General features: G+C 46.5%; 1 protein-coding gene across 1 annotated transcript; it reads right to left on the reverse strand.

The window, feature by feature from the left end:
- Positions 1-30,776: 30,776 nt before the first annotated feature.
- Positions 30,777-115,032, reverse strand: LOC137346098 (butyrophilin subfamily 3 member A1-like). Its single transcript, XM_068009394.1, has 6 exons — positions 114,700-115,032; positions 104,612-104,893; positions 80,006-80,125; positions 77,703-77,735; positions 57,768-57,794; positions 30,777-31,625 (listed from the first exon to the last, which is right to left on the reverse strand). Exons 1-6 carry the CDS (start codon positions 114,944-114,946, stop codon positions 31,072-31,074), a joined length of 1,263 nt encoding a protein of 420 aa, XP_067865495.1. The 5' UTR covers positions 114,947-115,032; the 3' UTR covers positions 30,777-31,071.
- Between the last annotated feature and the right edge of the window lie 29,147 nt (positions 115,033-144,179).

Here is a 144,179-nt window from a genome sequence, read left to right on the forward strand (position 1 = left end):
ACCGGATCAGATTCTCAACTCTTTGTTTACATCCCAAGTCTGGAAGAAAGGATAAAGTGAATTTATTCCCAGTGAAAGTGTGGAGATGGGACTTGGTGTCCGCGCAGTAAAATGACACTGTCCCGGACTCATAACTGAGATAAATTCCCACCTTCCCAGGGATCTGATCAACAGGGAAACAGGATGGAGGAGAGGAGTTTATATAAAATTGATCATCAATCTGCTCAATGGTCCAGAATCCAGTCTCCGGGCTCCGGCTGATCTCTCTCTGCCTCGCCACAGATTCAGTGGCTACTCCCAGATTCCAGCCCCGATTCTCCAGCACATCCACCTCCCAGTAATGTCTCCCCGATGTGAATCCCTCTGCTCCCAGCACACAGGACCAGTTCATTAAATTCTTCCCAGTGTCAGGGAGACTCCTCTTGGTCCGGGTCCATCTCAAGCTGTTCAGATCCTCAGACACCTCGAGCCACGGATTCGCTGTTTTCACATCCAGGGTCACAGGGATTGGGAGAAAAAGCAGGAAATTAGAGACTCACTGGGGATCGGGGGAGAGAGACTGAAGATCTGTGGGAGAGACTCACTGGGGATCGGGGGAGAGAGACTGAAGATCTGTGGGAGAGACTCACTGGGGATCGGGGGAGAGAGACTGAAGATCTGTGGGAGAGACTCACTGGGGATCGGGGGAGAGAGACTGAAGATCTGTGGGAGAGACTCACTGGGGATCGGGGGAGAGAGACCGAAGATCTGTGGGAGAGACTCGGTGGGGATCGGGGGAGATAATCACCGTGGATTGGGATCGGGTGGGGTAGAGAGGCGCTGGGGATCGGGGGAGAGAGACCGAAGATCTGTGGGAGAGACTCGCTGAGGATGGTGGGGAGAGAATTTCTGGGGTTTGTGGGAGAGACTCGCTGGGCATCGGGAGGAGAGACTCGCTGGGGATCAGAGGCAAGAGACTCGCTGGGGATCAGGGGGAGAGTGACTGGAGATCTGGGGGAAAGATTCACTGCGGATCTGGGGGGAGAGACTCACTGGGGATCAGTGGGAGAAACTCACTGGGGATCGAGGGCAGAGACTCGCTGCAGATCGGGGGAGAGACTCACTGGGAATCGGGAGAGATTCGCTGGGGATCGGGGAGAGACTCGCTGGGGATTGGGGGAGAAACTCACTGGGGATTGGGGGAGAGACTCACTGGGGATCAGTGGGAGAAACTCGCTGGGGATCGAGGGCAGAGACTCGCTGCAGATCGGGGGAGAGACTCACTGGGAATCGGGAGAGACTCACTGGGAATCGGGAGAGATTCGCTGGGGATCGGGGAGAGACTCGCTGGGGATTGGGAGGACACTCGCTGGGGATCGAGGGCAGAGACTCGCTGGGGATCGGGGGGTGAGACCCGCTTGGGAACTGGGGGAGACACTTGCTGGGGATCGAGGGCAGAAACTCGATGGTTATCAGGATAGTGATACTCGCTGGGGATTGCGGGAGGGGAGATACTCGCTGGGGATCAGGGTCGAGGCTCTCCTGGGTTCAGGGAGAGATACTGGAGATCAGGGTGAGACAAGCTGGGGATCAGAGGAGAGACCGGGATCAGGGAGAGAGTTGCTGATAATCGGGGGAGAAATTCACTGGGAATTTGGGGAGGAACTCGCAGGGGATCGGAGGAGAGACTCACTGGGGATCGGAGGAGGGACTCGCTGGTGATCGGGGGAGAGAGTCGATGGAGATCGGGTGAGAGACTCACTTGGTTGGGGTGGAGAGACTGAGTTGGATTCGGAGGAAGAGACTGGGTATCGGGGGAGAGACTCGCTGGTGATCTGGTGAAACACAGCGGCGCTGGAGGGCTGGGGGGAGAGATTATTTGGGGATCTGGGCAAGAGACTCGCTGGGGATCAGGGGTGAGATTCACTGGGGATCCGGGGGAGAGTAACTGGAAATCTGGGAGAGAGACTCGCTGGGGATCGGGGAGAGACGCACTGGGGATTAGGGGAGGTAATCACTGGAGGGCTGGGGGTAGAAACTCTTTGGGGATCTGGGGCAAGAGACTCGCTGGGGATCAGGGGTGAGACTCACTGGGGATCTGGGGGAGAGACTCACTGGGGATCTGGGGGGAGAGACTCACTGGGGATCAGGGGAGAGACACACTGGGGATCTGGGGGGAGAGACTCACTGGGGATCAGGGGAGAGTTGCACTGGGAATTAGGGAGAGACTCACTGGGGATCTGCGGGGAGAGACTCACTGGGGATTTGGGAGGAGAGACATACTGGGGATCTAGGGGGAGAGACTGGGGATCAGGACACAGGCTCGCTGGAGATCTAGAGGGAGAAACTCTTTGGGGATCTGTGGGGAGACTTGCTGGGGATCTGGGAGGAGAGACTCGCTGGGGATCAGGGGAGAGACTTGCTGGGAATCTGGGGAGAGACTCGCTGGGGATCGGGGGCAGGGACTCTCTGGGGATCGGGGGGAGAAACTCGATGGGGATCAGGGTGGAGATACTTGCTGGGAATCGTTGGAGGGGGGAGATACTCGCTGGGGATCAGGATGGACATACTCGCTGGGTATCGTGGGGGGGTGCGAGATACTCGATGGGGATCAGGGTAGAGGCTCGCCTGTGTTCGGGAGAGAAATTCACTGGAATTGGGAGCGACTCACTGTGGATCGGGGAGAGACTCGCTGAGGGTCGGAGGAGGGACTCGCTGAGGGTCGGAGGAGGGACTCGCTGGTGAACGGGGGAGAGAGTCGATGGGGATCGGGGGACAGACTCGCTTGGTTGGGGTGGAGAGACTCAGTGGGTTTCGGAGGAAGAGACTGGGTATCGGGCGAGAGGCACGCTGGTGATCTGGTGAAACACAGCGGCGATAAGAGCGGAACCTCACTGAGGATCAGAGGGAGAGAGACTGCAGATCTGGGGGGTGAGAGTCACTGAGGATCAGGGCACAGACTAACTGGAGGGCTGGGGGGAGAAACTCTTTGGGGATCAGGGGCAAGAGACTCGCTGGGGATCAGGGGAGAGACGCACTGGGGATCAGCGGAGAGACTAACAGGGGATCGGGGAGAGACTCACTGGGGATCAGGGGAGAGACTTGCTGGGGATCGGGGAGAGACTCGCTGTGGAGCTGGGGCAAGAGACACACTGGGGCTCTGGGAGACACTCACTGGGGATCAGGGGAAAGACTTGCTGGGGATCTGGAGGGAGAGAATCACTGGGGATCTGGGGAGAGATTGACTGGGGATCTGGGGAGAGACTCGCTGGGGATCTGGGGAGAGATTGACTGGGGATCTGGGGAGAGACTACTGGGGATCGGGGAGAGACTAGCTGGGGATCTGGGGAGAAACTCTTTGGGGAGCTGGGGCAAGAGACTCGCTGGGCATCAACGGTGAGACTTACTGGGGATCTGGGGGAGAGTGACTGGAAATCTGGGAGAGAGACTCCCTGGGGATTGGGGGAGAGACTCACTGGGGATTGGGGGAAGACTCACTGGGGATCAGGGGAGAGACTTGCTGGGGATCGGTGGAGAGACTCACTGGTAATTGGGGAGAGACTCACTGGCGATCGGGCAGAGACTCACTGGGGATCAGGGGAGAGACTTGCTGGGGATCGGTGGAGAGACTCGCTGGGGATCTGGGGAGAGAGACTCGCTGGGGATCTGGGGGGAGAGACGCACTGGGAATCTGGGGGAAGAGACTCGCTGGGGATCTGCGGGGAGAGACTCACTGGGGATCAGGGGGAAAGATTCACTGGAGATCGGGAGGAGACTCGCTGGGGATCAGGGTCGAGGCTCTCCTGGGTTCAGGGAGAGATACTGGAGATCAGGGTGAGACAAGCTGGGGATCAGAGGAGAGACCGGGATCAGGGAGAGAGTTGCTGGGAATCGGGGGAGAAATTCACTGGGAATTTGGGGAGGAACTCGCAGGGGATCGGAGGAGAGACTCACTGGGGATCGGAGGAGGGACTCGCTGGTGATCGGGGGAGAGAGTCGATGGAGATCGGGGGCAGGGACTCTCTGGGGATCGGGGGGAGAAACTCGATGGGGATCAGGGTGGAGATACTTGCTGGGAATCGTTGGGGGGGAGATACTCGCTGGGGATCAGGATGGACATACTCGCTGGGTATCGTGGGGGGGAGCGAGATACTCGATGGGGATCAGGGTAGAGGCTCGCCTGGGTTCGGGAGAGAAATTCACTGGAATTGGGAGCGACTCGCTGAGGGTCGGAGGAGGGACTCGCTGGTGAACGGGGGAGAGAGTCGATGGGGATCGGGGGACAGACTCGCTTGGTTGGGGTGGGGAGACTCAGTGGGATTCGGAGGAAGAGACTGGGTATCGGGCGAGAGCCACGCTGGTGATCTGGTGAAACACAGCAGCGATAAGAGCGGAACCTCACTGAGGATCAGAGGGAGAGAGACTGCAGATCTGGGGGGTGAGAGTCACTGAGGATCAGGGCACAGACTAACTGGAGGGCTGGGGGGAGAAACCCTTTGGGGATCAGGGGCAAGAGACTCGCTGGGGATCAGGGGAGAGACGCACTGGGGATCAGGGGAGAGACTAACAGGGGATCGGGGAGAGACTCACTGGGGATCAGGGGAGAGACTTGCTAGGGATCTGGGGAGAGAGACTCACTGGGGATCAGGGGAGAGACTTGCTGGGGATCGGGGAGAGACTCGCTGTGGAGCTGGGGCAAGAGACACACTGGGGCTCTGGGAGACACTCACTGGGGATCAGGGGAAAGACTTGCTGGGGATCTGGAGGGAGAGAATCACTGTGGATCTGGGGAGAGATTGACTGGGGATCTGGGGAGAGACTCGCTGGGGATCTGGGGAGAGATTGACTGGGGATCTGGGGAGAGACTCGCTGGGGATCTGGGGAGAGATTGACTGGGGATCTGGGGAGAGACTACTGGGGATCGGGGAGACACTCACTGGGGATCAGGGGAAAGACTTGCTGGGGATCTGGAGGGAGAGAATCACTGGGGATCTGGGGAGAGATTGACTGGGGATCTGGGGAGAGACTACTGGGGATCGGGGAGACACTCACTGGGGATCAGGGGAAAGACTTGCTGGGGATCTGGAGGGAGAGAATCACTGGGGATCTGGGGAGAGATTGACTGGTGATCTGGGGAGAGACTCGCTGGGGATCTGGGGAGAGATTGACTGGGGATCTGGGGAGAGACTACTGGGGATCGGGGAGAGACTAGCTGGGGATCTGGGGAGAAACTCTTTGGGGAGCTGGGGCAAGAGACTAGCGGGGCATCAACGGTGAGACTTACTGGGGATCTGGGGGAGAGTGACTGGAAATCTGGGAGAGAGACTCCCTGGGGATTGGGGGAGAGACTCACTGGGGATTGGGGGAAGACTCACTGGGGATTAGGGGAGAGACTTGCTGGGGATCAGTGGAGAGACTCACTGGTAATTGGGGAGAGACTCACTGGCGATCGGGCAGAGACTCACTGGGGATCAGGGGAGAGACTTGCTGGGGATCGGTGGAGAGACCCGCTGGGGATCTGGGGAGAGAGACTCGCTGGGGATCTGGGGGGAGAGACGCACTGGGAATCTGGGGGAAGAGACTCGCTGGGGGTCTGTGGGGAGAGACTCACTGGGGATCAGGGGGAAAGATTCACTGTAGATCGGGAGGAGACTCGCTGGGGATCTGGGAGGAGAGACTCGCTGGGGATCAGGGGAGAGGCTTGCTGGGAATCTGGGGAGAGACTCGCTGGGAATCGGGGGGAGAAACCCGCTTGGGAACTGGGGGAGTCTCTTGCTGGGAATCGAGGGCAGAAACTTGATGGGGATCAGGGTGGAGATAATCGCTGGGGATCGTGGGGGGGTAGATACTTGCTGGGGATCAGGGTGGACATACTCGCTGGGGATCGTTGGGGGGGAGATACTCGATGGGAATCAGGGTGGACATACTCGCTGGGGATCGTCGGGGGGGAGATACTCGATGGGGATCAGGGTAGAGGCTCGCCTGGGTTCGGGGGAGAAATCCACTGGGAATTGGGAGGGACTCGCTGGGGATCGGGGGGAGACGCGCTGGGGATTTGAGGAGAGACTCACTGGGGATCGGGGGAAAGACTCGCTAGGGATCTGAGGGAGAGCGACTGGAGCTCTGGGAGGGAGACTCGCTGGGGTTCGGGGGGAAAGACTCACTGTGGATCTGGGGGGGAGTTTCGCTGGTGATCAGAGGAGAGATTCACTGGGGATTGGGGGAGAGACTCGCTGGGGATCTGAGGGAGAGCGACTGGAGATCTGGGAGGGAGACTCACTGGGGATCTGGGGGAGAAATTCACTGGGGATCGGGGGGAGAGACTCACTGGGCATTTTGCTTTAGATTTCGATTTTAGATTTCGAGATACAGCACTGAAACAGGCCCTTCGGCCCACCGAGTCTGTGCCGACCATTAACCACCCATTTATACTAATCCTGCACTAATCCCCTATTCCTACCACATCCTCACCTGTCCCTATACATCCTCACCTGTCTTTATATTCCCCTACCACCTACCTATACTAGGGGCAATTTATAATGGCCAATTTACCTATCAACTTAAAATAAAAGCAAAATACTGCGGAGGCTGGAAATCTGAAACAAAAGCAAGAAATGCTGGATTCACTCAGCAGGTCTGGCAGCATCTGTGGAAAGAGAAGCAGAGTTAACGTTTCGGGTCAGTGACCCTTCTTCGGAACTGACAAATATTAGAAAAGATTATAATCTGTGACTTTGCTAATATTTGTCAGTTCTGAAGAAGGGTCACTGACCCGAAACGTTAACTCTGCTTCTCTTTCCACAGATGCTGCCAGACCTGCTGAGTGAATCCAGCATTTCTTGCTTTTGTTACCTATCAACCTGCAAGTCTTTTGGCTGTGGGAGGAAACCGGAGCACCCGGAGGAAACCCACACAGACACAGGGAGAACTTGCAAACTCCACACAGGCAGTACCCAGAATTGAACCCGGGTCGCTGGAGCTGTGAGGCTGCGGTGCTAACCACTGCGCCACTGTGCCGCCTGGGGACTTTCTGGGGATCTGACGAAGGGCCACTGGATATTTGGGAGACAGACACGCTGGGGATCCGGGGGGGAGATACTCGCTGGGAATCAGGGGAGAGACTTGTTGGGGAGCTGGGAGGAGAGACTCGCTGGAGATCTGGGGAGAGACTCACTGGGGATTGGGGGAGAGGCTCGCTCAGCATCTGTGGGGAGAGACTCACAGGGGACCTGGGGGAGAGTGACTGGAAATCTGGGACAGGGACTCGCTGGGCATCTGGGGGGAGAGACTCGCTGGGCATCTGGGGGGAGAGACTCGCTGGGCATCTTGGGGAGAGTGACTGGAAATCTGGGAGAGAGACTCACTGGGCATCTGGGGGGAGAGACTCGCTGGGGATCTTGGGGAGAGTGACTGGAAATCTGGGAGAGAGACTCGATGGGGATCAGGGGAGAAACTCACTGGGGATTAGGGGAGAGACTCACTGGGGATCTGGGGAGAGATCACTGGGGATCTGGGGGGAGAGACTCACTGGGGATCTAGGAGGAGAGACTTACTGGGGATCATGGGAGAGACGCACAGGGGATCTAGGGGGAGAGACTCACTGGGAATCAGGGGAAAGAATCGCTGGGGATCAGGGGAGAGACTCGCTGGAGATCGGGGAGAGACTAGCTGTGGATCTGGGGCAAGAGACTCACTGGGGCTCAGGGGAGAGACTCTCTGGAGGGCTGGGGGGAGAATCTCTTTGGGGAGCTGGGGCAAGAGACTCGCTGGGGATCAACGGTGAGACTTACTGGGGATCTGGGGGAGAGTGACTGGAAATCTGGGAGAGAGACTCGCTGGGGATCAGGGGAGAGATTCGCTGGGGATCAGGGAGAGACTCACTGGGGATTGGAGGAAGACTCACTGGGGATCGGGGAAAGACTCACCGGGGATCGGGGAAAGACTCACTGGGGATCGGGGGAGAGACTAGCTGTGGATCTGGGGCAAGAGACACACTGGGGCTCAGGGGAGAGACTCACAGGGGCTCGGAGAGAGACTCACTGGGGATTGGGGAGAGGCTCGCTCAGCATCTGCGGGGAGAGACTCACAGGGGATCTGAGGGAGAGTGACTGGAAATCTGGGAGAGAGACTCGATGGGGATCAGGGGAGAAACTCACTAGGGATCTGGGGGCAGAGACTTACTGGGGATTAGGGGAGAGACTCACTGGGGATCTGGGGGACGAGACCTACTGGGGATCTGGGGGGAGAGACTCACTGGGGATCTGGGGGGAGAGTGACTGGAAATCTGGGAGAGAGACTCGATGGGGATCAGGGGAGAAACTCACTAGGGATCTGGGGGCAGAGACTTACTGGGGATTAGGGGAGAGACTCACTGGGGATCTGGGGGACGAGACCTACTGGGGATCTGGGGGGAGAGACTCACTGGGGATCTGGGGGGAGAGACTCACTGGGGATCTGGGGGGAGAGACTTACTGGGGATGGGGGGAGAGACGCACTGGGGATCTGGGGAGAGACTTACTGGGGATCAGGGGAGAGACTTACTGGGGATGGGGGGGGAGAGTCTCACTGGGGATCTGGGAGGAGAGACTTACTGGGGATCAGGGGAGAGACGCACTGGGGATCTGGGGAGAGACTTGATGGGGATCAGGGCACAGACTCGCTGGAGATCTGGAGGGAGAGACTCTTTGGAGATCTGGGGAGAGACTCACTGGGGATCTGGGAGGAGAGACTTACTGGGGATCAGGGGAGAGACTTACTGGGGATGGGGGGGGAGAGTCTCACTGGGGATCTGGGAGGAGAGACTTACTGGGGATCAGGGGAGAGACGCACTGGGGATCTGGGGAGAGACTTGATGGGGATCAGGGCACAGACTCGCTGGAGATCTGGAGGGAGAGACTCTTTGGAGATCTGGGGAGAGACTCACTGGGGATCTGGGGAGAGATTGACTGGGGATCTGGGGAAAGACTCGCTGGGGATCTGGGGAGAGACTCGCTGGGGATCTGGGGGGAGAGACGCACTGGGAATCTGGGGGCAGAGAGTCGCTGGGGATCGTGGCAGAGACCCGCTGGGAATCGGGGGGGCAACTCGCTGGGGATCGGGGGCAGAGACTCTCTGGGGATCGTGGCAGAGACCCGCTTGGGAACTGGGTGAGTCTCTTGCTGGGAATCGAGGGCAGAAACTCGATGGGGATCAGGGTGGAGATACTCGCTGGGGATCGTGTGGGGGGGGGGGAGATACTTGCTGGGGTTCAGGGTGGGCATACTCGCAGGGGATCGTTGGGGGGAGATACTCGATGGGAATCAGGGTGGACATACTCGCTGGGGATCATGGTGGGGGGGGGAGATACTTGCTGGGGATCAGGGTGGACATACTCGCTGGAGTCGTGCGGGGGGCAGATACTCGATGGGGATCAGGGTGGACATACTCGCTGGGGATCGTGGGGGGGGCAGATACTCGATGGGGATCAGGGTAGAGGCTCGCCTGGGTTCGGGGGAGAAATTCACTGGGAATTGGGAGGGAGTCGCTGGGGATCGGGGGGAGACTCGCTGGGGATTTGAGGAGAGACTCACTGGGGATCGGGGGGAGACTCACTGGGGATCGGAGGAGGGGCTCGCTGGTGAACGGGGGAATGAGTCGATGGGGATCGGGGGAGAGACTCGCTTGGTTGGGGTGGAGAGACTCAGTGGGATTCGGAGGAAGAGACTGGGTATCGGGGGGAGAGACACGCTGGTGATCTGGTGAAACACAGCGGCGATAAGAGCGGGAACTCACTGAGGATCAGTGGGAGAGAGACTGCAGATCTGGGGGGAGAGAGTCACTGAGAATCAGGGCACAGACTAACTGGAGGGCTGGGGGGATAAACTCTTTGCGGATCTGGAGCAAGAGACTCACTGGGGATCTGGGGCAAGAGACTCACTGGGGATCTGGGGGAGAGTGACTTGAAATCTGGGAGAGAGACTCATTGGGGATCTGGGGTAAGAGACTCACTGGGGATCTGGGGGAGAGTGACTGGAAATCTGGGAGAGAGACTCACTGGGGATCAGGGAGAGACTCACTGGGGATCGGGAAGAGACTCACTGGGGATCTGGGAGAGACTCACAGGGGATTTGAGGGAGAGACTCACAGGGGATTTGAGGGAGAGACTCACTGGGGATCGGGGGAGAGACTCACTGGGGATCAGGGGAGAGATTCGTTGGGGATCAGGGGAGAGACTCACTGGGGATCTGGGAGAGACTCACAGGGGATTTGAGGGAGAAACTCACTGGGGATCAGGGAGAGACTCACTGGGGATCAGGGAGAGACTCACTGGGGATCTGGGAGAGACTCGCTGGGGATCGGGGAGAGACTCACTGGGGATCGGGGAGAGACTCACTGGGGATCGGGGAGAGACTCGCTGGGGATTGGGGGAAGATTCACTGGGGATTGGGGGAGAGTGACTGGAAATCTGGGAGAGAGACTCGCTGGGGATCGGGGGAGAGACTCACTGGGGATCAGGGGAGAAACTCACTGGGGATCAGGGGAGAGATTCGTTGGAGATCAGGGGAGAGACTCACTGGGGATCTGGGAGAGACTCACTGGGGATTTGGGGGAGAGACTCACTGGGGATTTGAGGGAGAGACTCACTGGGGATCAGGGAGAGACTCACTGGGGATCGGGAAGAGACTCACTGGGGATCTGGGAGAGACTCGCTGGGGATCGGGGAGAGACTCGATGGGGATTGGGGGAAGATTCACTGGGGATTGGGGGAGAGTGACTGGAAATCTGGGAGAGAGACTCACTGGGGATCGGGGGAGAGACTCACTGAGGATCAGGGGAGAAACTCACTGGGGATCAGGGGAGAAGCTCACTGGGGATCAGGGGAGAGGTTCATTGGGGATCAGGGGAGAGGCTCACTGGGGATCTGGGAGAGACTCACTGGGGATTTGAGGGAGAGACTCACTGGGGATCAGGGAGAGACTCACTGGGGATCAGGGGAGAGATTCGTTGGGGATCAGGGGAGAGGCTCATTGGGGATCTGGGAGAGACGCACTGGGGATTTGAGGGAGAGACTCACTGGGGATCAGGGAGAGACTCACTGGGGATCGGGGAGAGACTCACTTGGGATCTGGGAGAGACACGCTGGGGATCGGGGAGAGGCTCACTGGGGATCGGGGAGAGACTCACTGGGGATCGGGGAGATACACTCGCTGGGGATTGGGGGAAGACTCACTGGGGATCGGGGGAGACACTTGCTGGGGATTGGGGGAAGACTCACTGGGGATCGTGGAGAGACTAGCCGTAGATCTGGGGCAAGAGACACACTGGGGCTCGGGGAGAGACTCACTAAGGATCAAGGGAAAGACTCGCTGGGGATCAGGGGAGAGACTTGATGGGGATCAGGGCACAGACTCACTGGAGATCTGGTGGGAGAGACTCTTTGGGGATCTGTGGAGAGACGCTGGGGATCAGGGGGGTGAAACTCACTAGGAATCAGTGAAAGAGACTCACTGGAGATCTGCGGGGTGATTCTCGCTGGGCACCTGGGGGGAAAGACTCCCTGGGGATCTGGTGAAACCCGGTGGCGATAAGAGCGGAGATCCAGGGTGAGAGAGTCACTGGGGATCTGGGACAAGAGACTCACAGGGGATCGGGGGAGACACTCACTGGGGATCAGGGTAGCGACTCGTTGGGTCTTGGGGAGATACTCATTGGGGATCAGTGGGAGAGACTCACGGGGGATCGGGCGAGAAATCCGCTGGGAATTGGGAGAGACTCACTGGGGATCAGGGGGAAAGATATGCTGGGGATCGGGGGGGGGGGCAGATACTCGATGGGGATCAGGGTAGAGGCTCGCCTGGGTTCGGGGGAGAAATTCACTGGGAATTGGGAGGGAGTCGCTGGGGATCGGGGGGAGACCCGCTGGGGATTTGAGGAGAGACTCACTGGGGATCGGGGGGAGACTCACTGGGGATCGGAGGAGGGGCTCGCTGGTGAACGGGGGAATGAGTCGATGGGGATCGGGGGAAGAGACTCGCTTGGTTGGGGTGGGGAGACTCAGTGGGATTCGGAGGAAGAGACTGGGTATCGGGGGAGAGACACGCTGGTGATCTGGTGAAACACAGCGGCGATAAGAGCGGGAACTCACTGAGGATCAGTGGGAGAGAGGCTGCAGATCTGGGGGGAGAGAGTCACTGAGGATCAGGGCACAGACTAACTGGAGGGCTGGGGGGATAAACTCTTTGCAGATCTGGAGCAAGAGACTCACTGGGGATCTGGGGGAGAGTGACTTGAAATCTGGGAGAGAGACTCATTGGGGATCTGGGGTAAGAGACTCACTGGGGATCTGGGGGAGAGTGACTGGAAATCTGGGAGAGAGACTCACTGGGGATCAGGGAGAGACTCACTGGGGATCGGGAAGAGACTCACTGGGGATCTGGGAGAGACTCACAGGGGATTTGAGGGAGAGACTCACAGGGGATTTGAGGGAGAGACTCACTGGGGATCGGGGGAGAGACTCACTGGGGATCAGGGGAGAGATTCGTTGGGGATCAGGGGAGAGACTCACTGGGGATCTGGGAGAGACTCACAGGGGATTTGAGGGAGAAACTCACTGGGGATCAGGGAGAGACTCACTGGGGATCAGGGAGAGACTCACTGGGGATCTGGGAGAGACTCGCTGGGGATCGGGGAGAGACTCACTGGGGATCGGGGAGAGACTCACTGGGGATCGGGGAGAGACTCGCTGGGGATTGGGGGAAGATTCACTGGGGATTGGGGGAGAGTGACTGGAAATCTGGGAGAGAGACTCGCTGGGGATCGGGGGAGAGACTCACTGGGGATCAGGGGAGAAACTCACTGGGGATCAGGGGAGAGATTCATTGGAGATCAGGGGAGAGACTCACTGGGGATCTGGGAGAGACTCACTGGGGATTTGGGGGAGAGACTCACTGGGGATTTGAGGGAGAGACTCACTGGGGATCAGGGAGAGACTCACTGGGGATCGGGAAGAGACTCACTGGGGATCTGGGAGAGACTCGCTGGGGATCGGGGAGAGACTCGATGGGGATTGGGGGAAGATTCACTGGGGATTGGGGGAGAGTGACTGGAAATCTGGGAGAGAGACTCACTGGGGATCGGGGGAGAGACTCACTGGGGATCAGGGGAGAAACTCACTGGGGATCAGGGGAGAAGCTCACTGGGGATCAGGGGAGAGATTCATTGGGGATCAGGGGAGAGGCTCACTGGGGATCTGGGAGAGACGCACTGGGGATTTGAGGGAGAGACTCACTGGGGATCAGGGAGAGACTCACTGGGGATCGGGGAGAGACTCACTTGGGATCTGGGAGAGACACGCTGGGGATCGGGGAGAGGCTCACTGGGGATCGGGGAGAGACTCACTGGGGATCGGGGAGATACACTCGCTGGGGATTGGGGGAAGACTCACTGGGGATCGGGGGAGACACTTGCTGGGGATTGGGGGAAGACTCACTGGGGATCGTGGAGAGACTAGCCGTAGATCTGGGGCAAGAGACACACTGGGGCTCGGGGAGAGACTCACGAAGGATCAAGGGAAAGACTCGCTGGGGATCAGGGGAGAGACTTGATGGGGATCAGGGCACAGACTCACTGGAGATCTGGTGGGAGAGACTCTTTGGGGATCTGTGGAGAGACGCTGGGGATCAGGGGGGTGAAACTCACTAGGAATCAGTGAAAGAGACTCACTGGAGATCTGCGGGGTGATTCTCGCTGGGCACCTGGGCGGAAAGACTCCCTGGGGATCTGGTGAAACCCGGTGGCGATAAGAGCGGAGATCCAGGGTGAGAGAGTCACTGGGGATCTGGGACAAGAGACTCACAGGGGATCGGGGGAGACACTCACTGGGGATCAGGGTAGCGACTCGTTGGGTCTTGGGGAGATACTCATTGGGGATCAGTGGGAGAGACTCACGGGGGATCGGGCGAGAAATCCGCTGGGAATTGGGAGAGACTCACTGGGGATCAGGGGGAAAGATATGCTGGGGATCGGGGGGAGAGACATGCTGGGGATCGGGGGGAGACTCGCTGGGGATCGGAGGGAGAGACCCGCTAGGGATCAGGGGAGGGACTCGCTGGGGTTCGGGGGAGGGACTCACTTGATTGCGGTGGAGAGACTCGGTGGGTATCGAAGGAAGAGGCTGGGTACCAGGGGAGAGACTCGCTGGGGAAACTCGGTGGGGAAAAGAGCGGATCTCGGGGGAGAGACTCACTGGGGATCGGGGGGAGAGACTCACTGGGGATTGGGGGAGAGACTCACTGGGGTGCAGGGCAGAGACTCACTGGGCACCAGGGGAGAGACTCGCTGGGGAATCTCGGTGGAGAAAAGAGCGGATCTCGGGGGAGAGACTCACTGAGGAGCAGGGCAGAGACTCACTGGGGATCAGGGGAGAGACTCACTGAGGAGCAGGGCAGAGACTCACTGGGGATCAGGGGAGAGACTCACTGGGGATCCGGGGGGGAGAGACTCACTGGGAATCAGGGCAGAGACTCACTGGGGATCACGGCAGAGACTCACTGGGAATCTCGAGAGACCTGTTGGTAATCGGGGAGAGACTCACTGGAGAGCGGTGTGAAACTCTCTAGGAATCGGGGGAGAGACGCTTTGGAGATAGGGGAGTATCCCTGGGGATTGTGGTAAGATTTATTTGTACAGCCAAATTGCAGGGTATTAATTTTTCAACCAGCAAAGACGGTGATAATCAATTTTTACTTGATGAAATTTGTGTTTAAAATTCCATGATCTTTGCGCTAATTTGTCTGATTTCAGACAGATAACTGGCAGAAACATTACTTAAAGGGATGACTGTGGATAGGCAATGGAAAACATTTAAAGAACGCATGGATGAACTGCAACAATTGTTTATCCCTGTCTGGCGCAAAAGTAAAACGGAAAAGGTAGCCAAACCATGGCTTACAAGGGAAATTAGAGATAGCATTAGATCCAAGGAAGAGGCATATAAATTTACCAGAAAAAACAACAGACCTGAGGATTGGGAGCAGTTTCGAATTCAGTAAAGGAGGATCAAAGGATTGATTAAGAAGAGTACCAGAGCAAACTTACAGGGAACATAAAAACTGACTGTAAAAGTTTCTATTGGTATGTGAAGAGAAAAAGATTGGTGAAGACAAACGTAGGTTCCTTACAGTCAGGAACAGGGGAATTTATTATGGGGAATAAAGAAATGGCTGACCAACGAAATGCATAATTTGGTTCTGTCTTCACAAAGGAGGACACAAATATCAGACTAGAAATGTTGGGGAACACAGGGTTTAGTGAGAGAGAGGAACTGAAAGAAATCAGTATCAGTAGAGAAATGGTGTTGGGGAAATTAATGGGATTGAAGGCTGATAAATCCCCAGGGCCTGATGGTCTGCATCCCAGAGGACATAAGTAAGTGGGCCTAGAAATAGTGGATGCCTTGGTGCTCATATTCCAAGATTGTACAGACTCTGGAACAGTTCCTACAGATTGGAGGGTAGTTAATGTAACCCCACTATTTAAAAAGGGAGGTAGAGAGAAAGCAGGGAATTATAAACCAGTCAGCCTGACGTCGGTAGTGGGGAAAATTCTAGAGTCCATGATCAAAGATTTTATAGCAGAGCACTTGGAGAACAGTGGTCGAATCAGGCAGAGTCAGCATGGATTTACGAAAGGGAAATCATGCTTGACAAATCTACTAGAATTCTTCGAGGATGTAACTAGTAGAGTTGATAAAAGGGAAGCAGTGGATGTGGTTATATTTGGACTTTCAGAAGGCTTTCAACAAGGTCCCACATAAGAGATTAGCGTGTAAAATTAAAGTGCATGGGACTGGGGGTAGTGTATTGCGATGGATAGAAAATTGGTTGGCGGACTGGAAACAAAGAGTAGGGATAAATGGGTCCTTTTCCTAATGGCAGGCAGTGACTCGTGGGGTACCACAGGGATCAGTGCTAGGACCCCAGTTATTCACAATATACATTCATGATTTAGATGAGGGAACTAAATGTATTATCGCCAAATTTGCAGATGACACAAAACTGGGTGGGAGGGTGAGTTGTGAGGAGGATGCAGAGAGGCTTCAGGGTGATTTGGACAAGTTGAGTGTGTGGGATAATGCATAGCAGATGCAGTATAATGTGGATAAATGTGAGGTTATCCACTTTGGTAACAAAAACAGGAAGGCAGATTATTATCTGAATGGCTATAAACTGAGAGAAGGGAATATGCAGCGAGACCTGGGTGTTCTCGTACACCAGTCGCTGAATGAAGGTAAGCATGCAGGTGCAACAGGTGGTATAAAAGGCAAATGGTATGTAGGCCTTCATAGCGAAAGGATTCGAGTACAGGAGCAGGGATGTCTTGCTGCAATTATACAGGGCCTTGGTGAGACCACACCTGGAATATTGTGTGCAGTCTGCTTATCTGAGGAAGGATGTTCTTGCTATAGAGGGAGTGCAGCGAATGTTTACCAGACTGATTCCTGGGATGGTGAGACTGATGTATGAGGAGAGATTGAGTCGGTTAGGATTATATTCACTGGAGTTCAGAAGAGTTCAGAAGGGGGATCTCATAGAAACCTATAAAATTCTAACAGGACTTGACAGGGTAGATGCAGGAAGGATGTTCCCGATGGTGGTGGAGTCCAGAACCAGGGGTCATAGACGATGGATACAGGGTAAACCTTTCAGGACTGAGATGAGGCGAAATTTCTTCACCCAGAGAGTGGTGAGCCTGTGGAATTCACCAACACAGAAAGCAGTTGAGGCCAAAACACTGTATGTTTTCAAAAAGGAGTTAGATATAGCTCTTGGGTCTAAAGGGTCAAAGGGTATGGGGGAAAGCGGGAACAGGTTACTGAGTTGGATGATCAGCCATGATCACAATGAATGGCAGAGCAGGCTTGAAGGGCCGAATGGCCTACTCCTGCTCCTATTTTCTATGTTTCTATGAAAATTTGGATCGATACATGGTACAACACATCAAAGCTCAGTGGGATTTGGACTTCCAGCTTCGACCAGCATAAGATTACAATGACAAGTTTACAACTTCTCATGAGAATCTCTCTGTACCTGTAATCTCACGGTCACTGTGTGATCTGTCTGTACCGGTAATCTTACAGTCAGTGTGTGATCTGTCTGTACCAGTAATCTCACGGTCAGTGTGTGATGTGTCTGTACCGGTAATCTCACGGTCACTGTGTGATCTGTCTGTACCAGTAATCTCACACTCAGTGTGTGATCTGTCTGTACCAGTAATCTCACAGTCAGTGTGTGATCTGTCTGTACCGGTAATCTCACGGTCAGTGTGTGATGTGTCTGTACCGGTAATCTCATGGTCAGTGTGTGATCTGTCTGTACCAGTAATCTCATGGTCCGTGTGTGATCTGTCTGTACCAGTAATCTCACAGTCAGTGTGTGATCTGTCTGTACCGGTAATCTCACGGTCAGTGTGTGATGTGTCTGTACCGGTAATCTCATGGTCAGTGTGTGATCTGTCTGTACCAGTAATCTCATGGTCAGTGTGTGATCTGTCTGTACCAGTAATCTCACGGTCAGTGTGTGATGTGTCTGTACCGGTAATCTCCCGGTCAGTGTGTGATGTGTCTGTACCGGTAATCTCAGGGTCAGTGTGTGATCTGTCTGTACCAGTAATCTCACGGTCGCTGTGTGATCTGTCTGTACCAGTAATCTCAAGGTCGCTGTGTGATCTGTCTGCACCAGTAATCTCAGGGTCAGTGTGTGATCTGTCTGTACCAGTAATCTCACGGTCAGTGTGTGATCTGTCTGTACCGGTAATCTCACAGTCGCTGTGCGATCTGTCTGTACCAGTAATCTCACAGTCGCTGTGTGATCTGTCTGTACCAGTAATCGCACGGTCAGTGTGTGATCTGTCTGTACCAGTAATCTCATGGTCCGTGTGTGATCTGTCTGTACCAGTAATCTCATGGTCAGTGTGTGATCTGTCTGTACCAGTAATCTCACAGTCAGTGTGTGATCTGTCTGTACCGGTAATCTCACGGTCAGTGTGTGATGTGTCTGTACCGGTAATCTCATGGTCAGTGTGTGATCTGTCTGTACCAGTAATCTCATGGTCAGTGTGTGATCTGTCTGTACCAGTAATCTCACGGTCAGTGTGTGATGTGTCTGTACCGGTAATCTCCCGGTCAGTGTGTGATGTGTCTGTACCGGTAATCTCAGGGTCAGTGTGTGATCTGTCTGTACCAGTAATCTCACGGTCGCTGTGTGATCTGTCTGTACCAGTAATCTCAAGGTCGCTGTGTGATCTGTCTGCACCAGTAATCTCAGGGTCAGTGTGTGATCTGTCTGTACCAGTAATCTCACGGTCAGTGTGTGATCTGTCTGTACCGGTAATCTCACAGTCGCTATGCGATCTGTCTGTACCAGTAATCTCACAGTCGCTGTGTGATCTGTCTGTACCAGTAATCGCACGGTCAGTGTGTGATCTGTCTGTACCGGTAATCTCATGGTCAGTGTGTGATCTGTCTGTACCAGTAATCTCATGGTCAGTGTGTGATCTGTCTGTACCAGTAATCTCACGGTCAGTGTGTGATGTGTCTGTACCGGTAATCTCCCGGTCAGTGTGTGATGTGTCTGTACCGGTAATCTCAGGGTCAGTGTGTGATCTGTCTGTACCAGTAATCTCACGGTCGCTGTGTGATCTGTCTGCACCAGTAATCTCAGGGTCAGTGTGTGATCTGTCTGTACCAGTAATCTCACGGTCAGTGTGTGATCTGTCTGTACCGGTAATCTCACAGTCGCTGTGCGATCTGTCTGTACCAGTAATCTCACAGTCGCTGTGTGATCTGTCTGTACCAGTAATCGCACGGTCAGTGTGTGATCTGTCTGTACCGGTAATCACACGGTTGCTGTGTGATCTGTCTGTACCAGTAATCACACGGTTGCTGTGTGATCTGTCTGTACCAGTAATCTCACGGTTGCTGTGTGATCTGTCTGTACCAGTAATCTCATGGTCAGTGTGTGATGTGTCTGTACCGGTAATCTCACGGTCACTGTGTGATCTGTCTGTACCGGTAATCTCACGGTCAGTGTGTGATCTGTCTGTACCGGTAATCTCACGGTCAGTGTGTGATCTGTCTGCACCAGTAATCTCACACTCAGTGTGTGATCTGTCTGTACCAGTAATCTCACGGTCAGTGTGTGATGTGTCTGTACCGGTAACCTCATGGTCAGTGTGTGATCTGTCTGTACCAGTAATCTCATGGTCAGTGTGTGATTTGTCTGTACCAGTAATCTCACAGTCACTGTGTGATCTGTCTGTACCGGTAATCTCACGGTCACTGTGTGATCTGTCTGCACCAGTAATCTCACACTCAGTGTGTGATCTGTCTGTACCGGTAATCTCACGGTCAGTGTGTGATGTGTCTGTACCGGTAACCTCATGGTCAGTGTGTGATCTGTCTGTACCAGTAATCTCATGGTCAGTGTGTGATTTGTCTGTACCGGTAATCGCACGGTCAGTGTGTGATGTGTCTGTACCAGTAATCTCATGGTCAGTGTGTGATCTGTCTGTACCAGTAATCTCACAGTCGCTGTGCGATCTGTCTGTACCAGTAATCTCACGGTCACTGTCTGATCTGTCTGTACCAGTAATCTCACGGTCGCTGTGTGATCTGTCTGTCCCAGTAATCTCACAGTCAGTGTGTGATCTGTCTGTACCAGTAATCTCACAGTCACTGTGTGATCTGTCTGTTCCAGTAATCTCACAGTCGCTGTGTGATCTGTCTGTCCCAGTAATCTCACAGTCGCTGTGCAATCTGTCTGTACCAGTAATCTCACGGTCACTGTGTGATCTGTCTGTACCAGTAATCTCACGGTCACTGTGTGATCTGTCTGTTCCAGTAATCTCACAGTCGCTGTGTGATCTGTCTGTACCAGTAATCTCACAGTCGCTGTGTGATCTGTCTGTACCAGTAATCTCACAGTCACTGTGTGATCTGTCTGTCCCAGTAATCTCACAGTCGCTGTGCGATCTGTCTGTACCAGTAATCTCACAGTCGCTGTGCGATCTGTCTGTACCAGTAATCTCACAGTCGCTGTGCGATCTGTCTGTACCAGTAATCTCACGGTCACTGTGTGATCTGTCTGTACCAGTAATCCCACAGTCGCTGTGTGATCTGTCTGCACCAGTAATCTCACAGTCGCTGTGTGATCTGTCTGTACCAGCAATCTCACAGTCGCTGTGTGATCTGTCTGCACCAGTAATCTCACAGTCGCTGTGTGATCTGTCTGCACCAGTAATCTCACAGTCGCTGTGTGATCTGTCTGTACCAGTAATCTCACGGTCACTGTGTGATCTGTCTGTACCAGTAATCTCACGGTCGCTGTGTGATCTGTCTGCACCAGTAATCTCACAGTCGCTGTGTGATCTGTCTGCACCAGTAATCTCACAGTCGCTGTGTGATCTGTCTGTACCAGTAATCTCACGGTCACTGTGTGATCTGTCTGTACCAGTAATCTCACGGTCGCTGTGTGATCTGTCTGCACCAGTAATCTCACAGTCGCTGTGTGATCTGTCTGTACCAGTAATCTCACAGTCACTGTGTGATCTGTCTGTACCAGTAATCCCACAGTCGCTGTGTGATCTGTCTGCACCAGTAATCTCACAGTCGCTGTGTGATCTGTCTGCACCAGTAATCTCACGGTCACTGATGAGTATTTCCAGAATTTTTTCTTTTCACTTCAGATTTCCAGCATCTGCAGCATTTTGCTTTTGTATCTGTTTAATGATGTTGGTTCAGAGGCAGATATTGGCAGGACACTGGGGAGAAGTCACTGCTCTTCTTCAATCTATACATCCACCTTGGAGGGCAAGTGGCACCTCAGTTTAAAGGTTCATCCAAAAGATGACATATCTGACATGACAGCACTCCCTCTGTACGGAATTATCAGCCTTGATTACATGCACTCCAGGCCTGTACATGACTGTGGGTCACGACTACCCCGAGAACACTCTGACTTTTAAGAGAAAAATGTCCCTTTATACTATTCCGCCAACTTTGGTCGTGTCTCTGCATAACCGAGAAGGTGCAGATTTGCTGAGGCCACGTATTTAGGGGTTCACCTCACCTCTAATCTTTTGGGCATGATCCCTGTTCTGCAAGTTCTGTTTAATGCATCGACCAAGTAGCCTTGTAGCCTTCACTAATTTTAACTGCCTTGTACTATCTCTCACTGTGGTATATGGCGTCTCAGTAACTGCCCCTTATCTTAGTGCCTGATTCACGTGGCTCAGCTCATTTTCATTGACAGACAAATAAAAGCTTCCCTTTTCTCTACATTCACTTCCTGGCTAAACAGCTGAAACAAAACATGCTGGGATACTTTGACCAATTTCAACCATTTTAAGCTATTCTAACATTCCTCCATTTTGAATCTGAGTGAAAATCACTCTGGCTCCATGAACGTACTGTCTGACTTTTCTTTGGGACTATTTTGATTGGTCAGTTTAAGGGGTGCGTCTGTTGGTGGTGGTACCTGGTGCACAGGGAGGCACGCGGAGCTCCTGGAGGACTGGAGAGTGTGACACAAGTGCAGCTGCTAACGGTTGTTGGTGGCAGCGGCAGGGTTGGGAGGGTTGGTGGAGAACAAAAACAATGGAAGGTAAAGGGAGCCCAAAAACAAAGTTACCCTGGGTGGAGAGTTTGTTTTGTGAGAAATGGAGATGGGAAGAAAGGGATGGAGATGGCACAAGAGGGATGGAAGGAATGAAATACAGATGGCATTGGAAGGATGAAATGGCACGGGGTGTGGTGCAAGTAAGAGTCTTAACACGGGGTCTCATTTCCCTCTAAGGTCCTGACCCCGTACTGAGTGTCAATCACACGAAACAGATGTTGGATACTGTTATCCGAGGTTTTATTTCTGTACTAAAATCCGAGAATTCTGTGTGTTTTAACAGACTGAAAAAAATATTTTTTAATAGACTTGGACACCTGCAAATAGCTGAAATTTTTGGATGTTGACTTTGTATACAAGAATAGGTAAGGCAAGCAGTTTTAAGGAAGCCAGTCAGGAGTTTGACTTCCTCATAGCAACACTTTGAATGACAGAGGAGGCACTGTGTCTGGTCATGTGATCGGTTCAGGAAGGTTCTTTCAATTTGGACCCTTTTAAAAATAAACAGAGTTGGATAAAGAGGAGGTTTTTGAAACTTAGACCTGACCCGCCTGGAGACTGGAGAAAAAGACCTCTCTCTGTAAAGGAAACCTGCATCTCTTGAAAAGAAATCCTGCATTTGAAAGATAGCAGATTCCTATTGCCTCCTGTCCCTGAAGAATTCCTGCATCCAGTGAGATTCCTGCTGCCTTCTATGTTTTTGGTATTCCTGGAACTTGAACGAAGCTTCTTCTGCTGTGCTGCTGCTGTGAGTCCTGAGTGGAGCTGTTGCTACACACCTGCTGAAAGACCTATGCTGTAGTTGAGTTGCCTTGAACACCTACCCATCAAAGACTGTTCATCAACCTAGCTTGGAGAGACTTCGAGTGGCATCTGACTATTCGACTCTGGAACACCTCAGCCAACTGAAAACATCCTCTCAGAAAGTGACAAATTGATTGTTTTTTTATTATTCCTTCTATTCCTAAGAAACAGTTGTGAACCAAAATCCTTTTTCCCCAGTTAATCATTTTATTTTGAATGCATGTGTGTGTGCATGTTGGCGAAGGAACAAAGGAGTTTTTCATATATATAAATTTATCTCATTAGTAGTTAAGACTTATCATTTATCTTCGAATAAAAAGTTAGTGTTGTTGTTTAACGAAACCTGGTTTGGTGTGCCTTCTTCTGGGGGACAAATAGAGTGTCTAATTTTGCTATTCTTTAGTAGGTGGGAATATTTATTGATATGCTATGACCTGTGGAGCAGTGGGACTGATTTAACAGGGCATTTCTCCCACCTTGGTCAGAACAAAACAATTTCCACTTAATGTGGAACACCTTTATTAACTCATCAAGAAATCGTATATACTTACAACACCAGTTGCTTAGTAGATCTGTGTAGAAACTCGCTCCGCTGAACGATGTCTTCCGCATGACTTCCTGTGACTGACCAAGTCACACTTCCCGGCTGCAGCAACAATGTCCTTGTGAGCTGTGGCTTTATACCCCTTTCTGACCCTGGTCCCTCGACATATAAGGTAATGTTACGAATTGGGTCATCCGATTGGGCTTCAGTACCTTATCAATCCCACCCTGGCTATGCAAGACCATCTTCATGTGCTCATATCCTGCTCTCAGCAGGGGGGGAGGAGTCTTAGGTGCATACCACCCATGGATGTGATATCTGCATCTTAATAAGGCAAGAAGAAAAACATTCACACATATTCCAAAAGGCCATTGTCTATCAGTGTGTTTGATGTTGTAACAGGTCAGGTATGTTCTGACTTGCCTGTCTGTGTATGTATATGTGGGGGCCCTAATTCACTGACATTGTCTTATATTTTTAAAAAGTCCAATATTTTTTTAAGTACTCCCCTACACTTTCTATACTCCTCTAATGCCTCCGCTGTTTTCAGCACTCTGAATCTGCCATAAGCCTCCTTTTTTCCCTTATCCAATCCTCTCTATCCCTTGACATCCAGGGTTCCCTGGACTTGTTAGTCCTATCCTTCACCTTAATGGGAATATGTTGGCTCTGAACTCTCACTATTTCCTCTTTGAATGTCTTCCACTGGTCTGATGTAGACTTTCCACCAAGTAACTGCTCCCAGTCCACTTTGGCCAGATCCTGTTTTATCATATTGAAATCGGCCTTCCCCCAATTCAGTACTTTTATTTCCAGTCCATCTTTGTCCTTTTCCATAACTACCTTAAGTCTTACAGAGTTATGGTCACTATCCCCGAAATGCTCTCCCACTGATATTTCTATCACTTGTCCGGCTTCATTTCCTCGGATTAGGTCCAGTACTGCCCCTTCTCTTGAAGGACTTTCTACGTGCTGACTCAGAAAGTTCCCCTGGATGCACTTTAAGAATTCTGCCCCCTTTAAGTCTTTTGCACTATGAATATCCCAGTTGATATTAGGGAAGTTGAAATCCCCTACTATTATTACCCGATTATTTTTACACCTCTGAGATTTGCCTGCATATCTGCTCCTCTATCTCTCCCTAACTGTTTGGAGGCCTGTAGTTCACTCCCAGCCAAGTGATTGCCCCCTTTTCGTTATTAAGTTCTACCCACATGGCCTCATTTGAGGAATCTTCTAAGATATCATCCCTCCTTACTGCAGTAGTTGACTCCTTGATCAATAGTGCAATGCCACCTCCTCTTTTACCCCCTTGCCTGTCACACCTGAAGATTCTATACCCTTGAATATTGAGCTGCCATTCCTGCTCCTCTCTCAACCATGTCTCTTACACAGGGTGAAACTGAGATAATTTCAGAAAGATAAAGTCATTAAAAATTTGACTTCCTATTAATCAAAACAGTAACAAATGTGCATTTTTGCAAAGAAGCTTTAAAGGAGAAGAATAATTTATTGACTTACTTTCTCATCACTATGTTGGACAGTGATTTAGTGAGATACCTAGCTTTTTCTTTGCTTGCACAAGTAGTCAATGACTGCCCGCACACATGTTGCAGCAATACAGAGTATTCCGGATAGATGTTCATCTGTCAGGAGTGATCTTGATCGCTCGCTCTCCCTCCTCTCTCTCTCTGTCTGTCTCGCTCTCCCCTCCCTCTCTTTGTCCCACCTCTTTGTGTCTCCCCATTCTCTGTTCTCCCCTCTGTGATGTCTCCCATCTCTTATCCCTCCCTCTGTGTTGTTCCCTCTCCTCTGTGTTGTTCGCTCTCTCTGTGTCACCCTCCCCGCTGTGTCGTCCCCACCTCTGTGTGTTGTCCCCCTTCTCTGTGTCATTCCTGCTCTCTCTGTCCCCTCTCTCTCTGTCCCCCCTCTCTCCCCTCGTTCCGTCCCCCCGTTCTTCTCTCTTTCTTCTCTCTCTTTCCCTCTCTGCCCCCTCTCTCCTTCCCTTCCTTTCTTTCTCTCCCTCCATCCACTCTCCCCCCTCTCTTTCTCCCTATATCTCCCTCTCTCTCCGTCCCTCCTCTCCGACGGGATTTTCATTTGTCTCTTTTACCTTGTTCACCTTCATTGCTTTCTATTTCCCTCCTGGTGTTTGATAAAGTGTCTCCCAAAACTCGTTTTCACAGCCACATCTCCTTCCTCAGTGACTGTCTCCGGCTCCAACTTATTCCACGTGGATTCCAACTGCAGTTTCATCCTTCATGTTTTGAATCCACCCAGGATCACAGGTATCTCCGAGAAATACAACATTCCTCGGACTGCTACTCTCACCACATCCTGAGATCCACACTCAGTGTCATGCACCGCCACATGTACACACTGAACCTCTCTCTCCAGAAGCACCGCCTCACCTTATCACAAAGCTATTCTACTCCACAGTTTTATTTCATCCTTCGTCTAATTTGACGAATTAACAAAAAACGTTTGTTCTTCCTTTCAGGTGTTAAGGAACACAAGCTCCAGCAGCTGATGGGGATTAATGCCCCTCCAGATCCTTCTTCCCCTTCACTTCCCTCTGACCCCACCCCTTCTGATCTGACCCCTTGCCGTGTATTCACTATACCCTCTGACCTCCCCCTCTCTGACGCTGAATGTTCTGTACTCAGCAAAGGACTCAGTTTATCCCCTTACGCCCCCACCTCAATGAATTTCACGCACGGTATGATGTTGAGCTCTTCTTCCGTTGCCTTCACCTCCGGGCTCACTTCTTTGACCAGGAGTCCTCACCCTGACCAGCAGACCCATTCACCTACCTCCAGCATTCTCCCTCTACCTGGACCCCTCCCTCTGGCCCCTTACCCACTCTTGATCTCTTCATTGAAAACTGTCGGCGAGACATCAGTCGTCTCAATTTCTCTGCCCCCCTCACTCACTCTAACCTGTCTCTCTCTGAACTTGCTGCACTCCGTCCTCTCAGGTCTAACCCCAACATTCTGATCAAACCTGCAGACAAGGGTGGTGCTGTTGTTGTCTGGCGTATCGACCTCTACCTTGCAGAGACTCAGCACCAACTCTCAGACACTTCTTCCTACTTCCCTCTGGACCATGACCCCACCACTGAACATCAAGCCACCGTCCACAGGACTGTCACTGATCTCATCTCCTCTGGAGATCTTCCCTCTACAGCTTCCAACCTCATAGTCCCAGAACCCCGGACAGCCCGCTTCTACCTCCTTCCCAAAATCCACAAACAGGACTGTCCCGGCAGACCCATTGTGTCAGCCTGCTCCTGCCCCACTGAACTTATTTCTTCCTATCTTGACTATCTTTTCTCCCCTGGTCCAGTCTCTTCCCACCTACATCCGTGACTCTTCTGACGCCCTACGTCATTTTGACAATTTCCAGTTTCCTGGTCCCAACCGCCTCCTCCTCACTATGGACGTCCAATCTCTCTACACCTCCATCCCCCACCAGGACGGTTTGAGGGCTCTCCGCTTCTTCCTTGAACAGAGGCCCAACCAGTCTCCATCCACCACCACCCTCCTCCGCCTGGCTGAACTTGTTCTCACATTGAACAACTTCTCCTTCAACTCCACTCACTTCCTTCAAGTAAAAGGTGTTGCAATGGGTACCCGCATGGGTCCTAGTTATTCCTGTTTTTTTGTGGGATATGTCGAACATTCCTTGTTCCAATCCTACTCAGTCCCCCTCCCCCAACTCTTTCTCCGGTACATTGATGACTGTATCAGTGCTGTTTCCTGCTCCCGCCCCGAACTGGAAAACTTTATCAACTTTGCTTCTAATTTCCACCCTTCTCTCACCTTTACATGGTCCATCTCTGACACTTCCCTTCCCTTCCTTGACTTCTCTGTCTCCATCTCTGGGGATAGGTTGTCTACTAATATCCATTATAAGCCCACCGACTCCCACAGCTACCTCGACTACACTTCTTCCCACCCTGCCTCCTGTAAGGACTCCATTCCATTCTCCCAGTTTCTCCGTCTCCGACGCATCTGCTCTGATGATGCTACCTTCCATGACGGTGCTTCTGATATGACCTCCTTTTTCCTCAACCGAGGATTCCCCCCCACTGTGGTTGACAGGGCCCTCAACCATGTCCGGCCCATTTCCCACACCTCGACCCTCACCCCTTCCCCTCCCTCCCAGAACCGTGACAGGGTTCCCCTTGTCCTCACTTTCCACCCCATGTGCCTCCATATCCAAAGGATCATCCTCCGCCATTTCCGCCACCTCCAGCGTGATGCCACTACCAAACGCATCTTCCCCTCCCTTCCTCTGTCAGCATTCTGAAGGGATCATTCCCTCCGCGACACCCTGGTCCACTCCTCCATTACCCCCACCACCTTGTCTCCTTCCCATGGCACCTTCCCCTGCAATCACAGGAGGTGTAATACCTGCCCATTTACCTCCTCTCTCCTCACTATCCAAAGCCCCAAACACTCCTTTCAGGTGAAGCAGCGATTTACTTGTACTTCTTTCAATGTAGTATACTGTGTTCCCTGCTCACAGTGTGGTCTCCTCGACATTGGGGAGACCAAACACAGACTGGGTGACTGCTTTGCGGAACATCTCCGCTCAGTCCGAAAGCAGGACCCTGAGCTTCTGGTTGCTGCCATTTCAACACTCCCCCCTGCTCTCATGCTCACATCTCTGTCCTGGGATTGCTGCAGTGTTCCAGTGAACATCAACACAAGCTCGGGGAACAGCATCTCATTTACCGATTAGGCACACTACAGCCTGCCGGACTGAACATTGAGTTCAATAATTTCAGAGCATGACGGGCCCCCCTTTTTATTTTTAGCTATTTTTTCTTTTTTATTTGTTTATCTTATTTTAGTTTGTTTCATCAATTATTTTTTTAACCATGTGCCGACCCATTGTTTCTTTTCATGTTTGTACTTTGGGCCAGGGCTATTCATTTTCCTGTCAATTAACACCCTCTCTGCACTAACACTTTGTCTTTCAGGAACCATTAACATACTGTTTGTCTTTGCTCCATGACCTTCTGGTCAGTTATTCTCTGTGACCCTCTGTCCTCTCATCACCTTCTCTTCTGTTATCCCTTGCCCCACCCCAGCTTTATTTGCTTAAAACCTTTTACATTTCTAACCTTTGCCAGTTCTGATGAAGGGTCACTGACCTGAAACGTTAACTCTGCTTCTCTCTCCACAGATGCTGCCAAACCTGCTGAGTATTTCCAGCATTTCTTGTTTTTATTTCAGATTTCCAGCATCTGCAGTATTTTGCTTTTATTACAGCAGCTCCACCTACTGGCTTCTGCTGATATTGCAACAACCTGTTTCCCTCTTTGTTCTGAATGAGCAGATCACAAACAAATGAATTAGGAGCAGGAACAGGCCACTCGGCCCATCGAGCCTGCTCCGCCATTCAATAAGTTCATGGCTGAACTGATTACTCCACATTCCTGCCTACTCTGAATAACCTTTCACCCCCTTGCTTTTCAAGAATCTATCCACCTCTGCCTCAAAAATATTCAAAGACTTTGCTTCCACTGCCTTTTGAGGAAGAGAGTTCCAAAAATTCACCACCCTCAGAGAAAAAATTCTCCTCATCTCTGTCTTAAATGGTTGACAATTTATTTTTAAATAGTGACCCCTGGTTCTAGATTCTTCCGTAAGGGGAAACAATCTTTCCACATCCACCCTGTCAAGACCCCTCAGGATCGAATATGTTTCAATGAAGTCGCCTCTTACTCTTCTAAACTCCAGCAGATACAAGTCTAACCTGTCCAACCTTTCCTCATAAGACAACCCACCCATTCCAGGTATTAGTCTAGTAAACCTTCTCTGAACTGCTTCCAATGCATTTCCATCCTTCCTTAAAACAGACCAATACTGTACACTGTATACCAGATGTGATCTCACCAATGCCCTGCATAGCTGAAGCATAATCTCCCTACTTTTATATTCAATTCCCCTCCCGATAAACGAGAACACTCTATTTGCTTTCCTAATTACTTGCTGTACCTGCATATTAACCTTTTGTGATTCATGTACGAGGACACCCAGATCCCTCTGCATCTCAGAGCTCTGCAATCTTTCACCATTTAGATAATATGTTTCTTTTTTATTCTTCCTGCCAAAATGGACAATTTCACATTTTTCCACATTATATTCTATTTTCCAGATCTTTTCCCATTCACCTAATCTATTTATATCCCTTTGTAACTTCCTTATGTCCTCGTCACAACTTACTTTCCTACCTATCTTTGTATCATCAGCAAATTTAGCAACCAGACCTTCAATCACTTCATCCAAGTCATTGATAGAAATTGTAAAAAGTTAAGGCCCCAGCACTGATCCCTGTGACACTCCACTCATTACATCTTGCCATCCAGAAAATGACCCATTATGACCCTCTCTATTCGGGAGCCAATCTTCTATCCATGCCAATATCACAGAATCACAGAATTGTTACAGAGCAGAAGGAGGCCATTCGGCCCATTGTGTCCGCACTGGCTCTCTGAAAGAGAAATTCCCTCAGTTCCATTCCCCCGCCTTCTCCCCATAACCCTGCACATTCTTCCTTTTCATATAACAGGATAATTCCCATTTGGAATGCTTCAATTGAACCTGCCTCCACCACGTTCTCAGGCAGCACATTCCAGACCTTATCCACTAACTTCCTTGTTCTTGTATTTTCTTCCTGGCTTCTATCAGAAAAACTCTTTTTCTTCTTTACCGTAATCTCTACTTCTTTTGTCATGAGCTTTTATTTTTCTCAATAACCTTTGATGTGGCACCTTGTCAAATGCCTTCTGGAGATCTAAGTACAATATTTCCAGCGGTTCCCCTTCATCCACAGCACCCTATTAGATTGTATAAATAGAGTTTACTTGGTGCAACACCACTACTGGTCAGTGAAACATGAAACCACAATCTGTCAATGGATTTATTTTAACCTAGTCATTTCCAAGAGTCTTTATGTCATTTAGTAGGAACAGGACGAGGCCATTCAGCCCTTCAAGCTTGTTTTGCTGTTCAATTCGATCACTCAACTCCATTTACTACCTTAGAAGTGATATCAGGGCCTTAGTCACTACTTCTCTGATGATAGGTCTCCAAGGTTTCTGTGTATCAATGTTTATGAAAGTAGGTGAACAAAAACAATTTTTCATATAAAAATCCTGTTTTCCATGGAGCGTCACCGCCACCTGCTGGCTGAGATCAGGACTCCACACATTTATTTTTCTGCATTACTGATTCTGGTCACCTGGTGGTGATGTTGCTCTGTTATTATTTCCAGATGTTTTGGTGATAATGAGCCTCCTCCATTCTGGTGACTGGTTTACCAACTTTCAATAACTAGTGCAGGGTGAATTACTGTTTGTGCCAGCGAATGGCACCGTTAGATTGTGTAGACATGTGAATGGGGGAGTGATGAGAAAGGGCTGGGATGGAGTTGTTACCGGCTGCACACATTTCCCTGAAGAATGTGACTAAAATATCAAACAGTCTGAGCATCCGATTACATTCCCAGTGTGTCTGTGTGTGATAAGGTGGGGAGTTGGATGGAATTGATGTTCTGGTTGAAAATACTAATATCAGTTCTTTATTCCTTTCAGAATCAACAATCCAACGTAAACAAAACTGCTTAAAATGAAACAGAAAAAGATGATTTTAATGTAAAATTCAAATATTACAATGATCACATCCCCAGACTCCATGGAAATGCAGTATTTTCCTCCTTCAATATTTGGATTTCTCCCTCAGGCTTTCATGTTGTGGGTGCAGAGTAAGAAATGGAAACACAGAAGAAATCACAGCTCCAGACTGGGAAACAGGTGAAGAGATGGAGGACGGGACTGGGTGGTTTGACTGACTGAAGCAGGGAGTGAATGAAGGAAGGAGAGACACAAGATATTTAATTTACTGTTTATTTTAATCTGCTGACATTTATATTTGTATTGGTTTTATTTACAGTCTGATTGTGATTTTACAATGGATAATTTGGAAATTAAATGATACATTTAGAGACAACCTGGGTTAACCCCCAACCCCTGACCCTCAACCCCTGACCTCTGCTCTTGGGGGTCAGGTCATTGTGATGTCACTGATGATGCGACAGGCCCGAGGCCTTGGAGCAGATTCTTAGCCATTTGTTTAAATACAAAGTGTAGAAGAAAGGATAAAGTTTCTCCGTGAATTTATTCCCAGTGAAAGTGTGGAGATGGGACTTGGTGTCCGCGTCGTAAAATGAAACTGTCCCGGACTCATAACTGAGATAAATTCCCACCTTCCCGGGAATCTGATCGTCAGGGAGATGGGATCGAGGAGAGGAATTTATATAAAATTGATCATCAATCTGCTGAATGGTCCAGAATCCAGTCTCTGGGCTCCAGTCGACCCAGTCCTTCCTGTTCACAGACTCTGCGGCTACTCCCAGACTCCACCAATCATTCCTCACCACCTCCACCTCCCAGTAATGTCTCCCCGATGTGAATCCCTCTGATCCCAGCACACAGAGACAGCGCCAGGACCTCTCTGTAAACCTCTTCTCAGTGTCAGGGAGATTCCTCCAGGTCCCGGTGTTTCTCACACTCTTCAGATCCTCAGACACCTCGAGATACGGATTCGCTGTTTCCACATCCAGGGTCACAGAGACTGGGAGAAAAAGCAGAGAATTAGAGACTCACTGGGGATCGGGGGAGAGACTCGCTGGGGATCGGGGGGAGAGACTCGCTGGGGATCGGGGGGATCGGGGGCAGAGACTCGCTGGGGATCGGGGGGAGAGACTCGCTGGGGATCGGGGGGAGAGACTCGCTGGGGATCGGGGGAGAGACTCGTTGGGGATCGGGGGGAGAGACTCGCTGGGGATCGGGGGAGAGACTCGCTGGGGATCGGGGGGAGAGACTCGCTGGGGATCGGGGGAGAGACTCGCTGGGGATGGGGGAGAGACTCGCTGGGGATCGGGGAGAGACTCGCTGGGGATCGGGGGGGAGAGACTCGCTGGGGATCGGGGGAGAGACTCACTGGGGTTCAGTGGGGGGTAGAGACTCACTGGGGTTCGGGGGGTAGAGACTCACTGGGGTTCGGGGGGGTAGAGACTCACTGGGGTTCGGGGTAGAGACTCGCTGGGGTTCAGGGGGGGTTAGAGACTCACTGGGGTTCGGGGTAGAGACTCGCTGGGGTTCGGGGGGGTAGAGACTCACTGGGGTTCGGGGGGTGGTTGTGACTCACTGGGGTTCGGTGGGGGTGTAGAGACTCACTGGGGTTCGGTGGGGGGTAGAGACTCACTGGTGTTCGGGGGGGAAGAGATTCACTGGGGTTCGGGGGGGAAGAGACTCACTGGGGTTCGGGGGGGAAGAGACTCACTGGGGTTCGGTGGGGGGGTAGAGACTCGCTGGGGTTCGGGTGGGGTAGAGACTCACTGGGGTTCGGGGGGGGTTGTGACTTACTGGGGTTCGGTGGGGGTGCAGAGACTCACTGGGGTTCGGTGGGGGGGTAGAGACTCACTGGGGTTCGGGGGGGAAGAGACTCACTGGGGTTCGGTGGGGGGTAGAGACACACTGGTGTTCGGGGGGGGTAGAGACTCACTGGTGTTCGGGGGGGGTTGTGACTCACTGGGGTTCGGTGGGGGTGCAGAGACTCACTGGGGTTCGGTGGGGGTGTAGAGACTTACTGGGGTTCGGTGGGGGGGGTAGAGTCTCGGTGGGGGGGAGGGTAGAGACCTGCTAGGTTTCGGGGGTGTCGTGACTCGCTGGGGTTCGGTGGTGGGGGGGGAGGTAGAGACTCGCTGGGGTTCGGGGGGGCGGAAGGGAAAGGGAAATGATTTTTAACAAACTTGTTGGAGTTTTTTGAGGACTTAACTCGCAGAATAGATCAGGGGGAACCGGTGGATGTGATATATTTAGATTTTCAGAAAGCTTTTGAAAAGGTCCCACACAAGAGGTGAGTAAATACAATTAGATCAGATGGGATTGGGGGGAATATACTGGCATGGACTGAGAACTGGTTAATGGACAGAAAACAGAGAGTCGGTATAAATGGTCATTTTCAGGTTGCCAGGCTGTAACTAGTGGGTACCACTAGGATCAATGTTCTCGCACCCACACTTTTTGGGATTTTCTTCTCCCTGCTGCTTTCACATGCGTTCAAATCCTCTGAAGAAGGAATTTTCCTCCACACAAGATCAGGGGGCAGGTTGTTCAACCTTGCCCGTCTAAGAGCGAAGTCCAAAGTACGGAAAGTCCTCATCAGAGAACTCCTCTTTGCTGACGATGCTGCTTTAACATCTCACACTGAAGAATGCCTGCAAAGTCTCATCGACAGGTTTGCGTCTGCCTGCAATGAATTTGGCCTAACCATCAGCCTCAAGAAAACGAACATCATGGGGCAGGATGTCAGAAATGCTCCATCCATCAATATTGGCGACCACGCTCTGGAAGTGGTTCAAGAGTTCACCTACCTAGGCTCAACTATCACCAGTAACCTGTCTCTAGATGCAGAAATCAACAAGCGCATGGGTAAGGCTTCCACTGCTATGTCCAGACTGGCCAAGAGAGTGTGGGAAAATGGCGCACTGACACGGAACACAAAAGTCCGAGTGTATCAGGCCTGTGTCCTCAGTACCTTGCTCTACGGCAGCGAGGCCTGGACAACGTATGCCAGCCAAGAGCGACGTCTCAATTCATTCCATCTTCGCTGCCTTCGGAGAATACTTGGCATCAGGTGGCAGGACTATATCTCCAACACAGAAGTCCTTGAAGCGGCCAACACCCCCAGCTTATACACACTACTGAGTCAGCGGCGCTTGAGATGGCTTGGCCATGTGAGCCGCATGGAAGATGGCAGGATCCCCAAAGACACATTGTACAGCGAGCTCGCCACTGGTATCAGACCCACCGGCCGTCCATGTCTCCGTTATAAAGACGTCTGCAAACGTGACATGAAATCGTGTGACATTGATCACAAGTCGTGGGAGTCAGTTGCCAGCATTCGCCAGAGCTGGCGGGCAGCCATAAAGACAGGGCTAAATTGTGGCGAGTCGAAGAGACTTAGTAGTTGGCAGGAAAAAAGACAGAGGCGCAAGGGGAGAGCCAACTGTGCAACAGCCCCAACAAACAAATTTCTCTGCAGCACCTGTGGAAGAGCCTGTCACTCCAGAATTGGCCTTTATAGCCACTCCAGGCGCTGCTTCACAAACCACTGACCACCTCCAGGCGCGTATCCATTGTCTCTCGAGATAAGGAGGCCCAAAAGAAATGCTGCGGCTCCAGCTCTTCCCAATCTATATCAATGATTTGGTTGTGGGGATTAAATATAATATTTCCAAGTTTTCAGATGACACAAAACTAATTGTAAGTGTGAGAATTGTCAGGGTGAAGGCGGAAGAGTGGCATGAGGTAAATTGCTCTTTCAGAGAGCCAGCCCAGACATGATGGGCCGAATGGCCTCCTCCTGTTATGTGACAATTCTGTGAACACCTCCATTCAATCTGCAAATGTGACCCCATCCGTCATTTTGATTCTCTGCACCACTCCCACTCTGTCCTCTGACCTTGGACAGCTACACTGTTCCAGTGAAGTTCTCGGTGAGCTTGAGGAACTGTACCTCATCTCTCAATGAGACATTTTACAGCCTTACAGACTCAATACTGAGTTCAACAATTTCAGATTATAACCTCAGCCCCATTTTTTATTTTTTTGGATGACAGCTGTTGGTGATGATTCTTTCGTTCCCATTTTCATCTCCTCTCGACCCATCTTTTGTTTCTTTACTTGTCCCATTACCATCTCCTTCTGCCTTGCACTATCATCCCTTTTGTCATTTAATTTCTCTGCCCTCCACCCTCGCAGAGCCTGGAGGTAAGGAGCACGGAGCTGAAGGAGTGGGCGGATGGAGCAGCAGAGTGACCGGACAAGATAAAAAGCAAGGCCCTGGGAGTAGGCCTCAAATTGACAAGGCCTAGAGGTCGGGAAAGTGAATCTGAAAGAGTTTTGGGGCGAAGTAGCAGAGCAGCCCGAACCCCGAGAGACGTGTGTTTCAGAGAGTGAGGTAAAAAAGTGACATCAGCTCAAGGGTAGAAGCAGCTCGTTACCAAAGTCTTTCGTTTATTTCTGTAAGTTTAGTTAATCTAATAAACAGATGCATCGTAGGATACCTCAGTCCCGTGGAATGCACACCCTGTTCCATGTGGGAACTCCAGAATGCTTCTCGTGTCCCGGACAACCACATATGCAGGAAGTGTTGTCAGGTTTCAAAGCTTGTGTCACTCCGTTCCATCTATGAGGCTGAGAGCTACTTGGATAACACATTTCTGGAGGCAGTCACCCCACAGCTGAAGAGTAAATAGGCAGATAGGGAATGGGTGATCACCAGTCAAAGAGGACCAGGCAGGTAGTGTAGGAGTCCCCTCAGTATCTCTTGCCCTCAAACCGGTATTCTGTTCTGAATATTGGTAAGGGTGATGGTTCCACTGGGGAGTGCCGGCAGAGCCAAGTCCACGGCACCATGGGTGGCTCAGCTGTGTGGGGGTGAAGAGGAAGATTGGGAATGCAATAGTGATCGGGGATTCTATAGTTAGAGGATCAGACAGGTGTTTCTGCAGATGTTTGATTCCGGGGTGGGAGGTTGCGTCCCTGGTGCCAGGGTCCAGGATGTCACTGAACGGCTGAAGAACATTCTAAGGCATGTGGGTAAACAGCCAGAGGTCGTGGTCCATAACAGTTACAGCAACATAGAAAGAAAGAGGGATGAGGTCCTGCAGGTAGACTTTAGGGAGCTTGGAAAGGGATGAATAAACACAACCTGAAAAGGGAGTAATCTCCGTATTAGTCCAGCTGCCACACACCAGTGAGTATAGAAATAAGAGGATAGTAAATGAATGTGTGGCTGGAGAGATGGTGCAGGAGGGAGGGCTTCAGATTCCTGGGACATTGGGACCTGTACAGGCCGGATGGGTTACACCACCACAGAGCAGGGAGCAATGTCCTCGTGGGGCAATTTGCTGGTGCTGTTGGAGAGGGTTTAAATAATTTGGCAGGAGGATGGGAACCAGGATGTAGCATGAGAAAGGAGAAACAAGGTGCACAAAGGATTGGGAGAGACAGGTAGCACGAAAGTAAGAAATTGTGAGCTAGTATGTGGGGTCAGACTAAGGAAATACAATAAGATCTAATTCAGGTTTACAGTGAATGTATGTAAATGTACAAAGAATGATAATAAAGTTAGTGAGCTGCAGGCACAGACAGACACATGGGAATACGATGTTAGAACATAGAACAGTACAGCACAGTACAGGCCCTTCGGCCCACGATGTTGTGCCAAACCTTTCACCTACTCTAAGATCAAACTAACTACCTACCCTTCATTCTACTATTATCCATGTACCTATCCAAGAGCCGCTTAAATGTCCCTAATGTATCTGCTTCTATTACCACCGCTGGCAGCGCATTCCACGCACCCACCATTCTCTGTGTAAAGAACCTACCTCTGACATCTCCCCGAAACCTTCCTCCAATCACCTTAAAATTAGGCTGCCTGGTGATAGCCCTTTCCACCCTGGGAAAAAGTCTCTGACTATCCACTCGATCTATGCCTCTCATCATCTTGTACCTCTCTATCAAGTCACCTCTCATCCTTCTTCACTCCAATGAGAAAAGCCCTAGCTCCCTCAATCTTTCTTCGTAGGACATGCCCTCCAGTCCAGGCAGCATCCTGGTAAATCTCCTCTGCATCCTCTCTAAAGCTTCCACATCCTTCCTATAATGAGACGACCAGAACTGAACACAATATTCCAAGAGTGGTCTAACCAGGGCTTTATAGAGCTGCAGCATAACCTCGCGGCTCTTAAACTCAATCCCCCTGTTAATGAAAGCCAACACACCATACGCCTTCTTAACAACCCTATCAACTTGGGTGGCAACTTTGAGCGATCTATGGACATGGATCCCAAGATCCCTCTGTTCCTCCACACTGCCAAGAATCCTGTCTTTTAGCCTGTATTCTGCATTCAAATTCGACTTTCCAAAATGAATCACTTCACACTTTTCCAGGTTGAACTCCATCTGCCACTTCTCAGCCCAGCTCTGCATCCTGTCAATGTCCCGTTGCAACCTACAACAGCCTTCCACACTATCCACAACTCCAGCAACCTTCGTGTCATCGGCAAACTTGCTAACCCAGCCTTCCACTTCCTCATCCAAGTCATTTATAAAAATCACAAAGAGCAGAGGTTCCAGAACAGATCCTTGTGGAACACCACTGGTCACCGAGCTCCAGGCTGAATACTTTCCATCTACTACCACCCTCTGCCTTCTATGGGCCAGCCAATTTTGTATCCAGAGTAATAGTGTAAAGGGCAGAGACAGCAGGGGGAAGGCGGGGGGAAGAGTTTCCGAAGTGTGTTCAGGAGAATTTTCCTGATCTGTACATTTTGGGTTTGACGAGGAAGGAAGCATTCCCAGATCTGGATCTGGGGAATGAGGTGAATTAAGTATCACTGGGCGAACATTTAAAGAACAGTGATCATTCTATCATAAGGTTTAGATTAGCTATGGGAAAAGACAAGGAGCAATCTAGAGTGAAAATACTGAATTGGAGGAGGACAAATTTCAGTGGGTTGAGGATGATTCCAGTTTAATCGGGACAGATTCAAAGATTGGCAGGTAAAACTGTAATGGAATAATGGGCTGTTTTTAAAGAGGAGATGGTTCGGGTCCAGTTGAGGTATATTCCCACGAGGGGGAAAGGTAAATGAGCACTTTGCATCTGTCTTTACCAAGGAAGAGAATGTTGCCAAAGTCATACTGAAAGAGGAGGTAGTTGACATACTAGATGGTAAAAATGACTAAAACTGAGGTACTAGAAAGGCTGACTGTACTTTGATAAATCATCAGGACTGGATGGGATGTATCCGAGAATGCTGAGGGAAATGAAGGTGGAAATTGTGGAGGTACTGGTCACAATCTTCCAATCCTCCTTAAATACAGGGGGTGGTTCCAGAGGATGGAAGAATTACAAATGTTACACCCTTGTTTAAAAAAGAGTGTAAGGATAAAATCAGCATTTACAGAACAGTGAGTTTATCCTCGGTGGTGGGAAAGCTTTTAGAAACGATAATCTGGGACAAAATTAACGTCACTTGGACAAGTGTGGATTAAAGAAAACCAGCATGGATTTGTTAAAGGTTTATCATGTTTCAGTAACTTGATTTGAGTTTTTTTACTGGAGTAACAGAAAGGGTTAATGAAGGTAATGCAGTTGATGTGTATATGGGCTTCCAAAAGATATTTGATAAAGTGCCACATAAAAGATTAATAGGCAAGATAAGGGCTCCTGATGTTGGGGGTAATATATTAGTGTGGATAGAGGATTGGTTAACAGACAGGAAGCAGAGAGTGGATTTAAATGGGACATTTTCAAATTGCAGGCAGTGAATAGCGGGGGTGCTGCAAGGATCAGTGCTGGGACCTCAGCTATTTACACTCTATATTAATGACTTGGATGAAGAGACAGGGAGTAATGTATCTAATTTTGCTGATGATACAAAGCTTGGTGGAAAGGTAAGCTGCGGGGAGGATGTAGAGAGGCTGAAAAGAGATATAGACAGGTTAAGTGAGTGGGCAACAAGATGGCAAATGGAGTAAAATGTAGGAAAGTGTGAAGTTGTTCACTTTGGTCATAAAAATAGAAAAGCAGAATATTTTTTAAAAGTTGTGAAAATGGTAAGTGTTGATGTTCAGAGAGACTTGCGGGTACTCGTACAAGGAACACACAAAGTTAACATGTAGGTGCAGCAGGCTGTTAGGAAGGCAAATAGCATGTTGGCCTTTATTGCAATGGGATTGGAGTACAGGAATAAAGAAGTCTTACTAAAATTGTACAGGGCTTTGGTGAGACCGAACCTGGAATACAGTGTGTAGTTTTAGTCTCCACATTTAAGAAAGGATATACTTGCACTGGAGGTGGTGCAGCGAACATTTACTAAATTGGTCCCTGGGATGAGGGGGTTGTCCTATGATGAGACGCTGAGTAAATTGGGTCTATATTCTCTGGAGTTTAGAAGAATGAGAGGTGATCTAATTGAGACATAACAAGATTCTGAAAGGGCTTGATAGGGTAGAAGCTGAGAGATTATTCCCACTGGTCAGAGTATCTAAAACACAGGGACACAGTCTCAGGATAAGGGGTCAATCATTCAGGACTGAAACGAGGAGTAATTCCTGCACTGAAAGGGTTGTGAATCTTTGTAATTCTGTATTCCAGAGGGTTGTGGATGCTCCATCATTGAATACATTTAAGTTTGGGATAGATAGATTTTTGGTCTCACAGGGAATCAAGGGATATGGGGATGGGGTAGGAATGTGGAATTGAAGCCCAAGATCAGCCATGATCGTATTGAATGGAGTAGCAGGCTCGATGGGCCGAATGGTCTATTTCTGTTCCTATTTCTTGTGCTCGTGTGTGAAGGTTTGAGCGAGGGTACAGAAATGATTTCTGAGAAAGGTTCTGGGGATGAGGGACTTCAGTTATGTGGATAGACTGGAGAAGCTGGGGGTCTTCTCCTTAGAGAAGAGAAGGTTGAGAGGAGATTGGATAAAGGTGTTCAAAATCATGAAGGGTCGCCTGCCCAACCTGAATCAGCCTGACTAAAATCATAGAATCATAGCATGATTACAGCACAGAAGGAGGCCATTCGGCCTGTCATGTCCATGCCGGCCCTTTGCAAGAGCAACTCACCTAGTCCCACTGTCCTGCCTTTTCCCCATAGCCCTGCGATTTTTTTTTTGTCTTCAGATAATTATCCAATACCCTTTTAAAAGTCATGCTTGAATCTGCCTCCACCACACTCTCCGGCAGTGCCCTCTGGTTCTGGACTCACCCACAAGAGGAAACATCCTTTCCATATCCACCTTGTCAAGACCGTTCAGGATCTTATAAACTTCAATCAAGTCTCCTCTCACTTTTCTAAACTCCAGTGAAAACAAGCCCAGTCTGTCCAGCCTTTCCTCAAAAGACAACCTGCTCATTCCAGGTATCAATCTAGTAAACCTCCTCTGAACTGCTTCCAATGCATTTACATCCTTCCTTAAATAAGGAGACCAAAACTGCACACATTCGAGATGTGGTCACACCAATGCCCTGTATAACTGAAGCATAACATCCTTACTTTTATTTTCAATTCCTTTCCTAATAAAGGATAGCATTTCATTAGCCTTCTTTATTACTTGCTGTACCTTCATACCTTCATGCTGTACCTATCCTGAGTGGTGTGAAACAGGGCTGTGTTCTCGCACCCACACTTTTTGGGATTTTCTTCTCCCTGCTGCTTTCACATGCGTTCAAATCCTCTGAAGAAGGAATTTTCCTCCACACAAGATCAGGGGGCAGGTTGTTCAACCTTGCCCGTCTAAGAGCGAAGTCCAAAGTACGGAAAGTCCTCATCAGAGAACTCCTCTTTGCTGACGATGCTGCTTTAACATCTCACACTGAAGAATGCCTGCAGAGTCTCATCGACAGGTTTGCGTCTGCCTGCAATGAATTTGGCCTAACCATCAGCCTCAAGAAAACGAACATCATGGGGCAGGATGTCAGAAATGCTCCATCCATCAATATTGGCGACCACGCTCTGGAAGTGGTTCAAGAGTTCACCTACCTAGGCTCAACTATCACCAGTAACCTGTCTCCAGATGCAGAAATCAACAAGCGCATGGGTAAGGCTTCCACTGCTATGTCCAGACTGGCCAAGAGAGTGTGGGAAAATGGCGCACTGACACGGAACACAAAAGTCCGAGTGTATCAGGCCTGTGTCCTCAGTACCTTGCTCTACGGCAGCGAGGCCTGGACAACGTATGCCAGCCAAGAGCGACGTCTCAATTCATTCCATCTTCGCTGCCTTCGGAGAATACTTGGCATCAGGTGGCAGGACTATATCTCCAACACAGAAGTCCTTGAAGCGGCCAACACCCCCAGCTTATACACACTACTGAGTCAGCGGCGCTTGAGATGGCTTGGCCATGTGAGCCGCATGGAAGATGGCAGGATCCCCAAAGACACATTGTACAGCGAGCTCGCCACTGGTATCAGACCCACCGGCCGTCCATGTCTCCGTTATAAAGACGTCTGCAAACGTGACATGAAATCGTGTGACATTGATCACAAGTCGTGGGAGTCAGTTGCCAGCATTCGCCAGAGCTGGCGGGCAGCCATAAAGACAGGGCTAAATTGTGGCGAGTCGAAGAGACTTAGTAGTTGGCAGGAAAAAAGACAGAGGCGCAAGGGGAGAGCCAACTGTGCAACAGCCCCAACAAACAAATTTCTCTGCAGCACCTGTGGAAGAGCCTGTCACTCCAGAATTGGCCTTTATAGCCACTCCAGGCGCTGCTTCACAAACCACTGACCACCTCCAGGCGCGTATCCATTGTCTCTCGAGATAAGGAGGCCCAAAAGAAGAAAGAAGAAAGACCTTCATACTAACTTTTTGTGACTCATGCACTAGAACACCTAGATCCCTCTGCACCTCGGGATTCTGCAGTCATTCTCCATTTAAGTAATACTCTGCTTTTTTAATCTTCCTGCTAAAGATAACAACTTCACATTTTCCCACATTATAATGCATCTGTCAGATTTTTGCCCACTCACTCAACCTATCTATATCGGTCTGCAACCTCATGGCCTCTTCACAACAGACTTTCCAACCTATCTTTGGGTCATCTGTAAATTTAGCTACCATGCCATCGCTCCCCTCATCTGAGTCATTGATGTCAATTCTAAAAAGTTGAGGCCATTTAACAATTTATATCAATGACTTAGATGAGGGGGAATAAATACTTTTAACAGAAGTCATCTGCTGCATTGTGTATTTTAAAGGTGATCAACACTGAGCTGTGATAGCTGTTACTGAGTGTTCCAACTTCCTCAGTTACAAGGGAGAGACAATGTCCTTTCCAGATCAGGAACTCAGAACTTCACAGACAAGTAATATTCCCTTTTGCCGACAGTGTTACTTCTGTTTTCGGTGGGTATTGGAGATTGGATTCCCCATCTTCAGAAATATTTGAGAGAGGTGATGTGACTGGAATACCTTTGGATTCCTGTAATGCATTCCCACAGAAATCATAGCAGGTTTAAGGCACAGAAAGAGGCCACTTGGCCCATCATGTCTGTGCTGGCCGAAAAATGGTCCACCTATCCTCACCCCACCTTCCAGCATTTGGTCCGTAGCCCTGCAGCTTACAGCACTTGAGGTGCATATCCAGACTCCTTTTGAATCAGTTGAGGGTCTCTGCCTCAACTATCCTTTCAGGCAGTAAGTTCCAGACTATCATCACCCTCTGGGTGAAAAGGTTTTTCCTCATCTCCCCTCTAACTTTTCTACCAATCACTTTAAATCTATGCCCCCTCATCACTGACCTCTCTGCTAAGGTGAATAGACCCTTCACCTCCACTCTATCCAGGCCCCTCAAAATGTTGTACATTTCAATCAGATTTCCCCTCAGCCTTCTCTGTTCCAAGGAGAACAACCCCAGCCTATCCAATCTTTCCTCATAGCTGCATTTCTCCAGTCCTGACAACATCCTCATAAATCTCCTCTGTACCCTCATTTCTGTAATGAGGTGTTCAGAACTGCACACAGTACTCAAGTTGTGGCCTAATCAATGAGTTATACAGTTCCAGCAGAACCTCCCGGCTCTTGTGTTATGTACCTCGGTTAATAAAGGAAAGGATTTCTTATGCCTTCTTAACCATCTTATCGACCTGTCCTGCTACCTTCAGGGATCTGTGGACATTCACCCCAAAGTCCCTCACTTCCTCTATGCTTCTCAGTGTTTTCTCATTAATCATGTATTCCTTTGCCTTGTTTGACCTCCCCAAATGCATCAACTCACACTTCTCCAAATTGAATTCCATTTGCCACTTTTCTGCCCATCTGACCAGACCATCAATATCTTTCTGTAGCCTACAGCTATCCTCCTCGCTACCTACCACACGGCCAATCTTTGTGTCATCCGCAAACTTCTTCATCATGCCCCCTACATTTATGTCCAAATCGTTAATATATACCACAAAAAGCAGGGGACCCAGTACTGAGCCCTGCGGAATGCCACTGGAAACAGCCCTCCAGTCACTAAAACAGCCGTCAACAATTACCCTTTGTTTCCTGCCACTGAGTCACTTTTGTATCCACCTTGCTGCATTTCTCTGGATCCCATGATATTTTATTTTTTAACCAGTCTGCCATGTGGGACCTTGTCAAATGCTTTGCTAAAACCCATGTAGACCACATCAACTGCACGACCCTCATCTATCTTCCTTGTTACTTCTTCAACAAATTCGATCAAGTTGGTCAAACAAGATCATCCCTTAACAAATCCGTGCTGGCTATCCTTGATTAACCTGTGCCTTTCTAAGTGACAGCTTATCCTGTCTCTCAGAATAGATTCCAATAATTGTCCCACTACTGAGGTTAGACTGACTGGCCTGTAATTATTCGGTCTATCCTTCGCTCCCTTTTTAAACAGAGGTACAATGTTAGCAATTCTCCAATCCTCCAGCATCACACCTGTATCCAGTGAGGATTGGAAAATGATGGTCAGACCTTCTGCTATTTCCTCTCTTGCTTCTTTTAACAGCCTAGGATACATTTCATCTGGCCCTGGAGATTTATCAACTTTCAAGGATGCTAATCCCATTAATACTTCCACTCTCCCTATGTTTATCACATCCAATATTTCACACTCTTCCTCCTTAATTACAATATCTGCATCGTCCCCCTCTTTTGTGAAGACAGACGTAAAGTATTCATTAAGAACCATACCAATATCTTCCTCTCCTACACATTGGTTACCTTTTTGGTCTTTAATGGGCCCTACTTTCTCCTTAGTTATCCTCTTACTCTTAATGTATTGATAAAACATCTTTGGGTTCACCTTGATTTTGCTTGCCAATATTCTTTTATGCTCTCTCTTTGCTTTCCTAATTTCCTTTTTGATTTCACCCCTCCACTTTCTATACTCTTCTCGGCTTTCTGTAGTATTGAGTTCTCGGTGTCGGACATAAGCTTTCCTTTTCTGCCTTATCTTCCCCTGTAGCTCCTTGACATCCATGGGGCTCTAGATTTGGCCGCATCACCCTTTTTCTTTGTGGGAACATGTTTACCCTGAACTGCTTGAATCTCCCCTTTGAATGTCTCCCACTGTTCTGACATTGATTTTGCTTCAAGTAGATGTTTCTAGTCCACTTTTGCTAAATCACTCCTCAGTTTAGTAAACTTGGCCGTGCCCCAATTGAGAACTCTGATTCCTGTTCTATCTCTGTCCTTCTCCATAACTATGTTAAAACTGACTGAATTATGATCACTACCACCAAAATACTCTCCCACTGCCACTCCTTCCACCTGCCCATCTTCATTTCCGAAGACTACACCTAAAACTTTTTTTTATTTCCAAAATATGCTTTATTCATAAAAAACTGTAAAAAAAAATACATTACAAAACAGTTCAAAACAGCACCAAGTCCACAATACAAAGAGTGCAAAAGAGATCAGTTTCCTTCAATACAAGAGTGAGTTGCCTCACAACCCTTCCATTTCATTTTACCTGCCATGTACATTTTGCAGCAAACAAATATTTTCTGGGTACAGCCCGAGGGGTTTTCCCTGGATCCAGCCCCTCAGTTCAGCTTGGTGGGGGGACCTTACACAGTGGTCTTTCCCCATTGAGCCTTTGCTGCAGCTGCCCCAAGCTTTAGTGTGTCCCTCAGCATGTAGTCCTGGACCTTGGAATGTGCCAGTCTGCACCATTTGGTCGTGGGCAACTCTTTGCGCTGGAAGACCAACAAGTTTTGAGCAGACCAAAGGGCGTCTTTGCACCCTTTATTGTTGGACTTGCAACATACTGGGCAAAAAAGTTCTCCTGAATGCACCTCAAGAATTCTGTTCCCTCAATTCCTTTTACAATAAAACTATCCCAGTTAATATTGGGGTCATTAAAAACCCCTACTATTACTGCCCTATTCTTGCACTTCTCAGAGATTTGCCTACATCTCTGCTCTTCTATCTCCCTCTGACTGTTTGGGGGTCTATAGTACACTCCCTGCAGTGTGATTGCCCCTTTTTTGTTGCTTAGCTCAATCCATATGGCCTCATTTGATGAACCTTCCAACATATAATCCCTTCTCACAGCTTCCACTCCCCCTCCTTTCTTATCCCCCACTATCGCATCTGAAAACCCTGTAACCAGGAACGTTGAGCTGCCATTCCTGTCCCTCCTTAAGCCATGTTTCTGTAATAGCTGTGATATCATACTGCCACGTGTCTATCTGTGCCCTCAGCTCATCTGCTTTATTTGCTCTACTCTTTGCATTGAAATAGATACCCTCGAGCACTGCCAAACTCTTCTTTAAATTTTCTAACCCTCGTTTCCTCTGTCTTCCGGACTCATGCATTAATTTTCCGATGTCCATTTTCATTTCTGATTTTGTTCCAGCTGAGTTTATCCTCAGGTCCCCATCCCCCTGCCAAACGAGTTTAAACCCTCCCCAACAGCACTAGTAAAACGTCCTGCAAGGAACTCAGTCCCGGCTCTGTTCAGGTGCAACCTGTCAGGCCTGTACAGCCCCCATCTCCCCCAGAGCCGGTCCCAATGTCCCAGCTGAAGCCCTCCCTCCTGCACCATCTTTCCAGCCACACATTCATCTGTCTTATCCTTCTATTTCTATACTGACTTGCACGTGGCACTGGGATTAATCCAGAGATTACTACTTTTGAGGTCCTGCTTGCTAATTTCTTGCCTAGCTCCCTAAATTCTGACTGCAAGACCACGTCCCTCTTTCTACCTATGTCATTGGTTCCGATGTGGACCATGACTGCTGGCTGTTCACCCTTCAGGATGCTCTGCAGCCGCTCAGTGACATCCTTGACCCTGGCACCAGGGAGGCAACACACCATCCTGAATTCACGTCTGCAGCCACAGCCCCACCACCCGCCCCCCCCCCCCCCACCCCCATGAACCTGGCTCTGGCTGCTCTCCCTAGGTGAAGCATCACTTTCTTCAGTAATCAGAACTGAATACCTGTTGAAGAGTGAGATGCACTCAGGGGTCTCTTGCACAACCTGCCTGATTCTTTTTGACTGCCTTGTGGTCACCTATTCCCTCTTTCCCTGTATACACTTAAGCTGTGAGGTGACCACATCTATAAACGTACTATCCATGTAGCTCTCATCCTCATGGATGCACCTTAGTGTCACCACCTGCCGCTCAAGTTCCAAAACCTGGCGTTCAAGCTGCTTCAGTTGACGACACTTCTTGCACAAATGGTTCTCCAGGATACGGGAAGCATCCTGGATCTCCCACATAGCACAGGAGGTGCACTCAACAAGGTTGAAGCAACCTTGCCATTCCTTAATTTATTAGTTGACTCTTTGCTCTGCTAAAAATAACCTTACAAATACTAAAACTGCTTAGAATAAAAATACCAGCTACTCACTTGTTCCTTATTTGCAAGCTATTTACACACACACCCTAACAGTAATGTACATGCCCAGCTATTGAGAGTTATTCCCTAACAGCAATTAATCACCAACCAATCACCTTACAGCTTTCCTGTGACGTCACTGTTCACTTTTTTTTTTCAAACGCCTGGACTCCTCTCCGCTGCTCTCCCAGAAGGGAAGTGATCTAGGCCTCAATCCTCGAGCTCTATTTATCCGCTCCTTACTCCCTGTTCTTCCCACATGGTATGAGCAGGCCCAATGCATGATGATGTCATTAAACATGTTAATTGGCCATCTTGGTGTCTGTCTTTCTTTACCAGTTCCTCCCAATATATAACAATTCCAGAGTGTGACCCATGCAATAAATGCACATTTTGATTTCTTTACAATAATTTCAAATATATTCTTTTGTGTGGCACTGCTGCAGATTTACTTCAATTTCCTGGGGACTGGCAGTGCTGCTGCCCGTTACCGCACAGAGTTCTTCAATGATACATCATCTCATTCTGCCCTGTCTCAGCTCATCTGCTGCTGAAACCCTCTTCAATGCCTGTCAATCCAGGGAATCAAGGCAAATCAGCTGTGGTGCTATACAAATGTATTTCTCCTCCATTGTTTTTAAATGTATAAATATCAAGATATTATTGTCAAATGAGATAGGTTCTAAAATGAGCTGAGACTATGGCCGGAGTTTAACAGTCCCCCACAGGAGCAGGCTGGTGGTGAGGGTGGCGGGTCGTAAAATTGAGTGGGAGGTGGGGGGAGGGGGGGCGGAATCATTCCTGACACCTTCCTGCCCCCGCTGTAATTTTTCAAAGGGCAGTGGTGAGAAACACCCCGCCTGCCCCAGACCATTCAATGACCTTAAGTGGCCAATTAACGGCTACTTAAGGGTCTCCTCCCACCACCGCTGGGGTGAGCCCTCCTGATCGGGCACCCTGTGCCTCATGGATGGCCCCCCCATTGCACAACAACCCCCCCCTCCACCCCACACCGATCACACTTGCCTCACCAGGACCTGGCCGATTGTCCCTGGCGAGGCCCCAAAACTTATCTCCCTTCTGGGGCCGACGTCCATGATCCTGCTGCTGGCTGGGTGCAGTGCCAGAAATGGCCACCGCTCCTGGTGCTGTGGCTGGGACTGTGAGCTGCCGGCTCTCTGATTGGCCAGCAGCTCCATTAGGCGGGACTTCCTGCCTCAGAGAGGCAGAAGAGGCCCAAGATCACTTAAGGGCCTGGGGCACATAAAATGTTAGTGTGGCTCCCAGGCCCAGTGGAGGCGGGCTCACCCCCAACTTTTTGACTGGTGGGCGGGGTCTCCCGCCAAATGTAAAATTCCGGCATATTTCATGCAACTGGAGGATTGCAGTTAGGCTCCAACTGGAGGATTGCATCCAGTTCTGGTCACCACACTTCAGGAAGAATGTGAGGGTCCTTGAGAGGATGCAGAGGAGATTTACCAGAATGGTTCCAGGGATGGAGGATTTTAGTTACAAGGTTAGGTTGGAAAAACTGTGTTTGTTCTCCTTCGAATAAAGGAGATTGAGGGGAGATTTAATCGAAATGTAGAAGATTGTGACAGGTTTAGATAAGTTAGACAAGGAAGAGTGGTTTTCTATTCACAAATGGTACAAGGACTCGGGGACACAGATTGAAAGTTTTGGGTAAGAGATGCAGGGGGGATGTGAGGAAGCACTTACTTACACAGTGGGTGGTAATGACCTGGAACTCACTGCCCACAAGGGTGGTGGAAGTGAAGATGATCAATGACTTCATTGGGAATCGAGCCGGGGAGTGGGACTGACTGTGGAGAGTGGCATAAACTCGATGGGCCGAATGACATCCTTCTGTGTGTAAATGTCTCAATAATTCTGAAGTATTATTTTTGCTGAGGTGGATTTAGAAACTGAAAAGGGAAGTGACATGATGGTGCATAATTTATTCTCTAGTATGGTGATTTATTTTATTCATTTTGGGAATATGGGTGTCGCTGGCAAGGTGCCCTCATTCAGGCAAGTGAAATGTATTCCGTCACACTCCTGACTTGTGTCTTGTAGGTGATGGAAAGGTTTTGGGGAGATGGGAGGTGAATTACCGCAGAATACCCAACCTCTGATCTGCTCTTGTAGCTACAGTATTTATGTTCAAGAAAGAGTTAGATATAGTTCTTAGGGCTAATGGGATCAAGGGATATGGAGAGAAAGCGGGAACAGGTTACTGAGTTTGGATGATCAGCCATGATCGTATTGAATGATGGAGCAGACTCGAAGGGCCGAATGATCAACTCCTGCTCTTATTTTTCTATGTTTCTATATGGCTGGTCCAATTAAGTTTCTGGTCAATGGTGACCCAAGAATGTTGCGGGTGGGGGATTCAGCTGTGATAAAGCCATTGAATGTCAAGGAAAGATGATTAGATTCTCCCATGTTGGAGATGGTCATTGCCTAGAACTTGTGAAATGTGAATGTTATTTGCCATTTATCAGCCCAAGCCTGAATGTTGTCCAGGTCTTCCTGCATGTTGCCATGGGCTCCTTCAGTATCTGAGGGCTTGCAAATGGAACATAAACACTGTGTAATCATCAGAAACATCCCCAGTCTGACCTTATGATGAAGGGAAGGTATGATGAAGCAGCTGAAGATGGTTGGACCGAGGGCGCTGCCCTGAGGAACGCCTGTCATGATTTCTTGGGGCTGAGATGATTGCTCTCCAACATCCACAACCATCTTCCGTTGTGCCAGGTATGACTAGGGAGAGTTGTCTCCCTCTATCGCTATTAACTTCGATTTTACTGGAGCTCCTTGATTCCACACTTGATCAAATGCTCCCTTGATGTTAAGGGAGTCACCTCACCTCACCTCTGGAATTCAGTTCTTTTGTCCATGTTTAGACCAAGGTCATAATGAGGTTTGGAGCCGAATGCTCCTGGCAGAACTGAGTATTGGTGAGCAGGTTATTAGTGAGTAAATGTCACTTGATAACACAGTCGACAACACCTGATTATTGAGAGTCGACTGATGGGACAGTAATTGGCCAGATTGGATTTCATAGAATCGCAGAAACCTATTCAGCCATTCAGCCCATCGTTACTATACTGGCTCTTTGAAAGAGCTTGGTCCCACACTCCCTTTTTTTGTCTGTAACCTGTCAGTTCTTCATCCTCAAGTACCTATCCAACTGTTTTAAATTATTTGTGGAATCAGTTTCCACCACCTTTTCAGGTAGAACATTCCAGATTCCATAAACACTCTGAGTGAAACATTTCTCCTCATCGCCCCTCTACACTTTTTTCCAATGTTTTTAAATCAATGACTTCTGATTCTTAACCACTTGTCAGAGGGAATCATTTTTCTCTATCAAAGTCTCTCATCATATTGAAAACCTCTATTAGGTCACATCTTAACCTTCTCTGTTCCAAGAAGAACAGTCCTAACTTTTCCAACTTCTTCCCATAACTGAATTCCCTCATCCCTGGTAACATCCTGGTAAATCTCCTCTGTAACCTTTCGAAGGCTTTTACATTTTTCCTGAAGTGTGTTGCCCAGTATTGTCCACAAAACTCCAGCCGGGACCGAACCAGTTGTTTATAAAGTTCCAGCATGATCTCTTTGCTTTAATAATCTATTCCTTTATTTATAAATTCAAGGAACACATATGTCTTTTTAACTACCTTATTAACTTTCCCTCCCACCTTTAAGAATTTATGGATGTGAACAACAAGGTCTCTGTTCATCCACACTTTTCAAAATCGTGCAATTTATCGGATACTGTCTTTCCATATTAGTCCTCCCACAGTGCATCACTTTGCACTTCTCTGCATTGAGCTCATCTGCCAAACTTATGTCCATTTCATCATCCTGTCTGTGTCATCCTGAAGTCTACAATGATCATCATCACTATCTACTACATTGTCAAGCTTTGTATCATCTGCAAACTTTATAATGTTGCTTCCTGCACCCGAGTCTATCTCCTTTGTTAAAATTGAAAAGTCAAAACTGATCCTTGGGAAACACCACAGCAAACACCTCCCTATGGTAGCATATTGGTAATGTTACTGGGCTAGTAAATAATGTGTTTGAGTGTTAACTGCTCTCTGAAATGGCCTAGCAAGCCACTCAGTTAGATCAAATCACTACAGAAAAAAGCACTATGTAACTGCAGTGGTTCAAGAAAGCAGCTCACCACCACCTTCTCAAGGGCAATTGTGATGGGCAATAAATGCTGGCCTTACCAGCAATGTTCACAACCAAAGAATGAATAAAAAAAGTCTGAAAAACATCCAGCCACCATCTGCTTCCTGTCATTGAGTCAATTCTGTGTCCATATCGCCACTTTCCTCTGAATTCCATAGGCTTCCATCTTCTTAACAAGTCTCCCATGTGGCACTTTGTCAGATGCCTTCCAATATCCAGATATAGAATATCTAATGCACTACCTCAGTAAAACTCAATTCCACTTTTCATTACTGAACCTATTTAATTTCAATCTATTTCTATTTGCTGTTTTGCAACCTTATATTTTTAATAATTTCGTTTTCTGTCACTTCTGTTAAATCACTGTGTACACCGTGTCTAAATACTCATTCGGCAAGATATTTAATTTGAACTTGAGCAATATGGGTTGATAATTTAATCCATTGACTTGGTGGTATAGAAATGGTGCCTATATATGAGTAGTCAGAGGAGGAGTGGGGCCTATTAGGGACAGAGAGGCTTAGAGGCACCGGGCTTGGTTGGGTTCCCCTTGTTTGAATGTTCCTGGCCTGTACCTGAAGCATCTCTTCCTTAAAGATAACCCATTGTTCCGATACAGCTCTTCCTGACAGTCTTTGGTTCCGTTCTACCCTGGCTAGATCCCTTCTCATTGCATTGAAATTAGCCCTCTTCCAATCTAGACATTCTAACTTATTTTGTTTCTTGCTTTTCTGTATTACTTCTCCAAACCTTATAATACGATGATCACTCTTACCCATGTACACCCTCACAGTCACTTGGTCCACTTGTCCCACCTCATTTCCCAGCACCACATCCAGCAATGCCTCCTTTCTAGTTGGGCTGAGAACATATTGATCACAGACATTTTAGAAAATCTGCCCCGATTTAACCTTGACTCTAAAATTATCCCAATTGACATTTGGGTAATTAAAGTCCCCCAATATAACCACTCTATAGTTCTTGTACATCTCTGACTTCCCTGCAGATTTGCTCCTCTATCTCTCTCTCACTATTTGGAGGCCTATAGAATACGTGAGAAGCAGAATGGAGACTGGATTCAATCTCACTTTGAAGAAATGGAACCTGTCATAGCCGTCAAGTGCACTGCACTATTGAACTACAAGAAAGCCCCCAGCAAGCTAACATCCTTAGCACTTAAAGTAGCCAGAAGCACTGAGCAAAGAACAGCCAGGCGCTGTACAAATGACCACTGGCAACACCTATGCAGTCGTATTCAGCTGGCCTCCGACACCAGAAACATCAGAGGACTGTATGACGGCATTAAGAGAGCTTTTGGGCCAAACATCAAGAAGATCGGCCCCCCCTCAAGTCTAAATCAGGAGAAACGAGTAAGCAAATGGACCGCTGGGTTGAGCACTACCTAGAACTGTACTCCAGGGAAAATGTTGTCACTGAGACTGCTCTCAATGCAGCCCAGTCTCTGCCAGTCATGGATGAGCTGGACGTATAGCCAACAAAATCGGAACTCAGTGATGCCATTGATTCTCTAGCCAATGGAAAAGCCTCTGGAAAGGCATTACCCCTGAAATACTCAAGTGTGCCAAGCCTGCTATACTCTCAGCACTCCATGAACTGCTTTGCCTGTGCCGCGAAGAGGGAGCAGTACCACAGGACATGCACGATGCCAATATCATCACCCTCTCTAAGAACAAGGGTGATGGCAGTGACTGCAACAACTAGCGTGGAATCTCCCTGCTCAGCATAATGGGGAAAATCTTCGCTCGAGCCATTTTAAACAGACTCCAGAAGCTGGCTGTGCGTGTCTACCCTGAGGCACAGTGCGGCTTTCAAGCAGAGAGATCCATTATTGATATGCTGTTCTCCCTTCGCCAGCTACAGGAGAAATGCCGTGAACAACAGATGCCCCTCTATGTTGCCCTCATAGATCTCACCAAAGCCTTTGACCTCGTCAGCGGACATGGTCTCTTTTGACTACAAGCAAAGATCGGATGTTCACCAAAGCTACTAAGTATCATCACCTCATTCCATGACAATATGAAAGGCACAATTCAGCATAGCGGTGCCTCATCAGACCCCCTTCCAATCCTGAGTGGCGTGAATCAGGGCTGTGTTCTCGCACCGACACTGTTTGGGATCTTCTTCTCCCTGCTGCTCTCACATGCATTCAAGTCGTCAGAAGAAGGAATTTTCTTCCACACAAGATCAGATGGCAGGTTGTTCAACCTTGCCCGTCGAAGAGCGAAGACCAAAGTACGGTCCTCATCAGGGAACTCCTCTTTGCTGACGATGCTGCATTAACATCCCACACAGAAGAGTGCCTGCAGAGACTCATCGACAGGTTTGCGGCTGCCTGCAACGAATTTGGCCTAACCATCAGCCTCAAGAAAACGAACATCATGGGACAGGACGTCAGAAATGCTCCATCCATTAATATCGGCGACCACACTCTGGAAGTGGCTCAAGAGTTCACCTACCTAGGCTCAACTATCACCTGTAACCTGTCTCTAGATGCAGAAATCAACAAGCGCATGGGAAAGGCGTCTGCTGCTATGTCCAGACTGGCCAAGAGGGTGTGGGAAAATGGCCCACTGACACGGAACACAAAAGTCCAAGTGTATCAAGCCTGTATCCTCAGTACCTTGCTGTACAGCAGCGAGGCCTAGACAACGTATGTCAGCCAAGAGCGGCGTCTCAACGCATTCCATCTTCGCGGCCTCCGGAGAATCCTTGGCATCAGGTAGCAGGACCGTATCTCCAACGCAGAAGTCCTCGAGACAGCCAACATCCCCAGTATGTATGCCCTACTGAGCCAGTGGCACTTGAGATGGCTTGGCCATGTGAACTGCATGGAAGATGGCAGGATCCCCAAGGATGTATTGTACAGTGAGCTCATCACTGATATCAGACCCACCAGCCGTCCATATCTCCACTTTAAAGACGTTTGCAAACGTGACATGAAGTCCTGCGACATTGAGCACAAGTTGTAGGAGTCAGTTGCCAGCGATCGCCAGAGCTAGCGGACAGCTATGAAGGTGGGGCTGAACAGAAGCGAGTCGAAGAGACTCAGCAGTTGGCAGGAAAAGAGACAGAAGTGTAAGGAGAGAGCCAACTGTGTAACAGCCCCGACAACAATTTCACCTGCATCGGCTGTGGAAGAATTGGCCTTTATAGCCACTCCAGGCACTGCTCCACAAAACACTGACCACCTCTAGGTGCTTACCCATTGTCTCTTGAGGCCAAAAAGGAAAGGATAGAATACCCTTAGCAGTGTGACCATCCCCTTTCTGCTCCTCAACTCTAACCAAGTGGATTCTGCCCTTGCCCCTTCAAGGACATCCTCCCTTTCCAGCACTGCAATGTCTTCCCCAATCAGGAATACCACCCACCTCCCTTTTTTCCTTCTCTATCTTTTCTGAGCACTTTATATCCTTGTATATTAAGCACCCAGTTTTCACCATTTTTAACCATGTTTCCGTTATTGCCACTACAACATATTCCCATATTATTTGTGCTTGTAGCTCAACAATCTCATCTAGAACACTTGGTGCATTTACACACATGTATTGTAATCCTGTCTTTGCATTCCTCATCGTCCTTCTCAGTCCATTCCCATCCAATCGAGAACTACTCTCTTCTCTTGTACTGTCTAACACTCTCACTCTGACGCCACCTAATTCTTTGCTATTTTCTACACTAATGCTATCTGTCCCTTCCAATTCTCTGTGCACTGTGACGTGCCTCTTGTATTATCTCCTGGTTCCCACATCCCTGCCAAGTTAGTTTAAACCCTCACCAATAGCACCAGCAAATCACCCCACAAGGAATCTTGTCCCAGCTCTGTTCAGGTACAACCTGTCCGGCCTGTACATGTCCCAACTTCTCCAGAACTGGTCCCAGTGCCCCAGTAATCTATAGCCCCCCCTCCTGCACCATCTTTCCAGCCACGCATTCACCTGCACGATCCTCCTATTTCTATACTCACTTGCTTTCATGCACTTCAGGTTCTTCCTCTAAATTACAGCTAATGGGATACGGAGAGTCTCCTGACAACACAGAGCATGTGCAGAGCGATCGCCAACATCATCTGTGTATCTGAGCAGTTTCCATCTTCCAGTATGTGTCTGCGCATTCACGTATCAACTTCACCACGTTATGACGTCAGATGTAATGATGCCCGAGTGTTCCTTCACTCCTCAATGGCCGCGATCACCACCTCCATCCCCTCCAACACTACCCCACTCTCTACCGCAATCACTACCTCCATCCCCTCCAACACTACCCCACTCCCTCCCGTGATCACCACCTCCATCCCCTCCAACACTATCCCACTCTCTACCGCAATCACCGCCTCCATCCCCTCCAACACTACCCCACTCCCTCCTGCGATCACCACCTCCATCCCCTCCAACACTATCCCACTCCCGCCCGTGATCACCACCTCCATCCCCTCCAACACTACCCCACTCTCTACCGCAATCACCGCCTCCATCCCCTCCAACACTACCCCACTCCCTCCTGCGATCACCACCTCCATCCCCTCCAACACTATCCCACTCCCTCCCGTGATCACCACCCCCATCCCCTCCAACACTATCCCACTCTCTACCGCAATCACTACCTCCATCCCCTCCAACACTACCCCACTCCCTCCCACAATCACCGCCTCCATCCCGCCGCTCCCACCTGCTCACCGCTCCATCCTGCCGCTCCCACCTGCTCACCACTTCATCCTGCCGCTCCCACCTGCTCACCGCTCCATCCCGCTGCTCCTGCCTGCTCACCACTCTATCCCTCTGCTCCCGCCTGCTCACCACTCCATCCCGCTGCTCCTGCCTGCTCACCACTCCATCCCACTGCTCCCGTCTGCTCACCACTCCATCCCGCTACTCCGCCTGCTCACCGCTCTATCCCGCTGCTCCCGCCTGCTCACCGCTCCATCCCGCTACTCTGCCTGCTCACCGCTCCATCCCGCTGCTCCTGCCTGCTCACCACTCCATCCCGCTACTCCCACCTGCTCACCGCTCTATCCCGCTGCTCCCGCCTGCTCACCGCTCCATCCCGTTACTCTGCCTGCTCACCGCTCCATCCCACTACTCCCGCCTGCTCACCGCTCTATCCCGCTGCTCCCGCCTGCTCACTGCCCCATCCTGCTGCTCCCGCCTGCTCACCGCTCCATCCCGTTACTCTGCCTGCTCACCACTCCATCCCGCTACTCCCACCTGCTCACCGCTCCATCCCGCTGCTCCCGCCTGCTCACCGCTCTATCCCGCTGCTCCCGCCTGCTCACCGCTCCATCACGCTACTCCCGCCTGCTCACCGCTCTATCCTGCTGCTCCCGCCTGCTCACCGCTCCATCCCGCTGCTCCCACCTGCTCTCCGCCCCATCACGCTGCTCCTGCCTGCTCACCACTCCATCCCGCTACTCCCGCCTGCTCACCACTCCATCCCGCTGCTCCCGCCTGCTCACCGCTCCATCCCGCTACTCCCGCCTGCTGACCGCTCCATCCCGCTACTCCCGCCTGCTTACCGCTCCATCACGCTACTCCCGCCTGCTCACCGCTCTATCCTGCTGCTCCCGCCTGCTCACCGCTCCATCCCGCTGCTCCCACCTGCTCACCGCCCCATCCCGCTGCTCCCGCCTGCTCGCCACTTCATCCCGCTGCTCCTGCCTGCTCACAGCTCCATCCCGCTGCTCCCGCCTGCTCACTGCTCCATCCCGCTGCTCCCGCCTGCTCACTGCTCCATCCCGCTGCTCCTGCCTGCTCACAGTTCCATCCCGCTGCTCCCGCCTGCTCACAGCTCCATCCTGCTGCTCCCGCCTGCTCACCGCTCCATCCCGCTGCTCCTCCCTGCTCCCGCCTGCTCACCGCCCTATCCCACTGCTCCCGCCTGATCACCGCCCCATCCCGCTGCTCCCGCCTGCTCACCGCTCCATCCCGCTGCTCCCGCCTGCTCACCGCTCCATCCCGCTGCTCCCGCCTGCTCACCGCCCCATCCCGCTGCTCCCGCCTGCTCACCACCCCATCCTGCTGCTCCCGCCTGCTCACTGCCGCATCCCGCTGCTCCCGCCTGCTCACTGCCGCATCCCGCTGCTCCTGCCTGCTCACTGCCGCATCCCGCTACTCCCGCCTGCTCACATCTTCATCCCGCTGCTCCTGCCTGCTCACAGCTCCATCACGCTGCTCCCGCCTGCTCACCTCTTCATCCCGCTGCTCCTGCCTGCTCACAGCTCCATCCCGCTGCTCCCGCCTGCTCACTGCTCCATCTAGCTGCTCCCGCTTGCTCACCGCTCCATCCCGCTGCTCCCGCCTGCTCATCACTGCATCCCGCTGCTCCCGCCTGCTCTCCGTCCCATCCCGCTGCTCCCGCCTGCTCACCGTCCCATCCTGCTGCTCCCGAATCCATCCCACCTCTCACTTCCCGCCTTGCAGCTAGCAGCCCACTCGCTCCCAACCCACCACCTCTCTGAGCAGTGAGGCAAGGAGCGAGAGTGGGAGGGAAAAGTGAGCAAATGGGCTTGGAAGAGAACGGCAAGATCGAGTGGTGAGCAGTCGAGAACGGCGGGATGGAGCGGCGGGAAGGCAGGTGCAGGAGGGAGCGGGAAGCGAAGTGGCGATCCCGGGATGCAGTGGAGTGCTGTTCGGGAGTGGGGTGGAGACAGCGATCACAGCCATTGAGGGGTGAGGGGGTTTGGGTTCAATTCTTGTTTTGTGACAAATTGAGCAGCGCCATCTTTATTACTGGCAGCTGCCTGAGACGTCACAGACAGCGAGATTTCAGTCAATGAGGCTGCAATTGTGATATGGCAGTACTGCGCCACCTAGTGGTTACGCTGTCTGAAAACGCAGCCTTTAACTAATGGTCTTTACATGTCCTGCAGGAGGGAATTGTGTGGTTCACAGAAAACCAAAACTGAAATGTGGAATCTGATCCCAAAACACCAATTAAAAGTCCTGAAATACAATGTAATAAAAAGGAATGTATCTTATTTAGTTGCACTGGAACAGTGGTCATGGTCATAGGCCTTTATTTAAGGGTATTTTTCACGTAATTTTTTTTGAGTTGTCAGTTTTTGAGTTTATTCTTTCTTGTGTTACAATAATAAGATCTTACCTTCACAGTCACAAATTCTCTTCCACTCTGGAAATAGAAACAACAAATGAGACTGGAGTAATCTCTCAGTGATCTAATACATTATTAATTACACAGAAAAGAGTTTTACAGGCATTTTTAAACATAATAGATACCTCCTAATGGACCTCGTGTGACATTACTCACTGCAAATTGGAAGCTAATTTTATCAGGGAACAAGTACAATTGCTTTGCCTGACGGCAGTGCCTGTCACATATTCAGTGCCCACAATATTCCCCTCATCGAGTTTAATAGGCAGAAAACCGTGCGCACTTTTGGAATAAATTTACTCATCTGTCCACCCAGCATTTCTCGAGAATTTCTCGGATCTGTCAGTATTGTGAATTGCTCAGATCTGTCAGTATTGGGAATTGCTCGGATCAGTCAGTATTGGGAATTACTCGGATCTGTCAGTATTGGGAATTGCTGGGTTCTGTCAATATTGTGAATTGCTGGGTTCTGTCAATATTGTGAATTGCTGGGTTCTGTCAGTATTGTGAATTGCTGGGTTCTGTCAATATTGTGAATTGCTGGGTTCTGTCAATATTGTGAATTGCTGGGTTCTGTCAGTATTGTGAATTGCTGGGTTCTGTCAGTATTGTGAATTGCTGGGTTCTGACAGTATTGTGAATTGCTGGGTTCTGTCAATATTGTGAATTGCTGGGTTCTGTCAGTATTGTGAATTGCTGGGTTCTGACAGTATTGTGAATTGCTGGGTTCTGTCAGTATTGTGAATTGCTGGGTTCTGTCAATATTGTGAATTGCTGGGTTCTGTCAATATTGTGAATTGCTGGGTTCTGTCAGTATTGTGAATTGCTGGGTTCTGACAGTATTGTGAATTGCTGGGTTCTGTCAGTATTGTGAATTGCTGGGTTCTGTCAATATTGTGAATTGCTGGGTTCTGTCAGTATTGTGAATTGCTGGGTTCTGTCAGTATTGGGAATTGCTGGGTTCTGTCAGTATTGTGAATTGCTGGGTTCTGTCAATATTGTGAATTGCTGGGTTCTGTCAGTATTGTGAATTGCTGGGTTCTGTCAGTATTGGGAATTGCTGGGTTCTGTCAATATTGTGAATTGCTGGGTTCTGTCAATATTGTGAATTGCTGGGTTCTGTCAGTATTGTGAATTGCTGGGTTCTGTCAGTATTGTGAATTGCTGGGTTCTGACAGTATTGTGAATTGCTGGGTTCTGTCAATATTGTGAATTGCTGGGTTCTGTCAGTATTGTGAATTGCTGGGTTCTGTCAGTATTGTGAATTGCTGGGTTCTGACAGTATTGTGAATTGCTGGGTTCTGTCAATATTGTGAATTGCTGGGTTCTGTCAGTATTGTGAATTGCTGGGTTCTGTCAATATTGTGAATTGCTGGGTTCTGTCAGTATTGTGAATTGCTGGGTTCTGTCAATATTGTGAATTGCTGGGTTCTGTCAGTATTGTGAATTGCTGGGTTATGTCAGTGTTGTGAATTGCTGGGTTCTGACAGTATTGTGAATTGCTGGGTTCTGTCAATATTGTGAATTGCTGGGTTCTGTCAGTATTGTGAATTGCTGGGTTCTGTCAGTATTGTGAATTGCTGGGTTCTGTCAGTATTGGGAATTGCTGGGTTCTGTCAGTATTGTGAATTGCTGGGTTCTGTCAGTATTGTGAATTGCTGGGTTCTGTCAGTATTGGGAATTGCTGGGTTCTGTCAGTATTGTGAATTGCTGGGTTCTGTCAATATTGTGAATTGCTGGGTTCTGTCAGTATTGTGAATTGCTGGGTTCTGTCAGTATTGGGAATTGCTGGGTTCTGTCAATATTGTGAATTGCTGGGTTCTGTCAATATTGTGAATTGCTGGGTTCTGTCAGTATTGTGAATTGCTGGGTTCTGTCAGTATTGTGAATTGCCGGGTTCTGTCAGTATTGTGAATTGCCGGGTTCTGACAGTATTGTGAATTGCTGGGTTCTGTCAGTATTGTGAATTGCTGGGTTCTGTCAATATTGTGAATTGCCGGGTTCTGTCAGTATTGTGAATTGCCGGGTTCTGTCAGTATTGTGAATTGCCGGGTTCTGACAGTATTGTGAATTGCTGGGTTCTGTCAGTATTGTGAATTGCTGGGTTCTGTCAGTATTGTGAATTGCTGGGTTCTGTCAGTATTGTGAATTGCTGGGTTCTGACAGTATTGTGAATTGCTGGGTTCTGTCAATATTGTGAATTGCTGGGTTCTGTCAGTATTGTGAATTGCTGGGTTCTGTCAGTATTGTGAATTGCTGGGTTCTGTCAGTATTGTGAATTGCTGGGTTCTGTCAGTATTGTGAATTGCTGGGTTCTGACAGTATTGTGAATTGCTGGGTTCTGTCAATATTGTGAATTGCTGGGTTCTGTCAGTATTGTGAATTGCTGGGTTCTGTCAGTATTGTGAATTGCCGGGTTCTGACAGTATTGTGAATTGCTGGGTTCTGTCAGTATTGTGAATTGCTGGGTTCTGTCAGTATTGTGAATTGCTGGGTTCTGTCAGTTTTGTGAATTGCTGGGTTCTGACAGTATTGTGAATTGCTGGGTTCTGTCAATATTGTGAATTGCTGGGTTCTGTCAGTATTGTGAATTGCTGGGTTCTGTCAGTATTGTGAATTGCTGGGTTCTGACAGTATTGTGAATTGCTGGGTTCTGTCAATATTGTGAATTGCTGGGTTCTGTCAGTATTGTGAATTGCTGGGTTCTGTCAGTATTGTGAATTGCTGGGTTCTGTCAATATTGTGAATTGATGGGTTCTGTCAGTATTGTGAATTGCTGGGTTCTGTCAGTATTGTGAATTGCTGGGTTCTGTCAATATTGTGAATTGCTGGGTTCTGTCAATATTGTGAATTGCTGGGTTCTGTCAGTATTGGGAATTACTGGGTTCTGTCAGTATTGTAAATTGCTGGGTTCTGACAGTATTGGGAATTGCTGGGTTCTGTCAATATTGTGAATTGCTGGGTTCTGACAGTATTGTGAATTGCTGGGTTCTGTCAATATTGTGAATTGCTGGGTTCTGTCAGTATTGTGAATTGCTGGGTTCTGACAGTATTGTGAATTGCTGGGTTCTGTCAATATTGTGAATTGCTGGGTTCTGTCAGTATTGTGAATTGCTGGGTTCTGTCAATATTGTGAATTGCTGGGTTCTGTCAGTATTGGGAATTGCTGGGTTCTGTCAATATTGTGAATTGCTGGGCTCTGACAGTATTGTGAATTGCTGGGTTCTGTCAATATTGTGAATTGCTGGGTTCTGTCAGTATTGTGAATTGCTGGGTTCTGTCAATATTGTGAATTGCTGGGTTCTGACAGTATTGTGAATTGCTGGGTTCTGTCAATATTGTGAATTGCTGGGTTCTGTCAGTATTGTGAATTGCTGGGTTCTGTCAATATTGTGAATTGCTGGGTTCTGACAGTATTGTGAATTGCTGGGTTCTGTCAGTATTGTGAATTGCTGGGTTCTGTCAATACTGTGAATTGCTGGGTTCTGACAGTATTGTGAATTGCTGGGTTCTGTCAGTATTGTGAATTGCTGGGTTCTGTCAATACTGTGAATTGCTGGGTTCTGTCAGTATTGGGAATTGCTGGGTTCTGTCAGTATTGGGAATTGCTGGGTTCTGTCAGTATTGGGAATTGCTGGGTTCTGTCAATATTGTGAATTGCTGGGTTCTGTCAGTATTGGGAATTGCTGGGTTCTGTCAATATTGTGAATTGCTGGGTTCTGACAGTATTGGGAATTGCTGGGTTCTGTCAATATTGTGAATTGCTGGGTTCTGACAGTATTGGGAATTGCTGGGTTCTGTCAGTATTGTGAATTGCTGGGTTCTGTCAGTATTGTGAATTGCTGGGTTCTGTCAATATTGTGAATTGCTGGGTTCTGTCAATATTGTGAATTGCTGGGTTCTGTCAGTATTGTGAATTGCTGGGTTCTGTCAATATTGTGAATTGCTGGGTTTCGACAGTATTGTGAATTGCTGGGTTCTGTCAGTATTGTGAATTGCTGGGTTCTGACAGTATTGTGAATTGCTGGGTTCTGTCAATATTGTGAATTGCTGGGTTCTGACAGTATTGTGAATTGCTGGGTTCTGTCAATATTGTGAATTGCTGGGTTCTGTCAGTATTGTGAATTGCTGGGTTCTGTCAATATTGTGAATTGCTGGGTTTCGACAGTATTGTGAATTGCTGGGTTCTGTCAGTATTGTGGATTGCTGGGTTTTGACAGTATTGTGAATTGCTGGGTTCTGTCAATATTGTGAATTGCTGGGTTCTGTCAGTATTGTGAATTGCTGGGTTCTGTCAATATTGTGAATTGCTGGGTTCTGTCAATATTGTGAATTGCTGGGTTCTGTCAGTATTGTGAATTGCTGGGTTCTGTCAATACTGTGAATTGCTGGGTTCTGTCAGTATTGTGAATTGCTGGGTTCTGTCAATATTGTGAATTGCTGGGTTCTGTCAATATTGTGAATTGCTGGGTTCTGTCAATATTGTGAATTGCTGGGTTCTGTCAATATTGTGAATTGCTGGGTTCTGTCAGCATTGGGAATTGCTGGGTTCTGTCAATATTGTGAATTGCTGGGTTCTGTCAATATTGTGAATTGCTGGGTTCTGACAGTATTGTGAATTGCTGGGTTCTGTCAGTATTGTGAATTGCTGGGTTCTGTCAGTATTGGGAATTGCTGGGTTCTGTCAGTATTGTGAATTGCTGGGTTCTGTCAGTATTGTGAATTGCTGGGTTCTGTCAATATTGTGAATTGCTGGGTTCTGTCAGCATTGGGAATTGCTGGGTTCTGTCAATATTGTGAATTGCTGGTTTCTGTCAATATTGTGAATTGCTGGGTTCTGACAGTATTGTGAATTGCTGGGTTCTGTCAGTATTGTGAATTGCTGGGTTCTGTCAGTATTGTGAATTGCTGGGTTCTGACAGTATTGTGAATTGCTGGGTTCTGTCAGTATTGTGAATTGCTGGGTTCTGTCAATATTGTGAATTGCTGGGTTCTGTCAATATTGTGAATTGCTGGGTTCTGACAGTATTGTGAATTGCTGGGTTCTGTCAGTATTGTGAATTGCTGGGTTCTGACAGTATTGTGAATTGCTGGGTTCTGGCAGTATTGTGAATTGCTGGGTTCTGACAGTATTGTGAATTGCTGGGTTCTGTCAATATTGTGAATTGCTGGGTTCTGTCAGTTTTGGGAATTGCTGGGTTCTGACAGTATTGTGAATTGCTGGGTTCTGTCAATATTGTGAATTGCTGGGTTCTGACAGTATTGTGAATTGCTGGGTTCTGTCAGTATTGGGAATTGCTGGGTTCTGTCAATATTGTGAATTGCTGGGTTCTGTCAATATTGTGAATTGCTGGGTTCTGTCAGTATTGTGAATTGCTGGGTTCTGACAGTATTGGGAATTGCTGGGTTCTGTCAATATTGTGAATTGCTGGGTTCTGACAGTATTGGGAATTGCTGGGTTCTGTCAGTATTGTGAATTGCTGGGTTCTGTCAGTATTGTGAATTGCTGGGTTCTGTCAATATTGTGAATTGCTGGGTTCTGTCAATATTGTGAATTGCTGGGTTCTGTCAGTATTGTGAATTGCTGGGTTCTGTCAATATTGTGAATTGCTGGGTTTCGACAGTATTGTGAATTGCTGGGTTCTGTCAGTATTGTGAATTGCTGGGTTCTGACAGTATTGTGAATTGCTGGGTTCTGTCAATATTGTGAATTGCTGGGTTCTGACAGTATTGTGAATTGCTGGGTTCTGTCAATATTGTGAATTGCTGGGTTCTGTCAGTATTGTGAATTGCTGGGTTCTGTCAATATTGTGAATTGCTGGGTTTCGACAGTATTGTGAATTGCTGGGTTCTGTCAGTATTGTGGATTGCTGGGTTTTGACAGTATTGTGAATTGCTGGGTTCTGTCAATATTGTGAATTGCTGGGTTCTGTCAGTATTGTGAATTGCTGGGTTCTGTCAATATTGTGAATTGCTGGGTTCTGTCAATATTGTGAATTGCTGGGTTCTGTCAGTATTGTGAATTGCTGGGTTCTGTCAATACTGTGAATTGCTGGGTTCTGTCAGTATTGTGAATTGCTGGGTTCTGTCAATATTGTGAATTGCTGGGTTCTGTCAATATTGTGAATTGCTGGGTTCTGTCAATATTGTGAATTGCTGGGTTCTGTCAATATTGTGAATTGCTGGGTTCTGTCAGCATTGGGAATTGCTGGGTTCTGTCAATATTGTGAATTGCTGGGTTCTGTCAATATTGTGAATTGCTGGGTTCTGACAGTATTGTGAATTGCTGGGTTCTGTCAGTATTGTGAATTGCTGGGTTCTGTCAGTATTGGGAATTGCTGGGTTCTGTCAGTATTGTGAATTGCTGGGTTCTGTCAGTATTGTGAATTGCTGGGTTCTGTCAATATTGTGAATTGCTGGGTTCTGTCAGCATTGGGAATTGCTGGGTTCTGTCAATATTGTGAATTGCTGGTTTCTGTCAATATTGTGAATTGCTGGGTTCTGACAGTATTGTGAATTGCTGGGTTCTGTCAGTATTGTGAATTGCTGGGTTCTGTCAGTATTGTGAATTGCTGGGTTCTGACAGTATTGTGAATTGCTGGGTTCTGTCAGTATTGTGAATTGCTGGGTTCTGTCAATATTGTGAATTGCTGGGTTCTGTCAATATTGTGAATTGCTGGGTTCTGACAGTATTGTGAATTGCTGGGTTCTGTCAGTATTGTGAATTGCTGGGTTCTGACAGTATTGTGAATTGCTGGGTTCTGGCAGTATTGTGAATTGCTGGGTTCTGACAGTATTGTGAATTGCTGGGTTCTGTCAATATTGTGAATTGCTGGGTTCTGTCAGTTTTGGGAATTGCTGGGTTCTGACAGTATTGTGAATTGCTGGGTTCTGTCAGTATTGTGAATTGCTGGGTTCTGTCAATACTGTGAATTGCTGGGTTCTGTCAGTATTGGGAATTGCTGGGTTCTGTCAGTATTGGGAATTGCTGGGTTCTGTCAGTATTGGGAATTGCTGGGTTCTGTCAATATTGTGAATTGCTGGGTTCTGTCAGTATTGGGAATTGCTGGGTTCTGTCAATATTGTGAATTGCTGGGTTCTGACAGTATTGGGAATTGCTGGGTTCTGTCAATATTGTGAATTGCTGGGTTCTGACAGTATTGGGAATTGCTGGGTTCTGTCAGTATTGTGAATTGCTGGGTTCTGTCAGTATTGTGAATTGCTGGGTTCTGTCAATATTGTGAATTGCTGGGTTCTGTCAATATTGTGAATTGCTGGGTTCTGTCAGTATTGTGAATTGCTGGGTTCTGTCAATATTGTGAATTGCTGGGTTTCGACAGTATTGTGAATTGCTGGGTTCTGTCAGTATTGTGAATTGCTGGGTTCTGACAGTATTGTGAATTGCTGGGTTCTGTCAATATTGTGAATTGCTGGGTTCTGACAGTATTGTGAATTGCTGGGTTCTGTCAATATTGTGAATTGCTGGGTTCTGTCAGTATTGTGAATTGCTGGGTTCTGTCAATATTGTGAATTGCTGGGTTTCGACAGTATTGTGAATTGCTGGGTTCTGTCAGTATTGTGGATTGCTGGGTTTTGACAGTATTGTGAATTGCTGGGTTCTGTCAATATTGTGAATTGCTGGGTTCTGTCAGTATTGTGAATTGCTGGGTTCTGTCAATATTGTGAATTGCTGGGTTCTGTCAATATTGTGAATTGCTGGGTTCTGTCAGTATTGTGAATTGCTGGGTTCTGTCAATACTGTGAATTGCTGGGTTCTGTCAGTATTGTGAATTGCTGGGTTCTGTCAATATTGTGAATTGCTGGGTTCTGTCAATATTGTGAATTGCTGGGTTCTGTCAATATTGTGAATTGCTGGGTTCTGTCAATATTGTGAATTGCTGGGTTCTGTCAGCATTGGGAATTGCTGGGTTCTGTCAATATTGTGAATTGCTGGGTTCTGTCAATATTGTGAATTGCTGGGTTCTGACAGTATTGTGAATTGCTGGGTTCTGTCATTATTGTGAATTGCTGGGTTCTGTCAGTATTGGGAATTGCTGGGTTCTGTCAGTATTGTGAATTGCTGGGTTCTGTCAGTATTGTGAATTGCTGGGTTCTGTCAATATTGTGAATTGCTGGGTTCTGTCAGCATTGGGAATTGCTGGGTTCTGTCAATATTGTGAATTGCTGGGTTCTGTCAATATTGTGAATTGCTGGGTTCTGACAGTATTGTGAATTGCTGGGTTCTGTCAGTATTGTGAATTGCTGGGTTCTGTCAGTATTGTGAATTGCTGGGTTCTGACAGTATTGTGAATTGCTGGGTTCTGTCAGTATTGTGAATTGCTGGGTTCTGTCAATATTGTGAATTGCTGGGTTCTGTCAATATTGTGAATTGCTGGGTTCTGTCAATATTGTGAATTGCTGGGTTCTGACAGTATTGTGAATTGCTGGGTTCTGTCAGTATTGTGAATTGCTGGGTTCTGACAGTATTGTGAATTGCTGGGTTCTGACAGTATTGTGAATTGCTGGGTTCTGACAGTATTGTGAATTGCTGGGTTCTGTCAATATTGTGAATTGCTGGGTTCTGTCAGTTTTGGGAATTGCTGGGTTCTGACAGTATTGTGAATTGCTGGGTTCTGTCAATATTGTGAATTGCTGGGTTCTGACAGTATTGTGAATTGCTGGGTTCTGTCAGTATTGGGAATTGCTGGGTTCTGACAGTATTGTGAATTGCTGGGTTCTGTCAATATTGTGAATTGCTGGGTTCTGTCAATATTGTGAATTGCTGGGTTCTGACAGTATTGGGAATTGCTGGGTTCTGACAGTATTGTGGGAAGCAGGGTCTTGTTGGAATTCAGCTGAACCAATCTTAAAGGATTCCCAAGATCAGCCGGAATAGTTGTGCAGCCCAGATTAGACCTGTCACTGGAAACTTACTGACAGGGGGTTGGCAGGAAATAGGAGCAAAACTGCAGCTCTGAAAGTCTGGCTGAATCAAGGAGAAGATCTGCTCTATTTCTGATGTTTCTTTGGATATTCTGTTGGAGGATCTATAACAAAGGAGGCTTTGCTTCATTTGACAATGTTACAGGATGACTTCTTGTATTATCTGGGTTTAGCAGACAAAGTCAATGCAGTGCAATGGAGAATCTGGAAGTAGATGTGTTATAAAATAAATACTCAGGAAATCTTCCTAACCAGCATTGCATTACAGGGGAAATTCACAAATCCCACCACCACCACCAGAAACACCACCCCCCCTCTCCCCTGGGGGGTAAAATACTCCAGTATCAGATGAGTTGTGGCCCAATCTCGAAGCGAGGATCCCTGCTGGGTGTGAAGTGGAAAATTAATCCTCAAATGCTTACAACAGATAAGTGAAGAGAAGAACCACTGATGATGGGGAAATCACCAGGAGGAAGCTATCTGAGGATGCAGGTAGGGAGAGGTGGGAAGATGGTGGGTGGGACAATGTGGGCGTCATTCTCCTGAGACCCTTTCATATAAGGCTGATAGACCCTGCTACCACAATACTGACAGATCCTAGCAATCTCTACCAGACACTGACTACTCCCAACACTCCAAATCCTCCTCAGTCCTGCTGGATCCCATAATCCCCTTTCTGTGACTTCCCTTTTTCCCCACCTTCCCAGATCATGAGATTCCCTCTCGGCACTCACAGATCCCTAGCCTCCAAGTCAATCTCAGTCTAGTTTCTGCTGGATGTGTTTCTACAGTGTAATGTGCCCACAGGTTGTCACAAATTATATTCCCAATGTAAGTCAGAGTGGTCAATAGAATTAACACTGTGGGGAACACAAATGTAACACTGCAAGCAGCATTCTGATTGAGGTTACACTGAAGACAGCTGCAATTTTCTGATTGTTGGTCTGCTACTTCCGAGGCCCCTGTGGCAGCACAAGGTCTTGGACAATTCTGCCCGAAGTATTTAAATAAAATGTTGAAGATTAAACCAAGATATCCTTGTACAGTGAATTCTGAATGAGGATTTGAACTTTAACTGTGTATGAACAGGTTTCCCAGGTTTTGTGCAGCTCGCCAGTGAAATCAAGGTGAGAGGATAGTGGGGTTTGAGGGGGGTGAGCAAATGACATGCAAAAAAAATCATTTTGTAGTCGGACCTGCTTCCTTTCCGAAGTGAAAATTCTTTCTCACAAGACTTGTTCTGAGTGTGTGCTTTCACCACTTTGGAGCTCATTGCCAATACTTTGGCGGTCATTTCTGTTACCTTGGACTTTTGTGTCTGATCTAAACCTCCCACCTGTCAAACATCAGTGCATCATGGATACTGCTCATGCAGTTTTACCGAGCATGTACTCATTTGAATGTTGTTGGCCACACTTTCCACGGCAGTCGACATCATCACAAAGGCCACTGAACTCTGATTTAAATCGACCTCCAGTCACTTCCAGGAATCTCCATTGCAGGTCATTCCCAGGTCAGACACTGGGAATTCTGCGGCGAGTAACTCACCTCGTGACTCCCCAGCGCCTGTCCACCATCTACAAGTGTCAGAGCAGTGGGAGGGATTCAAAGGGGAGATTCCAGGGGTTCAGAGTAAACATGTTCCCACAAAGAAAAAAGGGTGAGATGGCCAAATCTAGAGCCCCATGGATGTCAAGGAGCCTACAGGGTAAGATAAGGCAGAAAAGGAAAGCTTCTGCCCGACATCGAGAACTCAATATTACAGAAAGCCGAGAGGACTATAGAAAGTGGAAGGGAGAAATCAAAAAGGAAATTAGGAAAGCAAAGATAGGGCATGAAAGAATATTGGCAAGCAAAATCAAGGTGAACCCAAAGATGTTTCATCAATACATTGAGAGTAAGAGGATAACTAAGGAGAGACTAGGACCCATGAAAGTCGAAAAAGGTGACCTATGTTTAGGGGCAGAAGATGTTGGCATAGTTCTTAATGAATATAAAAGAGAGGGACAATGCAGACATTGTAGTTAAGGAAGAGGGGTGTGAAGTATTGGATGTGATAAACATAGGGAGAGAGGAAATATTAATGGGATTAGCATCCTTGAAAGTAGATAAATCACCAGCGCCAGATGAAATATACCCCAGGCTGTTAAAAGAAGCAAGAGAGGAAATAGCGGTAGGTCTGTCCATCATTTTCCATTCTTCACTGGATACGGGATTGGAGAATTGCTAATGTTGTACCTCTGTTTTAAAAGGGAGCGAGGGATAGACCGAATAATTATAGGCCACTCAGTCTAACCGCAGTAGTGTGCAAATTATTTTAATCTATTCTGAGACACAGGATAAACTGTCACTTAGAAAGGAACAGGTTAATCAAGGATAGTCAGTGTGGATTTGTGAAGGGAAGATGTTGTCTGAACAAATTGATCGAATTTTTTGAAGAAGTAACGAGGAAGATACATGAGGGTAATGCAGTTGATGCGGTCATTTTATGGCTTTTAGCAAGGCTTTTGACAAGATCCCACATGACACAGTGGTTAAAAAAATAAAATCCCATGGGATCCAGGGAAATACAGCAAGGTGCATACAAAATTGGCTCAGTAGCAGGAAATAAAGGGTAATTGTTGACGGGTATTTTAGCGACTGGAGGGTTGTTTCCAGTGGCATCCGCAGGGCTCAATACTGGGTCCCCGGTTTTTTGTGGTATATAGTAATGTAGTAAAATGTAGGGGGCATGATGAAGAAGTCTGCAGACGACACAAAGATTGTCCGTGTGCTCGACAGCGAGGAGGATAGCTGGAGGCTGCAGGAAGATATTGATGGTCTGGTCAGTTAGGCAGAAAAGTGGTAAATGGAATTCAACCTGGAGAAGTGTGAGGTGATGCATTCGGGGAGGTCAAACAAGGCAAAGGAATACACGATTAATGGGAAAATATTGAGAAGTGTAGAGGAAGTGAGGGACCTTGGAGTGAATGTTCACAGATCCCTGAAGGTAGCAGGACAGGTCAATAAGGTGGTTAAGAAGACATATGGAATCCTTTCCTTCATTAGCCGAGGTATAGAATATAAGAGCAGGGAGGTTATGCTGGAACTGTATAACTCATTGGTTAGGCCACAACTTGAGTACTGTGTGCAGTTCTGGTCACCTCATTACAGAAAGGATGTAATTGTACTGGAGAGGGTACAGAGGAGATTTATGAGGATGTTGCCAAGACTGGAAAAATGTAGCTATGAGGAAAGATTGGATAGGCTGGGGTTGTTTTCCTTGGAACAAAGGCGGCTGAAGGGAAATGTGATTGAAATGTACAAAGTTTTGAGGAGCCTGGATAGAGTGGAGGTGAAGGGCCTATGTACCTTAGTAGAGAGGTCAGTGACTAGGGGGCATAGATTTAAAGTGATTGGTAGAAAAATTAGAGGGGAGATGAGGAAAAATGTATTCACCCAGAGGGTGGTGATGGTCTGGAACTCACTACCTGAAAGGCTAGTTGAGGCAGAGACCCTCAACTGATTGAAAAGGAGTCTGGATATGCACCTCAAGTGCCATAAGCAGCAGGGCTATGGACGAAATGCTGGAAGGTCGGATTAGAATAGGTGGAGTGTTTCTTGGCCAGCACAGACACAATCGGCCAAGTGGCCTCTCTCTGTGCCTTAGATGTTCTATGATTCTAATATATAGTGGAGCAATTTATTCGTCTTTAGTGTAAAGGATAGTCATGGCAGCAAAATGTGTCCTAGACAAACACATCTGCAGGAAGTGTCACCGGCTGCAGAAGCTTGAGCTTCGGGTTTCGGAACTCGAGCGGCGGCTGGAGTCACTGCTGTGTATCCGTGAGGCAGAGAAATACATGGATAGCACGTTTAGGGAGATGGTCACATCACAGGTTAGGAGCATACAGACAGATAGGGAATGGTTGACCACCAGGCAGTCTAAGAGAACCAGGCAGGTAGTGCAGAAGTCCCCTGATACGATCTCACTCACGAGTCGGTTTTCCATTTTGGATACCGGTGAGGGTGATGGTTCCTCAGGGGATCGCAGTCACAGCCAAGTTTGTGGCACCACAGGTGGCTCAGCTGCACAGGACAGGAGGAAGAGGAGTGGAAGAGCAGTAGTGACTCGAGATTCATTAGTTAGGGGAACAGACAGGTGTTTCTGTGGCACCAAACGTGACTCCAGGAGGGGGTGTTGCTTCCCTGATGCCAGGGTCAAGGATGTCACGGAGAGGCTGCAGGACATTCTTCTGGGGGAATGTGAACAGCCAGAGGCCATGGTCCACATTGGTACCAATGACATAGGTAAGAAGGGGGATGAGGTCCTGAAAGCAGATTTTAGGCAGCGAGGAAGGAGATTAAAAAGCAGGACCGCAAAAGCAGTAATCTCAGGATTACTCCCATTCCCACGTGCAAGTGAGCATAGGAATAGGAGAATTGAGTAATTGAACATGTGGCTGGAGAACTGGTGTAGGAGGGAGGACATCAGATTTCTGAGACATTGGGACTGGTTCTGGGGCAGGTGGGACCTGTACAAGATGGACGGGTTGCATCTTAGCAGAACTGGGACGAATATCCTCGCAGGGGGATTTGCTAGTGCTGTTGGAGAGGGTTTAAACTAAATTGTCAGGGGGTTAGGAACCTGAGAGGGAGCTCAGATTGGAGAGAAACAAAACTGGTAACTAGTCAGAGGTGTGGGAACCCAGGAGCAAGTATTAGAGAGGAATATCAAGCAGCACAGAATATTGGAGGAAATAGATAACACGAAAGTAGGAAATAGTAAGTTATTTGGCAGGATCACAGTAAGGGACAAAGTAATAAAGTCTGAATCAGGGTTAATGTGCATGTATGTGAATGCACAGTGTGTGGTTAATAAGACTGGTGAGGTCCAGGCGCAGATTGCCCTGAGGAAATATTTTTTTTTTATTCATTCATGGGATGTGGGCATCGCTGGCCAGGCCAGCATTTATTGCCCATCCCTAATTGCCCTTGAGAAGGTGGTGGTGAGCTGCCTTCTTGAACCGCTGCAGTCCATGTGGGGTAGGTACACCCACAGTGCTGTTAGGAAGGGAGTTCCAGGATTTGACCCATTGACAGTGAAGGAACGGCGATATAATTCCAAGTCAGGATGGTGTGTCACTTGGAGGGGAAATGGCAGGTCGTGATGTTCCCATGCATCTGCTGCTCTTGTCCTTCGAGGTGGTAGAGGTCACGGGTTTGGAAGGTGCTGTCTAAGAAGCCTTGGTGCATTGCTGCTGTGCATCTTGTAGATGGCACACATTGCTGCCACTTTGTGTCGGTGGTGGAGGGAGTGAATGTTTGTGGATGGGGTGCCAATCAAGCAGGCTGCTTTGTTCTGGATGGTGTCGAGCTTCTTGAGTGTTGTTGGAGCTGCACCCATCCAGGCAAGTGGAGAGTATTCCATCACACTCCTGACTTGTGCCTTGTAGATGTTGGACAGGCTTACTCGCTGCAGGATTCCGAGCCTCTGATCTGCTCTTGTAGCCACGGTATTTATATGGCTACTCCAGTTCAGTTTCTGGTCAATGGCAGCCCTGAGGATGTTGATAGTGGGGGATTCAGTGATGGTAATGCCGTTGAATGTCGAGGGGAGATGGTTAGATTCTCTCTTGTTGGAGCGATTCATTGCCTGGCACTTGTGTGACGCAAATGTTACTTGCCACTTATCAGCCCAAGCCTGGATATTGTCCAGGTCTTGCTCCATGTCTACACGGACTGCTTCAGTATCTGAGGAGTCGCAAATGGTGCTGAACATTGTGCAATCATCAGCGAACATCCCCACTTCTGACCTTATGATTGAAGGAAGGTCATTGATGAAGCAGCTGAAGATAGTTGGGCGTAGAACACTACCCTGAGGAACTCCTGCAGTGATGTCCTGGAGCTCAGATGATTGACCTCCAACAACCACAACCATCTTCCTTTGCGCTAGGTATGACTCCAACCAGCAGAGAGTTTTCCCCTGATTCCCATTGACCTCAGTTTTGCTCGGGCTCCTTGATGCCATACTAGGTCAAATGCTGCCTTGATGTCAAAGGCAGTCACTCTCACCTCACCTCTTGAGTTCAGCTCTTTTGTCCATGTTTGAACGAAGGCTGTAATGAGGTCAGGAGCTGAGTGGCCCTGACGGAACCCAAACTGAGCATCACTGAGCAGATTATTGCTAAGCAAGTGCCGCTTGATGGCACTGTTGATGACACCTTCCATCACTTTACTGATGATTGAGAGTAGACTGATGGGGCGGTAATTGGCCGGGTTGGACTTGTCCTGCTTTTTGTGTACAGGACATACCTGAGCAATTTTCCACATTTCAGGGTTGATGCCCATTTCGTAGCTATACTGGAACAGCTTGGATAGGGGTGCGGCAAGTTCTGGAGCACAGGTCTTCAGTACTATTGCTGGAATATTGTCAGGACCCATAGCCTTTGCAGTATCCAGTGCCTTCAGTCGTTTCTTGATATCACACGGAGTGAATCGAATTGGCTGAAGTCTGGCATTTGTGATGCTGGGGACTTCAGGAGGGGGCCGAGATGGATCATCAACCCGGCACTTCTGGCTGAAGATTGTTGCAAATGCTTCTGCCTTATCTTTTGCACTGATGTGCTGGGCTCCCACATCATTGAGGAAGGGGATATTTGTGGAGCCACCTCCTCCAGTTAGTTGTTTAATTACCCACCACCATTCACAACTGCATGTGGCAGGACTGCAGAGCTTAGATCTGATCCGTTGGTTATGGGATCACTTAGCTCTGTCTATCGCATGCTGCTTACGCAGTTTGGCATGCAAGTAGTCCTGGGTTGTAGCTTCACCAGGTTGACACCTCATTTTGAGGTATGCCTGGTGCTACTCCTGGCATGCCCTCCTGCACTCTTCATTGAACCAGGGTTGGTCTCCTGACTTGATGGTAATGGACGAGTGGGGGATATGCCGGGCCATGAGCTTACAGATTGTGGTTGAGTACAATTCTGCTGCTGCTGATGGCCCACAGCACCTCATGGATGCCCAGTTTTGCATTGCTAGATCTGTTCGAAATCTATCCCATTTAGCACGGTGATAGTGCCACACTACACGATGGACGGTATCCTCAATATGAAGGCAGGACTTCGTCCCCACAAGGACTGTGCGGTGGTCACTCCTACCAATACCGTCATGGACAGAAGCATCTGCGGCAGGCAGATTGGTGAGGACGAGGTCAAGTATGTTTTCCCCTCTTGTTGGTTCCCCCACCACCTGCCGCAGACCCAGTCTAGCAGCTATGTCCTTTAGTACTCGGCCAGCTCGGTCAGTAGTGGTGCTACCGAGCCACTCTTTGTGATGGACATTGAAGTCCCCCACCCAGAGTACATTTTGCGCCCTTGCCACCCTCAGTGCTTCCTCCAAATGGTGTTCAACATGGAGGAGTACTGACTCATCAGCTGAGGGAGGGCGGTAGGTGGTAATCAGTAGGAGGTTACCTTGCCCATGTTTAATCTGATGCCATGAGACTTCATGAGGTCGGTAGTTGATGTTGAGGACTCCCAGGGCAACTCCCTCCCTACTGTAGACCACTGTGCTGCCACCTCTGCTGGGTCTGTCCTGCCAGTGGGACAGGACATACCCGGGGACGGTGATGGCAGTGTCTGGGACATTGTCTGTAAGTTATGATACTGTGAGTATGACTATGTCAGGCTGTTGCTTGACATAGTCTGTGGGACAGCTCTCCCAACTTTGGCACAAGCCCCCGGATGTTAGTAAGGAGGACTTTGCAGGATCAACGGGGCTGAGTTTGCCGTTGTCGTTTCCAGTGCCTCGGTCGATGCCGGGTGGTCCGTCCAGCGGTTAGGTACAACTGACTGGTTTGCTAGGCCATTTCAGAGGGCATGTAAGAGTTAACCACATTGCTGTGGGTCTGGAGTCACATGTAGGCCAGACCAGGTAAGGACAGCAGAATTCCTTCCCTAAAGGACATTAGTGAACCAGATGGGTTTTTACAACAATCGACAATGGTTTCATGGCCATCATTAGACTAGCTTTTAATTCCAGATTTATTAATTGAATTCAAATTCCACCTTCTGCTGTGGTGGGATTCTAACCCATGTCTCCAGATCAATACCCTGTGTCTCTGGGTTACTAGTCCAGTGATAATACCACTACGCCACCGCCTCCCCTAATATGATGTTGTCGCTGGAACAGAGACCTGGCTCAAAGAATGGCAGGACTGGATGGTAAATATTCCTGGATACAAGGTGTTCAAGAAAGATTGGAAAGGGAAAAAAGGGGGAGGAGTGGCAGTATTGATTAAGGAGAGCATTGCAGTGCTGGAGAAAAAGGATGTCCCAGCGGGGTTAAAAACAGAATCAATTTGGCTAGAGCTAAGGAATAAAAAAGGTGCAGTTACATTACTCGGTGTTGTCTATTGGCCACCAGCTATTGGGAAGGACGTGGAGGAACAAATTTGCAGGGAAATTACAGAGCGGTGCAAAAATTATAGGATAGTTTTAATGGGGGACTTTAATTATCCCAATATAGACAGGGATAGTAGTAATGTAAAGGGCAGTGAGGGGCAAGAGTTTCTGGAGTGTGTTCAGGAAAATCTTCTACAACTGTATGTTACTAGTCCAATGAGAAAGGAAGGACTGCGAGACCTGGTTCTTGGAAATGAGGTGGACAAAGTGGATCAAGTATCAGTAGGACAGCATTTAGGGGACAGTGATCATTGTATCATAAGGTTTAGACTGACTATGGAAAAGGACAAAGAGCAATCCAGGGTGAGAATAATTAACTGGGGGAAGGCCAACTTCAATGGTGTAAGAATGGAGCTGGGGTGAATTACCTGGAGTCAATAGCTGGCAGGAAAACTGGGAGATCAACAGTGGGCTACCTTCAAAGAAGAGATAGTTCGGGCACAGTCAAGATTTGTTCCCTCGAAGGGGAAAAGTAGAGCAAACAAATCCAGAGCTCTCTGGATGACAAAAGAGGTAGAGATTAAGATAAAGAAGAAAAAGTGTGCTTATGACAGATGCCAGGTAGAAAATACTATTGAGAACCAGGCTGAATATAGAAGGTCGAAAGAGATCATGAAAAGAGACTGGCAGCTAGCATTAAAGAAAATCCCTAAGTTTTCTATCGGCATATTAATAGCAAAAGGATGATAATAGGAGGAGTGGGGCCGATTAGGGACCAGAAAGGGGATTTACACATGGAGGCAGAGGGCATAGCTGAGGTATGAAATGAATAATTTGCATCTGTCTTTACCAAGGAAGAAGATGCAACCCAGGCAATGTTGGAAGAGGAAGCAAATCAGACACAAGAAGGATTTAAAATTGATAAAAGAGGAAGTATTAGATCGGCTGTCTGCATTTAAAGTGAATAAAGCACCAGGGCTGGATCAGATGCATCCAAGGATACTGAGTGAAGTGAGGGTGGAAATCACAGAGGCACTGGCCATAATTTCCAGTCTTCCTTAGACTCAGGGGTGGTGCCCAAGGACTGGAGAATTACAAACGTTACACCCTTGTTCAAAAAAGGGTGTAAAGATAAGCCCAGCAACTACAGGTCAGTCAGTTTAACTTGGGTGGTGGAAAAACGTCTAGAAAAAATAATTTGGGACAAAATCAATAGTCGCATGTCCAAATGTGAGTTAATTAAGGAAAACCAGCATGAATTTCTCAGGGCAAAATCATGTTTAATTAACTTGCTGGAGTTTTTTGAGGAGGTAACAGAGAGGGTTGATGAGGGCAATGTTGTTGATGTAGTGGACATGGACTTTCAAAAGGCGTTTGATACTGTGCCACACAACAGAATTGTGAGCAAACTTGTAGCTCATGGAATAAAAGGGACAGTAGAAACATGGATACGAAATTGGCTGAGTGAATTCGGGCTGGAGGAAGGTTTGTCGTTTGTTCCGGAGTTCCCCGGGGATCAGTGTTGGGACCCTTGCTTTTCCTGATCTATATTAATGACCTAGACCTTGGTGAACAGGGCACAATTTCAAAGTTTGCAGATGATATGAAACTTGGAAGCATTGTGAACAGGTGTAGAACCTCAAAAGGAAATAGACATGCTGGCAGAATGGGCAGACAGGTGGCAGATGAAGTTCAATGCAGAGAAATGTGAGGTGATTCATTTTGGTAGGAAGAACTTGGAGATTCTAAAAGGGGTGCAGGAGCAGAGGAACCTAGGTGTATATGTGCATAAGTCATTGAAGGTGGCAGGACAGGTTGAGGGAGCAGTTAATAAAGCATACAGTATCCTGGGTTTTATTAATAGGGGCATAGAGTACAAGAGCAAGGAAGTTATGTTGAACTTGAATAAGACACTAGTTCGGCCTCAGCTGGAGTATTGTGTTCAATTCTGGGCACTGCACTTGAGGAAAGACATGAGGGCATTGGAGAGAGTACAGAAAAGATTCATGAGAATGGTTCCAGGGATGAAGGAATTTAAGGTATGAAGATAGATTGGAGAAGTTAGAACTGTTTTCCTTAGAGAAGAGAAGGCTGAGAGGTGATTTGATAGAGGTATTCAAAATCATGAGGGGTCTGGACAGAATAAATAGAGAGAAACTGTTCCCACTCGTGAAAGGATCGAGAACGAGAGGGCACAGATTTCAAGTATTTGATAAGAGAAGCAAAAGTGACATGAGGAAAAACTTTTTCACACAGTGAGTGGTTAAGGTCTGGAATGCACTGCCTGAGAAAGTGTTGGAGGCAGGTTCAATTGAAGCATTCAAAATGGAATTATCCTATTTCTATGAAAAGGAAGAATGTGAAGGGTTATGGGGAGAAGGCAGGAGAATGGAACTGAGGCAATTGCTCCTTCAGAGAGTCAGTGCGGACACGATGGGCCGAATGGCCCACTTCTGCACTGTAACAATTCTGTGATTCTATGTAGAAATAACCGATCTTAATGGATAAAAAATGTAAACAAACTGAATTAAACTTGCAATTACTCCAAAATTAACATTCTTTGCAGTTTGTGTATAATTCAATATTGAATTCTTACCAAATGCTACGATAGATTTCCGAAGTTCTAGCTCTGGAAAGACACAACAAAAACATTGTGGTGAATAGTCGAAATGATGGCTGGACTTTTACGCCCCCCGCAGGAGCGGACTGGTGGGGGGGGGCAGTGGTGTTGTAAGATTGAGTGGGAGGCGGGGGGTGCCGTTCCCGATCCCTTCCCCACCCCCCCCCCGCAATTTTACAAGGGGTGGCAGAGGCGAGAATCGGCCCAACCACCCCAGGCCAATCAAGGCTCTTAAGGGCCTCCTCCCAGCAGCTGAGGTCCCCCAGGAGGAGGCCCGCCTGATTGAGCACCCTGTGCCCGATGGAGGGTCCTCCCATGCCCCAACTTCACCCACTGCACTACACTCCACGCACCTCTTCGCCTCACCGGGGCCTGGCCGATTGTCCCCGGCGAGGCCCCAGACACTCCCCTTTTTTCCGGGCCGGTGTCCACGACCCTGCGGCGGCTGGGTGCAGTTCCAGCAGTAGCCACCACTCCCGGTGGCGCTGCTGGGTTGGAGAGCTGCTGGCCTGCAGATTGGCCGGCAGCTCTTGGAGGTGGGACCTCCTGCTTCAAATGGGTGGAAGTCCTGCCCAAGGCCAATTAAACACCTGGGGCACATTAAATCCTGGCATGGCACCCAGGCCTGGCAGAGGCAGGTTCACCCTCAACTTTTTGGCTGGTGGGCGGGGCTTCCCATCCAACATAAAATTCCCGCAGATTACTTCATTAAACAAAAGCAAAATACTGCAAATGCTGGAAGTCTGAAATAAAAACAGAAAATGCAGCAGGTATGGCAGCATCTGTGGAGAGAGAAACGGAGTTAACGTTTCAGAATACCAACAAGTACAGACGCAAGGAAAGGGAGGAGGGGAGGAAAGAACAAAAGGGAAGATCTGTGATAGGATGGAAGGCAGGAAATATTAACAAAAGGGATGGTAATGAGACAAGTAAAGAAACAAAATCTGGGTCTGGAGGAGGTGTAAATGGGAATAACAGAAACATAATAAGCTACTAATCAAAAACAAAAAAAAACTGAAAACATAACAATAAAAAATTGGGGGCAGTGGTTATTGTCTGAAATTATTGAACTCAGTGTAGAGTCCAGAAGGCTGTAAAGTTCCTGATGAAAAGATGAATTGCTGTTCCTTGTGCTTGCATTGAGCTTCATTAGATCAGTGTCGGAGACCGAGGACAGAGAGGTCAGAGAGAGGTGGGCAATTAATATGACTGAAAGCTCAGGGTTACACTTGCAAACTGAATGGAGATGTTCCACAACATGATCGGCTAATCTGTGTTTGGCCTCCCCAATGTAGAGGAAACTGCATTGTGAGTAGTGAATACAGTATACTAAATTGAAAGGAATACAAATAAATCACTGTATCACCTGGAAGGAGTGTTTGGGGGTTTCGATGGTGGGAAGGGAAAAAGTAAAAGGGCAGCTGTTGCATCTCCTGTGCTTGGATGAGAAGGTGCCGTGGGAAGGAATTTACTTGAACACAGGGATTTACTCCGTCTGATATTCTTTTCTATTGATTTGAATAAGGAGGAATTTGATCTGGATTCTTAATGAGTAAATATTCCAGTGCACCAATTCTGGAATTCATCAGGAAACTGTGCATTTCCATCCTGAGATTTACCATCTATTACTCTAGTGATTTTCTGATATTCACTGGAAGTGGGAAATCTAACCTATCTTCTTGGTGCAGAGGCAAACAAAAAAATAGTTTCATGAATTAATGAAAAAGCAAAAAGGTAGAACAGAGCTCCATTTATTGATGTTACTCTGGATTCTTGTTTTCACAAGAAAATGTTAAAAACATACTTACAATAAGAGGAACAAAATTGCAGATTATTTAATAGGCAACCTAACTGTGAAAGTTATTCAAAATACTGAAAATTCAAGAGAGTTTTCTATTTCACAGAAAAGTGGGAATTGTAACTATTCCTTTATTTTTCACTTTATTGTTCAGTCTCCTACACCCACCCACCGCTGCCCCTCCCCCGCCCCACCCGACCCCCAAACAAACACTCAATAATGAAATAAAGCTGGTCTACTTTCCACATTTCACTGGTTTAAATCTGCAGTCCTGAAATTCCACAGGGTTCCTCTTGTCTCCCAGTCTAACTTCAATGGAAGATCGGCAGAGCCCTCAGTGATACCTGGTTTTTATTCTGTTTCTGTAGGGATTCCTCCAGGTTTCCACTGAATTTTCAGTGGGAGACTGGGAGAACCCCCACTGGATTTCCAGGCCTGTAGATATATATTTTCATTTTTCACAGTTACATTGAGAATGTACCTTTAATACGTCGATATTGTTTCACATTCCAATAAATCACAGCAGACAAAGCTGCAATTAGAAGACAAAGGGTCACGAGCAATGGCACAGGCCAGGCAGGGTCAACAGGGAAGATATCACCTGTAAAGTAAACAGCAGTGAATTAGATAATGATATTATCAGCAACATATACCATATGGAAATCATTCTCTCAGAATATCCAATATAGTAAAAGTTCATGAAGTGGAAAACCCACAGTTGTTCTGGCAGCTTCCTGCCGTAACTTCAACAGGAATCCACTGAACAGACATAAATACCAGCATTGAACGTTATTAAATGTCCTGTTGAGAATGGAACCTCTGCCCACTTCAATCACTGTCACTGATGTTTATTATTATTGTTGCCTCTCTCAGGACATTGGTGTTTTCTCAGCCAAAAAAGCATTTTCAGTTTCCCCTTTAAACTTGTATTCTGGATCTGGTGGGACTGACACTCCCACACTTTCTGACCTCTGTCTGACAGGGTGTTCTAACTGTGCCCCGAGCTGCCAAAGCCATTTAAATTGTGGAACCTCCCCCTGATGCTGTGAATTATGGTGGAGTCAGCAGCAGAAGTTGGGGGCTGGAGCAGCACAGCACACACAGAGATACGGCACACACAGAGATACGGCACACAAAGAGATACAGCACAGACAGAGATCCAGCACACTCAAAGAGACGGCACATTCAGAGACACAGCATACACAGAGAAACGGCACACACGGAGGTACGGCACACACGGCGGTACGGCACACACAGAGGTACGGCACACACAGAGATACGGCACACACAGAGATACGGCACACACAGAGATACGGCACACACAGAGATACGGCACACACGGCGACATGGCACACATGGAGATACGGCACAGACAGAGACAGGGCACACATGGAGACAGGGCACACACGGAGACAGGGCACACACAGAGACAAGGCACAGATGGAGACATGGCACAGACAGAGATACGGCACACACGGAGGCACGGCGCACACAGAGATAAGGTACACACAGAGACACAGCTCACACAGAGACATGGCGCACGCGGAGACACGCCGCACACGGAGACACGGCATACAGATGGAGATACGGCGCACACAGAGACAAGGCACACAGAGAGATATGGCACAGAGAGATACAGAAGCCGGAAAATTGTTCCGGCCTAGGTTTATAAACAATGGCTGGGATTTTATGAGATCTGCGGCGTTCCCGACACTGTGACCGGAAGTTGGCGTAACTTCTGCTTCCGCCATTATTCCTGTTTCACAAGCGATTTAAATGTAAATGAACTGTGCGGTGACAGGCACGGGGGCACGTAGGATTTATGCGGTGGGGCATCCTTTCATTGGTGGAACCACTGTCACTGGGTCAAAAGCACCATGATCGCCACGGCGATAAAACATTGTGTTTGCAGCCGCAAAGATCAGCAGTCTTCCTGTCATGTAAGTCTCTGCACTGGAACCTGAAGTAAAGTTTGTATTTAATTCAAAATGCTTTTGCCTCCCTTAATTTTTGTAATCTAGCACCAACTTCATATTATTTATTTCTTTTGCAGCAGAAGCAAAGCAGATGTCAGCCAGCAGGCAGTGTCTCTGCCCATGGTTCAGTGATGTCACCCTGCAGGTTCTCCTCCAGGCCATCAGGGAAAGGCAGGAGGTTCACTTCCCTGCAGATGGAGTCAGAAGACCCTCCCACCTGACCAAGGCAGCCTGGGTGGAGGAAGCAGAGGAGATCTCGAACTGTGGGGTGACACGGAGAACCTGGGTTCAGTGTTCCAAACGTAACAATGACTTGCTCGGATTGGTGAGGGTAAGTGGTCTTGGCAAAGCTGTTTCATTGTTTTTCTCCCTGACTCCATCTCTTTAAGACAGAGGGCAGACAAGGAATGCAGTGGAATGTGTGAACAGCCTTGGTGCCGTACACTAAACGATTGTGTGCAAAGGTGACGATTGGCATTGTTGATGTGCTTGGATGTGTTGTGTGAAAGTCAGTCCTGAACGAGTGATGTTTACAATGGTTGCGATTCACCTTTTGACATGTCATTATTTCTGCACTGTCTCCTGCAGGATAAACGCACCCACAACCAGCGAGTGGGCAAAGACAGGTGGAGGTGTTCCAGACATCAGAGTCCAGACAGCGGCTGAAGAGGAGACTGTAGAAATTGTGAGAGGATGGAGGCAGGTCAATTACAGATGGCGAGGCAAGGTCCTCAATAAAGATGAAATGTCATCTTCAGTCTTGCAGCCATATGTGAACAATAAAGGGAAGTGCGTGAACTCATACTCAGCTGGTGATGAATGTGCCTCTGTTTGTGTCTCCACTGCAGGTGTCCACACTCGAGTGAACGCCACGAGGCCCAAGACACCTCCTCTGAAGAGGAAGAAGAAGCCAATTCCCCAGAGGGTGCACAGTCACCTGCCTCTTCTCCCACCTCCACCAGCGCAGATACATCCACACGGTCTGCGGGGGATTTAAGATTAGAATCTGAGTCACAATCTGGTGTGCACGACACAGACACGTCCCAGCAGCTGATGGAGCATGTGCCAGCCGGGTCCCCTGACAATCGGAGGACTGCTGGGGATCAGGCCCCTGCTCAGCCCCTCGCTCACGGTGATCCTTTGACTGTTGCTATGAGAAGTCTGCTGGATGTGCAGCAAAGCCATGTGGGAAATATGTCGGAGATGCCTGAGGTCGTGTGTGGCTTTGTGCGTGTCATGGAGGAGTCCATGCAAGCTATGACGTCTGCCATGTCCCAGGTATATGAGTGTATGGCTTCCTCAGTCCAGAGTCTGGTGAGCTCCGTGGTGAGTCTGGTTGAGCACCCGAGCCATATTTGATCTGACCTGTGCTCCATCGCTGTTGCCGTGGGCTCCATGCAACAGAGTCTAAGCGAGAGGGAGACGAGGAACCTGAACCTCCCTCCAGGTGCTCCTTCCCCTCAGGGAGACAGGCAGGTGCCATTGTGCACACAGATGGAGGACGAGCGCATGCCAGCTTCCCTGGGGCCTTCCTCTCAGGACACCCCCAGAGTAAACAGCCTCTTGTCCTCCCCTCCGACATTGACTCTTATCTCCAGCAGGCGAGCACACATGGGATACTCACTCACCAGTGCTGCAGACCCCCAGTATGATGGAGCCATCAAGGCCCCGTTCTTCCAGTGGACGCCCACCACGGTCATCCACAGCACTGGGGCAGTGCACTGAGCAGACTGCCTCCAGCTCAGCTGCTAATGTCAGGGTAGCACCTAGACATAGTGTGACAAAACGTAAAAAGAAACAGTTCTGAGCACAAAGATACTGTAAATATTGTACACATCTTCCAGAAGTTTAAATACATCTTTATTTACTTTAGTATTTGATGCACTCTCGTAAATCATTTGCTTGGTTTCAGATGAAAAGGAAAATGTTCATTGGAGACCAATGGCAGGAACACATTGATGTTTGCAAAGCATTTCAGAAAGTTCCCAGTCTCCATTTATCATTGACATTTGAATCTTCAGTCTTCAATGATGGCTGTTTGTTGTTTGATGGTTAATCACTCTTTTCACTACTAACATACCTTACATTTGTGGTTCTGTGGTCACACCCTTACTTTCCTTGCATTGGTGTATTCTCGGTTCCATTGTCGCACAGCAAAGATTTCATCTGCCGGTCACATCAAAGTGCAGAAAAGTTGTAGCTTCCTACGTGTGCTGGTTAATGCCTTGATGCTGGACAATTCTTCCAATGGAGACACAGGTCTCTTTTAATGAAGTTTATAGGATACAGGCCGTCAGGTACATCTCCACTGCAGGGTCATGTGCTGTTGTCAGAACAGCCCTTCCTTTTGATTCCAGCAATGAAGATGACCTCATGTGTATGTGAATATATTTGGGGAATTTTCTTTCTCCTACTAACGTTCCTTGATGAAGTGGCTTATTGTTGGCTGAAACGTGTAAATATGAGGTTCTCCCTGATGTCCCTTCTATGTCTCTCCATGGCCCTTTTATCTATAACTGCATTGTTGGCATTGTTGCCGTCCTCCTCACCCTCTTCACTGTCATCCCCATCTGAGGAGGACTGGTGTTCCTCCTGGTCCTCCACCTGCAGAATGTTGCTGTGTCTAATTGCCAGATTGTGCGAGGTACAGCAGCCAATGATTACTCGTGACACCCTCTGCAGTGTGTACTGAAGAACCCCTCCAGACCGGTCCAGGCAGTGGAATCGCATTTTCAGCATGTCAATGGTGTGTTCGGTCCTGGCTCTGGTGGATGTGTAAGTGGCATTATACCTCTCTACAGCAGCACTTTGGGGATGATGTACCATGTCACCCAGGATCCAGCCGTCTACTTCGGCTGGTTCCTCAAATATTGCTGGCAGCTGTGAATTCATCACAATGTAGGAGTAATGACAGCTCCCTGAAAACGTGCACAAACCTGCATTATTCTTCTCCTGTGGTTGCAAACCAGTTGTATATTTAAAGAGTGGAAGGCTTTGTGATTCACAAATACAGCAGGCTGGTCCCAGGGAGCTCTAATGGCCACGTGAGTACAGTCGATCACCCCTTGCACTCCTCGGAATCCAGCGATGGCACCAAAGGCCATAGAGCTTGCTGCCTGGCTGTCCTAGTATACAGGTAAGTAAATAAAATCATCGGCACTTCGAGAAAGAGCACTGGTCACCGCCTTGATACACCTGTGGGTCACAGACTGTGATATGCCACATATGTCATCCATTGATCCCTGGAAGGACCCACTAGCAAACAAATTGAGTGTCGCAGTCACCGTCAAGGCAACTGGCATGGGATGCCTACCAAACCCAAATGGCTGCAGGTCATGCCGCAGGATCCTACAAATTTCTGTGACCATTTCACTTGACAACCTCAGGCGTCTCTGGCATTGCCTCTCTGATATTTGGGGGTAATTTGTCCTTGTCCTGAGGATGTGATGATGTGCCAGTGCCCGTCTGTGATAAGGCCGTTCCTGGATGTTATCATTCGGAGCATCCTCATCCTCCTGTTCTGCCTGTTGCTGGCGTTCCCGCATCATGTGCTGAGGGAGAAGAGCCCTCCTTAGTCTCTCCCTCTGCTCTCCTTCCTGTGGTACTGGACAAATTGGGTGTATGAGACCCAAGTTGCTGCGGCTTTTCTGAACAATAAATAAGCAGGGTGTTGCAATTCAGCCCTCTGTTACCAGTCAGCTGAAACATCGAGGCAATGAGCAGTTCACTTTTAAATGCCTTCAAATTGCAGCAAGGTGGAAGATACACCCACTATTATTTGTCTCCTCCCATTCTCCTTGCTATCTTTGTGTGGCCACGTTGTTTGCATTAGCATTGGAGAAAATGGTGTGTGTACAATTTAGAGCAAGTCTCCCAACTTCCAACCTCCTCCTGCAACCTTCCAGCCTGAACCCATCACCCTTGACCCACCCAATGTAACCATAGCCCTTCCTTCTGATGTCATTGAACCAGCTCCCATTAAAGTGTTAAAACTGAAAAGATTCCATGGATATGTTTTTTTTACCAAGTTCACCAAAAGGACACTTGAGATGTTGTTTGAAAACAACCTGTGCCAGAAACCACCTGTGATTTGGGCTCAGAAAACAACAGAACCCTTGGTGACTTGGGATAATGGTTACAGAGAAGTCACATGTTAAGCTTTATGGAGGTCAGGAGGTCGACTCTTTGTTTGGGGTTTGGACATTGTTTTCAGTTTAGTTGGATGTGAACTGTTTGCAGATAGTTGGTGTTTTCCTGCCAAGGGAAAAAGAAACCAGCCAGCTCACCTCCTTCTCTGTCACTTTGCAGAAATCCTGCAAAAATCCAGTGTGAGGGAGCTAAAATCCCTGGTGTTGCAGAACTCCTGAGAAGCTGAGAAAAATCTTACAATTCAAGAGTGTGCTGCTGGAAAAACCCTGATGCCACATTTCTCCTGGAAAGTCGACTGGAATAATTCACGACATCTCCAGAACGGATTGCTTCTGAAATGATCCCAGTGACCCATCTCCGTATACCTGGATGCCAGACCATAAAAGGGACAACGAACTTCCTTCCATATCTTCTCTTTCTTTGGCAAAAATTAGCAAATATTTAGCCAATAGTAGTCTCTTTATGTATTTTTGTAACAGACCTCTGCAGAGAGAATTTCTGTATTTTTCCCAATGTGTGCAAGTGTAATTGGGGAATTTAAAAAGGGAACTTTCATATTTCAATCTGTGTGTTAATGTTTGCTTTGTTACTGATTAAGTCTTGTTTTGTAATAAACTGATAATTTTGTTGTTTATTAAAGAAACCTGGTTGGTGTATTTTAATCTGGGATAAAAAAAAATAGAGTGTGTGATTGGCTGTACCGGTAACCGGGTAAACATTTAAATATATGTTGTGATCTGTGGAGAAGTGGAACTAGAAAAGACAGTACACTCCTCCTGCCTCGGTCACAACACTGTGATCCCTAGTTCTAGATTCCCCAGCCAGGGGAAACATCCTCCCAGCACTGATCCTGTGAAGCCTCTGAAAATTATATATGTTTCAATGAGATCAGCTCTCATTCTTCTAAACTCCGGGGAATATCAGCCTAGTCCACTCAATGTCTCCTCACAGGACAATCCCATCATCCCAGAAATCCACCTAGCGAACCTTTGTTGCACTCCCTCTAAGGCAGGTAAATCCTTTCTTAGATAAGGAGACCAGATATGTACACTGTACTGCAGGTGTGGCCTCACCAAGGCCCCATACAACTGCAGTAAGACTTCTTTACTCTTTTACTCCAATCCCTTTGTAATAAAGTCTAACATGCCATTTGCTTCCCTAATTGCTTTCTGTACCTGCACTTTAACTTGCTGTGATTCATGTACAAGGACACCCAGATCTGAATAATAACATTTCTCAGTCTCTCATCATTTAAAAAATATTCTGCTTTTCTATTTTTCCTACCAAAGTGGATAACTTCACATTTTCCACATTATATTCCATCTGCTACGTTCCTGCCTCCTCACTTGTTCTGGTTAAATCCTTTTGTAACCTCTGTGTCCTCCTCACAGCTAACTTTTCCACCTAACTTTGTATTGTCAGCACATTCGATCATTACACTCGATCCCTTCATCTAAACCGTTGACATCGATTGTAAAGGTGCAGCAGCTCGAGCTCCGGGTTGTGGAACTTGAACAACAGCTGGTGTCACTGTGCGTATCCGTGAGGATGAGAGCTTCTTGGATAGCACGTTTATAGATGTGGTCACCCCACAGCTTAAGAGTAGGCAGGGAGAGAGGGAATGGGTGACCACCAGGCAACCAAGAAGAAACAGACAGGTAATGCAGGAGACCCCTGAGTGTGTCTCACTCTCCAACAGGTATTCAGTACTGAATACTGAGGAAGGTGATGGTTCACCTGGGGAGTGCAGCCAGAGACAAGGCCATGGCACCATGGATGGTTCAGCTGCACGGGGGAGGGGCACAAGGAAGACTGGAAGAGCCAGAGTGACAGGAGATTCGATAGTTAGGGGAATTGACAGGCATTTCTGCAGCCGCAGACGTGAATCCAGAATGGTGTTCCCTCCACTGTAAGATAAAGTTCACTGACACTGTCCTGCTACCATTCACCAGTTAGAGAAACAGCTGGGAAAACAAACTGCAATTGTCGTGGCAGTAACCATGGGAGACCTTTACCCAGATTATGGGCTGGAATTTGATGAATTTTGTGAAAATTAATCTCCTCCCCAGCCTCTCCTTCTGTGTCAGGTCCTCTGCCCTATTTCAATAGTAACAAAGAGGAAATCCCAAAAATCCCCTGTGAAGGGAAAGCTCCACTTGATTTCCCAAATACAGAAAACCCAGTTAGTGTCTGAATTAGAACTCAAGTGGTTCCTAATATTCCAGCTGTGGGACTGGGAGAAAATCCCCAAAATCCACTACCGGGAAATGGGAATGAGGGGCAAGGAGCAATTCCGCCAGGGTCCAGAGGATGATCCCAACCCTTAGACTATTCCAAACTACAGGCATGTGTTTAACAATTAGGACCAATCAACCCACAAACATGTCCCATAGACCTAAGACAGCACTTGTAGGTGTTTCAGAATTACCACCCAGTCTCGAAGACAGTGATATGAAGAATGTTATCTTGTCCACTCTTACCTCAGATTAGTGAGGTAATCTTCCTTTTATTGTTTTTAACTGGGATACTGCCCTGAATGATATGATCACTGCTTTGATAATAGATAACATAGACCTGGGGGAAAAGATATATCAAACTAAACAGGGCCCTCATGAAAGCCCCACTGTATTCGGTGACTGACTATACATTATTTATGAGATGTTACAGGGAAATCCCAATGGTAAGACTCTGAACGGAAAAGATGAAGACACTTTTAAAAAAGTATATCTAAAAAATATACAGCCTGCCTTACAAACAGCCCGAGGTCATACTGTTCGTGACAACTCACTCTGGACTGATCTACGTGAAGCAAACACTGCTTGGATGTATGATAAAAGCCAGAGACAGGATTCCCAGAAAGGGAAACCCATCCAAATAGTAGAAAGACCCCACGCCCTTCCGTCTGCACCACACCTTAAACAGTCAGCAGTGTGCTATAATTCTGTCAAACTGGAGCAGTAAACAGTCGGGAACCGGGGTGGGAGATTTAACAATGATCAAATCCACCCCATTAGACCTCACACCTGTCCAGTACTATAGAAACTAAAATAGATGCATTGGACTCTAATTTGTAAAAAATGTCTGTTATTATACAGGCCTTGGTAACCACCCAAACATCAGGATGTCCCGTGGCACAAACCACGAGTGCACCTTCACATGGGACTGGAAACCCTGACTGACAGGGTCTGGCCCCACCAGCCTGGTCTGAGGTGGGGTTCAGACGAGACGGTCACGGTCGACTGGTTGTTTCCACTTTGCTGCCTGGGGTCAGACAGTAAAATATGCCGATAGACACTGGTTCATCTGTCACAATTTTACACACCCCACACCCTCGCACCATCTTGTGACAGGGAAAATCTGCTTCACTGTCACTGGTGTTACAGACACTAAAGTTTCAGCTTACCCCGGAGATAGTATCAGTTTTATTTTGGGCACGATCCCAGTATAGATTGTCAAACTGTGCATATGTGTATGACCAATGAAAAGGGAATTTTGGACAGTGATCCTCTCCACATACTGACAGCTATTGTGCATTACAATCCAAACTGTTTATGGGTTAGTTCAGGATCAGGGGACATTGAACAAATTTCAGACACTCACTCAGTATTTGCCATTAAACAGCCTGAACCCATTGCTTTACTGACTCACTCACTGCCTGCTGTTAATGCTTTAATCACTGATCATGTAGCAGCTTTTGCTGAGTCTAAACACGATTGTGGAAGGATGTCTGGTGAAATTCAAATTAATGGCCCGCCCCATCGCTCCTGTAAACAGTATCCTATTCTGAGGGAGAGTATTCTGTGTTTGTGATCAGTCATTGTCTCATTGGAAAAACAGGGGATATTACATAAAAGATCTTTCACTATTAACTCTCCTATACGGCCTGTTAGGAAGACAGATGATTCATGGAGATTTACTATCGACTATTGAACATTAAACAAAGCTTCCCCACGACAGAACCCGACCGTTAGTCAGGCTCCTTGTCTGTTAACATCTGTCCCTCCCAAAGCTACTGTTTTCTCTACACTTGACATAGTGAATGGTTTTTGGAGTATCCCAGTTGCTCAGGTGGACCAGTATAAATTCACTTTTACATTCGAGGGGCAAGGGTCTACTTTTACATATCTACCACAAGACTTCCAGAACTCACTGTCAATATTCCACCAGCATATGGTACAAACTGTGAAGGTATTTTCAAAACCATCGGTTCTCCTCCAATATGTAGACGACCTCCTCCTTGTTACAGAAACTGTCGAAGAGCATTTGTTGCTTTTAAATGAACTTTTTGATCTGTTACAGAAAGTGGGATTGAAGGTGAACCTGAAAAAGGCTCAGTTGGTGCAGAGTGAAGTCACCTTTTTGGAGATAAAAATCTCTGCGATGGGACTCAGTCCGGATCAGCATCAGGTCAAAGTTATTCAGAGACTCCCATTGCCTGTATTGAAGATGGCATTGCCATCCTTTCTGGGGTCGGGAGGATATCAGAGAAGTTTTATCCTGAACTTTGCAGATTTGGCCAAGCCACTGTATGAACTATTGAAAGGTGATGAGGAAGATATTCGGCCAGCAGGGGGTGATAGTCACACAGAATCAGTGAATGTCTTAAAACAGACAGCAATGCAGGTTACTGTCCTGATCACCCCAGACTCTAACAGGCCTTTCTACCTGGAAGTTAGTTCCACCCCTTCCAGCCTGACAGCAGTTTTAAGTCAGGAACAGCAGATAAATATCACATTAATAAATTGCACCCACCTCCTGTATTGAGAGGAACAGAGAATATATACTCAGCCCCCACTCACTACCTTCTGGACAGTCACTTTACTTACATCACCAGACTACAGAAAGTGATTTTACATTCACCGCACACACTCCTTTATTTATTTAGAGATACAGCACTGAAACAGGCCCTTCGGCCCACCAAGTCCGTGCTGACCAACAACCACCCATTTATACTAATCCTACATTAACTTCATATTCTCTACCACAGCCCCACCATTCTCCTACCACCTACCTACACTAGGGGCAATTTACAATGGTCAATTTACCTATCAATCTGCAAGTCTTTGGAGGTGGGAGGAAACCAGAGCACCCAGCAGAAACCCACACAGACACAGGGAAAACTTGCAAACTCTGCACAGGCAGTACCCAGAACTGAACCCGGGTCGCTGGGGCTGTGAGGCTGCGGTGCTAACCACTGCGCCACTGTGCCGCCCGTGTCAGAACCAAGTGGTACTAAAGTGTCTTCTTAATGGATCAACAAATGGACACTTGAGTTACTGCAGTGAGACTTGGACATCACCCCCACATGAACAACTCCTTTTCCCCAGATGTTTGCTTATGAGGGAAGTCCACACCAGTGTCCATTACCTGTGGTGGAGATGGAATTAAACCCGGTAAAAGCCTGGACTATTCCGGAAGCCTGGAACATGTATGTGGACGGCTCGTCCCGACTACATTGATGGCCATCCCAAAACCAGTATGTCATAGTTCACATAGACGCGCCTGATTGGACAATGGGATTTCCAAGTTCCCACCCATTCATGTCAACAATCAGAGCTGATAGCTGTCATCCTCACTGTCCAATACACAGCATTGCAAACAATTAATATTTGGTCTGATAGTTACAATGGAGATACGGCCTTGCTCCTGTACCACAAAAATGATTATTGTCCATCAGATGGTAATCCTTTATTACATTCTGGTCTCCTCCGTAATCTATGGGAAGTTCTCCAGGAACAAGTTCCCCCCACCCCGTCATGTAGGAAAGGTAACAACCCATTGGAAAGATTCATCACCAAACAGCCAGGGTAACAATGGAGCCGACTGACTTGTTGAGGAATCCACAGAGAATGGATTATCATTATCAGGGTGGATGATGGATAAATCTAGATCCCAGGTACCTGTTGTAACAGTCGCTACAAAAACTATCAATTTGACAGAACTCCAAACTTTGTTCACTCCATATGGTCAGGTCATAGAATGGCACCAACAGTGGTGTCCACTACCACAGTCCACCTGCTGGGCAAACTCCACAGTGTTTCAGAACCACAATAAAGGAAGCCCCTCCCTGTTAATGATTAAAAATAAGGATGATTCTTTGGTAGTTTACATTCCTCCTCAACTTAAAGAGAAGATATTAGTCCTCTTTCATTCTCACCCAACGGCTGGACATTATTCAGCTGATATTACACTACAAAAGCTAACCTGTGCCTGTTGGTTCTGGAAATGGAACAACATGTAGAACAATATGTCAATAGATGCCGACTGTGTTTACAAATTAATCCTCCTTCCTGTTCTAATCACACCCTAACACTGGTCACAACCTCCTCCTGATGGCCCATGGACACACTTACAGATTGATTTTATTGGTCCCTTTACAAAGTCTCAGGGAATCCATAAGTATGGTCTTGTGGAGGTGGACCAATTTACAAAATGGATAGAGGCCTTCCCAACCAGGAACAATAAAGCATGTACGGTCACAAGAATCATTTTGAGTGATGTGTTCTGTAGGTGGGGAATACTGATACAGGTGGATAGTGACCAGGATCCACACTTTACTGGGAAATTTTTACTCCCTGCAGGACATGCTCTAAATAAGGCAGAAATTGCACATTGCTCACCACCCACAATCATCAGGGATTGTGGAAAGGGATAATCGAACTTCAAAAACCATGTTAGCAAATTGTGTACAGAACAGCCCACTCAATGTGCTGACATGATGCCTCAATGTTTGATATCCCCTCACAAAGCAATGGGGATAAGTCCATATGAGGCTTTGACTGGGAGAAAAATGCGGATACCGGGACATGTAACTCTGGAGAATAGAACACCATTAAAATTACAGTCGTGCTGTCAGACGTGATTGCAGACAATGATAGACTATGTGGAAAAAGTGAACAGACTGGTGACAGAAAACGTGGGAAGGTCACAAAATCAAGTTAAACAATGTTTTGACAAGAAAGTCAAACCATTCGAATATGGGGTTAGAGACCAAGTAATGTTACAACGTTTCTCCCTGAAAAACACTCTTTTGATGTGAACTGGGTCGACCCCCACACTGTAATTGACACATTAAACCCAGCTGTATACTTATTGAACATGTCACACAGTCCAAAAAAAACAAACAAAATTGAGGTGGTTCCATATTAATCAGATGAAAACAGTTAAGGATTATTAAGATGTTACGTTTGCTCTACGTACAGGTGTAAATGTGGACCTGCATGTTTGTATTGATACTTGGAAAGATGGTGAATGCAATAAACACAACGATAACATTCAGGACCATCATTACTCGCTGTACTCTGGACAAAGGAGGTGAATGTGTCCCACTGGTAATCTATGGATCAGAACCTCAGATTCTTGGTGGACACAAAAGGTCAATGAGACACAATAACTTATACACAACATACGAGGGGGATCAGGCTGTGGAAGAGTTTCCATGTGAGAAATAAAAGAGGGATATGGAGTGTGTATTCAGTGTAAGGTGTCAGGCAAGCTAGCCCCGCCCCACCACCACCTCCCCAGACTGAGGCACACATTATTTTTTCACATGAACGTTAAAACTTAAAATTGCAAGCCCCTGACTAGAAAGACATTTGCATAGTAACAGATGGTGTTGGAACAATGAGGAACCAGTCCCTGCCTCAATACAAAGAAGAGACCTGGTCAAACCAGCTGGTCACGTGACCACCGGCGGGCCAACTAGGGGAGTTTTAAATTGGAAAAACAGAATCTGAACTGAGAAAGCCATGTGCTCCTGGAACTGAAACAAGAATTACCTTACCTTCTCTCCTGTCCGCCTGTTCATCTCTCAGGGAACTGAATCTTGTGAAAACACGAGCCTCAAAGAGAGAAAAATCTCCTACATGAACAAGGTTTAAGAATACTGGGCCCCAACGAAAAGCAACACCTGCTATAATCAAGTGAGCTCGAAGCACAGTAAACAAGAAACTCTTCTTAAATTGCCTCAAACCCCTCTCTACTATACTTTCCTCTCCTCTTTTCTGTCCCTAATTGCACGTGTGTATTGTGTGAGCATGCTCGCATGGGTGTGTTGAATATTCGAAGGCATGAACTGTATTAGAGTTTAAGGGTAGTAATGACCTGGAACTTGCTGCCCACAAGGGTGGTGGAAGTGGAGATGATCAGTGACTTCAAGACGAAGTTGGATGGTCACCTGAGAGAAATAGACTTGCAGGGCTACAGGGATCGAGCCAGGGAGTGGGACTGACTGCATAGCTCTGTGGAGAGCCAGCATGGGCTCGATGGATAGAATGGCCTCCTTGTAAATGACTCTTGACTCTCTCCCTGCCCTCTCCCCTTGCTGTCTCAGTGTCTCTTGGTCTCCCTCTCACCCCTCTCTCTGTCTCCTTCTCACCCCACCTTCTCTGTATCTCTTCCCCCACTATCCCAGTATATCCAGTTTTCTCCACTCCCCGTTCATTGTTCCCCACTCCCCACTCAGTGTTCTCTGCTCAGTGTTCCTCGCTCCCTGCTCAGTGTTCCCCGCTCCCCATCCCCCTTGTCAAAAAAAAGAGAACTACCCATCCCCCTAAAGTCAAAAGCCTTTTCATGACTCAGCAAAGCACTAAAAAAGAGAGTTCAGGATAGACCCACCCACTATTGACTCTCCTGAGGAAACAAATTCCAGTTTAGGGCTAATTAAATCTACCCCCCGCCCCCATCACAACACTTTTCAGACCTCAACAGGAACAAAGACCCTCGGGAGACATGGAATGGGCAAACTGAAGAACAATGTCCCCAAAAAGCCACATGTTTATTGGGATGCCAAAAATTGGCAATTAAAGCTGCACTGGCACCAAGAAAAGACAGGCTGTAATAAGTTTTAGGATTTATGAATGAATGGAATGAATGAGAGAAATGCATGTTTTTTTGCTGTATCTTATATTTTCTCTCGACCTGGCACATGTGGCAACTCCTGCAGTACTCCATCACATCTTTGTGCAGTTTTGGCCATCAAACTGCTGTCTTATGTGGCCTTTGTTCTTTCGTATACCGGCATGTACAGCCACTGTAGTCTCGTGGGCCCTTCTTAATATTTCTCCCCGTTACCTCTGTGGCACCACGAACTGGTGAACCGCTGTCCACTCTTTGCTCTCAGGTCTGTGAGGAGAACTCCATTTCCTCATCAGTATCCTCATTCTTTAAACAGTAGCAATCAGGGACTCCCTCTGTTTCACTTTCAGAGTGCACAGCCTGTTCTAACTTTCACAATACCAGGTCAGCTCGCTGAGCCTCAGCGAGGGAAAATTTATTTAATTCATTTCCTGGTTCTTCCAAATTTCCAAAGAAAGTCTTGGACAGACAGACCTCATTGTCATTTGACTACAGAGCCAATGCAGTCTCCTCTGAGGGAGCTGGTTTGATCACGGCCTCACTCATTACACATTCAGGGAAACTACAGGAGACCGTCTCCTGTCACTGCCCTGTCTCTCTGACCTCCTGCGGTCTTTTTTTCACTACTGGGAAAACTACCACCTTCACCCCCGTCAGATCATTACATAGGAGGAGGTCAACACCGTCCACAGGCAAACTAGGGACAATCCGTACGGTCCCGAAATTAGGTCGCACTCCAGGTGAACCCGGTGTACAGGTACAAGCATACACTGCCCTCCAATACCATTCACCACCATTGTGGTGTTCACTGCACTCTCTGGGGGAAAGGTCAGGCCTTTTCCTAGTAAAGGGGATCTAGTGGCCCCTGTGTCTCTGAGAATTACCATGGGCTTGCTTGCGCCAATCGAGGGGTATGGGGTTACTTTCCCTTCAAACATAAAACCCTGATAGCCTTCAGGAATCCTATTAACTTTCCCTGTATCTGTAGTAGTAAGCCTCCTGGGTCTCACTCTTACTGCAGTTAAGCCACAGCTTGTTCTGCTTTGCTTCCCATCATGGTTCCTTCTTCACTGAGCAGGTGTGTCCTGATTAACTCTACAGGTTTTCCCTTTAGTTTCCAGCAGTCAGCTTTTAGATGCACTGCCTTATTACAATGGAAGCACACAGGTCTCTGGGTCTCACTTCTGCTCACAGCACCTTCTTTGTTGGCTAGAGGAGGCCCCACTGTGTCTCCTGCTTTTCTTTCTCTCCCAGGACTGCTTGGGCTCCTGTCACCTTCCCACCCTTTGTCCTTTTTGGATTTGTGGGGGTGACTAGGAAGGATTCTCCCCTGGGTAACTGACTTATAAATTAAAGCAAACTCATCAGCTAAAACAGCCACTTGCCGAGCTCTCTGAACCCGCTGCTCCTCTACAAGGGTCTTGATGGAGAGTGGGAGAGAGTGTTTAAATTCCTCCAACAGAATTACTTCTGAGATTCTCATAGCTGAGCTGTACTTTAAGAGCCCTCAGCCACTGGTCAAAAGCCAGCTGCTTACTTATTTCAAACTCCAGATAAGTTTGATTAGTTTGCTTCTTGAGGGTTCTAAACTTTTGGCAATAGGCTTCAGGTACTAATTCATATGCCCCAAGGATAGCACATTTGGTCAGATGTCAGATGAACTCTCATCTGGCAACAGGGAATAAACCTCATGGGTTTTTCCAGTTAGCTTACTTTGTAATAAAAGAGGTCAGGTTTCAGCTGGCCATTTTAGCTGCCTTGCCAGTTTCTCAAAAGACACAAAAAACACTTCTACGTCTCCCTCATTGAATTTTGGAATTAGTAGAGATCGCAACTTACAGATAACAATTCTGTACGCAGCCCTGAATTACGCTCCTCCATATTGGCCAAGCTTTCACTGGGTTTACTCTGTTGCACCCTAGTTAACTCAAGCTGCTTCAGCTATCTTTCTTCACATTCTTTCTGGAAGGCTCTTTCTTTCTCCCTCTCCTGTCTCTTTCTCTCTCTTCTAATTCAAGTTTCTTTTGTCCTAATTGTATCTTTGCTAGCAATACCCTGTCAGAGTCTACTTCCAACACTGCTCCTGCTTCTTCAAATTCAAGGGAAAAATGGTTGGCCACTAGTCTTAGGAGTTCAGATATCCTAGCCTTGCCACATACAGTGATCCCACACTGCTCAGCCATTATTCTCAACTTCTCCATAGACAGTGTTTTTAACTTATCCCAGGTTACTTCACCCTGGCTTGGGGAGCTACTAGCTTCAGCTGCAGACATGTTCGTATTCTAGCACACACAACCACAAGAAAACCTGTATTGAAATCTTGCTCTTTTTTGATTGGTAACAATTTGGCTTCCCACTTCCAATTACTCTCGTTTGTCTGTGGGTAAAATCCAGGACGGTAGCCCTAAATTTCTGTTACGACAGGTGAGAAAGGGGTCCAGGGTTCCCTCTCAGTCTTCACCAAGTCTTACTGTAACAGGGTTTAATTTTAAACACACCGTGTTTTTAGCTCCCCCTTGGTGAATACATATTCACCGCTTTCCAATTATAAGGCAAAGAACTAGCCAAACAGTTTTTCTTAGGTTTAAAGCAAAAAAGTTGAAATTTATTAAACTTAAACTCTAATTCGGTGAACACCTACGGATACACGACGCACCCACACTAGCATGCATATGCGATACACATATGCAGATAGAGACAGAAAAGAGCAGAAGAAATAAAGTGGAAAAGTTTGAGGCAACTCTGAAGATGGTTTTTTGTTACGGATCTTCAAGCTTACTGTAGAGTCCTTGATTGTCGGTAGATCTTGCTTTTCATTGCTGCCCAGTATTTTTCTTAAACCTCGTTCACTGGAGGAGACTTTTCTGTCTTGGCGTTCATGTGTCTTCAGAGGATTTGGAGTTCCATGAGAAAGAGATGGAAGCAGACAGGAGAGGCTGTGGCGAGCCAGCCAGGAGAGATCTTTTCAGTGCAGAAGGAAACAGATACTCTCAGTTCAAACTGTTTGTACAATTCAGAAAAACCCAGGTTGCGAAGCAGGTTAGTCATGTGACTAGCTGGTCTGACCACATCTGTTTGTGGATTCTCTGGTCTGAGCTGACACTGGAATGTCTCTTCTTACACACAACACCTGGTGCTCAAAGTCCATTGTGGGTTAAATTGGAGCAGGGACTAGCCCCTTTGTCCTTCCGTGCACAGGCTGTTAGTATGCAAAAAATGTTTTTCCAGCCAAGGGCCTGGTGATTTTTCAAACAAGTGCTTTCTTTACTTCAGCAACAGTTTGAAGTTTAATGTTCATATGGAAAAATTAATATGCCTCATTCTTAGCAGGTGGGGGTCTAGCATGACACTGTCCTTTAAGCTTGCTGTAGAGTCCTCGATTGCAGGTAGGACATGCTTTTCGTTGGGGCCCAGTATTATTCTTAAACCTTGTGTAATGTAGGAGACTTTTCTCTCTTGAGGTTCACGTGTCTTCAGTGGGTCCTGAGGCTTGTGAGAAAGAGATGGGAGCAGACAGGAGAGGTCTTCTCAGTCCAGGAGCAAACAGTCTTTATGACTTCAAACTCTCTGTGGCTAGTTCAAAAAAACCCTGGACCAGCCAATTAGTCATGTGACCAGCTGGTCTAACCAGCCCTGGCCCTTATGAATTGTGTCACCTTAGCAGGCCCTGGAATGTGCTTCCTTAACCCTTCACTGTCTGGTGATCAAAATCCATTTGAAGTAATTGGAGCAGGGCATAGTCCTTCATCTCCACAAACACTGTCTGTTAGTATGCAAATGTTTTTCAGCCAAGAGTCTGGTAGCCTTTGTAACAGGCCTTCTCTTCTTCCCAGCACAGTTTGAAATCAATGTTCATATGACAAAATTAATATGCCTCATTCTTGGCAGGTGGAGGCCTGCATGACAGTCACGAGATTTGGGTATGGCATCCCTGAACTACCTAAAGCCTTAACAACATTAATAAGTCAAATGAACACCTCCCAACACCATTATTACATTCTAGATCAAGGAAATAAAGCTATAGCCAAGGAAATTCCAGGGGTGGAGGATTCAACACATTGGTGGGAAATAGGGATAAACATGGAAAATCACCCCTGGATTAGAATAATTTCACACATATTGGTTATAACCCTGTTATTGGTGCTAATATGCTCACTGCTGTACACTTGCTACTCGAAGCACCTGGTACACCAGACAAGATCACAATTAAACATGATCACAGCACAAAATCTCTTGGAAATAGGTAAATATGGAAGTTCAAAGTACACAAGAATTTCATTTTAAAGGGTCGGCATAAATGCCTTGCCCTCAAGGTGGGGATATTGTAAGATAGAGTTCACTACTTGGTATAATATTAAATCTGTATACTGTATGGTGTAATGTCTTAAAATATGTAAGCTTAATTAGAAGTGATTATGAAGATAATAATGCTTTATAATATTGTTAAAGTAACTATAATATGTGGAAGCTCAATTAAACATGATACTCGGCCGAGAAGCAAAGCATGATGGTAAATTTAAGCCAACTTGAAGAAGTTAAAAGCAAAAAGGAATGTGCTGAGGCAAGGTTATGTTCAACACAAGCTGGCAGCAAGGAACAGAACCTTGAGCAAATATACAAGAATGTGTTTAAGTAGTGGGATGTCTGAAACAAACAGATAATGAAAGACAGAACATTAATTACATTACAATTGAAACAGAAGGTTTAAAGTTTGAGATCCATTATCACTAGAGTAAAATACATTGCTGTAACTCATGTAAAAACTGTTTGCATGAAGATCCTAGATAAGGAATAACGAAGTTACAAGAAGATGGAATAAAGTGATACCAGAGGATTAAGTATGGAATTTAATGTTAAAGGTTCAAAAAATGATTATTAAAGAGTGTGAGTGAGATAGCCCAGGTGATTGTCAGTTGGCTCAAAGGAGAAAAAGGATATAAAAGAACAGATATTGAAGATGAGAAGCAGCACAAAAACCTAAAGGAAGAAAGAGAATCTTCATTCAACAGAACACAGCAAGAGAAAGAGAGACCGTACCACAGTCACTCGGAGGGCTACCACTGAAGGTCTGAGGAACAGACTGTGACTATGGTCTAAGTATTACTTCTTTGAACTGGATGTTAACTACTTAATAAATCTGCTATACTTATAACCAATATATATCTCTACACCCCCCTCACACCCTCTTCCCCCCACCCCCATCGCACCCCCTTCCCCCACCCCCCCTCACACCCCCCTTCCCCCCACCCCCCTGAGGAACAGACTGTGACTATTACTTCTTTGTACTGGATGTTAACTAATTAGATTAGATTAGATTAGATTAGATTAGAGATACAGCACTGAAACAGGCCCTTCGGCCCACCGAGTCTGTGCCGAACATCAACCACCCATTTATACTAATTCTACACTAATCCCATATTCCTACCAAACATCCCCACCTGTCCCTATATTTCCCTACCACCTACCTATACTAGTGACAATTTATAATGGCCAATTTACCTATCAACCTGCAAGTCTTTTGGCTTGTGGGAGGAAACCGGAGCACCCGGAGAAAACCCACGCAGACACAGGGAGAACTTGCAAACTCCACACAGGCAGTACCCGGAATCGAACCCGGGTCCCTGGAGCTGTGAGGCTGCGGTGCTAACCACTGCGCCACTTAATTAATAAATCTGCTGTACATATAACCAATATATATCTGTACTCACAGTGGTTTGTTGTAGTCATGGACGAGTCACCCTTGTTGGATTAAATTTAATCCTGAAAGTAGCAAGAAAGCTACAGCCAGTGTCAAGGATGTTACTGAATGGCTGCAGAGCACCCTGAGGGTGGAGGGTGAACAGCCAGCAGTGTGGTCCACATTGGTACCAACAACATAGGTTAGAAGAGGGATGTCGTCTTGCAGAAACAGTTTAGGGAGCTGTGAAAGAAATTAGCAAGCAGGACTTCAAAAGCAGTAGCACATGTAAGTGAGTACAGAAATAGCAGGATAGAGCAGATGAATGTGTGACTGGAAAGATGGTGCAGGAGGGAAGGCTTTAGATTCCTGTGACACTGGGACCAGTTCTGGAGAAGATGAGATCTGTACCAGCCAGACGTGTTGCACCTGAACAGAGCTGGGACAAATTTCTTTGCAGGGCGATTTGCAACTGTTAGTGGGGAGAGAATAAAATAACTTGGCAGGGGTGTGGGAACCAGGAGATAATACAGGAGAGGAACACCAAGGTACAGAGAATTGGAAGAGACAGATAATACAAGAGTATGAAATAATAAAGTATTAGGTGGGGTCAGAATGAGAGATTTAGACATCCCTGGTATCATCCTGGTAAACCTAGTCTGTACCCTCTCCAAGGCCTTGACATCCTTCTTGACATAAGAATTGTGCTGACCAGACTCCAGCTGAGGCCTAACCACTGATTTGTAAAGGATTAGCATGACTTCCTTGTTTGTGTATGCAATGTCCTATTTACAAAGCAAGTATTCCATATGTTTTTTAACCTACCTTAACAACTTTCTCTGTCATCTTCAAGGATTTGTAAATACACATCCTCAATCCCTCTGCTCCTGCAATCCCCTCAAAATAGTACCATTATATTACCATTATATTTCTTCTCTATGTTATTTCTCCCAAAATGCATCACTTTACACTTATCTATATTCAGTTGTATCTGCCATGTGTCTGCCCATTTCACCAGTCTGTCTATGTCCTCCTGAAGTCTCTTATCCTCATCACTATTTACTATGTTACCATAGAATTGTTACAGCACAGAAAGAGGCCATTCAGCCCATTATATCCATGCTGGCTCTCTACGAGAGCAACTCATTGAGTCCCACTCCTGTGCCTTTGCTCCATAGCCCTGCAAATATTCTCTCTTCAGATAATTATCCAATTCCCTTTTGAAATCCATGATTGAATCTGCCCCCACCACACTCTCAGGCAGTGCATTCCAGATCCTAACCATTTGTTGCGTAAAAATGTTTTTCCTCATGTCGCCATTGGTTCTTTTGTAAATCAGCTTAAATTGGTGTCCTCTGGTTCTCGACCCTTCTGTCAATGGGAACAGTTTCTCCCAATCCACTCTTCTCAGACTCCTCAGGATTTTGAACATCGCTATCAAATCTCCTCTCAATCTTCTCTTCTCTGAGGAGAACAACCCCATCTTCTTCAATCTATCTTCATTACTGAAGTCCCTCATTCCCGGAACCATTGTTGTAAATCTTTACTGCACCCTCTCTGAATCCTTCCCACCCTTCCTAAAGTGCGATGCTCAGAATTGGACACAATAAACCAGTTGATGACAAAGCAGTGTTTTATTCAAGTTTATCATAAATTCCTTGCTTTTATACTCTATACCACGATTTATAAAGCCCAAGATCCCATATACGTTTTTAACTACTTTCTCACCCTGCCCTGCCACCTTCAATGATTTGTCACATATACCCCATGTCTCGCTGCACTTGCAACCTCTTTAAATTTGTATCCTTTATTTTAGATTGCCTTCCTCATTCTTCCTACAAGAATGTATCACTTCTCTGCATCAAATTTCATCTGCCATGTGTCTGCCCATTCCACCAGCCTGTCTAAGTCCTCTTGAAGTCTATCACTATCATCCTCACAATTCACAATATTTCCAAGTTTTGTGCCACCTGCAAATTTTGAACTTGTGCCCTGTACACCCAAGTCTAGGTCAATAGTATATAACAAGAAAAGCAGGGGTCCTAACATCGGCCCCTAGGGAACCCCACTGCATACCTTGCTTCTGTCCAACAAATAACCATTCACTACTACTCTCTGTTTCCTGTCACTCAGTTTTGTATCCACGCTGCCACTGGCTTCAAGTTTGCTGACAAGCCTAATATGTGACAACTTATCAAACAATTATACCTCCCTCATTAACCTTCTCTCATTACAGCCACCCCTCCTCCTTTCTTTCCTTCTCTATCTTTCCTGACTACCTTCTATCCAGGAATATTTAGTACCTAATCCCGAGATTAGATTAGATTAGAGATACAGCACTGAAACAGGCCCTTCGGCCCACCGAGTCTGTGCCGACCATCAACCACCCATTTATACTAATCCTACACTAATCCCATATTCCTACCAAACATCCCCACCTGTCCCTATATTTCCCTACCACCTACCTATACTAGTGACAATTTATAATGGCCAATTTACCTACCAACCTGCAAGTCTTTTGGCTTGTGGGAGGAAACCGGAGCACCCGGAGAAAACCCACGCAGACACAGGGAGAACTTGCAAACTCCACACAGGCAGTACCCAGAATCGAACCCGGGTCCCTGGAGCTGTGACGCTGCGGTGCTAACCACTGCGCCACTGTGCCACCCTTTTTTGAATTCAGTCTCTGTTAATGCCGCAACACCATATTCCCATGTGGCAATCTGCGCCTGCAGCTCACCAACCTTATTGACCACACTTTGTGTATTTACATACATGCACTGTAAACCTAATTTAGACATTATTGCATCCCCTCTTACTCTCATCACATCTAATATCTTACTATTTCCTACTCTAGTGCCATATGCTTCTCCCAATCATTTGTGCACCTTGTTCATCCTCTCCAATATCATCTCCTGGTTCCCATCCCCCTACCAGGTTAGTTTAAACCCACTTCAATAGCACTAGCCAATCACCCCACGAGGACATTGGTCCTGGCTCTGTTCAGGTGCAAGCCGTCCGCCCTGTACAGGTCCCACCTCCTCTAGAATTGGTCCCAATGTCCCAGGAATCTAAAGCCCTCCCTCCTGCACCATCTCTCCAGCCACACCTTCATCTGCTCCATCCTCCTATTTCTATACTCACTAGCACATGGAAATACTACCTTGGAGGATCTACTTGCTAGTCCTGCTTATTAATATTTTTACGAGCTCCCTAAAATTTTCCTGCAGTACTCCAGCCCACTTTCTACCTATGTTGTTGGTACCGATATGGACTACGACAACTGGCTGTTCACCGTTCTCCTTCAGAATGTTCTGCAGCGACTCAGTGACATTCTGGACCCTAGCACCAGGGAGGCAACATATCATCCTGGATTCACAACTCGAGATGTAAAAATGTCTGTCTGTTCCCCTAACTATAGAATCCCCTATCATTGTTACTGTCCCAATCATCCTCCTGCTCCCTGGTACAACTGAGCCACCTGTAGTGCTGTGGACTTGTCTCTGGCTGTATTCCCAGAGGAACAATCACCCTTACCAGTATTCAAATACTAATTAGAGAGCAAGATGCACTCAGGGGACTCTGGCACTTCCTGCCTGGTCCTGATTTTGTGTCTGGTGATCACCCTGTCCCTCTCTGCCTGCACACCTGTAAACTGCAAGGTGACTACCTCTAGAAACGTGCTATCTTAGTCTCACGGATGCACCGCAGTGACACCAGCTACTGCTCCAGATCCGAAACCCAGAGCTCAAACTCCTCCAGCTGACAACACTTCCTGCATATGTGGATTCCCACATGGAACAGGATGTGCATCCAAGGGACTGAGATGCCCTTCTATTTGTTAGAGTACTGACTAAACTTATCAGAAATAAAAGTCTTTAAAAAAACTTAAGATTGAATTCCTAAAACCTGACTATTTTTAGACCTGAGTTAATTAGTCTAGTTCCTCATCTTAGACCCTTTCCTCAATACTTACCCTCATTCTCGATGTTAGTTTCCTCGGATCCTGCTGTTCCTTCCTCGCTGCACTGATTCTGACTTCACTCTGACCTCACTCTTTCAATTTCTGCCTATGTTGAGTTGTTCTCGCTCCACTTTCACTTTCACACTTTCTGGGGAAGTCTGCACTGCTGCTGTGCTTTTTCTCCCACTCCGCTCTGGCTCCACTCCTGCTCCTCTTGATCAAATCTTACCTGATGTCACTTTTGTTCAGCTCACACACTGACTCAGACTTTCTGGACAGGACTCAATGTATACGACAGAAGCTAAAATGCATCACGAATGAATCACATTCATTACTTTGATAAATATCTCCGGATGCCCCAAATCGCTTGACAGCCAATGAAATACTTCTGAATTGTAATCACTGTTGTAATCTAAGAATTTAAATCATCATTCTTTTTAATGATTAAACATCAATTTTACAAACCTGATATCCTGATAATTGCTTCTTGTTCTGTTTTCAACTGTTCACTCCATATCAGACACCTGAAGCTGTTTGTTGATTGTTTTGTTATTTCAATGTTGCTCTGGATGTCTCCAAGACCATTAGAGTCCTGCTGGTATCTTGTTTCAGCCTGTATTACATTATATCCATCCTCATTAATCCACAGTATCCCCGGTTCAGGATACCATCCACTGGATTTACACACAAGCTGGATTCCATTATTATGATATTGTTTCATCTGAATCCAGGGCTTACGCCCCAATCCTGTAATCAACAGTGAATAGATTCAGAAAGAACTATTGTTAGGAACACTTCCTATAGCCTGTGGGAAATATTCATTTAATGTTATTGATAAATATTTAATCATAGTCCTGGAATAATGTGACTTTAATGGGATTCTGAACTGAATCTCAAAATATATTGTTATAGAACAGTGATGATTAAATAATTAATGTAAATCAGAAATCAGTTGTTCAGACTGATTAACTCCCACCTGCGTGAGGTGACAGAGGACACCTGATCCCAATGGGATTGTACTCCAGCCTGGCATAAACACCTTCAAGAGGAGATAAAGGAGAAAATCGATGGACCATAAAAATCCATATATTACTGACCAAATATACATACACTTGGAGGCAGATGATACCTATAGACACTAGAGTAATAATTCTGGTGGTGCCAATGGATTTTCAAACTTCTCCTGTCATGCTCTCTGTGTTCTGACCCCATTCCAAGTCCTGGGTGTGGGGTTATTTCTATATTAGGGTCAGACACCTGCAGCAGTAGCAGTGCCCACCCAGCAGTCCTCTTGGGATATCGATCAGGTATGTTCCAATCAGGTGGTAATGACACAGTGCCATCAACTGGCACATTTTACATCATTACCACCTCAGCAATGATGGACTGAAGACATATTTATCAGTGTTGTTAAGGAAGGCAAACAATCTGATGGCAAAAGAATATATTCACGCTGAATTGACACTAAAACATTGGTAGGTTTTTCCGATTTATTGGTGCCTGGAAAAGTGTTGCTGAGCTCCCAGGGGCTGTCTGTCTCTGAAAGATTCTGCAGGCACCATCTCCCCCAGCAGCAGCAGCAGCTATTTCTCACAACCACACCCCCATGGTGAGCTCCCAAGCACAGGCAGGAATCCTGTATAACACATTTACAGAAGGTTAACCCTGGAAATTTCACCAGTGTTAGCAGTGGATCAGCACAGTGCCCACCCTGCCACGCTTCTACCAGGATCAAACCACAGATGAAAATCCCTGCCTGTAATCTCAATTTTTTTTAATGTTCATTCATGGAGTGTGGGCGTCACTGGCCAGGCCAGCATTTATTGCCCATCCCTAATTGCCCTTGAGAAGGTGGTGGTGAGCTGCCTTCTTGAACCGCTGATGTAGGTGTAGGTACACCCACAGTGCTGTTCGGAAGGGAGTTCCAGGATTTTGACCCAGTGACAGTGAAGGAACAGTGATATAGTTCCAAGTCAGGATGGTGTGTGACTTGGAGGGGAACTTGCAGGTGGTGGTTTTCCCACACATTTACTGCCCTTGTCCTTCTAGTTGGTAGAGGTCATGGGTTTGGAAGGTGCTGTCTAAGGAGCCTTGGTGCATTGCTGCAGTGCATCTTGTAGATGGTACACACTGTTGCCACTGTGCATTGGTGGTGGAGGGAGTGAATGTTTGTGGATGGGGTGCCAATCAAGTGGGATGCTTTGTCCTGGATGGTGTTGAGCTTCAAGTGTTGTTGGAGCTGCACCCATCCAGACAAGTATTTCATCAGAGCCCTGACTTGTGCCTTGTAGATGGTGGACAGGCTTTCGGGAGTCAGGAGGTGAGTTACACACTGCAGGATTCCTAGCCTCTGACCTGCTCTTGTAGCCATGGTATTTATGTGGCTACTCCAGTTCAGTTTCTGGTCAATAGTAGCCCCTAGGATGTTGATGGTGGGGTGTTTAGCGATCGTAATGCCATTGAATGTCAAAGGGAGATGGTTAGATTCACTCTTGTTGGAGACGGTTATTGCCTGGCATTTGTGTGGCACGAATGTTACTTGCCACTTCTCAACCCAAGCCTGGATATTGTCCAGGTCTTGCTGCATTTCTATATGGACTGCATCAGTATCTGAGGAGTCGTGAATGGTGCTGAATATTGTGCAATCATCAGTAAACATCCCCACTTCTGACCTTATGACTGAAGGAAGATCATTGATGAAGCAGCTGAAGAAGGTTGGGCCTAGGACATTATCCTGAGGAACTCCTGAAGCTCAGATGATTGACCTCCAACAACCACAACCACCTTCCTTTGCGCTCGGTACGACTCCAACCAGCGGAGAGCTTTCCCCAATTCCCATTGACTCCAGTTTTGCCAGGGCTCCTTGATGCCATACTTGGTCAAATGCTTCCTTTATGTCAAGGGCAGTCACTCTCACCTCACCTCTAAAGTTCTGCTCTTTTGTCCATGTTTGAACTACGGCTGTAATGAGGTCAGGAGCTGAGTGGCCCTGGCGGAACCCAAACTGAATGTCACTGAGCAGATTATTGCTAAGCAAGTGCCACTTGATAGGACTGTCGATGACACCTTCCATCACTTTACTAATGACTGAGGGTAGACTGATGGGGCAGTAATTGACCGTGGCTTGGATTTGTCCTGCTTTTTGTGTACAGGACATACCTGGGCAATTTTCCACATTGCAGGGTAGATGCCAGTGTTGTAGCTGTCCTGGAACAGTTTGGCTAGGGGCGCGACAAGTTCTGGAGCACAGGTCTTCAGTACTATTGCCAGAATATTATCAGGGCCCATAGCCTTTGCGGTATCCAGTGCCTTCAGTCACTTCTTGGAGTGAGTGAATTGAATTGGCTGATGTCTGGCATCTGTGATGCTGGGGACTTCAGGAGGAGGCCAAGATGGATCATCCACTTGGCACTTCTGGCTGAAGATTGTTGCAAATGCTTCAGCCTTATCTTACGCACTGATGTGCTGGGCTCCCCCATCATTGAGATGGGGATATTTGTGGAGCCACCTCCTCCAATTAGTTGTTTAATTGTCCACCACCATTCATGGCTGGATGGAACAGGACTGCAGAGCTTAGATCTGATCCATTGGTTATGGGATCGCTTATCTCTGTCTATCGCATGCTGCTTCCACAGTTTGGCACGCAGATAGTCCAGTGTTGTAGCTTCACCAGATTAACACCTCATTTTGAGGTATGCCTGGTGCAGCTCCTGGCATGCCCTCCTGCACTCTTCACTGAATCACATGAAAGATATTAAAATAACAAAGACTGAGATAAACGTGGCTGATGGTTTCCAAAGAGCACAAGTTTAAACTCCTGAGAGGGTTGAGGGTTCAACTCCTGTCTTTAAGCACAATTTCTAAGATGATGATTCAGTGTCAGACTGAGTAAATGCTGCTGCCACATTGAGAGTTTTTAATCATTTATTTTTCTTCAGTGAAAGAATTTTGGGTTTGAATTTGATTTAAAAGTTGTGTCTCAACAAAAAGTAAATTCATATAGTTTTTTAACACAGTGAGTAGTTGGGGTCTGGAATGCACTGCCTGACAGTTTGGTGGAAGCAAATTCAATCGAGGCCTTCAAAAGGAAATTGGAGAAGTAGCTGAAGATAAAAACTGTGCAGGGTTATGGGGTAAGGACAGGGTGTGGAACTAGATGAATTGTTCTTGCAGAGAGCTGGCACAGACTCGATAGGCCAAATGGCCTCTTTCTGTGCTGTAACCATTCTCTGATTCTATGTAAACTGCAGACATTGAAGAATGGGGATTGAAGCCACACAAGTCAGTGTGTGGAATGTGAACTCAGCAAACTGCAAACTAATTCAATGAAGGTCAACTGTCCAATCACAGACCCATTAGTCAGGATGACCTCCATTCTGTTTGGAAAAGAGCAAGAAATGTTCCCTTTCTACCCACACCTCAAAGGAGGATCAGAGATAGTCAGTTTAGTGAACAGGCCTGCAGGCAAGTCTGCTTCCTGGGGCCAGAATGAAGGATGAACCCATGTTCAGGAGTCTGTCAAATATTGAACAGAGGATAGAAAACACAGCCCTTGGTCCAGAGCTGAAAGTTAATTTGCAGGCAGTCCGATTCTTTACTGAAACGTTAGAAAGAGAGAAAGGGATGTGAAAACACATCAGTCAGTCCACAAAAAAGCTCGGTCGTTTATTATTTCTTTTCAGCTCATTTTTAGAGGAGAGGCCTGATTAAATTTAATGGATTTTTTTCTGTCACCCAAGATTAGAGAAACACATGGGAGAACAGGTGGGAAAAACATGTTAACTAGTTCAGATCACAAGGGTTTCTACTGGTAAACCTCTGGGTTACAATATTGTACAGTGAGATAGTGGGGAGTACTGGCATGCTCCTGAATGTAAACCACTCAGTTTGCTTAATGCAGTGACAAGTACCTGGCACCAGATAGAATGGGGCCAACATTGTTTTTCCTTTCTGCAGACTTCCATTGTTATTGAGGCTGGTTTCCAGTGTTATTTCCTGAAGAGAGGACTGACCCAGAAACCAATGTGAAGAGTTCCCATGTAGCATTGTAAGGAATGGGCATTCCCTTCACTGAGAGTTTTATTTATTTGTTTATGGGTTATGAGCATCGCTGACAAGGACAGCATTTATTGCCCATCCCTAATTGCCCTCGAGAAGCTGGTGGTGAGTCACCGTCTTTAATCGCTACAGTCCATCTGGTGTAGGTGTACCCACAGTGCTGTTCGGAAGGGAGTTCCAGGATTTTGACCCAGTGACAGTGAACGAACAGTGATATAGTTCCAAGTCAGGATGGTGTGAGACTTGGAGGCGAACTTGCAGGTGCTGGTGTTCCCATGCATCTGCTGCCCTTGTCCTTCCAGATGGCAGAGGTCACAGGTTTGGAAGGTGCTGTCAAAGGAGGCTTTGTGAGTGGGTACAGTGCATCTTGTACATGGCACACACTGCTGCCACTGTGCTCCAGTGCTGGAGGGAGTGAATGTTTAAGGTGCTGGATGGGCTGCTAATCAAACAGGCTGCTTTGTCCTGGATGATGTCGAGTTTATTGAGTATTGTTGGATCCAGGCAAGTGGAGGTTTTTCCATCACAGTCCTGAGTTGTGCTTTGTAGATGATGGACAGGCTTTGAGGAGTCAGGAGGTGAGTTACTTGCTGCAGAATTACCAGACTCTGGTCTGCTTTTGTAGCCACAGTATTTATATAGCCAGTGCACTTGAGCTTCTGGTCAATGGTAACCCCCAGGGTGTTGATGGTGGAAAATTCAGTGATGGTAATATCAAGGGAAGTTGGAGATGGTCATTGCCTGGCACTTGTGTGGCACAAATGTTACTTGCCACTTACCAACCTCAGCTAAATGTTGTCCAGGTCTTGCTGCATCTGGACACAGACTGCTTCAGTATCTGAAGAGTTGCAAATGGTGCTGGACATTGTGCAATCATCAGCGAACATCCCCACTTCTGACATTATGATGGAGGGAACGTCATTGATGAGGCAGGTGAGGATGGTTGTGTCTAGGACACTACCCTGAGGAACTCCTGCAGTGATGTCCTGGGGCTGAAGTGATTGGCCTCCAGCAACCACAACCAGCTTCTTTTATGCTGGGTAAGCCTCCGAACAGTGAAGAGTTCTTCCTCGATTTTCACTGACTTCAATTTTTCCAGGGTTCCTCGATACCACACTTGGTAAATACTGTGTTGATGTGAAGGGCAGTCATTCCCATATCACCTCTGGAATTCAGCTCTTTTGTCCATGTTTGGCCAAAGCTGTAATGAGTTCCGGAGTTAAGTAGGCACAGAGTGACAGACTTGTTACAGCACAGAAAGAGGCCATTAGGCCCATCATATCTGTACCAGCTCTCCGAATGAGCAATTCACCTAATGTCATTCCCCGGACTTCTCCCCGAAACACTGCACATTCTTCCCTTTCAGATAATAGTTGAATTCCCTTTTGAATGCCTCGATTGAACCTGCCTCCACCACACTCTCAGGCTGTGCATTCCAGATCTTCACTCACTGTATGAAGAACTTTGTCCTCATGTCACTTTTGCTTCTTTTGCAAATCTGTGCCCTTTTGTTCCTGATTCTTTCACGAGTTGGAACAGTCTGTCTCTCTCCACTCTGAACAGACCCCTCATGATTTTCAATACCTCTATCAAATCACCTCTCAGCCATCTCTACGCCAAGGAAAACAATCTCAACTTCTTCAATCTGTCTTCATAACTGAAGTTCCACATCCCTGGAACCATTCTCGTTAATCTTTTCTGTGCTCCTATCAATACCTTCATTTATTTCCTAAAATGCGGCACCCAGAACTGGACGTAATACTCCAGCTGAGGGCAAACTAGTGTCTCATACAAGTTCAACATAAATTCCTTGCTCTTGTACTCTATACCCCTATTAATAAAGCTCAGGATACTAAATGTTTTATTGACTGCTCTCTCAACCTGGCCTGTCACCTTCAATGTCTTATGTACATATCCATCCAGGTCCCTCTGCTCCTGCACCCTTTTTAGAATTGTACTCTTTATTTTATATTGTCTCTCCATGTTCTTCCTACCAAAATGAATCACTTCACATTTTTCTGTAGTGAACTTCATCTGTCACTTGTCTGCCCATTCCACTAACTTGTCTATGTCCTTTTGGAGTTCTACACTGTTCTCCTCACAGTTCACAATGTTTCCAAGTTTCATAACATCCACAAACTTTGAAATTGTGCCCTGTGTCTAGGTCATTAATATTTATCAGGAAAAGCAAGGATCCCAAAATTGACCCCTGGGGAACTCCACTACAAACCTTCCTCCAGCATGAAGAATATCTATTAACTACTACTCTCTGTTTCTTGTCACTCAGACAATTTCCTATCCATTTTGCCACTGTCCCTTTTATTCCATGAGTTATAATTTTGCTCACAAATCAATTGTGCAGCACTGTATCAAACACCTTTTGGAAGTCTGTGCAAACTACATCAACAGCATTGCCCTCATTAACTCTCTTTGTGTTACCTCTTCAAAAAACTCCAGCATGTGAATTAAACATGATTGGCCTTTAACAAATCCATGCTGGTTTTCCTAGCGGAACCAAACTAAGCATTAGTGTGCAGGTTATTACTGTGTAAGTGCTGCTTGATAACATTGTCGCCAACACCTTCCATCACTTTGCTGATGATTGAGAGGAGAATGATAGGTCACTGATTGGTCAGATTGAATTTGTCCTGTTTTTTGTAGTCCGGACATACCCGGACAGTTTTCCATATTGTTGAGTAGATGTCAGTTGTAGCTGTACTGGAACAGCTTATCTCGAGGTATGACTAGTTCTGGAGCACTACATCTGGGATGTTGTTGGGGCCCATAGTCTTTACTGTATTCAGTCACTCAGGTGATCCTTGATATCACGTGGAGTGAGTTGAAATGGCTGACTGGCATCGATGATGCTGGGGACTTCAGCAGGAGGGCAAGAAGGATCATCCATCAGTATTTATGGCTGAAGATATTTACAAATGCTTCAGCCTTGTCTTTTGCACTGTGATGATTGGCTCTGCCATCCTCGAGGATGGGAATGTTTGTGGAACCTCCTGCTCCTGTTTTTAACTGACCACCACCATTCATGACTGGATGAGGCAGGATTGCAAAGCTTTGATCTGATCTGTTGGTCATGGGATCACTTAGCTCTGTCTACTGCAACCTGCTTCCACTCTTTAGCATGCACATAGTCCTGTGCTGTAGCTTCACCAGGTTGATACCTCATTTCTCAGTATACCTTTGAACTGCACCTTGCAGGTTCTGCTACACTCCTCATTGAACCAGGATTGTTCCTTGATGGTAATGGTAGAGTGAGGAACATGCTGGGCCATGAGGTTACAGATTGTGACTGAATACAATTCTGCTGCTGCTGATGGCCCACAGTGCCTCATGGATGCCCAGTTTTGAGCTACTAGATCTGTTCAGAATCCATCCTATTTAGCATGGTGGTGGAGCCACACAACACGATGGAGGGTATCGTCAGTGTGAAGACAGGACTTAATCTCCACAAGGACTCTGCAGGTCCTGTAGGTCAGTCCTACCAATGCTGTCATGGTCAGATGCAGTTGCCAACCAGGAGGTTGGTGAAGACCAGGACAGGTAGGCCCTTCCCTCCTGTTGGTTCTCTCATCACCTGCTGCTGCAGGCCCAGTCTGGCAGATATGTTCTTCAGGACTTGGCCAGCTCAGTCAGTAGTGCAGGAACCAAGTCACTCTTGGCTTGCGGCCCCAATGATATTCTAATTGACTGGTGGGCTTTTGCTCAGATCAAGACTCCATGCATTCATCCTATGGATCTGGGAGTAAAATGAACCCATCCTCCTTCCCCACTAACCACCCTCCCACCCCTGCCGACAATTGTAACTATCTTCGAGACGGAAGATAAATAATGTTTTGCAAACTATCGAGGTATTTCCCTCTTGTCCAGATCAGGGAACATCCTGACACGTATTCTCCAGAATCACCTACTTCCTGTGGCTGATGAAATCCTCCCAGAGACACAATGCAGCTTTAGATCTTCCAGAGGAACCTCCGACATGGTCTTTGTTGCCAGAAAAATCCAAGAAAAATGTTGAGAACCCCAGAAACTCTTCAGTGCATTCATCAATCTGAGTCAGTCACACGAGGCTCTGTGAATTGTGCTTCAAAGATTTGGATGTCCAAGAAACTTCATCACAATCCTGCAATTGCTCCATGATGATATAACTGTCTTGTGTGGGAGTTCTGAAACAGACATCTTCAAAATCCAGACCGGGGTCATACAAGGCTGTGTGACAGACCCCGTACAATTTACAATCTACCTGACAGTGACTATTCACTTGATCAAAGATCAGCTGCCCTCTGGTGTGATTATTAAATACCGCCTAGATGGAAAACTCTTTCAGCTCAGTTATCTCTGTGCCAAAACTAAACTGACCACCACAGACATACATGATCTACAGTTTGTGGATGACTGCAGTGTCGTTGCCCACTCTGCACCAGATTTGCCAGCTGCTCTCGATCTCTTCAATTCTACATACAAGAGACTCGGCCTGTACTTGAATGTTGCCAAAACTCATATCAACCCACACCTGGTCGGCCAAATATTCCACTTCCCATATATGTTGAAGGAGACACTCTGGATTATGTTGAGCACTTCCCATACCTTTACAGCTACCTCTCTCAAAAGACCACCATTGATCAGGAGATCCAACACCAGATCAGCTGCATCAGCTCAGCCTTCTACAAACTACTGCAGCGAGTGTTTGACAACAAAGACCTCCGCAAGTCAACAAAAGTCCTAGTGTACAGAGCAGTTGTTATCCCATACTCCTGTAGTGTAGAGAGATCTGGACTGTGTATCAGAAATTTCATCAGTAATGTCTCTGCCACATCCTCCGGGTTCAATGGGAGGACTGTCGAACAAAAGCTCGTGTCCTTCTTGAAGCCAGCACCACAAGCATTCAGGTAAAACTCCTGCAAAATCACCTCAATGGATTGGACACTATGTCCAGGATGGCCGAAAACCGTCTACCCTCCAGCTCCTGTTTTCTCAACTCTCAAAAGGCCAGTGTTCCGGGGAGGACAAAGCAAATGCTTCAAAGACACTCTGAAGTTCTCCATGAAGTGTGTCAGCATTGACATTGATGACTGGGAGGAGCTTTACCAATCGTTCAAACTGGCGACAACTTGTTCATCAAGCTGCATCATGCTTTGAGTCCAAATAAAAAGTCTTAATGATGAGACAGAGTGGTGACAGAGAAGGAAAGAAAAGGAAGAAAATCCTGCTCTCCGGATCCCACTACCTCGTGGGACATCCTGCCCAATGTGCTCAAAGATCTGTGGGTCGAGAATCGGCCTGTTCATCTCCCACATCTCCTGAGTGCAGCTTCATGACTGGGAGCATAGGAATATGAAATTAACATTGACATGAATTATTCATTAACATGAATATTGCACCAACTGCTAAAGAAACCTATTTTTAATCTATTTGCAATTTAAACAGGAGTTTAAACACATCACTTCTACAAGTTGTTAATGTGTTGGTAGATATTTACTAACCTGCAACTTCCAGTGTAACTGCAGCTTCTGCTGAATCAGTTCTGTCATCAACTAAACATGTATATTCCCCTTCATCAGATACTGTTGTGTTCTTTATTCTGAGAGAAATGATTCCTTTAGTCAGTTCCTCTCTAATCAGTTCAGTCCTTCCTCTGTAATTCTTGTGTTGAACGACAATATCATCTTCTCCATTTCTGTACATGTGTACTGGTGAATCGAGACCTGATTTAAGCCACTGCACCACCATGTTACTGATGAATAGATCTGGCACAAGCTGACATTCCAATAGAGCATCTTCACCCACAATGGCGACAACAGGATCATCAGGTCCACGTATGTGGAATTGACCTGGTGAACAAAAACATTTCAAAATAAAAATCAATTATTCATGTAATCTACAAAAGTCAAAATACTTTCAAAGTAACTGATCATTTAAAATATATAGTACAACATACAAGTCCTCCAGAGCTGTACTTGTAAAACAATATGAACTCAATAAGTTATTGCTTCTGACTTAATACCAACAAATTGATCTTATTAATTTGATAGATTTCTGGAGTTTATTTGAAATTGCTTATTCACATATCAATTTTCCGTAGCTTGTAAATATTATACAGTTCTATTAGTATTCTGCCTCCCTCAGAGAAACCACCATATTGTCTCGGGGATCTTTTCCTGAACTGTATGTAGCACAGCCATTGGGGATGGTAAATAACAGTGTGTCACTGAGCAGAAGAGAGCAGGGAGTGGGTTGGATTGAAACTAAAGAAATTAGGTGGTGAAATTTCCAAACACTGTGAAAAGTATGACAAGGACAAAGCTGGACACAGAGCCCCAAACTAAAAGTGATAAAATCTATATAAAGTTCTGGTGAAAGATCTTTGACCTGAAACGTTAACATCTGTGGAAAGAGAAACAGAGTTGAGTATTTCCAGCATTTTCTGTTGTTATTACGGATTTCCAGTATTTTTGCTTTTGCATAAGGAGAGTTTGCTTTATGCAAAGTGGTGACAAACCAGTTATAAAAGGATGAAAGCAGGAGGTTAATGAACATTGTCATGGACTGTTTGCTGTTTTATTTTGGTCTGAGGATTGTCTGCTGAGGAAGATTAACACAAAGTTAAAAACACTCAGGTCCTGGGAAAGATAATGAAAATGCAGCTTTATCAACATGTCTGCCAGATATGTCAGTCACAAAACTACAGGTCGACACAAGTAAAACTTTGTTAAAGGGGAATGAATTCCACAGTGTTTATGAGGCAGAAATTCCTGTCAGACAATAGCACAAAGTGGGCAATATCAAATCAGCCGCTCACTTTACACCCCATCCAACTTCCTGTTCCATTGAAGCTGTCAGCTCCACAAGACAAATGGCTCTTTTATCATACATGTGGGGGACACCTACCACCCCTCAAGGAGGCCATTGGCCTCTCTCAGCTTGACCTCCAACCACCCAGTCACCACCTCCCAATCACAAACCTCCCCCCAGCTCCCACAACTCTCCTGATCACAAACCCCCCCCTCTCCTGAACCCCCCTGATCATCAGGCTCCCCCCAACCGCTCAAATCACCAGCCTCCCCACCAGCTTCTTGATCACCAGCCTCCCCAGCAGCCATCCTGATCAGCAGCCTCAAGATCAGCAGCCTCACCAGCATCCCCCCCAGTCCCCCAATCGTCAGACTCCCAATCGCCAGCCTCCAGACTTCATGAGATAGCACCATTGAAACAGAGGAAATGACGACAGTGGATTTCTGCACACTGTGTTCCAATGGAAGGTGAATTCCATTCCGATAGGGAACTGGGATTAGCATCTAATATACATTGATCAATCAACCATCTTTAATGAAGAATATGAGAAACATCTCACCCCTGACAGTGTCATATTAAACAGTGAATTAGAGCAAGGTTGACAGTTCAGGTTTAAAAGATTAAATCGTTATATCTGAGCGGGTGGTGAAAATAGATCCCAATCAGGCAGAGTCCATTCTAAACTGGATCTGCTCCATGACCAACAAAAAGTATGACAATTTCTTGACTTGTCTGGCTATTATTGCACATTGATTTCCCAATTATTGTGACATGACAAGTCTTTAATCTGAAAGTTGACGACCAATCAAGTGGTTTGGTCACTCAAGACAGAAAATGTTCCTGAAACACTGAAAAGTGCCCGATATACAGACCCAATACTGATTTGTCTCAATTATTCTTAAACTTTCACAGTCCACACTAATGTATCAGTGTAATACTGAGTCAAATAAAGTACCTTGAGGAGAAAATCAAAATTATTTATCTAAGTTTCAAACTGGGCTATGATTTGTCAGTTTGGGTTGTCAGGATTTCCAGATGCCATGACATTATTTGCATTGTTGCAGAACTGGGACGAATATCCTCACAAGGAGATTTCTTATGCTGTTGGGGAGGGTTTAAACTAGATTGTCAGGGGGATGGGAACCTGAGAGGGAGTTCAGATTGGAGGGAAGCAAAAGTGGTAACTTGTCAGGGGTATGGGAACCAGGAGGAAATATCAGAGAGGAAAACCAAGGTGCAGAGAATACTGAGAGAGAGAGATAGCAATAAAGTAGAGAATTATTAGGCGAGGTCAGAGTAAAGTTGAAAGTAGTAAAGTCTAAATCAGGGTTAATGTGTATGTATGTGAATGCACGGAGTGGGGTTAATAAGGTTGGTGAGGTACGGGCGCAGAGTGCCATGAATATGATGTGGCTACAACAGAGACCTGGCTTAAAGAACGGCAGGCCTGGATGTTAAATATTCCTGGATACAAGGTGTTCAGGAAAGATAGGAAAGGGAAAAAAAGGGGAGGGCTGACGGTATTGATTAAGGAGACCTTTGCAGTGCCGGAGAAAAAGGATGTCCCAGAGGGGTCGAGGACAGAATCAATTTGGCGAGAGCTAAGGAACAAAAAAGGTGCAGTTACATTGCTCGGTGTTGTCTGCAGGCCACCAACTGGTGGAAGGGATGTCGAGGAAAAAATTAGCAAGGAAATTCGAGAAGTGCAAAAATTACAGTGTATTTATAATGGGGACTTTAGTTATCTAAACTTAGACTGGGATAGTAGTGGTGTAAAGCACAGTGAAGGGCAAGAGTTCCTAGAATGTGTACACCAGTATGTTTCCAATCCAATGAGAAAAGAGGCACTGCTAGATCTGGTTCTTGGGAATGAGATAGGCCAAGTGGATCAAGTTTCAGGAGGAGAGCACTTAGGGAACAGTGATCATTGTATCATGAGGTTTAGGCTGACTATGGAAAAGGACAAAAAACAGTCCAGAGTAAGAATAATTAACTGAGGGAAGGCTAAGTTCAGTGGGGTAAGAATGGCGCTGGGCGAATAAATTGGAGTCAAAGGTTGGCAGGAAAACCAGTAGATGAACAATGGGCTACCTTCAAAGAAGAAATAGTTTGGGCACAGTCAAGGTATGTTCCCTCGAAGAGGAAAGGTAGGGCAAGCAAATCCAGAGCTCTCTGGATGACAAAAGAGGTACAGATTAAGATAAAGAAGAAAAAGTGTGCTTATGACAGATGCCAGGTAGAAAATACTATTGAGAACCAGACTGAATATAGAAGGTCCAGAGGAGAAATGCAAAAGGAAATAAGAGAAGCAAAGAGAGAGCATGAAAAGAAACTGGCAGCTAACATTAAAGGGAATCCCAAAGTTTTCTATAGTTATATAAATAGTAAAAGGGTGGTAAAAGGAGGAGTGGGATTGATTAGGGACCATAAGGGGGATTTACACATGGAGGCAGAGGGCAAAGCTGAGATATCAAATGAATACTTTGCATCCGTCTTTACTGAAGAAAAAGATGCAACACAGGCAATGGTTAAAGTGGAGGTAATTCACACATTAGAAGGATTTAAAATTGATAAAGAGGATGCATTAGATAGGCTGTTTGTACTTAAAGTGGATTTAGCACTAAGACCGGGGATGAGATGCATCCAAGGAGGGAGGGAGGAAATCACGGAGACACTGGCCATAATTTTTCAATCTTCCTTAGACCCGAGGGTGGTGCCAGAGGACTGGAGAATTGCAAATGTCACACCCTTGTTCAAAAAAGGGTGTAAAGATAAGCCCAGCAACTACAGGCCAGTCAGTTGAACTTTGGTGGTGGGGAAACTTCGAGAAAAAATAATTCAAGACAAAATTAAATGGCGCATAGACAAATGCAGGTTAACGAAGGAAAGCGAGCATGGATTTCTTAAGGGAAAATCATGTTTAACTAACTTGCTGGAGTTTTTTGAGGAGGTAACAGAGAGGGTTGATGAGGGCAATGCTATTGATGTGGTGAACATGGACTTTCAAAAGCTGTTTGATACAATGCCACACAACAGACTTGTGAGCAAAGTTATAGCTCATGGATAAAAGGGACAGTAGCAACATGGATATGGAATTGTCTGAGTGACAGGAAACAAAGAGTAATGGTTAATTGGTGATTTTCAGACTGGAGGAAGGTTTGTAGTGGAGTTCCCCAGGGATCAGTGTTGGGACCCTTGCTTTTCCTGATATATATTAATGACCTAGACCTTGGTGTACAGAGAACAATTTCAAAGTTTGTGGATGATATGAAACTTGGAAGCATTGTGAGTTGTGGGGAGGATAGTGTAGACCTTTTAAAGGACATAGACAAGTTAGTGGAATGGGCAGACAAGTGGCAAATGAAGGTTAATGCAGAGAAATGTGAAATGATTCCTTTTGGTAGGAAGAACATGGAGAGACAATATAAAATAAAGAGTGCAACTCTAAACGGGGTGAAGGGGCAGAGAAACCTGGGTGTATATGTGCACAAGTCATTGAAGGTGGCAGGACAGGTTGGGATCGCGGTTAATAGAGCAGACAGTATCCTGGGCTTTATTAGTAGGGGCATAAAGTACAAGAGCAATGAAGTTCTGTTGAACTTGTACAAGACACCAGTTTGGCCTCAGCTGGAGTATTGCATCCAGTTCTGGGTGCTGCACTTTCGGAAAGATGTCAAGACATTGGAGACAGTACAGAAAAGATTCAGAAGAATGGTTCCAGGGATGAGGAACTTCAATTATGAAGATAAATGAGAAAAACTAGGACTATTTGGAGAAGAGAAGGAAGAGAGGTGATTTGATCGAAGTATTCGAAGGGCTCCAGAGGGTTACAAGGTAGCCAGGAAGGAACTGAAGAATGGACTTAGGAGAGCTAGAAGGGGACATGAAAAAGTCTTGGCGGGTAGGATTAAGGAAAATCCCAAAGCGTTCTACACTTATGTGAGGAACAAGAGGATGGCCAGAGTGAGGGTAGGGCCGATCAGGGATAGTGGAGGGAACTTGTGCCTGGAGTCGGAGGAGGTAGGGGAGGTCCTAAATGAATACTTTGCTTCAGTATTCACTAGTGAGAGGAACCTGATCGTTTGTGAGGACAGCGTGGAACAGGCTGATATGCTTGAACAGGTTGAGGTTAAGAGGGAGGATGTGCTGGAAATTTTGAATGATATGAGGACAGATAAGTCCCCGGGGCCAAACGGGATATACCCAAGGATATTACGGGAAGCAAGGGAAGAGATTGCTGCGCCTTTGGTGATGATCTTTGCGTCTTCACTGTCCACTGGAGTAGTACCGGATGATTGGAGGGTGGCAAATGTTGTTCCCTTGTTCAACAAAGGGAATAGGGATAACCCTCGGAATTATAGACCAGTCAGTCTTACGTCGGTAGTGGGCAAATTATTGGAGAGGATTCTGAGAGACAGGATTTATGATTATTTGGAAAAGCATGGTTTGATTAGAGACAGTCAGCATGGCTTTGTGAGAGGCAGGTCATGCCTCACAAGCCTTATTGAATTCTTTGAAGATGTGATAAAACACATTGATGAAGGAAGAGCAGTGGATGTGGTGTATATGGATTTTAGCAAGGCGTTTGATAAGGTTCCCCATGGTAGGCTCATTCAGAAAGTAAGGAGGCATGGGATTCAGGGAAAGTTGGCTGTCTGGATACAAAATTGGCTGGCCCATAGAAGTCAGAGGGTGGTAGTAGATGGAAAGTATTCAGCATGGAGCTCGGTGACCAGTGGTGTTCCACAAGGATCTGTTCTGGGACCTCTGCTCTTTGTGATTTTTATAAATGACTTGGATGAGGAAGTGGAAGGCTGAGTTAGCAAGTTTGCTGATGACACGAAGGTTGCTGGAGTTGTGGATAGTGTGGAAGGCTGTTGTAGGTTGCAACGGGACATTGACAGGATGCAGAGCTGGGCTGAGAAGTGGCAGATGGAGTTCAACCTGGAAAAGTGTGAAGTGATTCATTTTGGAAGGTCAAATTTGAATGCGGAATACAGGCTTAAAGACAGGATTCTTGGTAGTGTGGCGGAACAGAGGGATCTTGGGGTCCATGTCCATAGATCGCTCAAAGTTGCCACCCAAGTTGATAGGGTTGTTAAGAAAGCGTATGGTGTGTTGGCTTTCATTAACAGGGGGGATTGAGTTTAAGAGCCGCAAGGTTATGCTGCAGCTCTATAAGGCCCTGGTTCGACCACACTTGGAATATTGTGTTCAGTTCTGGTCACCTCATTATAGGAAGGATGTGGAAGCTTTAGAGAGGGTGCAGAGGAGATTTACCAGGATGCTGCCTGGACTGGAGGGCATGTCCTACGAAGAAAGATTAAGGGAGCTGGGGCTTTTCTCACTGGGGAGAAGAAGGATGAGAGGTGACTTGATAGAGGGGTACAAGATGATGAGAGGCATAGAGTGGATAGTCAGAGACTTTTTCCCAGGGTAGAAAGGGCTATCACCACGGGGCATAATTTTAAGGTGATTGGAGGAAGGTTTCGGGGAGATGTCAGAGGTAGCTTCTTTACACAGAGAGTGGTGGGTGCGTGGAATGCGCTGCCTGCGGTGGTAGTAGAAGCAGATACATTAGGGGCATTTAAGCGACTCTTGGATAGGTACATGGAGGATAGTAGAATGAAGGGTAGGTAGTTACTTAGATCTTAGAGTAGGTTAAAGGTTCGGCACAACATCGTGGGCTGAAGGGCCTGTACTGTGCTGTACTGTTCTATGTTCTATTCAAAATCATAAGGGGTCTGGACAGAGTAGATAGAGAGAAACTGTTCCCACTCATGAATGGATCGAGAATGAGAGGGCACAGATTTAAAGTAATGGGTAACAGAAGCAAACTTGACATGAGGAAAAACTTTTTCACCCAGTGAGTGGTTAAGGTCTGGAATGCGCTGCCTGAAAGTGTGGTGGAGATCGGGTGAATTGAAACATTCAAAAGGGAATTAGACTGGTATATGAAAAGGATGAATGTGCAGGGTTACAGTGAAAAGGCAGGAGAATGAAACGGACTGAAGTGAACTGCTCCTTCAGAGAGCTAGTGCAGACACAATGGGCCGAATGGCCTCCTGCTGTGCTGTAACAATTCTGTGATTCTGTGACATTACCTGTTTGGCAGAGATGTTGATTAAATATTTTTTGTCTGTCTTCACAGTAGAAGACACAAGTTACATGGAGGGTAACCTAGAGGCTACTAAGAATGAAGAAATTAAAGTAATTGATACCAGCAGAGGAAAAGTACTGGAGAAATTTAAGGGACTAAAATCCGACACATCCCCAGGATCTGATCGTCTATGTCCTCATGTTCGAAAAGAGGTAGCTGCAGAGAAAGCAGATGTACTGGTTATGAGTTTCCAAAATTCCAGCGGATTGGAAGTTAGCAAATGTAATACCCCAATTCAAGACAGGAGGGAGAGAGAACACAGGGAACTACAGGCCAGTTAGCCTGACATCAGTCATCAGGAAAGTGCTGGAATCTATTCGTAAGCAAGTCTTAACAATGCACTGTAATATGATCAGACAAAGTCAACATGGTTTTATAAAAGGAATTTATGTTTGACAAATTTATTCGAGTTTTTTCAGGAGGTAATTAGCAGGGTAGATAAAGGGCAACTAGTTAATGTGGTAGATTTTCCAAAAGGTATTCGATAAGGTATCACCCAATAGGCAAGAAAGGGGCTCTTGGAGTTGGGGGTAATATATTAGCATGGACAGAGGATTGGTTAACAGAAAGGAAGCAAACAGTAGGGAGAAACAGGGTATTTTTAAGTTGACAGGCTGTAACTAGTGGAGTGCCACAAGGATCGGGGCTGGGCAATCTATATCAATGAATTAGATACAGAGACAGAGTCATGTATGTAAGCTTGCTGACCATACAAAGCTTGGTGGGAATATAAGCTATGAGGAGGACACAAGGAGGCTGCAAATAGATATAGACACATCAAGTGAGTGGGCAACAAGAACATAAGAAATAGGAGGAGTAGGCCATTCAGCCCTTCGAGCTTGTACCGCCATTCATCTTCAACCTCATTTTCCTGCACTATCCCCATATCCCTTGATGTTTTTAATATATAGAAATCTATCGATCTCAGTCTTGAATATATTCAACGACAGAGCCTCCACAGCCCTCTGGGGCAGAGAATTCCAAAGATTCACAACCCTCCGAGTGAAGAAATTCCTCCTCATCTCACTCCGAAATGGCCTGCCTCTTATTCTGAGACTGTGTCCCCCTGGTTCTAGACTTCCCAACCAGGGGAAACATCCTTCTTGCATCTACCCTGTCGAGCCCTGTTCGAATTTTTTTATGTTTGAATGAGATCACCTCTCATTCTTCTAAACTCTAGAGAATAAAGGACCAGACTATTTAATCTTTCCTCATAGGATAATCCCTCCATCTGCCAGTTTTGTTGCACTTCCTCCACGGCAAATATATCTTTCCTTCGGTAAGGAGACCAAAACTGCAGACAATACTCCGGGTGCGGTCTCACGAAGGCTCTATATAATTGCAGGAGGACATCTTTACTCCTCTACTCAAATTCTCTTGTAACGAAGGCCAACGTAACATTTGCCTTTTTAATTGCTTGCTGTCCCTGCATGTTAGCTTTCAGTGAATCATGAACAAGGACACCCAAGTCCCTTGGAAGTTCAACACTTCCCAGTCCCTCACCATTTAAGAAATACTCTGTATTTCTCTTTTTCCTTCCAAAGTGGATAACTTCACATTTTTCCACATTATAGTCCACCTGGCATGTTCTTGCCCACTCACTTAGCCTCTCCAAATCTCCTTGAAACATCTTTGCATCTTTCTCACAACTCACAATTTCACCTAGTTTTGTGTCATCTGCAAACTTGGAAATATTACATTTAATCTCCATATCCAAATCATTGATATAGATTGTGAATAGCTGGGGATCAGGCACTGATTCTTGTGGTACCCACTAGTCACAACCTGCCAACCTGATAATGACCCATTTATTCCTACTCTGTTTTCTGTCCATTAATCAGCTCTCAATCCATGCCAGAATATTCCCCTCAATCCCATGTGCTCTAATTTTGTTTACTACCCTCTTGCGTGGGAGCTTATCAAAGGTTTTCTGAAAATCTAAATATACTACATCCACCGGTTCCCCTTTATCTATTCTGCTCATTACATCCTCAAAAACTGCAACAGGTTTGTTAAACATGATTTTCCTTTCCTAAATCCATGTTTCCTCTGCCCAATACTACCATTATTTTCGAAGTGTCCCGTTATCACATTCTTTATTCGAGATTCTAGCATTTCCCTGCGACTGATGTTAGGCTAACAGATCTGTAGTTCCCCGGTTTCTCTCTCCCTCCTTTCTTAGATAGTGGGGTTACATTTATCACCTTCCAACCTGCAGGAACCATTCTAGAGTCGACAGCATTTTGATAAATGACCACCAATGCATCTACTATCTCTACAGCCACCTCTTTCAACACTCTGGGATGTAGGCCATCAGAGCCAGAGCCAAGTCCTATGAATTTCTCTAGTGCTTTTTTTTTAATGAATATTAATATCTTACAGTTCTTCCTTTACACTAGTCCCCTGATGCTCTGTTATTTCTGGGAGGTTTTACTATTTTCCTCCATGAAGACAGACACAAAGTACTTGCTCAGTTTCTCTGCCATTATTCTCCAATTTAAATTCTACTGATGCTACTTGTAATGGACCCACATCTGTCTTTACTCGTCTTTTCCTTTTTACTTACCTACAGAAGTTTCTACAGTCTGTTTGGATTTCACTGTTTTACTCTCATATTCTATTTTACCTTTCTTAATCTTTTTCTTGGTCCTCCTTCAAAGAATTCTGAAATGTCCCAATTATCAGGCTTACCATTTTTTGACAACCTTATACACCTCTTCCTTTGCCCTAATACAATCCTTGATTTCTTTCATTAGCACAGCAAGGAACACTTGCCTTGCTGGGTTTTTGTGCATTAAAGGAAAGTTTTTTTGTTGTAAATTATGTTTTAGTTCTTTAATGTGAGACATTGCCTGTCTGCCACCATACCGTTTAACATAGTTTCCCAATCCACCATAGCCACAATTTGCCCCTCATACCTTCATCGTTTCCTTTGCTAAGACTTAACACCCTAGTTTCTGATTGAATTACGTCACTTTCAAACTTCATATAAAATATTATGGTCACTCTTTCCTAAGGTCTCCTTTACAACAAAATTATTAATTAGCCCTTTTTCATTGCACTAGATCTAAAATAGCCCATTCCCTAGTTGGTTCCTCAACATACTGTTCTAGAAAACTATCTTGTATACATTCCAAGATTTCATCCTCCACAACATTAGCATGAATAAAGTTTACCCAGTCCATATGTAGATTGAAATTCCCCATGATTACTCTATCACCCTCGTTACATGCAACTCTAATTTCCTGATTTATACTATGATTTACATTACCACTGCTGTTTGGTGGCCAATAAAAAAACTTCAACCAATATTTTCTGCCCTTGGCTGTTTCTTAGTTCCACCCAAACTGATTCTATGTCTTGATCTTTCGAACTATGCTCTCATCCCACTACAGTACTAATGCCCTCTTTAATTCACAGAGCTATCCCACCACCTTTTCCCAACTCCCTGCCCTTCATGAATGTCACATACCCTTGGATATTTAGGTCCCAGCTTTGGTTTCCTTGTAGACATGTCTCGGTGATGGCTACCAGGTGATATATATGAATTTCTATTTGAGCTGACAATTCATCTGTCCTCGTGCAAATACTGCAGCCATTCAGATACAGAGCCCTTCATTCAGTTTTTTTTTACTGTTTTTGTAAAACTCTGGCTGTGTCAGCTGGCACACTCTTAAGTTTGCAATCACTGTCCTTTCCTGCCATACTCTGATCATCATTACCTTTATTGCTACCTTGATCTATTGCCTAGACATTTCTTTAAAGTTTATTCAATTTTTCCCGATATGATCCCTTCACCCCTCTATTTAGTTTGAAGTTCTCTCTACTTTGCCAGTTTGATGACCTGCTAGAACACTGATCCCAGCATATTTCAGGTGAAGTCCGTCCCAACAATTCAGCTTCCACTTTCCCCAGTACTGGTGCCAGTGCCCCACGAATCAGAACTCAATTCTCCCATATCTGTCTTTCAGCCATGCATTCATCTCTCAAATCTTATTTACCCTATGACAATTTGCACGTGGCTCAGGCAGTAGTCCAGAGATTATTACCTTTGAGGCTCTGCTTTTTAAATTACTGCCTAGCTGCTCATATTCCATATGCAGAATCTCTTTCCTAGTCCTATCTATGTCATTAGTACCTATGTGGACCATGTTCACCAGATCCTCCTCCTCCCACTGTAAGTTCCTCTCCAGCCCTGAGCAGATGTCCCAAACCCTGGCACCGGGCAGGCAACACAGCCTTCTGGACTCTTGCTGTCGGCTGCAGAGAACAGCATCAATCCCCCTTACTATACTGTTACTTTCTACAACTCATTTTCTTTTTTCTCCTCCCTACTTGAATGACTACCTGTACCATGGTGCCATGGTCAGTCTGCTCATCCACAATAGAGCCCTCAATCTTGTCTATGAAACCTGCAAGAACTTTGAACTTGTTGCTCAATTGCAAGGACTAAGGCTGCTCCCACCCTTACCTTCACAATCCTTTTACCTGCCTGACCCACCGTCACACTCTCCTGTCCCTGACCACTGACCAAATCAGAAGACCCTATCCTCAGGGATGTGACTGCCTTCATAAACAAAGCGACCAAGTAGCTTTCCCCCTCCCTGATGCATTGCGATATCTGCAGCACGGCTGCCAACTCATCTACAATGAGCCGAAGCTCCTCAAACCACAGACACTATAGACGTGGTTGCCATGGATTGCCATGGCATCCAGGAGCTCCCATATTCTGCAGCTATAACACATCTATGAACTGCCATCTTTATTGTGTTAAAAGTTACGACCAGATGAGAAGGGGCCTAGGGGTTCCCTCTCAGTTTAACCATAACAGGGTTTAACTTTTTAAAACACCAAGTTTTAAGCTCCCCCTCACTGAATCCTTGTTCACTGCTCCAATTGTAAGGCAAAGAAATCAGACATGTTTCCTTAGATTAAAACAAGAAAGGTGGAAGTTTATTCATCTTAAACTCGAATCCAGTCAACGACTATGAATATGCAATGCAACCACGCTAGCGTGCACCCACGATAAACACATTTGCAGATAGAGACAGAAAAAATAGTAAAGAATAAAGGGGAAAAGTTTGGGGCAATAGATGGGTTTCTAATTTACTGTCCTTTGAGTTTGCTGTGGAGTCTTTGGTTGCCCATAAGTCCTGCAATTTGTTGAGGTCCAGGGCATGCTTCAACTTGTTTCTAAGTCGGAGTCTTTTCTCTTGAGATTTACCTGTCTTCCGTGGGTCCGGTGGCTTGGGAGAAAGCGAGAGAAAGAGAGAGAGATATATATATATATATATATAGAGAGAGAGAGAGAGAGAGCGAGACAGAGACAGAGACAGAGACAGTGAGAGAGAGACAGAGACAGAGACAGTGAGACAGAGACAGACAGAGACAGAGACAGTGAGAGAGAGACAGACAGAGACAGAGACAGTGAGACAGAGAGACAGAGAGACAGAGAGAGAGACAGAGAGACAGAGAGACAGAGAGACAGAGAGAGAGACAGAGAGACAGAGAGACAGAGAGAGAGACAGAGAGAGAGAGAGAGAGACAGAGAGAGAGAGAGACAGACAGAGAGACAGAGAGACAGAGAGACAGAGAGACAGAGACACAGAGACAGAGAGACAGAGAGACAGACAGAGAGACAGAGAGAGAGACAGAGAGAGAGACAGAGAGAGAGACAGAGAGACAGAGAGACAGAGAGAGAGAGAGACAGAGAGACAGAGAGACAGAGAGAGAGAGAGAGAGACAGAGAGACAGAGAGACAGAGAGAGACAGAGAGAGAGAGAGACAGAGAGACAGAGAGAGACAGAGAGAGAGAGAGAGAGAGAGAGAGAGAGAGAGAGAGACTCCCTTGTTCCAGCTTCACTTGCAGACCACGTTCTGTTCCTTTCTGTGTGGCACAATTTTTAAAAACCCAGCTTGCCCAGAAGGTTAATCATGTGACTACCTCCTTATTTGGAATAGTCTCTCCTGTGAGGTTTGTGTATTTCAAAGCTCTTGATGGGGGTGGGGGTGGTGGGGTGGTTGTAGTGATGTTTCTTACTGACAAGATGTGGAACCATTGTCAGAGCGATCTCTGTTAATTGAATCAGTGAGCAATTCTTTTGTCTCTCCAAGCACTGTCTCTTAGTAATGTTCTTCCAGCCAAGTGTCTGGTGATCTTCAAGCCGGTCATTTCTTCACTCCAGTAACAGTTTAAAATCAATGTTCATATGATGAAATCAGTATGCCTCATTCTTGGCAGGTGGGGGTCCACATGACATAATTAAATTACACTTGTTTTTCTTAATTTATAGTTTCCCTCAGTCACCAAACTCCCTTCTTCGCACTCTGAGCAGACAAGCAGCACTCAGAGATCGTCCTGAGTTTACACTGTTTGAAAAACAATGATGGATCAGCTTTGCTAGAGCTCAGAAACCAGTTTAAGCTAGCTGCCTAATTATCTAGCTCCAGCTACTCTCAGAGAGTTTGTATATCCCTGTTTAAAACTCAACGTAACTTAACTTGCCTCTTAACTTAAACAGTAATTTTAGTTAATTGTTTTCTGTAAACACAAACTAGACTTTAGAGAGCGACTAACCCTTAAAATCCCGTCACTTACCAAACAAGATTCCAGATGGAGTATAATGTGGGGAAGTGTGAGGTTATTATTCACTTTGGTAGCAAGAATAGAAAAGCAGAATGTTTTTAAAAAACTTGTAAATGTTGATATTCAAAGAGACTTGGGTGTGCTCATACGAGAAACACAGAAATTTAGCACCCAGGTACAGTAAGCAATTAGGAAGGCAAATGGCATGTTGGCCTTTATTGCAAGGCAATTTGAGTACAATAATAAGGAAGTCTTGCTACAGTTGTGCCTGGCTTTGGTGAGACCACATCTGGTGAACTGTGCACAGTTTTGGTCTCCATATTTAAAGAAGAATATACTTTCATTGAAGGCAGTACAGCACAGTTTCAATATATTGGACCCTGGGATGAGAGAGTTGTCCTCTGATGAGGGGCTAAGTAAATTAGATCCATATTCTCTGGAATTTAGATGAAAGAAAGTTTTTTGAAATATACAATATTCTGAAGGGGTTTGACAGGGTAGACATTGAGAGGTTGTTTCCCTTGGCTGAGGAATCTGGAACATGGGGGCAGAGTCTCAGGATAAGGGGCCGATCAGTCAGGACTGAGAGGAGGAGAACTTTCTTCAAAGGGTTGTGAATCTTTGGAATTCTCTACCCCAGAGGGTGATGAATGCTCCACCATTGAATATATTTAAGGCTGAGAGAGACAGGAAATCAAGGGATATGGGAGCAGGTGGGAAAGTGGAGTTGAAAGCGAAGATCACCCACAATTGTGCTGAACGGTGGAGTAGGTTTTAAGGGCTGTATGGTCGACTCCTGCTCCTATTTCTTATGTTGTGTTCGCATTTTAAAGTGAAAACTGCACTATTCCAGTATTTTCTGACATAGGTATAGGAACATCACTGGGATGAGGGAGAGGGCATCTGCAAAAGGCTGAGGAAGTTCAGGCCACATTCTACATGGCAGTGAGGGGGCACAGATGAGAAGACTCAGTTGCCTGAGTGAGAAACATTTGCCGAAGTGAAGTTGGAAATTTGGTGCACGTGGGAATTCGGTGTCGAGGAGGAAGGAAGGGCTCCTTTTCCTATCTTTTTCAGCCTTGAGCAGTTGGTGAGTCTTCTTCCAAGCTGGGCGAGTCCAACTTTCCATTACTTTAGCTTGAATTATTAACTAATAGACTAATTAAATAAAAGGTTGCACAGAGATTCCAGGGTCAGTGGTGTGCTGCAACTGCAACATGCAGGAATCTGTGGAATTCACTAGAAATTCGAGACAATCATGCCTGCAGCTTGCACGACTTCAGCTCAGAATTGCTGATCTGAACACTGAGTTGCAGACATTGTGGAGTATCAGGGAGGGGGGAGAGTTACCTGGACACTTTGTTCCATGAGGCAGTCACCATCCCTTACAGTAGGGAGACCATTAGAGATGGCCAATGGTCAGAGGCAGAATGGTGTGACTGTGAGTGAGGCAGGTAGGGGAAATCAGCATGTAGCGATGGAGGAGCCTCAGCCTCTGACTTTGTCCAGCAGGTACGGGGTCCTTGCTACTTGTGTGGATGAAGAGAAGGATTGTAAGGTGGATGAGCAGACTGACCATGACACCATGGTGAAAGATGCCATTCCAGTGGAGGGAGTGAAGAGGAATGTGGTAGTGATAGGAGACAGTATAGTCAGGGGGATAGATACTGTTCTCTGTAGCCACAACCGGGAGATCCGACAGTTGTATTGCCTGCCCAGTACCAGGGTTAAGGGTATCTCCTTGCAGCTGGAGATGAACTTGGAGTGGGAGGAGGAGAATCCAGTTGCCCGTGGCCCATGTGGAAACCAATGACATAGGTAGAATCAGAAATTATGCTCTGCTTACAGTATTTGAGGAGTTAGGGTGCAAACAAAAACACAGAACACTAAAGGTAATTATCTCCGGATTGTTACCTGAGCCACGTAGAAATTGGCACATGGTCAAGCAGATTCGAGAATTAAATGCGTGGCTCAAAGAGTGGTGTGGGAAGAAAGGGTTTTGATTCTTGGGGCACTGGCATCAGTACTCAGGGAAGAGGGAGCTATTCCATTGGGATGGGCTTCATTTGAACCAGGCTGGAACCAGTGTCCTGGCCAATCACATAACTAGGGCTGTGGACAGGGATTTAAACTTACAGGGAGAGGAGAGTTTGGGTAAAGGAAATGTTAGAAATCCAAAAAGAGAGGTCAGGGCATCAGAACAGGATAGTGATGTGGGTAACTGCCAACAGAATGGGACAGGAAGGGACAGAGAGTTGAACAAAAATTGTACATTGGCAAATAAGGTCATTGCAGGGAATCGAGGTTAAATAAATGAAATTGAAGTTGCTTCATCTGAATGCAAGAAGCATCTGTCGATGAACTAGTGGCATGAATAGAGGTAAATGATCGAGATCTAATTGCCATTACCGAGACATGGTTACAAGGAGATCAAGGTTGGGAAATTATTATTTCAAGGTACACAATATTTTGGACAGACAGACAGAATGGTAAAGGGGGAGGGGTATCCCGGATAGTAAAGGATGACATAAGGACAGTAATAAGAAGGGATCTGGCCTCAGAAGATCATGAAGTAGAATCAATTTGGGTGGAAATTTGGAATAGCAGGAGTCAGAAAACATTGGTTACAGTTACAGGCCCCCTAACAGTAGTTATACTATTGGACAGAGAATTAAATGGGAATTATTGGAGCATGGGAAAAAGGTAATCTATTATTGTGGGGAACTTTAATTTGCATATACACTGGGACACTCAGGAAGTTAAGGAGAGTATTAGACTAAAAGAAGAGGCTTACAATGTTGCAAAAAAATAGTAGCAAGTCTGAGGATTGGGAGTGTTTTAGAAACCAGCAAAGGGCCACCAAAAAGTTGATAAAAATGGAAAAAATAGAATGAGAGTAAACTAGCCAGCAATATGAAAACAGATTGTAAGAGCTTTTATAAGTACATAAAAAGGAAGAGAGTAGCTAAAGTAGATATTGGTACCTTCGAGGCAGAGACAGGAGAAATCATCATGGGGAAATGGGGAAATGGCAAAGACATTGAACAATATTTTGTGCCTGTCTTCATTGTTGAAGGCACATACCAGAAACAGGCAGTAACCGAGTGGCTAAAAAGAGTGAAGAAATTAAGGATATTGATATCAGCCAAGAAAAAGTATTGGAGAAATTTGATGGACTAAAATCTGACAAGTCACCAGGACCAGATGGCCTACATCCCAGGGTTCTAAAAGAGATAGCAGCAGATAGTGGATGCACTGGTTATGATTTTCCAGAATTCCTTAGATTCAGAAATGGTCACATCAGATTGGAAGTTGGCAAATGTTATGCTGCTTTTCAAGAAAGGAGGTAGAGAGAAAACAGGGACCTACAGACCAGTTAGCCTAACATCAGCCATTGGGAAGATGTTGGAAACGATTATTAAAGAAGTCTTAACATTGCACTTAGAGAAGCATAGTATGATTAGAACAAGTAGTTTTACGAAAGGGAGATCCTGTTTGACAAATTTATTGGAGTTTTTTGAGGATGTAACTAGTAAGGTAGATAAAGAGGAACCAGTATATGTAGTATACGTGGATTTTCAAAAGGCATTTGATAAGGTGCCACGTAAAAGATTAAATGACAAGATGAGGGCTCATGGTGTTGGGGTATTATATTAGCATGGATAGAGGACTGGTTAACAAACAGGAAGCATAGAGTGGGCATAAATGGGGCATTTTCAAGTTGGCAGGCAGTGAATAGTGGGGGTGCCGCAAGGATCAGTGCTGGGGCCTCAGCTATTTACACTCTATATTTGACTTAGATGAAGAGATAGAGAGTAATGTATCTAACTTTGCTGATGATACAAAGCTCGGTGGAAAGGTAAGCTGCGGGGAGGATGTAGAGAGGCTGCAAAGATATAGACAGAGTAGGTCAGTGGGCTTTTGACCCAGCAACAGTGAAGGAACAATGTTTCAGGTCAGGATAGGTGTGTGGCTTGGAGAGGAACTTGCAGCTGGTTGTGTTCCTGTGCATCTTCTGCCCTTGTTCTTCTTGGTGGGAGAGCTCATGGGTTTGGAAGATGCTGTCAAAGGAGCCTTGGTGAATTTCTGCAGTGCACCTTGTAGATGGTAAACCACTGCTGCCACTGTGTGCCAGTGGTGGAGAGAGGGACCATTTAGGGTGGTGGATGGGTGCCAATCAAGTGGGCTGCCTTGTCCTGGATGGTGTCGAGCTTCCTGAGTGTTGTTGGAGCTGCACCAATCCAGGCAAGTGGAGAGTATTCCATCACACCCCTGACTTGTGCCTTGTAGATGGTGGACAGGATTTGGAGAGTCAGGAGGTGAGTTACTCGCCACAGAATTCCCAGCTTCTGATCTGCTCTTGTAGCCACAGTATTTATGTGGCTGGTTCAGTTACGTTGTAGTCAGTGTTGATTCCTGGATGTTAATGGTGGGAGTTTCAGTGATGGTAATGCCAGTTGAGCATCAAGGGGAGATGGTGATATTCTCTCTTGTTGAAGATGGTCATTGCCTGGCCCTTGTGCAGTGTGATTGTTACTTGCCTGTTATCAGCCCATTCACATCCTTGTTTTCAAATTCCTCCCTGCCCTCATCCCTCCCTACATCATCTCCCCCACCCCCTCCACAACCCCAGAGATCTCTGCACTCCTCTAATTCTGGCCTCTTCAGCATTCCTGATTTTAATCACTCCATCAATGGCGGCTGTTCCTTCAACTGCCAGGACCCTAATCTCTAGAATTCCATCCCAAAATCCCTCTGACTCTCTACCTCTCTTTCTTCCTTTCAGACTCCTCAAAACCTACGTTTTGACCAAGATTCTGATAATTTGGCCTAATATCTCCTTATATGGCTGTTGTTTGCTGCTACTTGTAAAGTAGCTTGAGATGTTTTATTAAGTTAAAGGTGCTATATTGTTATGAAAGGGGTCTAGAACTAAAACTGGACACAATACTCAATGCTAATAAACAACTCGCCTCCCCAAAGCGGGATACACAAGTTTACTGAAATCCGTTGCCGTAAAAATGATGATGGGGTCATACATGCCGTGTTTGGGTCAGGTTCTGCTGATTTCACATTTTACCCCTCCCCCACCCATTACCATCTCTGCGCATCATGGGGGTGAATATCTAGTTCGGTGTACTAAGATGCACTGCAGCAACTCACCAAGGCTCCTTCGACAGCACCTTCCAAACTCGCAACCTCCACCATCTGGTAGGACAAGTGCAGTGGATGCATGGGAACACCACCACCTGCCAGTTCCCCTCCAAGCTGCACATCCTCCGGACCTGGATCTATATCACTGTTCCTTCACTGTTGCTGGGTCAGAATCCTGGAACTCCCCTCCTGATAGCACTGTGGGCATGCCTGCCCAACACGGAGTGTGGCAGTTCGGAGGGGGCAGCTCGCTACAGCCTTCTCATGGGCAATTGGGGAAGGGCAGTGGATGATGGCCTGGCCAGTGATGTGCACATCCCATTAATGAATAAAAGAAAATCATTCTAATTGTGGTAATATTTTCAACTATTGTAAAACTAGTCTGTGAGGAACAAACCTCCTGGAGTCTGGACAGGGTAGACAGGGAAAAATTGTTCCCATTGGTGGAGGGATTGAAAACACGAGGGCACAGATTTAAGGCAACTGGCAAAAGAAGCAATGGCGACATAAGGAAAAACCTTTTTCACACATCGAGTGGTTAAGATCTGGAATGCGCTGCCCGAGAGTGTGGTGGAAGTCGGGTCAATTGAAGCATTCAAAAGGGAATTAGACTGTTTATATGAAAAGGAAGAATGTGCAGGGTTACGGGGAGAAGGTGGGGGAATGGCACTGAGTGAATTGCTCATTCGGAGAGCCGGTGCAGCCACGATGGGCCGAATGGCCTCCTTCTGCGCTGTAACAATTCTGTGATTCTGTGAAAGTGCTTCCATGTTTTTGTCAAATATTTTTGAGGATTCATATTTAAATTATGGAAATGGGTTCATAGAAACATAGAAATATAGAAAATAGGAGCAAGTGTAGGCCATTCAGCCCTTCGTGCCTGCACCGCCATTCAATACAATCATGGCTGATCGTCCAAACTCAGTACCCTGTTCCCGCTTTCTCCCTGTATCCCTTGATTCACATGCCTTAAGATGAATAAACAACAGAAACCTTGGTGACTTGGGGGAGATGTTTACAGAGAGGTGACATGTCCAGATTTATGAGGGTCAGGAGTTGTTTTGGCTTCTAAGTTATTGTTTTGATTAAGTTGGGGTATGACAGTATTAAAAAGCAGTTGGTTTTGTAGCTGACTGAAAAAGAAACCCCTGGCTCATCTTTTCTGCACGTCTCTAAATAAACTCTGAGAAATCCAGTGTGTCAGCTCCTCTTTCTCTACCTCTTTGAAAAAACCCTGTGAATCCAGAGTGTTACAACTGAAATCCCTGATTCAACATTTCTCCTGGAAATCCGACCAGATTAATTCTCAACAACTCCAGAATGAACTACTCCAGAAAAGATTCCCGTGACCTGTCTCCATATTCCCAGACACCATGCAAAAAGCGACAACTGACATCCATCGAGATCTTCTCTTTTCTCTCAAGAACTAGCAAGTATTTGGTCAAAGTATTCTTTTTTGAATTGTTTTGTAAAAGAGTTGTGCAGAACAAAAATCTCTATTTTTCTTTAACCAGAGTGAGAGTTCACGTGTGTGTGTGTGTATATGTGTGTATGTGTGCGTGTGCGTGTTTTCGTGTGTGTGTGTGTTTTCGTGTGTGTGTGTGTATATGTATGTGTGTGTTCGTGTGTGTGTGTGTGTTCGTGTGTGTGTGTGCGTATATGTATGTGTGTGTTCGTGTGTTCATGTGTGTGTGTGTGTTCGTGTGTTCATGTGTGTGTGTTCGTGTGTGTGTGTCCGTGTGTGTGTGTCCGTGTGTGTGTGTCCGTGTGTGTGTGTTTGTTTGGAGGGGGGGAGGGGGGGGTATTTTAAAAAGGGAACTTTCATAATTCAATTTGTGTGTTAATGCTTTGCTTCTTTACTGGATAAGTCTTGTTTTATAATAAACTGATCATTTTGTTGTTTATTAAAGAAACCTGGTTGGTGTATTTTACTCTGGGATAAGAAGTAAAGTACAGGATTGACTGCATCGGTAACTGGGTAAAAATTTAAATATATGTTGTGATCTGTGGAGAAATGGAACTAGAAAAGATAGTGCACTCCTCCTGCCTCAGACGTAACAATATAAATGCGAGTTATTGTTGGTATTCTACAGCATACCTTCATTCCAAAGGAGCTGTGTACTACAATGCCAGTGGGGTGAATAATTCCATGCACAGAGCTCTAGGCAGATCAACCACTAACAGTCAAGACTGAAAACCACTCTGAGAACTAATGGGAATGGTCAAAATCAGGCAGGAAAATGGTAAGGGCCCAATGGTGCTGCTTCATCTGCTCTGTCAGTTGCTAACATCCTCATGCATCTGTTCTGGATACAGTCTAAGGCTTTCCACAGGCATCAGGAGGGAACCAGGATCTCTTGATAGGATTCAATGCACCCAGTTGGAGAGTGCTGTGCCTAATCTCACTCAGTGTCATTGCTTCCAGTGATTTGCCTTCACCGGAAACTTCAAAACGTGATCTTCTACTGCAGGGACTCGCTGCTGTCACTGGCGGGTGGAGAATCCACAAGGCTAGCCAAGAAGTCTTGGAATCAGTGGGAATCTGGCATCACCATATCTTTGTTAGTTTCCTATGGGTTACATTAGAGTTACAGGAAGAGTTTGATGGAACCCACAATGAAACTTTGGGCCGTACTGTAAATATTTTATTACAGAGAAAGCCAGACAGACATTCATATTTTCACAGAATAATGGTATTACAGCCAGGTGGACGATGGTGTCGCTGGTTTCCGCTGTTCACTTCCCAACTGACCACAGACAGTGTTTCTGTATTACTAAAGTTTCAGCCCCTGGGTTTTGTTTTCCAAATAGACAGTGGCAGGTTTTCTCATAGGTTTCAAACAAAAGATTAAATATTTATTAAACAATAATCACCCGAAATGTTTTCAACACCACCCATGCGTGCATTTACTCACACAGGCATACACAAGAGAAGATAGACAGAAGGGAAAGGGGAAGAGATGTTCAGAGTTCAAGGTGTAAAAGCAGGGAACGGCACCAACTTGTTGCACCAAAAACATAAACAAAATTATTGACTGAGCCAGACACGGGGACAATTAATCTGTATATAAAATGTATAAACAACCTAAAGCAGTCAAAACACAGTCCGATTTAAACACATTCCTCACTATTTAGTGAAATACCTGGCATTGTTTTTGCATGCACAAGTAGTCAATGTCTGCCTGCATATTTGAGATAGTGATGTGGAGAATTCGGATTGATGTCCATCGGTCAGGAATGATCTTGATGTCTTTCTTTCCCCTCTCTCACTCTCCCTCTGTGTCCTTCCCTCACCCACCTCCCTCTCTCTTCTATGTCCATCCCATTCCCTTTCTGTGTCCATCCCACGCCCTTTCTGTATCCATCTCACTGTCCTGTGTTCCTCTCTCTTCGCTCTCGCTGTCTCTCCTCACTTTCTCCATCTCTCTCCATCCCGTCTCTGTGTCTATCACTATTTCTGCCTCTCTCTCTCTTCCCCTCCCTCCATCTCATCCCCAACCTGGTGCCGATTCACAGAATCATTACACTGCAGAAGGAGACCATTCAGCCCATTGTGTCTGAACTTGCTCTCTGAAAGTGCAATTACTCAGTTCCATTCCCCTGCCTTCTCCCCGTAACCCTGCACATTCTTCCTTTTCATATAACTGTCTAATTCCCTTTTGAATGCTTCAATTGAACCTGCCTCCACCACATTCTCAGGCAGCGCATTCCAGACCTTTACCACTCGCTGCATGAAAAGTTTTTCCTCATGTCACTTTTGCTTCTCTAACCAAATAATTTCAATCAGTGCCCTCTCGTTCTCGATCCTTTCACGAGTTGGAACAGTTTATCTCCATCTCCTCTGTCCAGACCCCTCATGTTTCTCTTCTCCAAGGAAAACAATCCTAACTTCTCCAATCTACCTTCATAACTGAAACGCCTCATCCCTGGAACCATTCTCGTGAATCTTTTCTGTACTCTCTCCAATGGCCTCATGTTTTTCCTAAATTAGTGTCTTATACAAGTTCAACATAACGTCCATGCTCTTGTACTCTATGCCCCTAATAAAGCCCAAATGCTTTATTAACCACGCTCTCAACCTTCCCTGCCACCTTCAATGACCTTTGTACACCTACACCCAGGTCCCTCTGTTCCTGCATCCCCTTTAGAATTGGTTTACAGGGCTGCCTGACTCTCAGGATGCTCTCTCAGTGCTGTGATGCTGGCTGTGTACTGACCTGCTTCCTGCTCTCCCCTTAGCCTCTCTCTCCCTCTTCCCCACAGCAGCCATTCCCACTCACTCCCTGAATGGTGCAAAAACATCAGCGGCTGATCCCAGTGTACCTGTGCCACGAGCCGCCAATCAGTGCTCACCCCGCCCAGACAGCCCACTGAGCAATCAGACAGGTATCTGCCATCCGTCAGACACAGGTCCCGCCTACCCCCTCTGCCTGACCTACACTTCAATAGGAGAGCCATCAATGAAAGCCGAGCCACAGGCAGCCTACTGTCAGTCAGAGGATTGGCAGGACTGATGGAAACAACTGACATCAATATTATTACCACTGACACTGGTGTCCGTGTGTGGACACGTTGCATCACTGTGTAAAAGTCTGTTGTTGCAGTAAAAACCCATGGGATCCATTCGGAAGGTGAGTGTTGAAGTTGCAGGCCTATTTGCTGGTTGTCTTATATTAGCTGGATTACTGGAGACTTCTGGCAGTTCATTTCAATTTGAAGACGGTGCTGATTTCTTAGTTCAGTTTTCACAGGGGAAGGAGTGGTTTTTAAAAGACACTTTCTTTTCTGTGCTGTAGATGGCTTGTCTCAGCAGAGAGTCAACTGTGTTGGCTGGAACTGATCTCTCTCTCTCTCAGCCTTGCTGTAATTCAAGATGACTTTAGACATTTACTGTGTGGCTGAGGAGAGACCAGACTGATCTTGATGTCTGAAGTTCCACACTGACAAGACTCCCGCACCACCCCCTCCCCCCCTCAACTCTGTTCCTCAAAACAATTACCTTTTAAGGTGAACTAACAAGTGGTAGCATCGCCCATGTGACTTCAGATTTCAGTTCCTGCTGGGCTGCACAACGGCCTTTCGATGACCCCATTTTGAGGAGAATGAGGCTGTTCATACTCCATTGTAATGAAGGTTAGTTGGAGATGAAAAGTGTGAGGAAGGTCTTTGTCTTTGTTTGTTTGAGTCTTGTTCATATCCATGTGTGATTATCTGTCCTATTTCCATACAGACGGGGTTGATTGGTTTTCAGTATTAGTAGACAGTTAGGACAATGTAGGAGGTGGTATGACTCATGTGACTTCTCCTCCATTTTGTTGACAGCCAATGTACCAATCCTTTAAAATTGTTCTAACATTTACAACTTTTCAGTTTGTTTCTGTATTTTCATCGCTACACTTCTCGTGAAATGGAATTCTCAAAGTTCCAACAAAAAAAACACAGATGATTTCAGAAAAATGAAATTAAACTTATTCACTGCAAATCAGGGGCCCTGACATTATCCCCCACATTGCATAAATGTTGGTATTGTTATAAAAGAGTAAATCTTCTGACTCATCATTAATAGCACCACAGGAGGGCTATTGGTATTAAATATAAACATAACAAAACAAGTTATAATGATCCTTACCGTATACTGAGACCAGAATCACAAGTAAGAATAGCACAATGTGGTGAATCTGTTTCATCGTGAGATCTTAGCAGAAGAATAATCACCTGAGAGAGAGAGAGAGAGAGAGAGAGAGGTGATCATTTCATTATTTGTCATAGATCATATATCTACAGTGCACACATATCATTGCTAAACAGACTGTGTTCCACTTGCAAAAGCTTTTAGTCAAATATAAACTCTTTGGGTCTGAAGTATGTTTACATTATATCCTATGAACATTTGTGTGTCTATATTTTTTCATCTGTATGTATTGTTACGTCTCTGACATTTTTCAAAAAATACTATGATTGCTGTGTATTTGAAGAGTGATCCTGTAATTAAGGTGATTTGGGCCTTGATGTCTGGTATTAACATTTCCCACTGGGTTGTCATGACTTTCCTCAAGATTTGGTGCCAACAGGAACTGCTGCTCTGATGAATGGAGATCAGTGCACTTGGCCTGTAGAATCCGGTGTGACTACACTGATGGATGAATGCACAATATCTCTGGTAAACCTGGTTTCCCTGGCAGCTCTTCATTAGTCCTTCTCACCCTCTAAAGAGCTCAGACATTGGGGGATTCCGATGGGGAAACCCATTTGTGTCACTGTTGTAGAGGTGAAGGCTGTATTACAATAATTAACACAAATGTTCCTTAGTGCAAAATCAAACTAAAAAAACAAATCATTTAGAGAAATGGACTGAAAATTGTTCAGTCTTCTTGCACAGCTCTTTAAATAAATTTCAGTAAATACCTCAGACCCGAGCAACACTGGAAGCCACTTTACATGAATGACTAAATCACTTGGAGTAATTCCGGCACAATCACCAGGAAATTATTTAACATCAAACTATTTCTTCCAAATTCAACTGAATATTAAAATGAAACTCCCACTTGTTTTAGGTTCCAAACAATTCTCCCACATGTGAGTGATACACAGAAAGGTGGAGCTCTGACACAAGATATTTCTGTCAAAACGCTCATTCAGTAATGTCTATTTTCCACATGGAAATGGGGCAAAACTAATCAGAAAAAACTGCTCGACTGTTCCTGTCATTCTCCTTGTCTGTTTACCTCTCTCTCTCTCTTTGTTTCACTCACATGCTACTTGCACATCTCTGTTGGTCTCTGTGTTGAGGAGACTTCAGTCCTGTGGTGAATGCTGAGAGAACAAGTGGACATTCCATAGGCTGCCTATGGTTTTCCCTCCAAGAACTTTAGTGATCAGGGTAACAGAGTGAGATGGTACTGGACTAGCAACTCAAAGGTTGTGAATTAAAATCACATCATGGTCTTGTAAATTGTGGGTAATCCCTTAACAGTAACAACACTTGTCATTACATAATGCCTTTTGCATAATAAAAACATCTGAAGCCGCTTCAGAGGGGCATTATAAAAAGAAAAATGACCAAAGCTTGGTCAAAGAGGTAGGTTTTGCAGAGCACCTTAAAAGGAGGAAAGCAAGTTGGAGAGGTGCAGGGAAGATATTCCAGAGGTTAGGTCTTAGGCAACTGGAAGCACGGCCACTGTTGTATATTGTTGTATTATCTGTAAAGAGCTGGGAACTATTTGTTACATGTAAGTGTTCCAGGGGGCCATAATCACGGCGGTACTGGAGGGACATGTGACATGTAATACGACAGCAGTCCTTACCAGGCAGCATGGAAACTGAATAGAATAAACAAAGAGCTTCAACCTTTCCAAGTCTAAAGTGGGATTATTTCGAATTTATGGGAAACTAGGAGACATAACAGCCAACAACCGTGCAGCAATTAAAATCAGGGATGCTCAGGAGGCCAGAATTAGATGAGGTTTGTGACACTCGAGGAGATTACAGAGATAGGGAAGGGTGAGTCCATGAAGTAATTTAAAAACAAGGATTAGAATTTTAAAATGGAGGTTTTTCTTCAGTGGGAGCCACTGTAGATCAGCGAGCAAAGGGGTGAAGTGTGAGTGAGATTTGGTGCAAGTTAGGATATGAGCAGCAGAGTTGGATGATCTCAAATTTACAGACGGTAGAATGTGGGAGGCCGGTCAGGAATGCATTAGAATCCTCAAGTCTGGTGGCAACAAAGGCATGGATGAGGATTTCTGCAGATGAGGTGAGGCAGGGCTCGAGTTGGGCAACAACAATTTTGCTGGGTAGCATCGGAACATGGGAGCAGGAGTAGGCCATTCAGCCCATCGAGCTTGCTCCACTATTCAATATGATCATGGCTGATCTTCCCGTTCAATGCCTTTTTCCCACATTATCCCCGTATCTCTTTATAACATTGGTATTTAGAAACCTGTCAATCTGTGTTTTAAACATACTCAATGACTGAGCTTCCACAGACTTCTGGCATAGAGAATTCAAAAGAATCACAACCCTTTGAGTAAAGAAAATTCTCCTCCTCTCTGTCCTAAGTGGCTTCCTCCTTATTTTGAAATTGTGTCCCCTAGTTCTAGACTCCCCAACCAGGGGAAACATCTTCCCTGCAGCTACCCTGTCTAGTCCTTTAAGTATTTTGTAGGTTTCAATGAGATCACCTGTCATTCTTCAGAACTCCAGTAAATACAGGCCCAGTTTCCCCAATCTCTCTTTATAGGACAGTCCCACCATCCCGGGAACAAGTCTGATGAACATTTGTCGCACTCCGTCTCTGGAAATAATATCATTCCTAAGGTAAGGGGACCAAAACTGCACACAGTACTCCAGGTGCGGTCTAACCAACATTCTATACAATTGAAGCAAGACTTCACTACTCCTGTACTCAAATCCTCTTGCAATAAAGGCTAACATACCATTAGCCTTCCTAATTGCTGGCTGCACCTGCATGTTAGCTTTCAGTGACTTACTGATGAGGACACTCATGACCCTTTGTACATCTACACTTTCTAATCACTTACCATTTAAGAAATACTCTGCACATCTATTCCTCCCACTAAAGTGGATAACCTCACACATTTCCACATTATATTTCATCTGCCATCTTGCCCACTCACTAAGTCTGTCCAAATCCCCACGAAGCCACTTTGCATCTTTCTCACAATACACATTTCCATCTAGTGGGCGGCACAGTGGCGCAGTGGTTAGCACCGCAGCCTCACAGCTCCAGCGACCCGGGTTCAATTCTGGTTACTGCCTGTGTGGAGTTTGCAAGTTCTCCCTGTGTCTGCGTGGGTTTCCTCCGGGTGCTCCGGTTTTCTCCCACATGCCAAAGACTTGCAGTTTGGTAGGTAAATTGGCCATTATAAATTGCCCCTAGTATAGGTAGGTGGTAGGGAAATATAGGGACAGGTGGGGATGTGGTAGGAATATGGGATTAGTGTAGGATTAGTATAAATGGGTGGTTAATGGTCGGCACAGACTCGGTGGGCCGAAGGGCCTGATTCAGTGCTATATCTCTAAATAAAAAAAAATAAAAATCTCAAAGGAGGCGATGACAGCCCAAGACTTTACCCAGTTCTGATGTAAGGTCATTAACCTGAAACGTTAACTCAGTTTCTCTCTCCACAGATGCTGCCAGACTTTATTTCCAACATTTTCCATCTTTATTTCAAATTTCCAGCACCTGCCGTATTTTGCTTTTGCACTAAATCGTGTTTTTTTTAATTATTTGTCCACGAAATGTCAGCTTCACTGGCAAGGCCAGTATTTATTGTCATATGTAAAGGCCTGACTCACCTTTCCCTTACACACAGGCAGAGAGAAAAAAAGACAGACTTGCATTTCTATAGCACCTTTCACGACCTCAGGACCATCTTAAAATTTCATTGGCTGTCACTGTCGTCACTGTAGTTTGTAGGAAACGCAGCAGCCAAGTTGTACACAGCAATCTCTGACAAACAGCAATGTGATAATGAGCAAATCATGTGTTTTTTGGGATGTTGATTGAGGAATAAATATTGGACAGGACAGAGAGGATAACTCTCCTGCTCTTCTTCAAAACCGTGCCATGGGATCTTTTATATCCACCTGTGAAATCATAGGAACATAGGAAGATAGGAACAGGAGTAGGCCATTCAGCCCCTCAAGCCTGTCCCGCCATTCAATGAGATCATGGCTGATCCGCGGCCTAACTCCATATACCTGCCTTTGGCCCATATCCCTGAATATCTGTGCTTAATAAAAATCTATCTATCTCAGATTTAAAATTAACAACTCTTCTAGCTTCAACTGCTGTTTGTGGGAGAGAGTTCCAAACCTCTACCACTCTTTGTGTGTTGAAGTGCTTCCTAACATCTCTCCTGAACGGTCTGGTCCTAATTTTTAGACTATGCCCCCTAGTTTTAGAATCTCCAACCAGTGGAAATAGTTTATCTTTATCTAGCCTGTCTTTTCCTGTTAATATCTTGAAGACTTCAATCAGATCACCCCTTAACCTTCTAAATTCTAGCAAAAACAGGCCTAATTTGTGTAATCTCTCTCATAACTTAATCCCTGTAGTCCAGGTATCATTCTTGTAAACGTACGTTGCACTCCCTCCAAGGCCAATATATCCTTCCTAAGGTGTGGTGCCCAGAACTGCTCACAGTACGCCAAGTGGGGTCTAACCAGGGTTTTGTACAGCTGCAGCATAACCTCTGTGTTTTTATACTCCAATCCTCTAGATATAAAGGTCAGCATTCCATTAGCCT

Source organism: Heterodontus francisci, chromosome 29 (assembly GCF_036365525.1).
Source record: "Heterodontus francisci isolate sHetFra1 chromosome 29, sHetFra1.hap1, whole genome shotgun sequence".
NCBI lineage: Eukaryota > Metazoa > Chordata > Chondrichthyes > Heterodontiformes > Heterodontidae > Heterodontus > Heterodontus francisci.

Bases quoted from the DNA above. Each gene is read 5' to 3' on its own strand.
- LOC137346098 (XM_068009394.1), bottom strand. From the start codon at position 114,946: ATGGTGGTGCAGTGGCTTAAATCAGGTCTCGATTCACCAGTACACATG. The intron at 80,126-104,611 runs GTTTGTAAAATT...TTTACTTTACAG, and splicing joins AGCAATTATCAGGATATCAG to GTGATATCTTCCCTGTTGAC. The intron at 77,736-80,005 runs GTACATTCTCAA...GTGTCTTTCCAG, and splicing joins ACAATATCGACGTATTAAAG to AGCTAGAACTTCGGAAATCT.